The sequence below is a fragment of the Cetorhinus maximus genome, chromosome 21, assembly GCF_964194155.1.
Source record: "Cetorhinus maximus chromosome 21, sCetMax3.hap1.1, whole genome shotgun sequence".
NCBI lineage: Eukaryota > Metazoa > Chordata > Chondrichthyes > Lamniformes > Cetorhinidae > Cetorhinus > Cetorhinus maximus.
The window spans coordinates 18,609,767-18,753,945 of NC_135899.1; the positions used below are offsets into that span (position 1 = coordinate 18,609,767).

A 144,179-nucleotide genomic window follows, 5' to 3' on the forward strand; every position below is an offset into this window, starting at 1 on the left:
CACAGCTACCTCGACTACAGCTCCTCACACCCCGCTTCCTGTAAAGACTCCATCCCATTCTCTCAGTTCCTTCGCCTCCGTCGCATCTGTTCTGATGACGCTACCTTCAAAAACAGCTCCTCTGACATGTCCTCCTTCTTCCTTAACCGAGGTTTTCCATCCACGGTCGTTGACAGGGCCCTCAACCGTGTCCGGCCCATATCCCGCGCATCCTCCCTCACGCCTTCTCCTCCTTCCCAGAAACATGATAGGGTCCCCCTTGTCCTCACTTATCACCCCACCAGCCTCCGCATTCAAAGGATCATCCTCCGCCATTTCCGCCAACTCCAGCATGATGCCACCACCAAACACATCTTCCCTTCACCCCCCTTGACGGCATTCCGTAGGGATCGTTCCCTCCGGGACACCCTGGTCCACTCCTCCATCACCCCCTACTCCTCAACCCCCACTTATGGCACCTCCCCATGCCCACGCAGAAGATGCAACACCTGCCCCTTCACTTCCTCTCTCCTCACCGTCCAAGGGCCCAAACACTCCTTTCAAGTGAAGCAGCATTTCACTTGCATTTCCCCTAACTTAGTCTACTGCATTCGTTGCTCCCAATGCGGTCTCCTCTACATTGGAGAGACCAAACGCAAACTGGGCGACCGTTTTGCGGAACACCTACGGTCTGTCCGCAAGAAAGACCCAAACCTCCCTGTCGCTTGCCATTTTAACACTCCACCCTGTTCTCTTGCCCACATGTCTGTCCTTGGCTTGCTGCATTGTTCCAGTGAAGCCCAACGCAAACTGGAGGAACAGCACCTCATCTTCCGACTAGGCACTTTACAGCCTTCTGGGCTGAATATTGAATTCAACAACTTTAGATCTTAAACCCCCCTCCCCCCATCCCCACCCCGTTTCTTTTCCCCCCCCCCCACCCGCCTTTTTTTTCAATAATTTATATAGATTCTTCTTTCCCCACCTATTTCCATTATTTTTAAATCTAAAACTAAAACCTTTAGTCTTTCCACCCCACCCCCACTAGAGCTGTACTTTGAATATCCTGTCTTGCATTCTTAATTAGCACTTTTCTCAGACAAAGACCACCACCTTCAACACCTCTTTGACCCTTTTGTCTCTGACATCTTTTGATTATCTGCTCACACCACACCCTCAATGTGTCTCTTCCCCCCCACCCACCTTAAACCAATTTATATTTCTCCCTTGTTGAAACTATGCTTCAGTTCTGCTGAAGGGCCATGAGGGCTCGAAACGTTGACTGATTTCTTCTCCGCCGATGCTGCCAGACTTGCTGAGTTTTTCCAGGTAATTCTGTTTTTATTTTGTTTTGGATTTCCAGCATCCGCAGTAGCTTTTAGCTTTTTGTTTTTACTAGATTGATACCTGGAAAGACTGGGCTGTGTGATGTGGAAAGTTTGGACAGACTGGGCTTGTTTCCTCTGGGGTTTAGAAGAGTGAGGGGTGATTTGATTGAAGTACATGAGACCCTGAATGATCTTGACAAGGTCGACGTTGAAAGGATGTTTCCACTTGTAGGTGAGTCCAGAACGAGGGGGCACTGTTTTAACATTAGGGGTCACCCTTTTTAGGACAGAGATGAGGAGAAAGTTCTTCTCTGAAGCTTGTGCGACTTTGGAACTCTCTGTCTCAGAAGGTGGTTGTGTTGGGGTCATTGAATATTTTTAAGGCAGGGGTAGATAGATTCTTGTTAGGCAAAAGGGTCAAAGGTTATCAGGGTAGATGGGAATGTGGAATCAGAAATACCAACAGATCAGCCATGATCTTATCAAATGGCAGAGCAAGCTCGAGGGGCCAAATGCCCTACTTCTGTTCCTATTTCATATGTTCCTAACTGTACACAGTCCTCCAGCTGTGGCCTCATCAAATCCCTGTATAATTGCAAAAAGACTTATTACCTTATATTTCAATCCCATGGTAATGAAGGCTAACGTACCATTTCCCTTCCTAATTGTTCACTCTATCTGCATGTTAACTTTCTGTGCTTCATGGACACCCAAATCCCTCTGATTCCCAACATTTGCAAATCTCTCGTCGTTTAAAAAATATCCTGCGATCCTCATTCCAAACTGGCAATTTTACAAAAGGTGGACAGCATTGAGCCCCTCCAACCTGTTCCAGCATTCAGTTAGATCATAACTGATCTGTATCTTAACCACATTTACTCACTTTGGTTTTATAACGTTTAACCCTTTGTGTGAAGAAATACTTCCTGAAATCCCTCTTGAACCGTCTCATCCTGATGGGCAGTTTCCCCATGTTGGTGGGAAAGGAGTTTAACATGGAGCAGCACCGCCATCTGCTGGCACTGCTATGAATGACCACTTGCACCGTCAGCTGCCTTTAAACTGCAGGGCCTGATTTAGTGAGTCACGGACAAATCCAACAGGGAATTCAGGAGAAACATCTTTACCCCAAAAGCGGTTAGAATGAGGAACTCACTACTATTCAATGAGAACAGGAAGAGGGAAGGGGTTAAAACAGCGAGTGGGCAGAGGGTCTTTGCCACCAGTTCAGCGCCGGACTCACTCTGACCTGGTTTGGGGATGGGTACGAGGCCCTTGTTTCAGGTGAAACTGTTTTAAAGTTGGACTCGATGGCAGCATTGGTATTCACCTGTACAGAAGCAAGAATCTCTAATGCAGGATTGTTCCTTTTCACTCAAGTCGATTATAAGCCAGACCCAGATATAAACTGTTGTAGGGTCGCCAAGTCGCCTATTTGTAATAGATGTGATGTACAGACAACTTTCTGAGTGGAAACATGATGTTTATTTACAAAGCAGCCAGCAGCTACTACACGTGTGCTTTCAGCTCCATCTCTATCTCTACACTGACTGTGGGGGTTCCCCACGCTGCTAACACACTGGTTTACACAGATCATGTGATCTTACATCGCCGGTCTATTCTTAAAGGCACAGTGCAATATTTAACAAAACCATAATTACTACACAAACAATTACAACCTTTAACTGGGCATTGTGCCTCGATTGTGGAGGGAGATCAGTCCTCGTAGTGGGAGGAGAAACTTTCTTCACTGATCTTCACTGACGTCCCTGATTCAGGATCCTGGATCCCGGGTTGCCTTCCTTCTCCAGGCAACACTCAATCTTCCAGCTCTGCTCTTCTGATTGAAAAATCTTCAGACTGATGGCTCAAAGCCTCTGTCACCCCTTCCTCCGCAACTTGTGCCGCACAATCCTCTCAGACGGAGCTGACTGTTGACATGGCCTCACCACAGCTGCGATGCTGCCTGACTCATGTACTGTCTCCGCAGCTCCATTCCTCAGACTGAGCAAGTGTTTCCCTGAGCGTTGCAGGAGAGGCCAGCAGGAGCTGTTCAACTTCCCACCGAGAAGCTGATTGGAGAGCGTCAAATCCGATTGTGGGAAAGATGTGCACGGAATTGGGAGGCAGCGACACTTTCCCGGACTTCACACAACCTGGGGAGGCTGGAGATGGGGGGAGGGGGTGGGGGGCAGTTGGCGAGGGCAGAGGGGGTGAAAAGTTGGCTTTTCCAGAAAGGGGCGCAGATGGCGGGAGGGTCGAGGGAGGAAAAGGTGCGTCTCGGGGGGTGAGAGGAATTTGGAAAGGACATGAGGGGAGCGACAGAGAGAAACTAGAGACGGATGTGGGGGGCGAGGGGGTGATGGTTGATCGGTGGGCGAGGGGGCAGGAGGTTAGGGGCTGAGGCAGCTGAGAGGATGGTCTCAATATTACTGAAAAATAAATTTGTGAGCTCCTCACACTTGTTCAGGTTAAGGGGGGTGGGTGGGGAGCGGGGAGGGGGAGGAGTGGGTTGGCAGAGAGAGAAAAGGAAAGACTGTTATCAACCTGGCTTCATAACAGTGAAAAGACTCCGGACACAATAAAGGGGGTCAGTTTGATTCAGGGACAAAATGCCTGACACTGGGTTGGTCTCTGATCACGTGAAGTCAAATCCAGGAAGTGCAGCCCTGAACAAGAATTGAAAGTGAAAGTGCTGGAACAGGGAAGGAGAGAGACTCTGAGCACTGAGATGGCGTCTGCAGATCTCACCCATGAGCTGACCTGCCCCATCTGCCTGGAGACGTTCACCGACCCGGTGTTTCTAGAATGTGAGCATCACTTCTGCAGGTCCTGCATCTCTCAGAGTTGGGACAAGGTCCCGGGAGATGTTTCCTGCCCCCAGTGTCGGCAGGTCTTCACCCAGAGGAACATCAGGACCGCTCGGACCCTGGGCAACGTCATCGAGAAACTCAGGCTGCTCAAGGTGAAGGTGACACAGCCAGAGGAGGAGTTTTACTGTCAGGAACACGAGGAGAAGCTGAAACTGTTCTGTGAAGAGGAGCAGAAAGCGATCTGTGTGGTGTGTGGAATGTCTCGTGCTCATAAGTCGCACAGTGTGATCCCAATAAAGGAGGCAGCCCAGATATTCAAGGTATTGTACTACTGCTGCTGGCACAGGTAGATAGGGAATGGGGGAGGGGGAGTATAAAGGGAGAGGGGGTGGGGAAATGTGGAGTTTAGAATGAGGGAATGCGGGGAGGAGAGGGCGGGAGAGAGTGGGTAGGGGTGAGGAGAGGGAGGTGGGGAGGGTTTGGGGGAGGAGAGGGCTGATGGAGAAGGAGGTGGAGGAGGATAATTGCAACAGTTTAAATTAAAAGACAGTTTCTATTTATCAATTTATCCCAGACGTTGACTGTAATCAGTCCTGAGAATTTCTCCTTCCCTACTTCACAAGTGCCGGTGTATTTAAAAACAGCAAACACCTCCAGAAAGTCACACTGAGTGTTCCCCTTCACAAACCCCTTTGTGTCCTTTCTGTCTTTCAGAACAAGTTAGAAAAATCACTGGAGTTTCTGCAGAAGCAAATGGACCTCAGTCTTCAAAGTAAAAGAGAAGGAGAGGATGGGATTTTACAGATGAAGGTAGGATTGTTCCTTTAGGCTTTGTGTAAGGTTCCCTGTGTTTGTGATTGAGAGTGAATGAGCTTCTCACAGGGTGAGAGAGTTTTACTGAATGAAATGCAGTTTGTCGAAAGCACACTGCAGGCTGCTCCCTGAACTGCAATATTAGGGACCGTCCACAAATTGATAATCATTATAATAACGAATAAAGGACAAATTTCCTTTCTTCATCTAATCTGGAAGTTTGATTACAATCAATTATTTGAAGACATACTTTTCCACATTGCAGAGTGTCCGTGTATCACTGATCCCCTCTCTCCTGCCAGGTTTCCCTTACAGATCACACAACTCACAGATATCCATTATCCTATACATAAACAATCGGAGTCCCCGTCAATTAGATTCCAGTCTCTAACTCGCTCCCAGGCATCCATTATTCTATATATAAACCATCTGAATCCCTCCATTACACTCCAGTCTGTAATTCTCTCCCAGACATCCATTAATCTTTTTGTAAATAACCTGAAGCCTTCGATTAAATTCCAGTCTATAACTCATTCACTGGTATCCATTATTCTGTACATAAACCACCTGAATCCTTCGATCAAATTCCAGTCTTCAACTCACTCCTTATAATCTATTATTTCATAATAAACCATTTGAATCATTTCATTATGTTTGGTTGTAACACACTCCCACGTCGCTGATATTCCATCACGTCGGTCAGCCCGCAGTGTGATTATTGTTTGTCATCTTTTTTATCAACCTCTTTGTCCAGCCCAGTTTGTGTGTCAGTCAGTGACAAATCCGGTGTAACATACATTGTAATACACAATGTGACTCTCAATTTAAACCGATGACAAATCCATTTTGGATACAAGATGTTATCCTGTAGAGAGCGCACAGAGTCCAGAGACACTGGGATTATAGAGGTTGTTTATTCCATCCTGTATTCAATGTGTTCCAGGCTCAAGCTGATAGTCTGAGAAATGAAATCAACAGTGAATTTGAAAAGATGCACAAGTTCCTGTTTGAGAAGGAAGAGCTGATGAAAGCAGAGTTGGAGCGAAAAAGCAATAAAATATTGGAGGAAATGGAGAACAATTTAAAGAGAACCTTGGAACAAATGTCTGCTCTTGAAGGAACAATAACAGATCTTAAATCGAGGCTGGAGATACAAGCGGCCCCAGAGCTCCTGAAGGTACAAAGTGTCTCTCCCCTTGTACAGGGAATCTGAACCAACAATTAAATATCTGTCAGTGGGAGTGCAGGAAGGTAAATGGAGTAGTGGTATTGTCACTAGACTAGTGTTCCCAGGGTAATGTTCTGGTGACCTGGGTTTAAATCCCACCACAGGCAGATGGTGAAATCTGATTCCATAAACATGTGGAATTAAAAGTCTGCTGATTATCAAGAAACCATTACTGATTGTTGTGAAAACCCATCTGGTTCAGTAATGCACTTTAGGGGAAGGAAATCTGCTGTCCTGAACTAATCTACCCTACATGTTACTCCAGGATCACAGCAATGTGGTTGACTCTTACATGCTCTCTGAACTTGGGCAATAAATGCTGGCCAAGCCAGTGATGCCCAAGCCTGACGAATGAATGAAAATAACAAGCTCCCTCCCTGAGACCAGGAAAGTAGGAACCTGAAACATTCAGGGGGACTGAGGGCTGACACACTGACTTTCAACCTCTGGGGCATGGGATAGGCCCCAATCTGATTGCTAGGATGCTTTTCTCTTTCTGCAAACAGTCAGGGTCCAATGGAAATGAGGTGAGGCAACCTCAGTGCAATTCGTGTAACCACGGTACTGATTGATGATTGGACTCAGAGAGGGCAGGGCTGGGAACTGGAGAAGTTTACACTGGTGCAGATGGGGCTCTTCTGAAGATGGGGTTAGGGTGCACTGGTGAAGCAGAGTAGGTTGAGTTTAAGTTGGTTAGAATGTGAGAGACAAGCCAAGCGTGCATTGGAATAGTCCAGTCTAGAGGTGTAGATGAGGGTTTAATGAGCAGAGACAGGGGCAAAGTTAGGTATTATTACAGAGATAAACAGGTGATGTTAGTGATATTTCAGGAATTTGAGGTTGGAAGCTCATCGCACTTTCGAATGTGACTCTAAGATTGTGAACAGACTGACTTAATCTCAGACTATTGCCAGTCAGAAGCATGGAATCAGAGACTAGGGAATGGAGTTTTGAGCGAGGACCAAAACCAATGACTTCACTCTTCCCAGTATTTAACTGAAGGAAATTTCTGTTCATCCAGAACTGGATATCGGATAAGCAGTTTGACAAGTTAGCAACAGTGGGAGAGTTAGGAGAGGTGGTGGAGAGGTAGAACTGGGTGTCATCAGCATACATGTGAAAACTAACACTGTGCCTTCAGAAGATGGTGCCAAGGGGCAGCATGTAAATGAGATATAGGAGGGGGTCAAGAAAAGTTCATTGGGGGACATCAGAGGTAAGGGTGCTGGAGTGAGAAGAGAAGTGAATCCAGGTGATTTTCTGGATAAGATTAAATAGATAAGGATGGATCCAGATGAGAGAATTTCCATCCAGCTGGACGACAGTGGAGAGGAGTTGGAGGGAGATGTTGTGATCAACCGTGTGAAAGACTGCAGACAGGTGGAGAAAGATGAGGAGGGAAAGTTTACCTACGTCACATACAGCTATTCAGACACATTCATTTCCGATTTTCATAAGAGCTGTTTCAGTATTGAGGCAGAGTTAAGACCCGATTGGAGGGATTCAAACAGAATTCAAACATGGACTTTGGAAAAGATGGGCATGGATTTGGGAGGAGATCAAGGACTTTGGAGAGGAAAGCGACATTGGCGATGGGATGGACGATTGCAAGGATGGTGGGGTCAAGAGTTGTTTTTGGGGAGGGGGGTGCTGACACAAATTTAAAGGAGAGACACACAACACTCCATGAGTGAGAACGGTTTACAATATCGGCTAACATGGGGATCAGGAGAGGAAGTTGGGGGATCAGTAATTTAGTTGGAATAGGATGGAGGGAACAGGAGGTGGGTCTCATGGACAAGCTGAGGTCAAATGGGAATGAAGTGAAAAAGTAAAATTCTTGATTCTGTCCCTCTTCATAACTTTTCCAAGAGATTTACATCAACAGCTCTTTAAACTGCCTCGGTAATATCTATCCTGTTTCTTTCCCCTCAGGACATTCAAGTTCTTTTGAAGAGGTAAGCAGATTTAAAGAAACTGTTGTGATTTGTTCACTGTTCTCTCTATAAGATGGACTGATTTCCAGGCCTATTTTTACAGGAGTGAGATGGAGTTTCACAATCCTGGAGCTGCCTCCCCTCAGTTAGCAGTGGATATCGTTGATGAACCATTCAAATACATCAATGTGTGGAGGGAAATGAGAGCAGTGATTTCCCCAGGTATCATTCTCTGTATATCACCTTCTCCCTACTGTTATCCACATGACTAATGAGGTTTGATACACTGACCATAGGATGATAAGACATAAGAGCAGGAGTAGGCCATTCGGCCCATTGATCCTACTCCACCATCCGATAAGATCATGGCTGATCTGATTGTGGGCTACACGGCCCTTTCCGGCCTGTCCACCTCATAACCCTTAAGTCCCTTGTCAATCAAAAAAATCTGTCTAACTCAGCCTTTAATATATTCAATGACCCAGCCTCCACTGCTCTCTGTGGAAGAGAATTCCAAATACTAATGACCCTCTGAGAGAAGAAATTTCTCTTCATCTCCGTCTTAAATACGAAACCCCTTATTTTAAACCTATATCCCCCATCTTTAGATTCCCCCAAGGGAAGAAACATCCTCCCAGCAGCTACCCTGCCAAACCTCCTCAAACCTACACAACCAGCCCGTGCTTGTAAAACTCAAAACACAGCGTCCAACATTAGGTGTGATTCCGTGATTGGACAACATCTGTTAAATAATCCTTTTTGTGCTAAGAATTACGTTGACAAACAATTTAAGATTGTCAGTTGGGCTCACAGTCTGGAACATTTGCATGTCCTGGAAGCTACACATATTAATACACAGGGCCCTGTTCTTTACAGACAGAATGAACATGTACACATATTGTGCCTGTTTCAGCTAAACAAAAAAAGTGACAGCCATTCGCTAGTTCATTCTTCAGGGCAATGTCTTGACCAATCAAAGTCAAGTTGCCTGGTTTAAATTTCAAACAATGCTTGTCAGTTATCTATCAGTCATCCTTGACTGGTGCATTCTCCATGGCACTGCCTCTGCCAATCAGAGTCCACTTGCCAACCAATCAGCACACTCATAGAGTATAAATCTGTTATTTTTCCTTACATTGTTATTCTTGCGAATTATCCTGAGGAGTGCAAGTCATAAAGCTTCCACAATGTCTCTTCTTCCTGCAATACTTAAAGAATATTTTGAGTTTCTATTCTTTCTGCTAATATGGACAACTGAAAATTTTCCCACAATATACTCCATCTGCCAAATTTTCGCCTACTCACATCACCTACCTATATTGGTTTGCAGACTCTTTGTCTCTAATTTTCGTGGAGACGGAAGGGCCATGTGTCTTTGCCAAAATGTTGCTGGAGCCTCGAATCTAGAAATCACGACCATGTATCCGGCACCCACCATTTTTTCTGGAGCGTTGTGGGAAATATTTTGCACACATGCGATTCATGGAGGCAGTGGCCCATTTGATAACTGCTTGCACAAGTATCATTATCATAGTCGAGGGCCTGTAAGTTCATAATTTGGTTGACAGCCTCAAGAGGTTATAAACCGTTAGCTGTCTTTGATGTGAGGCTATGATCACAAATGTTTATTTTCATAACGAATTAAGTATTTGAAGGTTTTTAAGTGTATTAAATAGGATTTTATCAATGAGAATGTTTTTTTTGTATGGCGTGAAGTCTGGAATAGATATTTAGAACTTTATTTTTTCCCATCTCAGCATAGCTCCTGAGGTCCTCCCAAGGGAGATAATGAGTGAGTTAGCATGGAGAGTTAGTAGAGGGCCCCAGGTTGGCATGGTGGGTCTGAGGTACCATTGGGTTGGGTAGAGGGGTGAAGATTGGGAAGAGGAGACATGGATGGGACATGGGGAGTGTGTCGAGGTGAGAGGGTCTGGAGCAAGGGCTAGAGGGGCTTTTTTGTGCTTATTATAACTGGGACAAAGCCCCAGAGCACCGAGGTGGGCCTTTTAAACAGCCCGCCTGGCACCTGACTGCCCCTGTGGCTGCCTCCACACTGTCTCCAGGGTCAGTCGGCCCAACACGAGCATGCACCGGGCCTCCTGCAGTGAAAATGCAGCAGTTCAAGGCAGTTTCTCCCAAGTCAGAGATGTGAAATTTCCCAGCTCCGCCCACCTGACTCGGACGCAAAATTTTGAGCCTTTGTGTCCTGCTTACGACTTGCTTTTCTACTTATCTTTGTGTCATCAGCAAATTTAGCCACCATACACTCAGTCCCTTCATACACGACAAGAACATAAGTCGTACATAGATGAGGCCCCAGCACTGAATCTTGTGGCGCTCCACTGGTTACAGTTTGCCTTCCCGAAAATGAACCATTTATCCCAACTCAGTTTCCAGTTAGTTAGCCAATCCTCTATCACTCCCAAGACCATGAGTTCTTATCTTATGGAAGTAACTTGTTTCGCGGCAACTTATCAAATGCCTTTTGGAAATCCAAATACACAGAATCACAGAGCACAGAAGAGACCCTTCGGCCCATTGAGTCTGCAACGACAGGTGAGAAACACCTGGCCTACCTACCTATTCCCATTTACCAGCACTTGACCAATAGCCTTGAATGTTATGACGTGCTCATTCAGGTACTTTTTAAAGGATGTGAGGCAACCCGCCTCCACCACCCTCCCAGGCAGCACATTCCAGACCGTCACCACCCTCTGGGTAAAATGGTTTTTCTTCATATCCCCCCTAAACCTCCTGCCCCTCACCTTGAACTTATGTCCCCTCATGACTGACCCTTCAACTAAGGGGAACAGCTGTTCCCTATCCAACCTGTCCATGCCCCTCATAATCTTGTACACCTCGATCAGGTCGCCCCTCAGTCTTCTCTGCTCCAATGAAAACAACCCAAGTCGATCCAACCTCTCTTCATAACTTAAATGTTTCATCCCAGGCAACATCCTGGTGAATCTCCTCTGCACACCCACCAGTGCAATCACATCCTTCCTATAATGTGGCGACCAGAATTGTACACAGTAATCCAGCTGTGGCCTCACCAAGGTTCTATACAACTCCAACATGACCTCCATACTTTTGTAATCTATCCCTCGATTGATAAAGGCAAGTGTCCCATATGCCTTTTTCACCACCCCACTAACATGCCCCTCCGCCTTCAGAGATCTATGGACACACACACCAAGGTCCCTTTGTTCCTCAGAACTTCCTTGTGTCATGCCATTCATTGCATACTTCTTTGTCAAATTACTCATTTCCAAAGTGTACCACCTCACACTTTTCAGGATTAAATTCCATCTGCCACTTATCTGCCCATTTGACCATTCCATCTATATCTTTCTGTAGCCCAAGACACTCAACCTCACTGTTAACCACCCGGCCAATCTTTGTCTCATCCGCAAACTTACTAATCCTCCCCCCACATAGTCATCTATGTCATTTATATAAATAACGAAATAAGAGGGGACCCAGCACAGATCCTTGTGGTACGCCACTGGACACTGGCTTCCAGGCACTAAAGCATCCTTCTGTCATCACCCTCTGTCTCCTATAACTAAGCCAATTTTGAATCCACCTTATTAAATTACCCTGTATCCCATGTGCATTTGCCTTCTTTATATATCTCCCATGTGGGTCCTTGTCAAAGGCTTTGCTGAAATCTATGTAAACTACATCAACTACACTACCCTCATCTACACACCTGGTCACCTCCTCAAAAAATTCAATCAAATTTGTTACACAACATCTACTGGTTCCCTTTTATCCATCCTGCTGGCCACATCCTTGAAAAAGTCTAATTTGACAATCACAATTTTCCTTCCAGAAACCTATATTGACTCTGCTGATTGTATTATGATTTTCATAATGTCTTGCTTCTACCTCCTCAGTAATGGATTTTAGCATTTTGCAAGTGACAGATGTTCGACTAACCGGCCTATATATTCCTGTTTTCCTGCTTTCTGTCTGGCACCTTTTTTGATCAATGGTGCTACATTTGCAGTTTTCCAATTTTCTGGATCCTTCCCAAAAACTATGGAATTTCGGAAGATTACAACCAATACATCCACTGTCCCTTCAGCCTCTTCCTTTCAGACACTAGGATGCAGGCCATTGGTTCCAGGGAACTTGTCAGCCCTTAGTCCCATCAGTTTTCCTGATAGTTGTTCTCTGGTGATCATGGTTGTTTAAGTTCCTCCCTCCCTTTGGCCCCCTGCTTTTCTACCACACTGGATGACCCCAGGTGTTGTTGTTGGTACATTGTTGGGTATTTTCATGCCACCAGGTTAAGAAAAAGATCTGTATTTAATGATCTTCAGTCATTTCAAAGCGAGATCACCAGATATCAGCACAGACCCACCGATTGGGGCCCCACGTGTCCCAATGTCAAGGCCGATACATTTCCCCTCACTCTGTGTACCAGACCCCTCCTGTGACCAAGGACAGGAACTCCCAACTTTGTTAGACTTCACCTTTTATCTCTTCCTCAGGACATTGTCTTGTAGTAAATGGAATTCAGTTCAGGCTAGGCACTTGGATAAGGAATTGGCTGAGTGACAGAAATCAAATAGAAGTGATAAATGTTTGTTTTTCAGATTGGAGGAAGGTCTGCAGTGGATTTCCCCAGGGGTCAGTGTTGGGACCCTTTCTCCTCCTGATATATATTAATTGTCTAGACTGTGGTATTCAGGGCATGATTTCAAAATTTGCAGATGATACGAAAATTGGAAACATTGTGGTGGATTGGGCAGACAAGTGGCAGATGAAGTTTAATGCAGAGAAGTGTGAGGTGGTCCATTTTCTCAGGAAGAATATGGAGGGACAGTACAAAAATAAAGGGAGAGACTCTAAAGGAGGTGCAGAAACAGCGGGATCTTGGTATATGGGGACAATTATTATTGAAGATGGCAGGGCACATTGAGAGAGCAGTTAATTAAAGCATACAGTATATTGAGCTTTATTAATAGGGGAGTGCAAGTATTTGTATAAGACACTAGTTAGACCTCATCTGGAGTACTGCGTCCAGTTCTGGGCACCATACTTGAGGAAGGAAGTGAAGGTATTGGAGTAAGTACAGAGGATATTCACAAGAATGATTCCATGAATAAACAACTGTAGCTATGAGGATAGATTGGAGAGGGTGGAACTGTTTTCCTTTGAGAAAAGAAGGTTGAGAGGAGACTTGATGGAGGTATTCAAGGTCCTGAGGGGTATGGACAGGGTAAATAGTGAGGAACAGTTCCCGCTCAAGAATACATCAAGAACTAGAGGGAACAGATTCAAAATAATTGGCAAAGGGAGGAGAAGTGATGGCAGGAAAAATTGTTTCACCCAAAGGGTGGTTGGAGTCTGGAACGAACTTCCTGAGAGGGTGGTGGAGGCAGGTTCGATCGAAGTATTCAAATGCGAATTGGATTGATACCAGAAAGGAAAAAAATGCGTAAGGTTAGGGGGATATGGCAGGAGTGGGAATGGGTAGAATGGTCTTTCAGTGAGCCAGTGCAGACTCGATGGGCTGAATGGCCTCCTTCTGCATTGTAAAGATTTTGTAATTCTCAAAGAAATGTGAGGTTAATGTATTTGTAAAGGGCAGACATGGCAAGGGGATATACAATAAATGCTAACATACTGAGGGGTGAAGAGGAACAGAGAGCCTTGGAATTTATGTCCACAGATCCCTGATGGTAGCAGGACAGGTAGATAAGGTGGTTAAGACAACATACTAGATTCTCTCCTGTATTGACTAAGGGGTAGAAAATCACAGCTGGAAGGTAATGCAGGAACTGTATTAAACACTAGTTAGTCCACAGCTAGAGTACTTTGTATAGTTCTGGTCAATGCAATGGAGAAGTTATTGAGGAGATTAACAAGGGTGATGGGTGGATTAGAGAACTTGAGTTATGAGGAAAGATTGGATAGACTGGGGTTGTTTTCTTGGATCAGAGGAGGCTGAGGGGAGACCGAATTAAAGTGTGTAAAATTATGAGGGGTCTAGATAGAGTGGTTGGAAGCCCCTATTCCCATTGTCTGAGGGGTCTATAATCAGGGGGAATAGATATAGGGTAAGAGATGGGAGGGTTAAAGGGGATTATTTTCACCCAGAGTGTGCTCTGTTTCTGGAACTCACAGCCTGAAAGGATGCTTGTTGCAAAAACCCTTATACTATTCACAAAATAATCAGGTATGCACTGACAGTGCCATAACCGACAGGGTTACAGACAAGGAACTGGAAAGCAGGATTAGGCTAGATGGCTCTTTATCAACCGGCACTCACACGCTGGTCTGAAATGGCCTCTTTCTGTGAATCAGAGATCCACCAAATGTTTACAACACAGGAGGAGATCATTCGGCCCATTGTGCTTGTGCTGGCTCACTGCAAGAACAATTAGCCAGTCCCACCCTTCCACTTTCCTACATAGTCCTGCAAATGTTTCCTCTTCAGATAATGTTCATTCTCTATGAAAGCCAGGAGTGAAATGGATTCCATCGCAGTGCATTCCAGATCCTAAACACTCACTGCGTGAGAAAGGTTTTATTCCTGCTGCTGTTGTTTCTTTTGTCTGTTTGCCTCACCTTAGTAACCCAGAGACCCAGGGTAATGCTCTGGGGACCTGGGTTCAAATCCCATCACAGCAGATGGTGGAAATTGAATTCAATAAACATCTGGAATTTTTTGTGGGTGACCACAGAACCATTGCTGATTGTTGTAAAAACCCATCTTGTTCACTAATGTCCTTTAGGGAAGGAAATCTGCTGTCATTATCTGGTCTGGCCTACATGTGACTCCAGACCCACAGCAATGTGGTTGACTCTTAAAAATGCCCCCTGAACAAGTGCAGTTAGGGATGGACAATAAATGCTGGCCTAGCCAGCGACGCCCACATCCCATGAATGAATAATAAAAATATATTTGTGCCCACTGGTCCTCAATCCTTCCACCGATGGGAACAGTTTCTCCCTATCTACTTTGTCCAGATCCCTCATGATTTTGAGCATATCCAACAAATCTCCTCTCAACCTCCTCGAAGGAGAAGAGCCCCAGCTTCTCTCATCTTCTACACAACTGAAGCCCTGCATCCCTGGGACCCGGTGAATCTTTTCTGCACCCTCTCTAATGCCCTCGCATATTCCTAAAGTGTGGACCTCAGTACTGGACACAAGCCTCCAGCTGAGACTGAGCCAGTGTTTTATACAAATACAGCATAATATCCTTGCTCTCGTATTCTATGCCCCTATTATTAAAGTCTGGGACGCTGTGTGCTCTATTAACCGCTCTCTCAACCTGCCCTTCCACCATCAAAGATTTATGCACATATACCCCCAGGCCTCGCTGCTCCTGGACCCCTTTACAATTGTTCCCTTTATGTTTTTCATCTCTCCGTGTTCTTCCTAAAATGAATCACTTCACATTCCTCAGCATTCACCTTCATCTTCCACTTGTCCACCCATTCTAACAGCCTGTCCATGTCCTTTTGAGCTTCTACACTCTCCTCCTCACAGTTCACAATATTTCCAAGTCCTGACTGAGATCGCAGTCATAACTTCTCATAACTGAGTTGTACTGGAGTGAGCTCTTTATTTTATATAAATTAATGCAGATCGGTGCTGAGTAAATAGGGCTGAGGGAATGGGGAGACATTTCTTCAGGCTCTCTGTCTCTGAGCTTCCACAGTTCTGGGGCTGAGGGAAGTGGTGATGTCTCATCACCGTCTGTACACGTTTCGTGATTCACTCCAGTTTTTTTTTATAGTAACAGCTTCCCATTCGTGTTCCCTTCCAGTTCCAGCATCTCTCACCCTGGACCCAGAGACAGCAAACAATCTACTCAACATTTCCCAGGATCTGACTAGTGTGAGCCTCAGAAATAAGAAGCAAAATCTTCCTGATCAGCCACAGAGATTTGAACGCCTCTTGTGCGTTTTGAGCTCACAGAGTTTCACATCAGGGAGACATTACTGGGAGGTGGGTCTTGGAATGAAGTCTGAGTGGCTTGTGGGTGTTTGCAGAGAGTCTATCAACAGGAAAAGAAATATCACACGTTCACCTGATAATGGATTCTGGGTCATCGCCCAACTTCCTGAATGCAAATCATTGAAAATCCCAGATGTCATCTCCCAGCTGAAAGTGAAACCCCGGAAGTTGGGAGTTTACCTGGACTATGAGGGAGGACGAGTGTCATTTTACGATGCTGAGGACATGTCTCACCTGCACACGTTCACTGACACATTCACTGAGAAACTCTATCCCATCTTTAATCCTTGTAAGACTAACACTGCTAATGACACTGATCCACTCAGATTGCTCACTAGATAACCCAGTGGTGTTAATGCAGTGGGGATAACACAATGGGATTAATACAGTAGGGCTAACACAGTGGAATTAATACAGTAGGGTTAATACAGTGGGGTTAATACAGTGAGGCTAACACAGTGAGGCTAAAACAGTGAGGCTAACACAGTGGGGTTAACACAGTGGGGTTAACACAGGGGTTAATACAGTAGGGCTAACACAGTGGGGTTAATGCAGTGGGCTTAATACAGTGATGCTAACACAGTGGGGCTAACACAGCGGTGTTAACACAGGGGTTAACACAGTGAGGTTAACACAGCGGGTTTAACGCAGTGGGGTTAACACAGTGAGGTTAACACAGTGAGATTAACACAGTGGGGTTAACACAGCGGTGTTAACACAGGGGTTAACACAGTGAGGTTAACACAGCGGGGTTAACACAGTGAGGTTAACACAGTGAGGTTAACGCAGTGAGATTTACACCGCGATGTTAACACAGTGGGAAAAACGCAGTGGGGTTAACACAGTGGGGATAACACAGTGCGGTTAACACAGTGGGGTTAACACTGTGGCGTTAGCACAGTGAGGTTAACACAGCGGAGTTAACACAGTGGGGTTAACACTGAGGTTAACACAGTAGGGATAACACAGTGGGGTTAACACAGTGGGGTTAACACAGGGGGGAAAACACAGTGGGGTTAACACGGGGTTAACACTGTGGCATTAGCACAGTGAGCTTAACACTGCGGGGTTAACAGTGAGGTTAACACAGTGGGGTTAACACAGTGGGGTTAACACAGTGGGGTTAACACAGCGGGGTTAACACAGCGGGGTTAACACAGCGGGGTTAACACAGTGGGGTTAACACATTGGGGTTAACACAGCGGGGTTAACACAGTGGGGTTAACACATTGGGGTTAACACAGCGGGGTTAACACAGTGGGGTTAACACAGCGGGGTTAACACAGTGAGGTTAACACAGTGAGATTAACACAGTGGGGTTAACACAGTGAGGTTAACACAGTGAGGTTAACACAGTGAGATTAACACATTGGGGTTAACACAGTGGGGTTAACATAGTGAGGTTAACACAGTGGGGTTAACACAGTGAGATTAACACAGTGGGTTAACACAGCGGAGTTAACACAGTGAGGTTAACACAGTGGGGTTAACACAGTGGGGGATAACGGAGAGGAGTTAACACATTGGGGTTAACACAGTGGGGATAACACAGCAGGGTTACCACAGTGGGGTTAACACAGTGGGGTTAACACAGTGGGTTCACACAGTGGGCACGGTTTCTGAAGACGGAGCTGTGGTGAGCAGCCTGCCCCCGTTCCCGAGGAACTCACGGTTCCCCGATTCTCCGCCCTGTGCTGTGGGGGAATGAGCGTGTTTGTTGTAGTTGTTTACTCTGTAAATTTAATTCACATTCTCTACCCATCCCTTTCTGACCCTCTCTGAACTGACTGGGACCCAATCACGTTGGACTGAAATAAAATGAAATGAAATAACCCCCTGATTGTGCTAACTGTGTCCCACTCCCAAGCTGTGGGGAGGTGGTGGTTTAGTGATGTTGCCACTGGGCTAGTATTTCAGAGACAAAGGGGAATGATCTGGGAACCTGGGGATTAAATTCCCCTACGGCAGAGGGTGAAATTTGAATTCAATAAAAATCTGGAGTTAAAAGCCTCATGATGTCTATAAATCCATTGCTGATTGTCATAAAAGCCCATCTAGTTCACTAATGTCCTTTAGTGAAGGAAATTCTGCTGTCCTTACCTGCTCTGGCCTGTGTGTGACTCCAGACCACCAGCAATGTGGTTGAATTTTAAGTGCCCTCTAAACAAGGGCAATTAGAGATGGGCAATAAATGCTGGCCTAACCAGTCACCCTCACATCCCATGATTGAATAAAATCAATCTTATTGTGAATCTGAATTCATTTGCTCCAGTTAATAAATGTTTTATTTGTAGACTGGACTGACACCGGGTGTGCTGATTGTTGATTGAGAGAATGAGTAGAAAGAATGAGGAAGGAGAATATAAGAAATAGATACAGGAGTAGGACACATGGCCATTCAGTAAGAGCCTGGCTGAACATCAACATCAAATCCACTTTCTCACCCTATCTCCCTGTCACTTCATTCTCTTTGTAACCAAGAATATATCGATCTCGGTGTTGAATCTACTCATTGACAGAACACTGAGATAGAGAATTCCAAAGATTCACAACTCTCTGAGCGAAGAAATTTCTCCTCATCTCAATCTTAAATGTTCATCACCTTATCCAGACTCTGTGTCCCCTAGTTCCAGACCCGTCTCCGCAGCTGCCCTGTCAGGACCTCTAAGAATTGTCTATGTTTCAATAAGATCAGCTCTCACTCTTCTAAACATCAGAGAATGTAGATCCATTGTACTCAATCTCTCCTCATAGGACAACCCTTTCATCCCAAAATTCAATTCAATGGAGCTTCATTGCACACGTCTAAGGTAAGGAGTTTAATAGGACATGAGGAGGTTGCAGACAGATGTGGATAGGTTGAGTAAGGGGGTAAAAATCTAGCAGACGGAGCATAATGTGGGAAAATGAGAAGTTGTTCACTTTGGCCGGAAGAATAAAAAAAGCAGAGCATCACTTAAAGAGAACGACGGCAGAATTCCGAGGTTCAGAGGGATCTAGTTGTTCTAGTTCATGAGTCACAAAAAGTTGGTGTGCAGGTACAGCAAGTAATTAAGAAGGCTAATGGAATGCTTTCCTTTATTGTGAGAGGAATTAAACAAAAGTAAGGATGTTATACTTCAGTTATACAGGACATTGGTGAGACCACATCTCAAATGCTGTGAACAGTTCTGGTCCCCTTATTTAAGGAAGGATGTAAATGCGTTGGATGCGGGTTCAGAGGTGGTTTATTAGATTGATACCCGGAATGAGTGGGTTGTCTTATGTGGAAAGGTTGGACAGACTGGGCTTGTTTCCTCTGGAGTTTAGAAGAGTGAGGGGTGATTTGATTGAAGTATATAAGACCCTGAATGATCTTGACAAGGTGGACGTTGAAAGGATGTTTCCACTTGTGGGTGAGTCCAGAACTAGGGGGCATTGTTTTAAAATTAGGGGTCACCCTTTTAGGACAGAGATGAGGAGAATGTTCTTCTCTGAAGCTTGTGTGACTTGGAACTCTCTGTCTCAGAAGGTGGTTGTGTTGGGGTCAATGAATATTTTTAAGGCAGAGGTAGATAGATTCTTGTTAGGCAAAGGGGTCAAAGGTTATCGGGGGTAGATGGGAATGTGGAATCAGAAATACCAACAGATCAGCCATGATCTTATCAAATGGCAGAGAATGCTCGAGGGGCCAAATGCCCTACTCCTGTTCCTATTTCGTATGTTCCTAACTGTACACAGTCCTCCAGCTGTGGCCTCATCAAATCCCTGTATAATTTCAACAAGACTTATAATCTTATACTTCAACCCCATTGTAATAAAGTCTAACGTACCATTTCCCTTCCTAATTGTTCACTCTATCTGCATGTTAACTTTCTGTGCTTCATGGACACCCAAATCCCTCTGATTCCCAACATTTGCAAATCTCTCTCTTTTAAGAAATATCCTGCGATCCTCATTCCAAACTGGACAATTTTACAAAAGGTGGAGAGCATTGAGCCCCTCCAACCTGTTCCAGCATTCAGTTAGATCATAGCTGATCTGTATCTTAACCACATTTACTCACTTTGTTTTTATAACGTTTAACCCTTTGTGTGAAGAAATGCTTCCTGAAATCCCCCTTGAACCGTCTCATCCTGATGGGCAGTTTCCCCATGTTGGTGGGAAGGCGGTTTAACATGGAGCAGCACCGCCACCTGCTGGCACTGCTATGAATGACGACTTGCACAGTCAGCTGCCTTTAAACTGCAGGACCTGATTTAGTGAGTCACGGACAAATCCAACAGGGAATTCAAGAGAAACATCTTTACCCCGAGAGTGGTTAGAATGAGGAACTCACTACTATTCAATGAGAACAGGAAGAGGGAAGGGGTTAAAACAGCGAGTGGGCAGAGGGTCTTTGCCACCAGTTCAGCGCCGGACTCACTCTGACCTGGTTTGGGGATGGGTACGAGGCCCTTGTTTCAGGTGAAACTGTTTTAAAGTTGGACTCGATGGCAGCATTGGTATTCACCTGTACAGAAGCAAGAATCTCTAATGCAGGATTGTTCCTTTTCATTCAAGTCGATTATAAGCCAGACCCAGATATAAACTGTTGTAGCGTCGCCAAGTCGCCTATTTGTAATAGATGTGATGTACAGACAACTTTCTAAGTGGAAACATGATGTTTATTTACAAAGCAGCCAGCAGCTACTACACGTGTGCTTTCAGCTCCATCTCTATCTCTACACTGACTGTGGGGGTTCCCCACGCTGCTAACACACTGGTTTACACAGATCATGTGATCTTACATCGCCGGTCTATTCTTAAAGGCACAGTGCAATATTTAACAAAACCATAATTACTACATAAACAAAAACAACCTTTAACCGGGCTTTGTGCCTCGATAATAGAGGGAGATCAGTCCTCGTAGTGGGAGCAGAAACTTTCTTCACTGATCTTCACTGATGTCCCTGATTCAGGATCCCGGATCCCAGGTTGTCTTCCTTCTCCAGGCAACACTCAATCTTCCAGCTCTGCTCTTCTGATTGAAAAATCTTCAGACTGATGGCTCAGAGCCTCTGTCACCCCTTCCTCCGCAACTTGTGCCGCACAATCCTCTCAGACGGAGCTGACTGTTGACATGGCCTCACCACAGCTGCGATGCTGCCTGACTCATGTACTGTCTCCGCAGCTCCATTCCTCAGACTGAGCAAGTGTTTCCCTGAGCGTTGCAGGAGAGGCCAGCAGGAGCTGTTCATCTTCCCACCGAGAAGCTGATTGGAGAGCGTCAAATCCGATTGCGGGAAAGATGTGCACGGAATTGGGAGGCAGCGACACTTTCCCGGACTTCACACAACCTGGGGAGGCTGGAGATGGGGAGAGGGGGTGGGGGGCAGTTGGCGAGGGCAGAGGGGGTGAAAAGTTGGCTTCTCCAGAAAGGGGCGCAGATGGCGGGAGGGTCGAGGGAGGAAAAGGTGGGTCTCGCGGGGGGTGAGAGGAATTTGGAAAGGACATGAGGGGAGCGACAGAGAGAAACTAGAGACGGATGTGGGGGGCGAGGGGGTGATGGTTGATCGTTGGGCGAGGGGGCAGGAGGTTAGGGGCTGAGGCAGCTGAGAGGATGGTCTCAATATTACTGAAAAATAAATTTGTGAGCTCCTCACACTTGTTCAGGTTAAGGGGGGTGGGTGGGGAGCGGGGAAGGGGGAGGAGTGGGTTGGCAGAGAGAGAAAAGGAAAGACGGTTATCAACCTGGCTTCATAACAGTGAAAAGACTCCGGACACAATAAAGGGGGTCAGTTTGATTCAGGGACAAAATGCCTGACACTGGGTTGGTCTCTGATCACGTGAAGTCAAATCCAGGAAGTGCAGCCCTGAACGAGAATTGAAAGTGAAAGTGCTGGAACAGGGAAGGAGAGAGACTCTGAGCACTGAGATGGCGTCTGCAGATCTCACCCATGAGCTGACCTGCCCCATCTGCCTGGAGACGTTCACCGACCCGGTGTTTCTAGAATGTGAGCATCACTTCTGCAGGTCCTGCATCTCTCAGAGTTGGGACAAGGTCCCGGGAGATGTTTCCTGCCCCCAGTGTCGGCAGGTCTTCACCCAGAGGAACATCAGGACCGCTCGGACCCTGGGCAACGTCATGGAGAAACTCAGGCTGCTCAAGGTGAAGGGGACACAGCCAGAGGAGGAGTTTTACTGTCAGGAACACGAGGAGAAGCTGAAACTGTTCTGTGAAGAGGAGCAGAAAGCGATCTGTGTGGACTGCTGGAGTTCAGAACATCAAACTCACAAAGATCTACATATCAAAGAGGCTGTTCAGAAATACAAGGTACCAGATCACTGCTGCTGGAACAAGTAGACATGGAAGGGGGAAGGGGGAGGAGTATAAAGGGAGAGGGCGGGAGAGAGTGGGTAGGGGTGAGGAGAGGGAGGTGGGGAGGGTTTGGGGGAGGAGAGGGCTGATGGAGAAGGAGGTGGAGGAGGATAATTGCAACAGTTTAAATTAAAAGACAGTTTCTATTTATCAATTTATCCCAGACGTTGACTGTAATCAGTCTTGAGAATTTCTCCTTCCCTACTTCACAAGTGCCGGTGTATTTAAAAACAGCAAACACCTCCAGAAAGTCACACTGAGTGTTCCCCTTCACAAACCCCTTTGTGTCCTTTCTGTCTTTCAGAACAAGTTAGAAAAATCACTGGAATTTCTGCAGAAGCAAATGGACCTCAGTCTTCAAAGTAAAAGAGGAGAGGATGGGATTTTACAGATGAAGGTAGGATTGTTCCTTTAGGCTTTGTGTAAAGTTCCCTGTGTTTGTGATTGAGGGTGAATGAGCTTCTCACAGGGTGAGAGAGTTTTACTGAATGAAATGCAGTTTGTCGAAAGCACACTGCAGGCTGCTCCCTGAACTGCAATGTTAGGGACCGTCCACAAATTGATAATCATTATAACAACGAATAAAGGACAAATTTTCTTTCTCCATCCAATCTGGAAGGATGACTACAATCAATGATGAGTATATATCCTTATCTACATTGCAAAGTATCCATATATCACTGATCCCCTCTCTCCTTCCAGGTTTCAGTTACTGATCACGCAACTCACAGATATCCATTATTCTATATGTAAACCATACACCCCTCGATCAGAATCCAGCCTATAACTCACTCCCAGGAATCCATTACTCGAAAACATCAACTGTCTGAATGTCTGAATTACATTCCAGTCTGTAACACACTCCCAGATATCCATTATTCCATATAGAAACCATCTGAACCGCACAAGTAGATTCCAGTCTGTAACTCAACCCCGGATATTCACTATTCTATAGATAAATCCCCTCAACCCCTCAATTAGATTCCAGCCTTTAACTCAGTCCCGCGTTTCTGTTATTCTGTGTATAAATCAACTGAACCCAACGATCAGATTCCAGTCTGTAACTCACTCCCGGGTATCCATTATTCCGACATATAAACGAACTGAATCCCTAAATTAGATTCCCATCCGTGACTCACTCCACGGTATGCATTATTTTATGTATAAACCAACTGAACCCAACGATCAGATTCCAGTCCGTAACTCGCTCCTAGATATCCATTATTCTATATCTAAACCATCTGCACCCATCGATTAGATTCCAGTCTGTTACTCACTCCCAAGTATCCATTATTCTATATATAAGCCACCTGAACCCCTCCATTAGATCCCAGCATTTAAGTCACTCCCAGGCATTCATTATTCTGTATTTAAACCATCTGATCCCATCTATCGGATTGCAGTCTGTATCTCATTCCAAAGTATTCATTATTCTATATTTAAACCACCTGAACCCATCGATTGGATCCAGTCTGTAACTCACTCCTGGGTATCCATTATTTTATCTACGAACCATTTGAACCCCGAGATTAGATTCCAGTCTGTAACTCACACTTAGGTACCCATTTTTCTATATATAAACCACCTCAACCGTCCATTAGATGCCAGTCTGTATCTCATGCCCAGATATACATTGTTCTATGTAAAAACGCTCTGAACCCCTCGAGTAGATTCCAATCTGTAACTCACTCCCAGGCATCCATTATTCTAAATATAAACCATCTGAACCCCTCGAGTACTTTCCAGCCTATAACACAGGTATCCATTATTCTATATATAAACCATCTGAACCCGTCGATTAGATTCCAGCATACAGCTCACTCCCAGGTATCCATTATTCTATATGGAAATCATCTCAACCCCTCAATTAGATTCTAGACTGTAACTCACTCCTGGATATCCATCATTCTCGATATAAACCAACTGAACCTCTAAATTAGATTCCAGTCTGTATATCCCTCCCAGATTTCTGTTATTCAATATCGAAACCATCGGAACTCCTCGATCGGATTCCAGTCTGTTACTCACTCCCAAGTATCCATTATCCTATATATAAACCATCTGCACCCCACGATTAGATTCCAGCATATAGCTCACTCACTAATATTCATTACTCCTTATATAAGCCATCAGAACTCCTCAATTAGATTCCACCCTGTAACTTACTCCCGTGTTTCTATTATTCCACGTATAAACAATTCAAACTTCTCAATTAGGTACCAGTTTGTAACTCACTCCCAGGTATCCATTATTCTATATATAGACCACCTGAACCCCTCGATTATATTCAAGCCTGTAACTCATTCCCAGGTATCCATTATTCTATATATAGACCACCTGAACCCCTCGATTATATTCAAGCCTGTAACTCATTCCCAGGTATCCATTATTCTATAAATAAACAATCTGAACCCTTTGATTACGTTCCCGTCTGTGACTCACTCCCCTGTCTCCATTATTCTACATATATAAATCATCTGAACCCGTCAATCAGCTTCCAGATTGTGACTCACACCCGGATATCCGTTACTCTGTACATAAATGATCTGAACCCCTCCATTAGATTCCAGTCTGTAACTCACTCCTGGGTATTCATTATTCTATATATAAACCAACCGAACCCCTCAATTAGATTCCAGCCTGTAACTCAGTCCAGGGTATCCATTGTTCTATATATAGACATTCTGAATTCGTAGATTAGATTCCAGTATGTAACTCACTGCCAGGTTTCCATTATTCTTTTTATAAACCTACTACCCCGTCCATTAGATTCCAGTCTGTAACTCATTTCCCGTTATCCATTATTTTAATTATATACCCTCTGAATCCCTTGAGTAGTTTCCAGTCTGTAACTCACTCCCCAATATCCATTATTCTATATATAAATCAACCCCTCAATTAGATTCCACCCTGTACCTCACTCCCGTGTTTCTATTATTCCACGTATAAACAATTCAAACTTCTCAATTAGGTACCAGTCTGTAACTCACTCCCAGGTATCCATTATTCTATATATAAACCACCTGAACCCCTCGATTATATTCAAGCCTGTAACTCATTCCCAGGTATCCATTATTCTATAAATAAACAATCTGAACCCTTTGATTACGTTCCCGTCTGTAACTCACTCCCCTGTCTCCATTATTCTTTCTAATAAATCATCTGAACCCGTCAATCAGCTTCCAGATTGTGACTCACACCTGGATATCCATTACTCTGTACATAAATGACCTGAACCCCTCCATTAGATACCAGTCTGTAACTCACTCCTGGGTATTCGTTATTCTATATAAAAACCATCTGAACCCCTCAATTAGCTTCCATCTGCAACTCTATAAATAAACTGTCAGAACACCTCAATTAGATTCCAGGCTCTATCTCCCTCCCAGGTATCCATTATTCTATATTTAAGCCATCTGAACCCGTCGATCAGATTCCGGTCTGTAAATCACTCTTGTGTACCCATTATTTTATGCATAAACCATTTGAACCCCTCGATTAGATTCCAGGCTGTAACTCACTCCCAGGTATTCATTATTCTATATTTAAACTATCTGAACCCCTCGTTTAGATTCCAGCCTGTAACTCATTCCCACATCTCTATGACTCTATATATAAACTATCTGAGCCCGTCGATTAGAATTCAGCCTGTAACTTACTCTCTGATATCCATTATTCTATATAAAGCCTAATCGAAGGGTTCAGATGGTTTATATATAGAATAACGGAAACCCAGGAGTGAGTTACAGACTGAAGCCTAATCAAGGGGTTCAGATGGCTTATATAAAGAATAATGAATATCTGGAAGTGAGTTACAGACTGGAATCTAATCGAGAGTTTAAATGGTTTATACATAGAATAACTGATACCTGGGAGTGAGTTACATGCTGGAATCAAACAGAGGAGTTCAGGTGGCTTGTATATAGAACAATGGATACTGAGGAGTGTGTTACAGGCTGGAATCTAATCGAGGGGTTTAGATGGTGTATATATAGAATAATGGATACCTGGGAGTGAGTTACAGACTGGAATTTAATTGAGGGGTTCACGTGGTTTATGTGTAGAATAATGGATACCTGGGAATGAGCTAAATGCTGGAATCTAATTGTGGGTTTCAGATGGTTTAGATATAGAATAATGGTTATCTCGGAGTGAGTTACAGCCTGGAATCTAATCAAGGTGTTCAGATAGTTTATACAAAGTATAATGGGTACCTGGGAGTGAGTGACAGACTAGAATCTGATCGAGGAGTTCCGATGGTTTCGATATTGAATAATGGATACCCGGGAGTGAGTTACAGGCTGGAATCTAATCGAGCGGTTCAGATGATTTATATATAGAATGATGGTTTGTCAGAATAAGTTACAGACAGGAATCTAAACGTGGGTTTCAGGTGGTTTGTATATAGAATAATGAATACCCGGGAGTGAGATGCAGACTGGAATGTAATCGAGCGGTTCAGATGGTTAATATTTAGAATAATGAATACCCGGGAGTGAGTTGCAGACTGGAATCTAATCGAAGGGTTCAGATGGCTTATATAAGGAGTGATGAATATTTGGGAGTGAGCTATATGCTTGAATCTGATCGTGGGGCTCAGTTGATTTATATATAGAATAATGAATACCCGGGAGTGAGTTACAGACCGGAATCTAATCATGGGGTTCAGATGGCTTATATAAGGAGTGATGAATATTTGGGAGTGAGCTATATGCTGGAATCTGATCGTGGGGTTCAGTTGGTTTATATATAGAATAATGAATACCCGGGAGTGAGTTACAGACTGGAATCTAATCGTGGGGTTCAGATGGCTTAATTCAGGAGTGATGAATATTTGGGAGTGAGCTATGTGCTGGAATCTAATCATGGGGTTCAGATGGTTTATATATTGAATAATGGATACCTGGGAGTGAGATGCAGACTGGAATGTAATTGAGGGGTTCAGATGGTTAATACTTAGAATAATAAATACCCGGGAATGAGTTACAGACTAGAATCTAATCGTGGGGTTCAGATGGCTTATTTAAGGAGTGATGAATATTTGGGAGTGAGCTATATGCTGGAATCTAATCGTGGGGTTCAGATGGTTTATATATAGGATAATGGATACCTGGAATGAGTTACAGGCTGGAATCTAATCGTGGGGTTCAGATGATTTATATATAGAATAATGAATACCTGGGAGTGAGTTACAGCCTGGAATCTAATCGACGTATGTAACTCACTCCTGGGATTCCATTATTCTATATACAAATCATCTGAACACCTCCGATTAGACACCAGTCTGTTATTCACTCCCTAGTATCCATTTTTCTAAATATAAACCCTCTGAACCTCTCAAGTGGATTCCAGTATGTAAATCAGTCCCACGTATCCATTATTCCAACCACTCGAACCCCTAAATTAGATTCCAGCCTGTAACAAGCTCCCGGGTATTCGTGATTCTATATAGAAAGCATCTGAACCCCTTGATTAGCTTCCAGTCTGCAACTCATTCCTTGATATCTATAATAATAAACCATTTGAATCATTTAATTTGGTTTGGTTCTAACTTACTTCCATGTATCCAATATGCCATCAAATTGTTTAGTCTGAATGGAGCTGTTATTCTTTGTTTTCTTTTTAATGAACCTCTTCATGCAGCCCAGTTTGTGTGGCAGTCAGTGGGACATCAGGTTTGACACACATTCTAACACACAATGTGACTCTCAATTTAAACCGATGACAAATCCATACTGGATAAAATGTTTTTATCCTGTAAAGGGCGCACAGAGTCCAGAGACACTGGGATTATAGACGTTGTTTATTCCATCCTGTATTCAATCTGTTCCAGGCTCAAGTTGACAGTCTGAGAAAGGAAATCAACAGTCAATTTGAAAAGATGCGCAAGTTCCTGTTTGAGAAGGAAGAGCTGATGAAAGCAGAGTTGGAACGAAAAAGCAATAAAATATTAGAGGAAATGGAGAAGAATTTAAAGAGAACCCTGGAAGAAATGTCTGCTCTTGAAGGAGCAATAATGGACCTTGAATCGAGGCTGGAGGTCCAAGAGGCTCCAGAGCTCCTCAAGGTACAAAATTTCTCTCCCCTTGTACAGGGAATGTGAACGGACAATGAAATATCTGTCAGTGGGGCTGATCGAAAGGTAAATGGGATCAAACAAGCTCGCTCAGTGAGATGAGGTCAGCAGGAACCCTGAAACATTCAGGGGACTGAGGGCTGACACACTGACCTTTAACCTCTGGGCTTGGGTTTGGCACCAGTCTGATTGGTTGGATGATTATCCCTTTCTGCTAACAGTCAGGGTCCAATGGGAAATGAGGTGAGGCAACCTCAGTGCAATTCCTATACACGGTGTAACCACGGTACTGATGGATGATTGGACTCAGAGGGGGCTGGGCTGGGAACTGGAGAAGTTTACACTGGTGCAGATGGGGTTCTTCTGAAGATGGGGTTAGGGTGCACTGGTGAAGCAGAGTAGGTCGATCTTTATTCTCTTGCAGGTTCTGTTCTTCTTGACCCTGTAAGCAATTGATGTAGCTGAAGATACAGCCACCAATGGTGGAGGGATTAAAATGGGGGATGTCGAAGAATCCTGAGTTAGAGGATTGCAGGTGTCTCGGAGGGTCATGCTGCTGGAGGAGATTACAGAGGCAGAGATGGGCAAGGCCATGGAGGGAATTGTAAATAAAGATGAGAATCTTAAAATCAGTGTCTTGTTTAATTGGGAGCCAATGTAGGTCACCGAGCACCGAGGTGATGGGGAAATGGAACTTGGTGTGAGTTAAGACAAGAGCAGCAGAGTTTTGGATCAACTCGAGTTGAAGGAGGTTGAAATGTAGGAGAGCAGCCAGAAATAGTCGGGTCTAGAGGTAATAAACATATGAGGGTTTCACAAGCTGTGACTGGTGGCAAAGTGGTAGAAATAGGTGATCTTAGTGATATTTCACGATTTGAGGTCGGAAGCTCATCTCACAGTCGAATGTGACTCCAAGGTTGCAAACAGAGTGATTTAATCTCAAACTACTGCCAGGGAAAGGGAATGGAGCTTTGAGCGAGGACCAAAACCAATGACTTCATTCTTCTTAATATTTAATTGGAGGAAATTCCTGCCCATCCCGGACTGGATGTCAGATAAACAGCCTGATATTTTATCAACAGTGGAAGAGTTAGGAGAGGTGGTGGCGAGGTAGAGCTGGGTGTCAACAGCGAACATGTGAAAACTTACACTGTGCCTTCAGGTGGTGGTGCCAAGGGGCTGCATGTAAACGAGATATAGGAAGGGGTCAGGCATAGATCCTTGAGGGACACCAGAGGTAAATGGAGCGAGAACAGAAGCCATTGCAAGTGATTCTCTGGCTGCAATTAGATAGATAAGAATGGAATCAGGTGAGAGCAGGTCCCACCCAGCTGGACGACAGTGGAGAAACATTGGAGGAGGATGGTGCGGTCAGCAATGCCAAAAGGCTGCAGGCGGGTCGAGATCGATGAGGAGGGAAAGTTTACCTTTCTCACAGTCACCTAGGATGTCATTCGTGACTTTGATAAGGGCCCTTTCAATACGGTGAAAATGGCGGAAACCCAATTCGAGGGATTCAAATTTGGAGTTTTGGGAAAGTTGGGCTCGCATTTGGGAGGTGGCAACATGTTCAAGGACTTAGGAGTGGAAAGCGAGGTTTGAGATGTGATGGACGATTGCAAGGTTCATGGAGTCAAGGATTATTTTGGGGCGAGGGGTGAAGATGTAGATTTAAAGGAGAGACACACAACACTCGAAGAGTGAGAAGGGTTTACAATATTGGCTAACATGGGGATCAGGAGGGGAAGTTGGGGGATCAGTAATTTAGTGGGAATAGGATGGAGGGAACAGGAGGTGGGTCTCACGGACAAGATGAGGTCAGAGAGGGAATGAATTGAACAATAAGATTCCTTTTCTCACTGACTCCTTGTCTTGATTCTGTCCCTCTTCATAATTTTTCCAAGAGATTTACATCAACAGCTCTTTAGTCTGACTCAATAATATCTACCCTGTTTCTTTCCCCTCAGGACATTCAAGTTCTTTTGAAGAGGTAAGCAGATTTAAAGAAACTGTTGTGATTTGTTCACCGTTGTCTCTCTAACATGGACTGACTTCCAGGCCTGTTTTTACAGGAGTCAGATGGAGTTTCACAATCCTGGAGCTGCCTCCACTCAGTTACCTGTGGATATAGTTGATGAACCATTCAAATACATCAATGTGTGGAGGGAAATGAGAGCAGTGATTTCCCCAGGTATCATTCTCTGTATATCACCTTCTCCCTACTGTTATCCACGTGACTAATGAGGTTTGATACACTGACCATAGGATGATAAGACATAAGAGCAAAAGTAGGCCATTCAGCCCATTAAGCCTACTCCACCATCCGATAAGATCATGGCTGATCTGATTGTGGCCTTAACTCCGTTCTTCTGCCTGCTTCCCATAACCTTTAACTCCCTTGTCGATCAAAAAAATCTGTCTAACTTAGCCTTGAATATCTTCAATGACTCAGCCTCCACTGCTTTCCATGGAAAAGAATTCTAAAGACTAAGAACCCTCTCAGAGAAGACATTCCTCCACATCTCCATCTTAAATGGAGGCCCCTTATTTTTAACCTTTGCCACCTAGATCTACATTCCATCATGAGATGAATCCTCCTTCCATCTTCACCCGTGTCAACCCTCTCAGAATCTTATATGTTTCGGTAAGATCATTTCTCATTCCTCCTAAAGTCCAATAAGATTCGGCCCAACCTGCTCAATGTTTCTGCATAAGACAACCCCATCCTCCCAGAAATCAGCCTAGTGAACCTTTTCTGAATTGCATCCAACGCAAGTATATCCCTCCTGAAGTAAGGAGACCAAAACTGTACAATGTGCTCCAGCTGTGGTCTCACCAATGCTCTGTACCGTTATAGCAAGTCTTCCCCACTTTTATACTCCCATCATCTTGCAATAAAGGCCAAGATTCCATTTGCCTTCCTAATGACTTGCTGTACCTGCATGTTAACCTTTTGTGATTCATGTACAAGGACACCAAAATCCAAATATGCAACATCTACTGGCTCCCCTTCATCCACCCTGCTGATCCAATCCTCAGAAAACGCTAATAAATTTGCCAAATATGATTTTCCTTTCAGAAAACCATGTGGACTGCGCTGATTGTTTTATGATTTTCTAAATGTCTTGCTGCTCCCTCCTTCGTAATGGGTTCCAGCATTTCCCTGATGACAGATGTCAGACTGACTGGATTATACTTTCCTGCTTGTTTCCACTGGAGTTTAGAAGAGTGAGGGGTGACTTGATTGAAGTATATGCGATCCTGAACGGTATTGACAAAGTAGATGTGGAAAGCAGGTTCCCCCTTGTGGGCCTCTGTTTTAAAATTAGGAGTCGCCCTTTTAGGACAGTGATGAGGAGAATGTTTTTCTCTCAGAGGGCTGTGCGACTTTGGAACTGTCTGCCTTAGTGGAGGTGGCGTCATTGAATATTTTTAAGGCCGAGGTAGATAGATTCTTGTTCAACAAGGGGATCAAAGGTTATCGGGGTTAGATGGGAATGTGGTTATCAAAGCACAAACAGGTCATGCATGATCTTAATGAATGACACAGCAGGCTCGAGGGACTGAATGGCTTACTTCCGCTCCTATATCGTATGCTCGTATGCTTCCTGCCTCCCTCCCCTTTTGAATAGCAGTGTTACATTTGTGGTTTTCCGGCCGCTGGGACCTTTCCGTTCACATGCGAGTGGAATTCCTGGTGTGACCTTAGCTGTCGGGCGTGTTATCTCACTACTCAGTCAGAGATCTGTAGGTTTATGGCCCGTTCCACAATCTGGAGCAGAAAGTCCAGACTGATACTCCCCGTGCAGGACTGAGGAAGTGCTGCAATGTTGGAGGTGCCGCCCTTCAGCTGAGGCTTTACACCTTCTCAGCTGGAGGTCAATGATCCCATGGGACGAGTTTGAGGAATAGCAGGAGAGCCCTCCCCCTTGTCCTGGCTGAGATTGCAGAGGGGGTTGTAGGGCTGGAGGAGGTCACAGAGATAAAGAGGGGGGAGACCATGTAGACACGGGAGGGGGAATTTGAAGTTTGAGACGTTGCTGGTCCAGAAGGCGATGTGGGTCAGTGAGCACGCGGGTGGTGGGTGAATGGGTCTCAGTGGGAGTTCGGGTGTGGGCAGCAGAGTTTTGAAGTTATCAACATTGGCCAGAAAGTGTCAGATTCCAGCAGGCTGGGCTCAGGAACGGGGACCGAGTTCCTACAACTTGTCATAACTGAGTTGTACTGGAGTGAGCTCTTTATTTTATATAAATTGATGCAGATCGGTGCTGAGTAAATAGGGCTGAGGGAATGGGGAGACATTTCTTCAGGCTCTCTGTCTCTGAGCTTCCACAATTCTGGGGCTGAGGGAAGTGCTGATGTCCCATCACCGTCTGTACACGTCTCGTGATTCACTCCTGTTTTTCTTATAGTAACAGCTTCCCATTCGTGTTCCCTTCCAGTTCCAGCATCTCTCACCCTGGACCCAGAGACAGCAAACAATCTACTCAGCATTTCCCAGGATCTGACTAGTGTGAGTTTTGGAGATGAGGAGCAAGATCTTCTTGACAAGCCAGAGAGATTTGCTAAATACTGTTATGTTTTGAGCTCACAGAGTTTCACATCAGGGAGACACTACTGGGAGGTGGGTCTTGGAAAGAAGCCTTTCTGGATTGTGGGTATTTGCAGAGAGTCTATCAACAGGAAAGAAAACATCACACGTTCACCTGATAATGGATACTGGGTCATCGCCCGACTTCCTGAATGCAAATCATTGAATATCCCAGATGTCATCTCCCAGCTGAAAGTGAAACCCCAGAAGTTGGGAGTTTACCTGGACTATGAGGGAGGACGAGTGTCATTTTACGATGCTGAGGACATGTCTCACCTGCACACGTTCACTGACACATTCACTGAGAAACTCTATCCCATCTTTAATCCCTGTAAGAATAACACTGGTGATAACACTGACCCACTCAGACTGCTCACGAGTTAACACATCAGGGTTAAAACAGTGAGGTTAACACAGTGGGGTTAACACAGTGGGGTTAACACAGTGGCGTTAACACAGTGGGGTTAACACGGCGAGGTTAACACAATGGGGTTAGCACAGTGAGGTTAACACAGTGTGGTTAACACAATGGGGTGAACACAGTGAGGTTAACACAGTGGGGTTAACACAGTGAGGTTAATACAATGAGGTTAACACAGCGGGGTTGACGCAGTGGAGGATAACACAGTGAGCTTAATACAGTGGGGTTAAAACAGCGGGGTTAACACAGTGAGGTTAACACAGTGGGGTTAACACAGTGAGGTTAACACACTGAGGTTAACACATCGAGGTTAACACAGCGGGGTTAACACAGCGGGGTTAACACAGCGGGGTTAACACAGCGGGGTTAACACAGTGGGGTTAACACAGCGGGGTTAACACAGCGGGGTTAACACAGTGGGATTAACACAGCGGGGTTAACACAGCGGGGTTAACACAGCGGGGTTAACACGGGGTTAACACAGCGGGGTTAACACAGTGAGGTTAACACAGTGAGATTAACACAGCGGGGTTAACACAGTGGGGTTAACACAGTGGGGTTAACACTGCGGGGTTAACACTGTGGTTAACACAGCGGGGTTAACACAGTGGGGTTAACGCAGTGGGGTTAACACAGTGAGATTAACACAGTGAGGTTAACACAATGGGGTGAACACAGTGAGGTTAACACAGTGGGGTTAACACAGCGAGGTTAACACAGTGAGGTTAACACAGCGGTGTTAACACAGTGGGGGTTAACAGCGGGGTTAACAGAGTGGGGTTAACACAGCGGGGTTAACACAGTGGGAGTTAACACAGTGAGGTTAACACAGCGGGGTTAACACAGTGAGGTTAACACAGTGGGGTTAACACAGTGAGGTTAACACAGCGGGGTTAACACAGTGAGGTTAACACAGCGGGGTTAACACAGCGGGGTTAACACAGCGAGGTTAACACAGCGGGGTTAACACAGCGAGGTTAACACAGCGAGGTTAACGCAGCGGGGTTAACACAGTGGGGTTAACACAGTGGGGGTTAACACAGTGGGGGTTAACACAGTGGGTTAACACAGTGGGCACAGTTTCTGAAGTCTGAGCTGTGGTGAGCAGCCTGCCCCAGTTCCCGAGGAACTCACGGTTCCCCGATTCTCCGCCCTGTGCTGTGGGGGACTATGTGTGTTTGTTGTAGTTGTTTACTCTGTAAATTTAATTCACATTCTCTACCCGTCCCTCTCTGACCTTCTCTGAACCGACTGGGACCCAGACATATTGGACTGAAATAAAATGAAATGAAATAACCCCCTGATTGTGCTAACTGTGTCTCACTTCCGAGCTGTGGGGAGGTGGTGGTTTAGTGGTATTGCCACTGGGCTAGTATTCCAGAGACAAAGGGGAATGATCTGGGAGCCTGGGGATTAAATTCCTCTACAGCAGAGGGTGAAATTTGAATTCAATAAAAATCTGGAATTAAAGTCTGATGTCTATAAATCCATTGCTGATTGTCAAAAAAGGCCATCTAGTTCACTAATGTCCTTTAGTGAAGGAAATTCTGCTGTCCTTACCTGCTCTGGCCTGTGTGTGACTCCAGACCAACAGCAATGTGGTTGAATTTTAAATGCCCTCTAAACAAAGGGCAATTATAGATGGGCAATAAATGCTGGCCTAACCAGTCACCCTCACATCCCATGAATGAATAAAATCAATCTTATTGTGAATCTGAATTCACTTGCTCCAGTTAATAAATGTTTTATTTGTAGACTGGACTGACACCGGGTGTGATGATTGTTGATTGAGAGAATGAGTAGAAAGAATGAGGAAGGAGAATATAAGAAATAGATACAGGAGTAGGACACATGGCCATTCAGTAAGAGCCTGGCTGAACATCAACATCAAATCCACTTTCTCACCCTATCCCCCTGTCACTTCATTCTCTTTGTAACCAAGAATATATCGATCTCGGTGTTGAATCTACTCATTGACAGCTCACTGGGACAGAGAACTCCAAAGATTCACAACTCTCTGAGCGAAGAAATTTCTCCTCATCTCAATCTTAAATGTTCATCACCTTATCCAGACTCTGTGATACCTAGTTCCAGACCCGTCTCAGCAGCTGCCGTCAGGACCTCTAAGAATTGTCTATGTTTCAATAAGATCAGCTCTCACTCTTCTAAACATCAGAGAATGTAGATCCATTGTACTCAACCTCTCCTCATAGGACAACCCTTTCATCCCAAAATTCAATTCAATGAAGTTTCATTGTACACCTCTGAGGTAAGTACATGTTTCCTTTGGTAAGGGGACTAAAACTGTACACAGTCTCCAACTGTGACCTCACCAATTCCCTGTAAAATTGCAGCAACAATTCTTTACTCTTATACTTCAATCCCATTGTAATAATGGCTAACGCACCATTTCCCTTCCTAATTGTTCACTCTATCTGCATGTTAACTTTCTGTGCTTCATGGACACCCAAATCCCTCTGATTCCCAACATTTGCAAATCTCTCGTCTTTTAAGAAATATCCTGCGATCCTCATTCCAAACTGGACAATTTTACAAAAGGTGGAGAGCATTGAGCCCCTCCAACCTGTTCCAGCATTCAGTTAGATCATAGCTGATCTGTATCTTAACCACATTTACTCACTTTGTTTTTATAACGTTTAACCCTTTGTGTGAAGAAATACTTCCTGAAATCCCCCTTGAACTGTCTCGTCCCGATGGGCAGTTTCCCCATGTTGATGGGAAGGGAGTTTAACATGGAGCAGCACCGCCATCTGCTGGCACCGCTATGAATGACCGCTTGCACCGTCAGCTGCCTTTAAAACTGCAGGACCTGATTTAGTGAGTCACGGACAAATCCAATAGGGAATTCAGGAGAAACAGCTTTACCCCGAGAGTGTTTAGAATGAGGAACTCACTACTATTCAATGAGAACAGGAAGACGGAAGGGTTTAAAATAGAGGGGGAGGGTCCTTGCCCTCCAGCTCAGTTCTGCGCACACTCTGACCCAGTTTGGAGAGGGGTGCAAGGTCCTAGCAGAATTTGAATGTTGAGACTTGGTGACAACATTTGTACTCCTGCTCAGTAGGATTCGCTGTAAAGGGAAATTGCACCTTTTCCCCTGGCAGGATTCCCTCTCGTCGCAATGAAATTCGCACTCTTTCAATTTCGAAGTTACATTGGGACTGCTCCTTGCTTTATTCCATGACTAATCTAAACATTATGATGCAATGCTTACTCTTACCCTAGTGATCCCCCACAGACACTTGATCCACTCGACCCATCTCACCCCCCAGCACCAGATCCAGTAATGCCCCCTTCCTAGTTGAACCGAGAACATGCTGATGAAGGCACAGTTTACCTGGTACAAAGGGACATATTTTCACAGTCATGGAAGTCTCTCCCCTACACCACGTGGGCTGCAGCAGTTCAAGGAGGCAGCTCACCATCACCTTCTCAAGGGCAATTAGGGATGGGCAATAAATGCTGGCCCATCCCAAGAATGAATAAAAAAAATACATGGGGGAGAATTTTCTCCCTGTCAAAGAGGATGCGGGTTGGGTGGGAGCGGGCGCGCAGCTGATCGCCACCCGCGATTGGCTGTGTGCCGCCGTTTTACGTGGGTGGGCCAATTAAGGCCCGCCCAGCATGACGCGTGCCCAGAAGTGCTGTGCGCTCCCTGTGCTGGGGCGGGGGTTGGAGGCTGAGTCGGGGACTGTGCTCTTTCACACATGCGCGCGAAAGAGCACAGAAATCTCCCTGAGGCACAGAGCTGCCTCAGGGAGATCAGATTGATTTCTAAAAATTTTTTTAAAAGGAGAAAAAATTGTTTTAAGGCACGGCCCCTTGTGTGACAGTGCCACACGAGCTGGGACATGTCTGCGAGTCTTCTTAAAAAAATTTTATTAAACTTTATAAACCTTCAGGAAACCTCATCCCGCCCGTGGATGAGGTTCCATGATAAACGCGAAGGCCGCCTGGGCTCTTCGCCTGCCCGTCAACCTTAAGGTTGGACGAGCAGCTCCATTAACTATTTTAATCGGTATTTAAATAGCCTTAATAGGCCTTCGACAGTTCGGCGGGCGCGCAGCCAACTCCGGTGTGCGCTCGCCGGACTGAAAACCTGAAAGACGCCCGGTGACATCGGGACGCACGCCCGACATCACTGCGCATCATTTAACGCAGCGGCGAGCAGGGCACTCACCGCCCGCGCTGCGGCCAGAAGATTCTGGCTGTGGCCTGCGGCGGTCCAAGAAGGGGCTGGCCTAACCAGCGATACTCGTGTCGCATGAACGAATAAAAATAAACCTGAGCGGCTAGTTCATTCTCTCATTCAAAGCTGCGATGGTTAGGCTATTGTTAGGCAAGCCTATTAAGTGTTACAAAACCGATGAGTTAATGATCAGCTGTGATCTGAATGTCCTGCTCCAGTTCCTATGTTCCAAAGTGCGAACGACAGATTCAGGAAAGTGTGCTTCCCGGTTTTTATCCGATTAGTTTCAACACATGGGGAATCACGGTCAGTCTGTTCATGAATTTCTTGTGTCAGTGGAAGGGGAGAATCTACCCGCACATCAATATGTGGGTTGTTTCCATCTCAGCGGCCCTGGTGCATTGCTGAATGGCAGCTGACTGAAGAGGGGTCAGTCTCTTCTCAACACTTGTGTTTGACCGCAAGGTGAACCTCTGGCCTCACATTTGCACCATCTCAAAGACCACCTATTTCCCCCCCTCTATAACATCGTCTGGCTTTACCCCTGTCTGCTACCGGAACCCTCATCCGTGCCTTCATTACATCCAGTCTTGGCTATTCCAATGGGCATTTGGCTGTTCTCCCACGTTCTGCCCTCTGTAAGCTAGAGGTCATCCAAAGCTCTGCTGCCCGCTTGTTAACCCACACCCAAGCCCCTTCAGCTTTCACCCTGGTGCTCGTTGGTCTACATTGGCTCCTTGGTGAGGAATACCTTTGATCTCAAAATTTTTATCCTCGGTTTCAAGTTCCTCCTGGCCTCATGCCTCCCTCTTGCTGCCATCTCCTCGGGTACCATACCCCTCTGAGATATCTGTGCTGATCTCTAACGCTGGTCCGAGCACGTTTGATTTTCATCGCTCCACTATCGGTGGCCGTGCCCTCAGTTGCCCTGGCCCCAAGCTTCCAGACTCCCTCCCTAAATCTCCTCACCTCCTTATCTCAACTTTCCCCCTTTAAGACACTCCTCAAAATGTATCTCCTTGACCAACCTTTTGGTCATCTGACCTCATGTCTCCTTTTGTTCCTCAGTGTCCTCCTTTGCTTTCTAAAGCCCCTGTGAATTGCCTTGGGACATTTTATTAAAGGCTCTGCATAAATACGAATAAAAACAGAAAATGCTGGATCTGCTCTGGCAGCAGATGTGGACAGAGGAGTAGAGCTAACATTTCAGGCTGATGACCTGTCGTCGGAACAGAATATAAATACGAGTTATTATTGTTGTTTTACAGCAGAGAATCCAAATGTTTAAACATTTGCTGAATGGGGAAGTTAAAATATAAGATTGTTATGGGCAGGGGAGAGAGACAGAATGAAACCCTCTAATTCTTTCACTCTTCTGTCTGTGAGCAGAGTGGTTTAACTTTGGTAAGGCTGAGGTGTGCTCCGAAAACCCTGTTTGTGTGCAGTCAGTTTTTACAGAGTCACTAGTAGCAGACCTTCATGGATTTTTAAACCAGGAGCATTATTTATTCACGCACACACCCACACCCACACACGTTTCCCAGAAAGGCTTATCACTACATCACACACCCAAACCACCCACATTCGAGAAAGAAACATCAGAAGAGAGGAGTTTCATTCCGATGAGTATTAAAGCCAAAGAGAAAAGTCCCGGTTAAAGTGAAGATAAGACACCAGTGAAAGGGACTTTTTCACTACTAAATCCAAATAAGTCCAGTTAGCTGAAGACAGGATTTTGTGGAGTTTCTTCAGAATAAGAGATGTGCAGCAAGTAGAATAGACAGCCTTGATAATGCTTGTCAACAGAGGATCAATTTCCCTTTTCCAGTCAAACTCAGGATCTTTCAGAAATAGACTTTCAAGGAGGCTTTAAAACTTTAAGCCCTGTGGCTCAGTAGAAGGTGAGGTGTTATCGCCAGATCTCAGCATTGATGTTACTCCTGCATTCCGCGATCTGCTGTCCGCTGCAAAGAGCAAGCAGGGCTTATAATAAAAGGCTTTAAAAAAAAAATTGAAGAGTTTTGGTCATGTGACGACTGGCCGATGATACACGATATGGTAATACACTTCGGTGTGAAAAACAGAAAGACAGAGTATTATTTAAATGGTGATATATTGGGAAATGTGGGTGTACAAAATGATCTGGGTGTCCTTGTATTTAATTCAATGAAAGTAAATAGGCAGATGCAGCAAGCAATTAGGAAGGCAAGTGGTATGTTGGCCTTCATTGCAAGAGGATTTGAGCTCAGAAGTAGGGATGTCTTACTGCAGTTATACAGGGTCTTGGTGAGACCACACCTGGAGTATTGTGTGCAGATTTGGTCTCCCTACCTAAGAAAGGATAATTGCCTTAGAGGGAGTGCAGCGTAAGTTCATTAGGCTGATGAAGGGGATGGCAGGACTGTCGTATGAGGAGAGATTGGTTCGACTCAGCCTGTATTCACTAGAGTTTAGAAGAATGAGAGGGGATCTGATTGAAATGTATAAAATTCTAATAGGGCTAGACAGACTGGACACAGGGAGGATGTTTCCCTGGTTGGGGAGTCTAGAACCAGGGGGCCACCATCTCAGGATATGGGGCAGGGCATTTAGGACTGGGATGAGGAAAAGTTTCTTTACTCAGAGGGTGGTCAACCTGTGGAATTCTCTACCACCGAAGGATGTGTAGGCCGGGTCACTGAGTATATTCAAGAAAAAAATTGATAAATTTTTGGATATTAGGGGCATCGAGGGATATGGAGAGAAAGTGGGAATATGGCATTGAGATAGAGGATCAGCCATGATCATATTGAATGGCAGAGCAGGCTTGAAGGGCCGAATGGCCTACTCCTGATCCTAGTCTCTATGTTTCTATGATAGAAAGCAATCGATAATCTATTCATGTTATCAAAGGAATTTCCACCTCCCCGTGGTCAAACCATCAACAGATAATTGAAGCAGATAGGAGTCCTGAACATTTCCCTTGTACATAATCATTTTTGTTAGTTCTCCTTTGTTAATTAGTACTCCTGGAGACAGAAAACCTGAGGCCTTATTGCCCTTGCTGTTTTGGGCTAAGTTCTGACAATGGCAGGTGTGACATTCCACAAGGATGTGGTCTGGCCATGTTCTTTACAATCCACTTTTATACGTTTCCAGGTTATTGGCCAACTCGCAGTTCCCAAAAGTCAGGGTCAGCAGTGCCCTTTGTCAAAACAGGCATCTAAGCCTTTAAAAATGTGCAATGACTTCATGCTTACATGGCATGACAAGGGACTTATGCAAGTAAGAGGGTGGCAAGTATTGGGAATGGGGCCTTCTCCTTTAAAGATTTTTTGCAAGTGTATTTTATGAGAATGTTGTTTCCAGTTACTCTCAAATATTGAGAATTATCAAAGATTTTACATCCGCATATATGTTGATTCTTGTTGCTCCATTTGCCTCACTTTATTACCACCTACTCTTACCATCTTTGTACCATTATGATTCCAACATTCATATTTTGGATGGGATTTGGTCATGCCCTGAGTTGTAATTGCATAATGTGCACACTGGATGGTCCTGTGACACAAATCACTGAACTATTTCCGCCAGTTCCAATGTTATCTTTACTCATCTTATCAAACTGAATTATCCTTTCAATTTCAAATCAGTGTTAAACCTCATTTGAGGCAAAAGATGGAAGGTTTTTCAGTTTTAGATAATGATATAGGAGCGCTTTTGCCCCTGCCACCTGACCCCTGACCCCAGCATGTGGTTGACCCTGTTTATTGTACAAAGTGACAAGGGGCTCTCTTGGCCTTTTCTGCTCCCCCCACCTCTTACTGCGGCTGAGTCCTCCACTCAGCCCTTCAATTATTATTGCCTTGAACCGCATGGTCAAAATATACCGGAGCAGTTCCCCAAATCTAACTCTGTCGGAGCCTGCGGCCTGGTCCTGCTGCCTTGGAGCTCAGCCAACCACCCCATCGCCTTCCTTCCTGCGACAGCCTCCTCTCACCCAAATTTACCCCCTCGACTCTTGGATTACCATTGGCCGTCCACTAAGTGCCCCATTCCTCTCTCTCCACGGATCACCCATTTGTCTACATTGCAAGTGTGGCTATTTGCTTCAAAAATACTTCATTGGCTGTAAAGTACTTTGAGACATCCTGTGGTCATGAAAGACGTTGTATAAACACAAGTCTTTCTTTCTGCCATTCAGATCCCCCCTCCCGTCATTGGGACTCGTCCAGTTTTTTTCCACGCCCATTGTTAAATCGCCAAGGCCATATCCGGATGGGGCCACAGTGGCTGGAATCCTGTACAGGGATTGTCCATTTCCCACTTGCACTCCTTCTTCTTAAAAGGATCAGAGTTTTTCAGGCATGAGGTGAAAGCAGCCACCTTACTATCTAACCCTTCCGTGGCTGCGGAACATACAGATTAGCGTTGTGCAGTAGGGAAGGAAGAGGCATGCTCAACCCACTCTGCCTCCTGCTGGTGTCTTGAAAGAGCTATCCAATTAGCCCCCCCCCACCCCACCCCCCCCCTCACCCTGCTCTTTCCCCATCACCCTGCAAATTTTCCTCTTCAAGGCATTCATCCAATTCCCTTCCGAAAACTACCACCCTTTCAGGTAGCCTGTTCCGGATTATAACAACTCATCACTTAGAATTGTCTTATCTTCTTCCTGCATTGAGTAGAGGGGTGGAGGAATGGGGTTGGAGTGGGAACTTCATTGATTCAGGCCTCAGGCCTCAGTGACAGCAGAATAACACTCGCTGCCCCCAGGGCAGCTGGAGTAGTGAGGGAGATGATCAAATACCTCACTGACTGAGTGCAATGTTCCTAGTGCTCAGGGCTGCTACGCAGCATTAAGACGCATAATAAGTTGCAGATTTTTTTTCCGCAATTGTTAGAATAAAAGACACTGCTTGGAAAGTTAGTGGACATAGTCTGACACCAGGCCAAGAAGGAGAGATGAGGATAAGTGGCTGATCATCTGGTCAAAGAGGTAAGATAGGAAGGGGAGGAGGCCATTCAGCCCCTCGGGCCTGCTCTGCCATTCAATGAGATCATAGCTGCTCTGTTAATTAGCCCCATCAGCCTGCCTTGGCTCCAAACCCTTGGCTGGCAAAAGAATCTTATCAATCTCAGGTTTAAAATGATTAAATGAGAAAGTATTGACTGTTTTTTTGTGGGGGGAAGTTTGTGTGGACTTCGAGTGAAGAAGGGCATCCGAACTCTGTCCCTGAGTGACCTAGCTCTGGTTAGAAGGTTAGATTGGCCTCGGCTCTCCCACGGGCAGGGAAGGTCTCTCTGTGTGACCAAAGCACCTCCTACACTGTAATAACTATGACTCTATCCATCTTATCAACTATTTCCAAAGTCCCGTAACCTCAATAAAATCACCCCTTAACCTTCAGTGGAAGATGACGTAACCCCTCCTTGTAATCCAAGCCTTAGGGCCTTGTGATGATGTGATGATTGCATCCACTGACACAGAGCCGCATAACAACACTGATCTTTATTGATGGCGCTGTTTGAAGAATCGACCCCCATCAAACACTGTGGCTAAAGTCAGTCCAGAAGGGTTCATAAAAATCAAAAGTACACGGAAGAAATGATTATAATGAAAAATAAAACTTGACAGTTGGCAAAGCAAGTCAAATGATGCTGGTGGATACACCTTGGTGGTTCACTCCACTATGCCAGCAACCACTTGCTGCGAACTCAAAAGCATTGCTGGTGATTGGCTGCATCGCAATTTCACTGGAGGAACAGCAGAAACCCTCTTTGTCCCGAAAAATGGGGTTCGGTGCCACACTTCTGGAAAAAATTGTGCCGTGGACGAGACATTGAACCAAAACCCTGTTTGCTCTCTCAGGAGGAATTAAAAGATCCCATGGCACTATTTTGAAGTAGAGCAGGGAACTTATTGCCCAGTGTCCTGGCCAATAATTACCCCACAATCCTCACCGTGAAAGCAGATTATCTGATCATTTTCATACTGTCAGCCGTGCTGTGTGAAAATTGGCCCTCACATTACTGCCAATGCTGGAAATCCGAAATGAAGACAGAAAATGCCGGAACTCCTCAGCAGGTCAGGCAGCATCTGTGGAGAGAGAGAGAGAGAGAGAGAGAAACAGAGCTAACGTTTCAGGTTGATGACCTCTGCTCTGATGCAAGGTGCATGTGGTGAGTGACCGGGCACTAGGGATCTACAACCAGGCCAGAGGGAAAGGGTAGCATGTTCAGCAACTCCCTGAGGAGCGAGGTTGCACACAAGATCTGCTGCAGAGGGGCTTAGATGGGGACTTCAGTGTGGCGGAGTACAGAAAAAGGGTGATAAACACGCAGACCAAAATTCATCAAAATCTGGTGCATTGGCAGGGTTTCTAGGGAGCTTGTTGTCACTGTCAAGGAGCATGGAGGAGTCCAGCTCCAACTTGGCACAGGGATTCACGCTGGGCGTGGAGGCCACCCTTCCCAGTGTGGAAGCGGTGGCCAATCCATGGAAACACTTGCAGACCCAGCCATGGTGCAGCGACTGTTGGCCGACGTCTCAGCTTCCATTGCAGCGCGGGCAGGAGTCACCTCAGTGTCTGAGTTGCTGCAGTGGAAGGTCACGAGATCTGTGCTTGCTTCCATGCAGGCCCAGGCCGCGGATTGTGGCTGCAGACACCAGTGCGCACAGGGGTGTGCAGGGTCGCACACAGCGGTCCAGAAATCTGCGCTCCGGTGAGGTGAGGCGTTGCTGAGGTGTCACCCCAGGGAAGTGGCAGTAGCACAAACCTGCTGTTTTCACCCTCAGCATTCCTGTCCCCACCACTGCCACTCTGCTCATGCCTCTCCTGTTGTCCCAGAGTTGCACTTCCCCCAGTGAAAGTTAGTCGCCTTTCACCAACCATGCTGCAGCCACTGGGATCGCACTGTGTAGGAGCACTAGGCCAGACAAAAACTCATACAGAACAAACACTAAGAGAATTCAGAAGGGTGAGTCATTGAGTACCTTCTAGAACATTGAAAGAGTTGTTGGATAAAGCTGGTATGAAATGGTTGCTTTGTGCTGTGTTTTATTCCAGGATTGCGGCCAAGAGGACACTGTGGCGGTAAGGTGAGGAGGTGTTGAGTGTCACAAATGCCGAATTCATGTCTCAGGTTATAACTTTTAGTTTTAGGAATTAAAGTTGAAACTGCATAGGATAGAAGCATCTGGCTAAGGAACTGATAAGCAACCCTGAAGTAAATGGAATTCAAACAAGCTTAAAGTTAATTACACTGAAAAGCCAACCTGTGTTTATCTTACAAGGTCAGGGAGAGCAGTGCAACAAGTGAACAATGGATGACCCATCTTTAAGCCTTAGGTAGAGCAAAAGGTCTCCACTTACTTCAATAAGAGATTTAAATTACGTATGTAGTTTCCAGGTGAGAAAAAGCTGACATCAGATTTACAACCATGGGGGTTTCTTTGTGGGCTCAGAGAGCCTGAAGAAAGGGCAATCACATCCATTAGCAATATAAATTCTTCACATAGGTTACAGAATCAAAGGGTAACATTGAAGGTAAAATAATTTGTAGATATTTCTGTTTTGAGGACATCCCGAAGCATGTCACATTGTCATAGAGATAGACTGTGGGGAGCTCTTTTGTTTAGTTTATCTGGGTGTCTGCTCTGAAAGCAAACAGTTGCAGCTCTTGCCTTTTGCAGCTCACTGAGAAGAGAAAGCCAAAAGAAATGATTGCTAGTCAGGCCTGCAGTTAGACAGAGAAAATACTAACATCATTGTTCACTACATGGAAGGGGGGTGGAACTTAACCTCAGTTTGGGCTTCTTGTGGCAAAAAAAGCAGTCCGCAGAGTTAGCTTGGCAGCATTGAGAAGACAACCAGAACAGGTGACCACAGCTTCTACAGTCAAGGAGTATTACATGAAAACCTTATCTTGGAGAATAGCTGGGACACTGAGGAGCAATAAAGTGAATTCGAGAGGACTGTGGCATGCATTTGGGTGGCTCCCTACAAAGTAAATAATTTTAAGATATCGTAAAATATAATTGAATTCTCGGGGCAAGTACAAGTAAAACCAAGTGCGTAACATACATAGTTATAAACTATAGTGTTAAGTTAATGCCTCTTTTGTTTAATTCGTTTATATACATTAAAGGTTATTTTTGTTTAAAGGTGGAACTTTTTGGGGCTTATTTCTAATGGTTAATCTCTGGGTGTTCAGATTTCTCTTTAAAGGTTACTGGTTCCCCAAAAGGACAGGAGCGTGAGAATGGGGATCAAAAGATTCACTAAGGGGAACGTGAGAATGATGAGATGCTGTCCAGATGCAGATAGCCTGGTGGCCTCCCCTATTCTCCCTCTTTCTCCTTCTCCTCCTGAGCAGGTCACCCACGCCTTGGTGGTAAAGGACTGGGCCTTTATGACAACAGGTATATTCTGTTTCCTGAGAAGGGCAGCAAGTCAGGTGGTGAGGGGTTGGGGAATGCCGTTGAGTGAGGTGGTGAGGGGTCAGGAGAGGGACAGAGAGTGAGGAGATGAGGGGCCAGAAGAGGGATGGGGATTGAAGTGGTGAGGGGTCAGGAAAGGGACGGAGAGTGAGGTGGTGAGGGTCGGGGGAAGGGCAGAGAGTGATGTGGAGAGGGGTCAGGGGAGGGACAGGGATTGAGGTGGTGAGGGGTCAGGAGAAGGACAGAGTGTGAGGAGATGAGAGGTCAGGAGAGGGACAGAGAGTGAGGAGGTGAGAGGTCAGGAGAGGGACAGGGATTGAGGTGGTGAGGGGTTTGGAGAGGGGCAGAGAGTGAGGTGGTGAGGGGTCAGAGGAGGGCAGAGAATGAGGAGGTGAGGGGTTGGGAGAGGGACAGAGAGTGAGGTGGTGAGGGGTCAGGAGAGGGACAAAGAGTGAGGGGGTGAGGGGTTTGGAGAGGGACAGAGAGTGAGGTGGTGAGGGGTCAGGAGAGGCACAAAGAGTGAGTGAGTGAGGGGTTTGGAGAGGGACAGAGCGTGAGATGGTGAGGGGTCAGGAGACGGCAGAGATTGAGGTGGTGAGGAGTCAGGAGAGGGCAGACAGTGAGGAGGTGAGGATTTGGGAGAGGGACAGAGAGTGAGGCAGAGAGGGGTCAGGAGAGGGACAGGGATTGAGGTGGTGAGGGGTTTGGAGAGGGGCAGAGAGTGAGGTGGTGAGGGGTCAGGAGAGGGACAGAGAGCGAGGGGGTGAGGGGTTTGGAGAGGGGCAGAGAGTGAGATGGTGAGGGGTCAGGAGAGGGACAGAGAGTGAGGGAGTGAGGGGTTTGGAGAGGGGCAGAGAGTGAGATGGTGAGGGGTCAGGAGAGGGACAGAGAGCGAGGGGATGAGGGGTTTGGAGAGGGGCAGAGAGTGAGATGGTGAGGTGTCAGGAGAGGGACAGAGAGTGAGGGAGTGAGGGGTTTGGAGAGGGGCAGAGAGTGAGATGGTGAGGTGTCAGGAGAGGGACAGAGAGCGAGGGGGTGAGGGGTTTGGAGAGGGGCAGAAAGTGAGGTGGTGAGGGGTCAGGAGAGGGACGGGGATTGAGGTGGTGAGGGGTTTGGAGAGGGGCGGAGAGTGAGGTGGTGAGGGGTCAGGAGAGGGACAGAGAGTGAGGGGGTGAGGGGTTTGGAGAGGGGCAGAGAGTGAGATGGTGAGGGGTCAGGAGAGGGCAGGGAATGAGGAGGTGAGGGTTTGGGAGAGAGACAGAGAGCGAGGTGGTGAGAGGTCAGGAGAGGGACAGAGAGTGAGGAAGTGAGGGGTTTGGAGAGGGGCAGAGAGTGAGGTGGTGAGGGGTTGGGAGAGGTTTGGAGACTGATAGGTTGGGAGAGGGACAGAGACTGAGGAGGTGAGGGGTAAGGAAAGGGACGGAGACAGAGGAGGCGAGGGGTAAGGAGAGGGTTGGCGAGCGGGAGGGGAACGGGATAAACAGTACATGCACCGTTAGACAGTGTATGTCCTATGGGGTTGCGCAGTGGTCCTTTGGAGCTGCGGGAGTCTCAGTTTAAATAGTGGAACTATTCAGGTCAGGCAGCGTGTGTGCTGAGAAAAAGCAGTCAGCAGGTCAATGACCTTTCACCAGAACTGAGAAAGGGTTAAAATCGAACAGACCGAGAGCAAGTGGAGGGGAAGAATAAATTGAGCGGTGTGTGATAGGGTAGAAGACAGCAGAGAGAAATTACAAACATTTCCTGGTATGAAAACCAGCTAATGAATGACATAAAGAAGCAACGTCGTCCCAGTTGTCAGGAGCTGCATTGATCTAACCCCTGAGCTCGAAACGTTAACTGTGTTCCTCTCCGCAGATGTTGCCAGACCTGCTGAGTTTTTCCAGCTATTTTTATTAATATTTTTGTTTTGGATTTCCAGCATCCGCAGTTTTTTGCTTTTATACTGAGCAGCGTAATCGTCATGGGTGGGGATTTTCTCAATATTTCTAAAGAATTGATCGCAAGAGGCAGTGAGGTACAATCGGCAGCTTCCTCTCTCTGGCTTCACGCTTTGCATTGGAGGCGTGGTCAGAAGATCAAGGAGCCACTTGGATCATGTCCGCCTCCAACTTCTGCACGTTTATCCAAGTCGCTCTGCTTTTGGGACTTGATGCCGTCGCAGGTAAGGGGAGTGGGAGACTTTTATACAAAATAATTCTTGCCCTTGCGGGAAGTGACACGTGAGGTGAGCCCGACCTGCCCGGCAGTTAGTGGGAAGTTAGTGGCTGCGGTGCAGAGATGCCTATGATGGCAGAGATGGCAGTTGTAGCTCAGTTGACTAGTCCCAATGGCCAACAGGGAGATAAAAGCAAAAAAAACTGCGGATGCTGGAAATCCAAAACAAAAACAGAAATACCTGGAAAAACTCAGCAGTTCCGGCAGGATCGGAGGAGAAGAGCACAGTTGACGTTTCGAGTCCTCATGACCCTTCAACAGAACTAAGTAAAAATAGGAAAGGGGTGAAATATAAGCTGGTTTAAGGGGGTGGGGGGCGTTAGTAGGTGGAGATAACCAAAAGATGTCACAGACAAAAGGACAAAGAGGTGTTGAAGGTGGTGATATTATCTAAAGGAATGTGCTAATTAAGAGTAGGAAGCAGGACAAACAAGGTACAGATAGCTCTAGTGGGGGTGGGGTGAAAGAATACTAAAAAGGCTAAAAGGTAGAGATAAACAATGGGTGGAAATACATTTAAAAATAATGGAAATAGGTGGGAAAAGAAAAATCTATATAAATTATTGGGAAAAACAAAAAGGAGGGGGAAGAAACAGAAAGGGGGTGGGGATGGAGGAGAGAGTTCATGATCTAAAATTGTTGAACTCAATATTCAGTCTGGAAGGCTGTAAAGTGCCTAGTCGGAAGATGAGGTGCTGTTCCTCCAGTTTGTGTTAAGCTTCACTGGAGCAATGCAGCAAGCCAAGGACAGACATGTGGGCATGAGAACAGGGTGGAGTGTTGAAATGGCAAGCGACAGGGAGGTCTGGGTAATGCACTTTACAGCCTTCCGGGCTGAATATTGAGTTCTCACTGTTTCCCTCCTCCCTTATTCCCAAGAACTCCAGCACCACCAGTGGGGGAGTCTTAGATTTCCTTCAATTTACTTCAATGCTCTCTCGGTTTGTGCTGAAAGTTACACATTGTGTTTATGATAAAAATGGCGACAATTACCCTCAAGTCAAGGCTGCAGCCTCGACTTTATTCCTGTTAAGTTAAGCAGCTAATTTAATAAGCCATTACCCATGCGCATACACACACAAAATAAACCTTGGAAGTGTCTGCAGCACTTTTATTTGGAGGGGGAGGGGGGGAATAATGGGACGTTCGAGTAGAAAGCTTCGCTGTTTTTTTTAAAATGTGAATTAAGACCTTCTGGACTTTGCTGCACAACTTTGACGGCACCGGCAACATTGACCAGGTTGTGTTTGAGATTAACAAGGCGGTCACAGGTTGTCCCTTTCTGTTAACATGAGGTTTGACTCCGGCTTCCGGACACTCCGCGACTCGCCAAATGCTCATTGGCGACCAAGGCAAAATACTGTGGCTGCTGGAAATCTGAAATAAAAACTGGAAACGCTGGAAAAGCTCAGCAGGCCTGTGGAAAGGGAGAAACAGAGTTACCCTTTTGGGGTCCCCACGAGCCTTCTTCAGAGCTGGGGGTCTCAGAGCCCTGAGGAAGGGTCTCACGGACTCGAAACGTTAAACCCCGCTTCGCCCATTGGCGACACCCCGGTTCCTCGCCTGTTCCCACCCTCTTCCCAAGGATTCACGTCAGCCCAATAACATCGCAGCATTTCAGCACACGGGACCGGGACAAGAGCTTACCCTTGCCGCTCTGTCGACTACATTTCTCTCGTGTTCACCTGGCCGCAAGATATGGGGCCGTTGGTGGTTCAGGCTGTTTTGTCTTGCAGTAGGGGGTGCAGAACTACCGATTTAGGAAATAGGAGCAGGAGTAAGCCATTCAGCCTGTTGGAGCCTGCTTCCCCATTTGGTTAGATCATAGCCCATCATCCACCTCAACATCACTTTCCCTCACTATCCCCTATCCCCTGATGTCATTCGTCTCCAGAAACCTATCGATTTTTTGTTTTGAACATGCTCAATGACTCAGCTTCCACGGCTCCCTGCGGTAGAGAATTCCAAAGATTCACCGCCCTCCGAATGGAGAAATTCCTCATCACCTCAGCCTTAACTGGCCCACCCCATATATTGAGGCTGTGTTCCCCGGTTCTAGACTCATTCTATCTACGTCTTACCCTGTCATGCCCTGTAAGAATTTTCTAAGTTTCAATGAGATCACCACCTCTAATTCTTGGAAAGTCTAGAGAATGCAGGCCCAGTGTGCTCACTCTCTCCTCATAAGAGAATCCTGCCATCCCATGGATTAGTCTGGCAAACCTCCATTACACTCCCTCTTGGGGATTGTCTAGTCTCTCAAAAGTACGCAGCTTAAGTCCACACTCTCGTTAACCATAACTGTTTATTTACAGCACATTTACACCTCTACACGAGGTTGGTGCTCTTCCTCCTTCCAGATTTCTCTTACCGACCCCTCAGTCAGGTGATCTGACATCATTATTACATCAGCATCATGTATGCTTCTGATGTTAACCCTTTACTCTACATCTACCCCTCCCCCAAAGTCATTCTCCCCATCATATTTACATCCTCTGACAGGCTCTTTTCTGTTTGTGTATGCTTTGATCAGACTTGAGAACTGAGCCTGAGCCTAATATGACAGATTTTTAAAAGAAAATCATTCATGGGATGGGGCATCGCATTTATTGCCCATCCCTAATTGCCCTTGAGAGCTGAGTGGCTTGCTTGGCCATTTCAGAGGGCATTTAAGAGTCAACCACATTGCTGTGGGTCTGGAGTCACATGTAGGCCAGACCAGATAATGACAGCAGATTTCCTTCCCTAAAGGACATCAATGAACCAGATGTGTTTTTAATTTTAATTTTAATCAACAATGGCCATCATTAGACTTTTAATTCCAAATTTTTTTTTAACTGGATTTAAATTTCACCATCTGCCATGGTGGGATTTGAACCTGGATTCCCAGAGCATTACCCTTGGTCTCTAGATCATTATTCCAATGACAATACCACTGCACCACCGCCTTCAAACCAATTGTCAAAGAGAACCCTGCAGGTCAGTTTACTATAAACTAGGAAATGCAGATGTAATTAGGGTTTTATTGTTCCTTCCCACAATGTGTACAGGGGGCAGGAATATGGGGAAGGGGGGTGTTGGTGTCGGGGATACCAGTCTGAAGGGTTCACCTAGGGAAACAAATACCATTGCACTGGCACTGCCCGTGGGTTGGTCCAAATTTTTTTTTTACTCATTCATGGGATGTGGGTGTCGCTGGCTAGGCCAGCATTAGTATTGCCCATCCCTAATTGCCCTTGTTCAGATGGGAATTTTTAAGAGTCAACCACATTGCTGTGGGCCTGGAGTCACATGTAGGCCAGATCGGGTGAGGATGGCAGATTTCCTTCCCTAAAGGACGTTAGTGAACCAGATGGGTTTTTACAACAATCAGCAATGGTTTCATGGTCATCATTAGACTTTCAATTCCAGGTAATTATTGAATTAAAATTCCACCACCTGCCATGGTGGGATTCAAACCCAGGTCCCCAGAGGATTACCCTGGGTCACTAGTCCAGTGATAATACCACTACGCTACCACCTCCCCGTACGCAGGTTGCTGTTGCACAAAGCCATAGCCGATGCTGAACAAGAGAATGGGTCAGGGCCCTCATTCCCACTGCTTGCTTGATGTTGAGGTAATGGCAATGTCATTGGATGATAACCCAGAGATTTAGGCTATTGCTTTGGGGGCATGGGTTCAAATCCCACCAGGGCAGCTGGTGGAATTTAAATTCAATGAATAAATCTGGAATATAAGCTAGTCTCAAGTAATAGTGACCATGACAAATATTATTGATCGCTGCTAAACCCAACTGGTTCACTAATGTGAAGGGAAGGAAATCTGCCATCCTTACCTGGTTTGGCCTACATGTGACTCCAGACTTGCAGCAATGTGGTTGACTCTTAACTGCCCTCTGAAATCGCCTAGTTCAACTCAGTTCAAGGGGAATTAGAGATGGGCAACAAATCCTGGCCTTGCCAGCAATGCATGTACCCCAAAAGAATAAAGGGAAGAAAATACAACCAGATGACTCATATGTGTGTGTGTGTGGCAGGAATTGTCATAAGCAACATTTATGCAGCAGTTGCAACATACAAACTGTGAGATTGGACTTTCAAAACTTTGGGATTGTTAACAAAAATAGAGGAGGAACAGGCAGAAGGTGCAGCTCTCTGGGCTTGGAGCCAAATGCCACCTCATTATTCTCTCCTCAAAAGCAGATCCAACTTTCCCATTAGTTCTGATGAGATATTTTGTAGTGGCAAGTTGATGGGGTAAGACCAGTAGGTGGGCCGCATGGTCATTTACCCCAATAGAGTGTTCTCCCCTCCCCCCCCCACCCGAACTAAAGTGCTTGAGATAGTGATAATGTTACATGGACAGTAACAGCCCCTCCCGACTTTCTGTAATTTCGACTTCAGTCGAGGCAGGTCATATAACCAGCAGCTGATCAAAGTTTCACGAATTGGCCAAAATTCAAACTGCACCCTCTGAAGCAGATATGAACCTACAGCTTTCTGACTCCGAGGTGAGATTATTAGCACTGAGTCATTGCTGATACCTGTTATACTCCGACATCCACTATCCTACATGCGTTGATACTTTCATTCCTACCACTTTATTGTATTTTTTTTTTGCTACTGCTACTATTTCTAGGGAAGGAAACTTTAGGGAAGGGAATCTTCTGTCCTTACCTGGTCTGGTCTGGATGTGACTCCAGACCCACATCAATGTGGTTAACTCTTAAATGCCCTCTGAAATGGCCTAGCAAGCTACTCAGTTGCATCAAAATGCTAAGAAATCTAAAAAAAGGAATAAAACTGGATGGACCACCCAGCATCGACCTAGGCACCGGAAACGACAGCACCAAAGTTAGTCCTGTTGATCCCGCAAAGTCCTCCTTACTAACAACTTGTGTCAAAATTGGGGGAGCTGTCTCTCAGACTAGTCAGCCAACAGCCTGATCAGTCATAGTCACGGAATCATAGTTTACAGATAATGTTCCAGACACCACCATCACCATCCCTGGGTATGTCCTGTCCCCCTAACAGGACAGGCCCAGCAGAGGTGGTGGCACAGTGGTATACAATGGAGTGAGTCCTCAACATCGACTCCGGACCCCAAGAAGTCTCATGGCATCAGGTCAAACATGGGCCAGAAAACTTCCTGCTGATTACCACGTACCATCCAACTTCAGCTGATGAATCAATGCTCCTCCATCACTTGGAGGAAGCACTGAGGATGGCAAGGGTGCAGAATGTTCTCTGGGTGGGGGACATCAATGTCCATCACCAAGAGTGGCTCGGAAGCACCACTGCTGACCAAGCTGGCCGAGTCCTGAAGGACATAGCTGCTAGACTGGGTCTGCGACAAGTGGTGAAGGAACCAACAAGAGGGAAAAACATACTTGAGCTCATCCTCACCAACCTGCCTGCCGCAGATGCATCTGTCCATGGTAGGAGTGACCACCGCACAGTCCTGGTGGAGATGAAGTCCCACCTTCACATTGAGGATGCCCTCCATCGTGTTGTATGGCATTATCACCGTGCTAAATGGGATAGCTTTTGAACAGATCTAGCAACTCAAGACTGGGCAATCATGAGGTGCTGTGGGCCATCAGCAACAGCAGAATTGTACTAAACCACAATCTGTGACCTCATGGCCTGGCATATCCCACACTCTACCACCAAGCCAGAGGATCATCCCTGGTTCAATGAAGAATGCAGGAAGGCATGCCAGGAGCAACACCAGGCATCCCTAAAATTGAGGTGTCAATTTGGCGAAGCTACAACACAGGACTACTTGTGTGCCAAACAGCATAAGCAGCAAGCAATAGACAGAGCTAAGTGATTCCACAGCCAACAGGTCAGATCTAAGCTCTGCAGTCCTGCAACGTCCAGCCGTGAATGGTGGTGGACAATTAAACAACTCACTGGAGGAAGAGGCTCCACAAAAATCCCCATCCTCAATGATGGAGGAGCCCAGCACATCAGTGCAGAAGATAAGGCTGAAGCATTTGCTACAATGTTCAGCCAGAAGTGCCAAGTGGATGATCAATCTCGGCCTCCTCCGGAGGTCCCCACAGATGCCAGCCTTGAGCCAATTCAATTCACTCCACATGATATCAAGAAACGGCTGAAGGCAATAGATACTGCAAAGACTTTCAGCCCTGTCAAATTTCCAGAAATAGTACTGAAGACTTGTGCTCCAGAACTTGCTGCACCCCTAGCCAAGCTGTTTCAGTACAGCTACCACACTGGCATCTATCCGGCTATGTGGAAAATTGCCCAGGTATGTCCTGTACACAAAAAAAAGGACAAAACCAACCCAGAAAATTACCACCCCATCAGTCTACTCTCCATCATCAGTGAAGTGATGGAAGTGGTCATCAACAGTGCTATCAAGCAGCATTTGCTTTGCAATTACCTGCTCAGTGATGCTGTGTTTAGGTTCTACCAGGGCTACTCAGCTCCTGACCTCATTACAGCCTTGGTTCAAACATGGACAAGAACTTCAGAGGTAAGGTGAAAGTGACAGCCCTTGACATCAAGGCAACATTTGACTGGGTGGCATCAAGAGCCCTAACAAAACTGAAGTCAATGGGAATCAGGGGGAAAACTGTCTGCTAGTTGGAGTCATACCTAACAGAAAGGAAGATAGTTGTGGTTGTTGGAGTCAATCATCTCAGCTCCATGACATCACTGCAAGAGTTCCTCAGGGTTGGGTCCTCAGCCCAACCATCTTCAGCTTCTTCATCAATGACCTTCCTTCCATCATAAGGTCAGAAGTGGGGCTGTTCGCTGATGTGTTCACTCCTCAAACACAGAAGCAGTCCATGTCCAAATGCAGCAAGACCTGGACAATATCATGACTTGGTCTGACAAGTGGCAAGTAACATTCGTGCCACACAAGTGTCAGGCAATGACCATCTCCAACAAGGGTGAATATAACCACCGTTGCTTGACATTCAATGGCATTATCATTGCTGAATCTCCCACTATCAATGTCCTGGGGTTACCATTGACCAGAAACTGAACTGGACTAGCCATATAAATACTGTGGCAATAAGAGCAGATCAGCGGCTAGGTATCCTGTGGCAAGTAACTGACCTGCTGCCTCCCCAAAGCCTGTCCACCATCTACAAGGGACAAGTCAGGAGTGTGATGGAATACACCTCCACTTTCCTGGATGAGTGCAGCTCCCACAACACTAAAGAAGCTTGACACCATCCAGGACAAAGCAATTGCTTGATTGGCACTACATCCACAAACATTTGTTCCCTCCACCACTGACACACAGTGGTAGCAGTTTGTACCATCTACAAGGTGCACTGCAGGAACTCACCAAGGTTCTCTAGACAGCAACATCCAAACCCACAACCACTACCATCTAGAAGGACAACAGCAGCAGACAGATGGGAACACCACCATTGGGAAGTTTCCCTCCAAGTCACTCAGCATCCTGACTTGAAAATATATCACCATTCCTTCACTGTCGCTGAGTCCAAATCCTGGAACTCTCCACAGCACCCTGCCCCCCCTAACAGCACTCTGGGTGTACCTACACCACTTCGGCTGCAGTGGTTCAAGAAGGCAGCTCAGCACCATCTTCTCAAGAACAATTGGGAGGGGCAATAAATGCTGGCCTAGTAAGAGATGTCTACATCCCATAAATGAATAATAAAAAACAAGTAATTTTATTATGACTGTTAACTGTACCATGAGTACTGTTTCTTCCATTGCTACTATTACTATTTCTCGCATATTTCAAAAAGTACACTTTTTATTTTTAAGATGTCTAAAAGTACATTTACAGTTCAAGCTTATCATTACATAAAGTGTAATACATTTCAGTTTCTTTCAATGTAGCATGTGGCACTCTGAGGTACCTCAGGACTCCTACAAATGCTGGCCTAGGCATTGGGACACATATACCGTGAAAGGACAAATTTTAAAAAAAAGCTTTGTTTAGGCCCCTCATGGTTTTGAGTACCTCATCAAATCTCCTCGCAACCTCCCCTTCCCAAGGAGCCCAGTCCCAGCTTCTCCAGTCTATCCAAGCAACTTAAGTCCCTCCTTCCTGGAACCATTCTGATAAATCTTTTCTGCATCCTCACTAACATCTTCAAACCCTTCCTAAAGGGTGTGACCAGAAATGGACACAATTCTCCAGTTAAAGCCAAGCCAGAGTTCTTATACAGTTTCATTATAACTTCCACCCTTTTATACTCGATGCCTCTGTTTATAAAGCCCAGGATCCCATATGCCTGTTTAACCACTTTCTGTGCTGGCCTGCTACCTTCTATGATCTGTATACATATACCACCAGGTCCCACTGTTCCTGCACTCCCTTTATAAATGCATTTTTATAACTATTTGTTTTATTTTGCCTTTCATCATACTTGCTATCAATACATACCACTTCGTACCTCCTGGCATTAAATTTCATCTGCCATGTGTCCACCCATTTCAGTCCTGAAGACTATGTTGCCTGCCCAGTGCCAGGGTTAAGGTCACCTCCTCAGGGATGGTGTTGACCATTACCACCAAGAAGGACGAGGGCAGCAGATGCATGGGAACACCACCACCTGCAAATTCACCCCAAACTACATACCATCCTGACTTGGAAATATATCACCCTTACTTCACCGCCAATGGGTCAAACTCCTGGAACTCCTTCCCTAACAGCACTGTGGGTTTACCTACACCACAGGGACTGCAGTGGTTCAAGAAGGCAGCTCACCACCCCCTTCTCAAGGGCAATTAGGGATGGGCAATAAATGCTAGTCTAGCCAGCGCCACCCACATCCTGTGAAAGAAAAGCACATCCTGTCCTTTTCCTTGGCCAACCTAAATCTTATGATACTGTGATCATTGTTCCCTAAAAGTTCCCAGACTGACTCTTGATTCACTGGATCCACCTCGCTTCCCAGAACAAAATCTAGAAATGCCTCCTACCTCAATAAGTCAGAAACATACTGATCAAGAAAATTCTCCTGAACACACTTCAGAAACTCTCTGCATTTTACACTGTTACCATCACAGACTATACTTGGGTGATTAAAGTCCCCCTTTGCCACTCCCATAGCGTTCATGCTGTGCTGTCTCATTTTCCTGCAAAGTTTGTGACCTATAGAATATACCAAGTAGTGTAATGATGTCTTAACTCTAACCAAATAGCTTCTGTCCTTGACCCCTCTGATAAATCCTCTCTCTCCAGCACTGTAATTTTATCCGTCATCAATATCGTCACCCTCCTTTCTTTTTCCCACTCCCTATCTTTCCTGAAAACCTTGCGTGTAGGGATGGGGGAATGATAATGTAAAACAAAAACAAAATTACCTGGAAAAACTCAGCAGGTCTGACAGCATCGGCGGAGAAGAATAAAGTTGACGTTTCGAGTCCTCATGACCCTTCAGCAATGATAATGTAGCTGGACTAGTATTGCAGATGCCCAGGCAAATCCTCTGGGAACCTGGATTCAAATCCCACCGTGACAGCTTGTGGAATTTAAATTCAATTAATAAATCTAGAATGGAAAGCTAGTTTATACCCTTTGGGTAATTACATTGTTTTCTTTTGTCCATCAGCTCAATCAGAAACCCAGAATCCCAGCGAGTTGGTTGTTGGGGCCGTTGGGTCTTCCGTTTTGTTGCCTGGATTCAGTGATGAAGATTTTAAAAATGTTGATCATATCAGGTGGGCAATGTCAGGAGTGCAAATTCTCAATTACTACACTGTGACACAAATACCCACCTTCACTGACTTGTATAGGAATCGATGTACCTTCTACTCTGTCAATGGATCACTGCTGTTGAAAAATATAACACTGAAGGACAATGGACTATACATGGTGCAAGTTAATTTAAATGCCAGCAGGAGCAAATTGACCAAATTAAACATCTTCGGTAAGTGCTTTGTGTGTTTACTATTTTGTAATATCAATGTAAAACTCTTGTAACAGGAGACAGTGAATCTCCCATGCCATTTCTCAATTCAAAAGGGCATAAAGACTTAGATTTAAATCGCACCTTTCACTTTACAGCCAATGAAGTACTTTTGAAAGTGGGATATAGGGAGCACAATTGCAGGTCTGCACACACAAAGTTTCCACAGACTGTGAAGTGAATGACCATATCGTCTGTTTTTTTTACAATGTTACTTGAAGGATGAATATTGACCAGGGCACCAGAGAGAACTCCTCTGATCTTCTTTGGGACAGTACTGAGGGATCTTTTACATCCACCTGAAAGGACAGGCAAGGTTTCACTTTAACATCTCATCAAGCTACAAATCTGACAGTGCAGCACTCTCTCAGTACTGCGCAGGAGTGGCAGCCTAGATTGTGTCCTCAAATGTCTGAAGTGGCACTTGAACCCAGAACCTCCCACTCAGAGGCAAGAGTGCTACATCCCGAGTCACATTTGACACTAATGCTGAAAGGTCAGGTGCTGAGATGAGAAAGAGGGGAAGTACAAATGTTTGCTGAAAGAATTTGGAAGAAATACCCAACAACTTTTCTTAGCCACCAATCTAAATATGTGGATGGTCCACATTGTCCAGAGAAAATTAGTCAATAATTTGAGTATATAAATAGTGTTTTCCTTGCCCACTGCAGGTTAAAAAATTTTCTCTCGGAAGGTTGTGCAACCTTGGAACTCTTTGCCTCAGAAAGTGGTGGAGGCGGGGTCATTGAATATTTTTAAGGCAGAGATAGATAGATTCTTGTTAGGCAAGGGAATCAAAGGTTATCGGGGTTAGATGGGAATGTGGAAATCGAAACACAAGAAGATCAGCCATGATCTTATTAAATGGCAGAGCAGGCTCGAAGGGCCGAATGGTCTGCTCCTGTTCCTATTTCTTATGTTCTTAAATATGTAAACAAATTTGTTGATGTAATGCATTGTAGCTGTAGAAGCAAGCAACCCTACCTCAGTATAGTTAGATTGTTCTGTCATCATAGTCATTTCAGAAGTTAAGTTCACATGCTACTTTGCTTTTTGTTGTTATAATTGGACCAACTGCTAATCAAGCTCCTTCCTGCACAATGGTGCACTTTGAGTACGCATGATGTATTTGATGGTGAAGCATGCAGAAAACAAACTTTATTGATGTAGAGCATGGGTCATCAATCAATGACTGTACATTGAGAGAGTAGCTTCTTGGTTGAAAACCATGCTCCTTTATAAACCTTACCTCGCTCACATCCAAGGTATGTGTTACAAGTAAGACCTCACATTCCTGAACTTCCTGATTTATCTTCCACCCATTGGTGGAAGGATAAAAAAATCAGAGGGTACCAAGTGAAGATGATTGGAAAGGAAGCAACAGTGACATGAGGAAGCAGCGAATGGTTAAGATCTGGAATGCACTGCCTGAGAGCATAGTGAATTAGTGGCTTTCAAAATAGAATGGGATCATTATCTGAAGAGGAAGAATTTGCAGGTCTACAGGGAAAAGGCAGGGGAGTTGCGCCAGGTGAATTGCTTTTGCAAACAGCCAGTAAACAATGGGCTGAATGGTTTCCTTCTGTGCTGTAACCAGTCCATAATTCTACGATGTTTCTGAATCCTTTGAGTGGTTTAGTCTACAAATTGCCTTTCAAACCCTCTGACTATCTTTAGTACACTAGCCTTCCCAGTCACTTACTTCCTTGCAGAGTCATCTGTGGTTTTCCTGTTTATGCTAGAAAACCTATTTCTCCAATATAAAAGACAGGTTGATTATTAACCCTTAGTTTTCCAAGTTGTTCCACAGTTACATACAACAAAGTAATGGATTCTTGACTTTTAATACTGATGATCCTTAGGCCTTTCACCACATTGAGTGGAATAGGGTCTGAGCCCAACAAAACAGCAAGACCTGCCACATTGTAAGAACGGCCACTCTCACTGTCAATCATGTAAAAAAAGCCCTGGTGTGCTTTGCATAATTTGGTTCCAAAATGTTGTGATGCTTTATTAGAGTCAGAAGTGAAGGCAGTAAACTGCACTAAACTGCATTCTAGACGTTGTGCACAGATTGACACCAAAACACTCTGGGAGCTGTAGCCTGGTACATGTTTTGAATACCCTCAGAAGCTTACCACTTTTTAGGGTTGTTTTGCATCTGTAGCAAAGTGTCATCTCTGTACATGTAGATGCACTATTTTAATACAAGATGAGTATATCTCTTTAGGTATTTCTAATAGCAACTAAAAGAACATATAATTTTATAGCGGGAGGCTGTTTAACAGTGCAATAAATGATATATTATCAGTGACTGGATACATCAAATTCAGGTTTTATTACATGACTTGCTGACATTAATGGATAGAAAATTAGACAGAAAATATGTACTCCAAGCACACCCTGAGAAAAGTGGAATTTAATACCTTTTATACCTCTGTGCCTGGATCGGTTGGCTGGATGGCTAGAGTGTGGTACAGAATAATGCCGATACTGCAGGTTCAATCCTTATACTGGCTGAGGTAGCTCTCAGGGCCTCTCTTCACCTTGCCCCATAGTGATATTATGGCATTCCCCATGATTAAGCAACGAGGTGGGGACTGCATGAATAGAGAGAGAGAGAGAGACCTTTAGGCACCACATTTTAGAAAGGATGACAAGGCCTTGGAGAGCAGAGATTAAATTTATATCACTAAAATTATACCAAAGCTGAGGGAGTTCAGTTCTGTGAGAGAGCGGAGAAGCTGGGATTTTTCTCCTTAGAGCGGAGAGGGTTAAGAGGAGACATAATGGAAGTGTTCAAAATTATGAGGGAGTTTTTAAAAATTCTTTCCTTGGCTGACACCACCAGAAAACAGATTAACCTTTTCATCTAATTGCTTTTTGCGGGATCTTGTGCAAAACACTTGCTGAGTTTGTTCCAGGCCATAATATGCCTGTACTTCGTAATAGTTCATTGTACATGAAGCACTTTGGGACTATTTCTGTGAGATGCGAGAAGGTGCTACATAATACAATTTGCTCTTTCTCGTCACCATGGTGATTCCTTGTTGGTCTCGCAAGCCACAACACAACAAGCCCAGATATCGGTTGCAGTCTGTGATCTATTAATTTCTTACATCTGTTATGGCGAAGTGATAAGATACTATTGCTATCAGACAAGAAAACCTGTGCAAACTATGTATGATATGACTTCACATGTGCAATGGAAATGAATAGTTTTACTTTATATCTAAGAACCAGTTTCATTAACGGATGGAAATAGAATGAAGCTTTTGTGGCTAACCGCACTAACGTAATGTGAAGCAGCGATGTTTTCATGCTCAAATCTTTTTCTCTGTTCACTCCTTCACTCCCACAGAACCACTGTCAGAACCTTTGATCTTCAGTAATTCCACCTTTGTCGATACCAGCATTGCATTTGTCTGTCAAGTATCTGCGGGGAAAGCGAGTTCCATTCTGTGGTGGAAAGATGACAATGTGATAACCAATGGCCAACGTTATCAGTTGGCAGAAGACAACAGGACAATGGTTATTTATAAAGCCATAAAGTCAGATTGTGGGGTATACACTTGCACTGCGGAGAATGCTGTTAGCAAGAAGAATGTTTCACATTCGCTCGCTATTTATGGTGAATCACATTGTTTATCATCATTCTCACTGTTATATGACTGTTACTCCAATGGCAAATAAATTCCCATGGCAGAAAAAGGAGTAGGATGGGCAGTCACAGACTGGTAGTTCAGTTTGCTGATATACACTCCCACATTTGCCAGGAGTGTCAAAGTGGAAAATTATCTTTTCACTTAACATTGTAACTATGGCTATAGTTGCAACCTAGCATTCCTGTTGGGAATTGATGGGATTGAGTGCAATTGATTTGATGGAGGTGTTCCAAATCATGAGGGGGCTGGACAGAGTAGATAGGGAGAGGCTGTTCCCATTGGTGGAAGGTTTGAGAAGCAGAGGGCAGAGATTTAATGTAATTGGCAAAAGAAGCAATGACGACACGAGGAAAAACCCTTTTACGTAATGAGTGGTTTAAGATCTTGGATGCACTTCCTGAGAGTGTGGTGGGGCAGGTTCAATCCAGATATTCAAAAGATCAAAAATCTGCCTAACTCAGCCATGAATATATTCAATGACCCAGCCTCCACTGCTCTCTGGGGTAGACAATTCCAAAGATTGATGGCTGTCTGAGAAAATAAATTCCTCCTCATCTCCATCTTAAATGGGAGACCAGTTATCCTGAAACTGTGTCCCCTGCATCTAGTTTCCCCATGAGGGGTAGTATCCGCAGCATTGAGTCTGTCAAGGCCTCTCAGAATCTTATATGTTTTCATATATTTCAATAAAATCACCTCTCATTCTTCTAAATACCAATAGGTCCAACCTGCTCAAAATTCTTCATACGATAACTCCTTCATTCCAGGATTCAACCTAGTGAGCCTTCTCTAAACTGCCTCCAATGCAAGTATAACCCTCCTTTAATAAGGATAAAAATTATACACAGTACTCTGTAATCTCTCTCCACTTAAATAATATTTTGCTTTTCTATTTTTCTTGACAAAGTGAACAGTGATCCACTTTACCACCATTGTACCCCATCTGCCAATTTTTTACCAATGCATTAACCTATCCATATCTCTTTGCAGGCTGTTTGTATCCTCCTCACAACTAGCTTTCTAAGCTATCTTTGTGTTGTCAGTAAATTTGCCTAGAATTCGTTCTGTCTCATTAACGTAGATAGTTGAGGCCAACGCACTGAGGCATTCTACTCATTACATTTTGCCCAACTGAAAATGACTCTTTTATCCAGACCTTCTGTTTCTTGTTGGTTAGCCAATCCTTTATCCATTCTAATAGATCACCCCTAACACCATGATCTCTTGTGTGGTGGCCTTTTATGCCTTCTGGAAATCCACATGCATTACATCTACTGGTTTCCCTTTATCCACCTTGCTTGTTACATCCTCAAAGAACGCTAATAAATTTTCATAAAACCACATTGGCTCTGCTTGATTGTATTATGAGTCTCTAAATGTTCTGCTACTATTTTCTTAATAATGGATTCCATCATTTCCGAATAACAGATGTTGGGTTAACTGACATATAGTTTCCTGCTTTCTGTCTCTGAACGGGAGTATTACATTTGTAGTTTTCCAATCCATGGGAACGTTTCCACAATCTAGGGAATTTTGGAAGATTACAACCAATAGATTTACTATATGCAACCACTTCTTTTAAGACCCTAGGATACAGTTCCACCAGGTCCAGGAGATTTTTCAGCCTTTAGTCCCATTAGTTTCCTAGTACATTTTCTCTTGTGATAGTCAGTCATTGTTTTAAGTTCCTCCCTACTTTTTGCTCCCTAATTTTCTATTATTCTTGGGATACTTTTAGTGTCGTCTACTATGAATACCAATACAAAATACTCATTCATAGCCTCTGCTGTTTCCTGTCTGCCATTATTTATTTCTCCGTCTCATCCTCCACAGGGCCAACATTTATCTTAGCCCCTCACTTCGTTTTTATGCAATTGTAGAAGCTTTCACTATCTGTTTTTAATGTTTTTTGTTAGTTTACTCTCATTTTCTAATTTCTCCCTCGTTTTTTTAATCATCCTTTGCTGGTTTCTAAAATGTTCCCAATCTTCCAGCTTACCACTAAACTTTGCAGCGTTGTGTGCCTTTTCTCTGATACCATCCTAACTTCCTTTGTTGGCCACAGATGATGTATCCTTTTCATAGAATCCTTTTTGCTCAATGGAATATATTTTTATTAGAAGTTATGAAATACCTCCTTAAGTGTCTGCCACTGCTTATCTACTGTCTTACCTTTTACCTACTTTTGCAGTACACTCTAGCTAACTATGTCTTCATATCCCTTGTAATTGCCTTTATTTAAGTTTAAGACACTAGTTTCAAACACAAGTTTCTCACCTCCAAAGTAAATGTGAAATTCTATCATGTTATGATCACTTTTTCTTAGAGTATCTGTAATCACTAATTAACCCTGTCTCATTACACATTAATAGGTCTGAAAAAAGCCTGTTCCCTGCTTGGTTCCAGAATCTATTGTTCTAAGAAAATGTCCTGAATTCACTCTGTGATCTTGTTCTCAAGGCTACTTTTGCCAACTTGATTTGTCCAGTCTATATGAAGATTAAATCACCTATGATTATTTCTGTACCTTTCTTGCAAGCCACCATTATTTCTTAGTACATACACCGACAAGTATATATCATCAGGGGGCTTATAAACCACTCCCATCAGTGATTCTTTCTCTTGCTATTTCTTATCTCCATCCAAACTGATTCTCAGTTAAGATCATTTCTGACTTTTACAGTGAAATCATCCTTAATTAGTAGGGCAACCTAGTCATTATCACATTACTGCTTGCGGGAGCTTGTGCACAAATTGGCGGTCACTTCTCTCATAGTACCATGGTGAACACATTACAAAAAATACATAATTGGATTTGGGATGCCCTGTGGTCATGACAGATGTTATATAAATGCATTAATCAAAATCCCTCATGATTTTGAACAATTCTGTTAAATCTCCCCTCAACCCTTCTCTGCTCTAAGGGGAATAATCCCAGCTTCTCCAGTCTCTCTACATACCTGATTCATCCCTGGTACCATTCCAGTAAATCTCCCCTGTTCCCTCTTGAAGGTAATCTAGTGATAAACACATCTTTAAGGGTTGGGGGAGGGGTGGGAGTGGAATCATCCCTGTTGCAATTTAAAATCTAATATGAAAATAATATAAGTTTAATATACTGTTTTCTGTTGTAGGTCTTCCACCTCTGATTCATCACACAATGGTATTGTCCATTGTTGCACTGATTCTTGCGACTGCGATCATCTTTGGCATAATACTTTTATGTTTACACAAAGACAGGAAAAATATAAGTAAGAAAAACATGCTATTTTCAGTTTCTCTGTCAGAAGTTTAAAACTGATATAATTTAATTACTGGGACACTGTGAGGCATTTAAATGTGACACTGAGTCAACTTAAATTCCACTTCTGACGTATCAAGTGATTTATTCAAATGTGTGAATACTCTGCTTGAATGGGTGGTGGGAGCAGATTCAATAGTAACTTTCAAAGGGGAATTGGATAAATACTTAATGGGGAAAAGAAGTACCAGATAATGGGGAAAAAAACGGGGAGGTGGGACTAATTGGCTAACCCTTTCAAAGAGATGGCACAGGCACAATGGGCCAAATGGGCCTTCTCTATGTTGTAATGTTCCATAATTCTATGAGTAATGTTGATGTCCATTCATTTATTATTCCAGGTATTGATTTTCATGGAAACGCACTACTATCCTTACAGCTTGCTGCAATGTTTTCGCTTGTCATTCTTTTTGCTGCCGTTATGTGTTGGCTACAGTCTGAAGGTACTGTGAGTGCTCACATGTGTTTTCTCTCTCAGTTAGTAACTGTATTTTTTACCATCCCTTGGTGTGATAGATTAGTGGTTATGGTGCTTGACTGAGAACAACAACAACTGCTTATATTTATATAGCAACTTTAACATAATACATCATCCCAAACGCTTGACAGGAGCATTATAGAATAAAGTATGACACTGAGCCTGAAAAGAAGCTATTAGATTAGATGACCAAATACTTGGTCAAAGAGGTAGATTTTAAGGAGTATCTTAAAGAAGAAAAGAGAGAAAGGCAGAGAGGTGTAAGAAATTACAGAGCTTGGGGCCTAGGCAAAGGAAGGCACAGCCACCAGTGGAGGAATGGTTAAAGTTATGAATGTACAAGGGGTCAGAATTAGAGGAGCACAAATATCTTGGAAGGCTTGGTGCTGGAGGAGATTACAGAGGTGGGGAGGGGAAATGCCAAGAAGGGATTTGAAATCAAGGATCAGAATTTTTAAATCAAGACGGTGCTTGACGAGGAACCAATGGAGGCCAGTGAGCACGGGGGTGATAGGGCGAAGGAACATGGTGTGAGCTGAGACAAGGGCAGCAGAGTGTTGGATGACCTGAATTTTAAGAAGGGTGGAATGCAATAGTTGTCTGAAGGTAACAAAGGCATGAATGAGGCATCAGCAGCAGATGAGCTGAGATGGATCAAAGTAGAGCAATGTTACTGAGGTGGACATAGGCAGTCTAAGTCATAATGTGAATATGAGGTCAGGAGCTCATCTCAGGGTCAAATTTGAGACTAGGGTTGTAAACAGATTGGCTTAATATCAGACTGTTGTCAGGAAGAGGTATGGAATTAGTAGAAAGGGAATGAGGTTAGGAATGGGGATCAAAAATAATAGCTTGTTTTCCCAGTCTTTGACTGGAGTAAATTTCTGCTCATCCAGTATTGAATGTCGGATAAGTAGGCTGATAATTAGCAACACTGGGTGAGTCAAGAAGAGTGGCAGTGAAGCAGAGCTGGGTGTTGCCAGCCTACATGTGAAAGCTAATGCTGTGTTTTCAGAAGGTGTTGCCAATGGGCAGCATGTGGTTGAGAAATATGAGGGGACCAAGCATAGATCCTTCGAGGACATCAGAGGTAGCAGCACAAGAGCAGGAGGAGAACCTATTGCAAGTGAAAGAAAGACTTGCATTTACACTACCCTATCACAACCTCAGAATGTCCCAAAACACCTTCCAACCAATGAAATACTTTTGGAGTGTTGCCATTGCTGTAATGAAGGAAATGCCGCTGTATTAATTTAAATTTGTAATTGAGAGAGTAAGGAGAGAAGTTAGGATGAATCCTATTACCCCGAGTGGTGAGGCAAAGTTCATTGTATCTTTGAAGGGATGGTTGCAACGCCTAAGGGAGTGAACTGGGCAGTGTGATTAATTATGGATTGCTCCATCAGCATACTGCACAGATCTAATGAGCCTTTTGCTGTGCTGTAAACAACTATGGTCTATAAGTAAAGAATTCCCTCAAGTTGGATCCAGTTTTTGGTTGTATCTTTATCTAACCTATGAATATGTGTAATTTCCTTCTGTTCTTTCCAATAGGAATTTCTGTAATTACAGTGATTACATTGGTGATTTTGTGTTTACTGCTAATATTCAACATATTATCGATGTGGAGTATGAATGACTGGGTCATGAAAACATTCAAAGATATCTTGAATTCTACATGTAAGTTCAAAGCTGAATTTTATTATTACTTATATCAAGCTTTCAATGCTCTCCATTAGAATTCCTCTTCGCAGTCTCTACTCCATTCAAAGAGTCCCATGAACTGCCTCCCGTTAACCTACACCGTACTTTCTCTGTGCCAATGGTGCCCTTTCTTTAAGTCCTGCCATTACTATGTTCTTGGCCACTGACTCCCAAAACATGCATGGGTTTTAGTGAATGTGTTTATGGATTCATCATTGAACAAATTGTTTCCTTGATCCCATTACTTTAATAAATTGTCCTTATTTTGCTCTCGTACTTGATCCTCTTCCCCTACCTAGTCTTCCACCCACCTTTTCACACATTCATACTGCTGGTTGTGTAACATTGACAAGAGGCCACAATGACCATCCAGTCATCTGAGCCAACCAGCCCCCCGATCCATGCTAAGACGAGTGTCCTCACAAATCGCATAACTAGGGAATGAGAGAGGGCTTTGAACTAAACAAGAGGGGTGGGGGATCAAGTTTGGGTAGAGGTAGCAAAATCAAGATGTAGAATCAAGACAGGAGAGCAAAATAGTAATATGAGAAATGAGGATCATAGAATGGCAGGAAGGGACAGAGAGAAAAAAACCTAAGAATACATCAACAGTCAAGACTAGATATTACAAAGTAACAAAAAGTCAAAACTTTCTTTCTGAGTGCACATAGCATTCATAACAATGTAAATGAATTGATGGCCCACATTGAAGTAAATAAATATGATTTGACAGCAATAACAGAGATGTGGCTGCAAGATGACAAGGATTGGGCCCTTAATATTGAGGGGTACATGACATTCAAGAAGAATAGGAAGCTAGGTAAAGGTGGAGGAATAGCACTGTTAATCAAAGAGGGCATTGGTGCAATAGTTAGAGACAACCTTGGTTCAGGAGATCAGGGTGCAGAATCAGTTTGGGTGGAAATGAGGAATAGTAGGGGAAAAAGTTATTAGTGGGGATAGTCTACAGGCCCCCTAACAGTAGTCACAGTGCAGGACAAAGTATTCAAGAGAAAATATTGTGTGCTTGTGATAAAGGGACGGCATTGGGGGGTGATTTTAATATACACATAAACTGGAAAAATCAGACTGGCAGTAATAGCCTGGATCAGGAGTTCTTAGAATGCTTTCGAGATGGTTTCTTAGAGCAGCATGTTCTGGAAGCAACCAGAGAGCAAGTTATATTAAACTTGATATTGTGTAACGTGACAGGATGAATTAGTGACTTCAGAGTAAAGGCACCGCCAGGTAGCAGTAACCACAGTATGATTGAATTTTACGTCCAGTTTGAAAGGGAGAAGAATGGGTCTAAGACTAGTATCTTAAATTGAAATAAAGGCAACTATGTGGGGATGAAAGCTGAGCTAGCTGAAGTGAAATGGGAAACTAGACTAGAGGATAGATTAATAAAGAAGCAGTGGCAGACATTTAAGGGGAAATTTCAGAGTATTCCGAATAAGTACATTCCTACTATAAAGGAAAATTCTAAGGGGAGGACCCACCATCCGTGGTTAACTGAAAAGTTAAGGAAAGCATCAAACTTAAGGAAAAAACATACAACTCCGCAAAGATGAGTACAGGATGGATGATTGGACAGAATGTAAAGAACTACAGAGAATGGCAAAAGGTTAATGGTGTAGGGGGTAACATATTAGCATGGATATAAGATTGGCTGGCTGGCAGAAAGCAGAGAGTGTGTGTAGCGGGTCTTTTTCTGATTGGCAGGATGTGACGAGTGGAGTCTCACAAGGGTCTGTACTGGGGCCTCAACTTTTTACGATTTACATCAATGACTTAGGTGAGGGGAGTGAAGACATGGTAGCTAAATTTGCAGATGACACAAAGCTAGGTAGGAAGCTATGTTGTGAAGAGGACATGAGGAGGTTGCAGATGGATATAGATAGGTTGAGTGAGTGGGCAAAGGTCTGGCAAATGGAGTTTAATGTGCGAAAATGTGAAGTTGTTCACTTTGGCAGGAAGAACAACAAAGCAGAGTATTACTTAAATAGAGAATGGCTGCATAATTCTGAGGTGCAGAGAGATCGAGGTGTTCTAATACATGAGTTACAAAAAGTTAATATGCAGGTACAGCAAGTAATTAAGAAGGCTGAGGGAATGCTATCCTTTATTATGAGAGGGATTGAACATAAAAGTAAGGATGCCATGCTTCAGTTATACAGGGCATTGGTGAGACCGTACCTCGAATACTGTGTGCAGTTTTGGTCTCTTTATTTAAGGAAGGATGTAAATGCATTGGAGGCGGGTTCAGAGGCTTACTAGATTGACACCTGAAATGAGTGGGTTGTCTTATGAGGAAAGGTTGGACAGACTGGGTTATTTCCACTGGAGTTTAGAAGGGTGAGGGGTGATTTGATCGAAGTATATAAGATCCTGAATGGCCTTGACAAGGTGGACGTCGAAAGGATGTGGTTGAGTCCAGAACTAGGGGGCACTGTTTTAAAATTAGGGATCACCCTATTAGGACAGAGATTAGGAGAAATTTTCTCTCTCAGAGGGTTGTGCGATTTTGGAACTCTGCCTCAGAAGGCGGTGGGGGCGGGGTCATTGAGTATTTTTAAGGCAGAGGTAGATAGATTCTTGTTCAGCAAGGGAATCAAGGGTTATCAGGTGTAGATGGGAATGTGGAAATCGAAACACAAGATCATCAGCCATGATCTTATTGAATGGCAGAGCAGGCTCCAGTGGCCGAATGGCCTACTCCTGTTCCTATTTCTTATTTACTTATGTTCAAGGAGCTCAAGTTGCTGTGGCAACACACGCTTTTTCATGCATGTTGTAGCCTGGAGCTATGGAACATAGGAAATAGGAGCAGGAGTAAGCCAGCCCAGGAATCAGTCTGGTAAGCCTTTGTTGCATACCCTCTATGCCAAGTATATCCTTCCTTAGGCAAAGAATCCAAAACTGTACACAATACTCCATGTGCTGGCTCACCAGGGCTCTATACAATTGCAGAAAGACTTCTGTCCTCCTGTCCTCAAATCCTCTTGCAATAAAGACTAACACCCACTTGCCTTCATAACTGCTTGCTGCACCTCCATGTTAGCTTCAGTGATTCATGAACAAGGACACCCAGGCCCCTCTGGACATCAACACTTGCCAATCTCTTGCCATTTAAGAAATACTCTGCATTCATGCTTTCCTTACCAAAGTAGATAACTTCACCTTTTTCCATATTATATTCCATCTGCCACGTTCTTTCCCACTCACTTAGCCTGTTTAAATCCCCTTGAAACCTCCTTTACATCCTCTTGATATCTCACATTCCACCTGGATATGTGTCATCAGCAAATTTGGAAATGTTGCATTTAATCCCCAATTCCAGATCATTGATATAGATTTGTGAACAGCTGGGGGGCCAAGCATCCATCCTTGCGGTTCCCCACTAGTCACAGCCTGCCAACGCGAGAATGACCCATTTATTCCTACTCTCTGTCTCCTATCCATTAACCAATTCTCAATCCATGTCAGTGTATTGCCCCCAATCCCATGTGCACTATGATATAATGGAATATAAAATGGGAAAAGGTGAAGTTATCTACTTTGGTAGGAAAAACAGAAATGCAGAATATTTCCTAAATGGCAAGAGATTGGAAATTGTTGATGTCCAAAGGGACCTGGGTGTCCTTGTTCATGAGTCACTGAAAGCTAACATGGAGGTGCAGCAAGCAGTTAGGAAGGCAAATGGGTGTTGGTCTTTATTGCAAGAGGATTTGAGTACAGGAGGACAGAAGTCTTTCTGTCCTTTTCTGCACTCTAACTTTACTGACTTACTTTACCTCTTGTGTGGGACCTTATTGAAAGCCTTTTGAAAATCCAAATATATCACATCCACTGGTTCCCCTTTATCTATTCTGCTTGTTACATCCACAAAAAGCTCTAACAGGTTTGTCAAAGATGAATTCCCTTCATAAATCCATGTTGACTTTGCCCAATTCTACCATTATTTTCTAAGTGTCCAGTTATCACATCCTTTATAATAGATTCTAGCATTTTCCCACCTACTGACGTCAGGCAAACAGGTCTGTAGTTCCCCGTTTTCTCTCTCCCTTCTTTTTGAAAATGTCTGGTCACATTTGTTACATTCCAATCTGCAGGAACCAGTCCAGAATTAATAGAATTTTGGAAGATTACCACAACACATCCAACATCTCGACAGCCATCTCTTTCACCACTCTGGGATGTAGATCATCAGGTGCAGGGGGTTTATCAACTTTTAGTCCCATTAATTTCTCCAGTATTACATTTTCACTAATACTAATTTCTTTCAGTTCCTCATTCTCACTAGTCCCTTGGTTCTCCAGTATTTCTGGGAGGTGTTTTGCATCTTCTTCCATGAAGACAGAGACAAAGTATTTTAGTTTTTCTGCCTTTTTCTCACTCCCCGTTATAAATTATCCAGCCCCTGCCCGAATGAATGAATGACTGTTTGTTTTAAGTTTATTTTTACACATCCTATTGTCACTATAGGGTTCATTGGTTCTATACAGTGTATAGTGGGTCATTGGGCATGGAAGTACCATAGCTTGACGTAGGAGTCATGAGGGGTCATGGAAGGTGGGAGGGGAGGTATAGCTTGGCATAGGGGGCATGAAGAGGACTTTTTGAACTCACATTTTAAAAGGTCCCCTCATATAGACTTTGGTTCACAACTCCTCTGAGGAGCCATGAACCACAACTCTATAAAAACCCGGCCTGGCTCCATGAAAATTGCAGAGGATTAGGACATGCCTATTTCCGCAATGGAGCCAGCCAGGTCGGAAGTGCCAGGTGTGGGATTTTGACCTAGACCATCCCACACCCTTTAAAGGCACCCCCAAAAACCAGTCAGTTCAGGAATGTTGCCAGGAATCCCAGAATCGGGACCCACCCACCACTTTTGAAAGGCTCCCAAGTCACCCATACTCAGCAAAAACCCAGCCCAAAGTTTTTGTTTAGTCTCTCTGGCATTTCCCTGTTCCCCGTTATAAATTCTCCTGGCTCTGGTTGTAATGGACCCACATTTGTCTCACAACTGACAACTCTCTCCAGCAGTCCCTCAAAGCAAGGAGAATACTTGCCATGGAGTGCAGCCTGTGGCAAGGCCCTGTGTGTGGAGTCGTCTAACACGGAGAGGCTGCTGCACTGCAGCTACCACACAGTTCTGGCTGACCAGGAGACTCTCCTGCTCTTACTGCCTGCCACAGACACATTGGAAGGGGATTTGCAGGTTGATAATCAACCTCTTTGGCCATGTTATGAATGCACCTTCTATGGTTCACCAGTCCCGGAGTGGGGCTCAAGCCTAGAGTTCCTCGTTCAGAGGTTCAGGGGATACTGCCACTGCGCCAAGAGACTTCCACAATTGGCAACTATATTTGTCGCACTCAGGTGACCCAATAATTGGAACTGCAGGCCCACATAAATATACCTTGTATATTCTTTTCTCACCAGTCGCATTCTCCAGTGACACAATCTGGGGCAGACAGCTCAGGATTTGTATGTGTGCATGTGTATGTATATGTGTGCATGTATATGTATGTGTGTGTGTATGTGATCTGTGCTCTCTGTGATTCTTTCTGTTTTATTTTTTACCAGTTTGTCGTGTCATGCTAGATGTAGTAACACCAATGAGTGGAATCATTGTGATGTTAGCATCAATTGTTCTGCTCGTGGAAACCATGAGACATGCTGGTGAGTGTTCAATGATTAAAAATATGGTCAAGCAGATTCTGAAATCCCATGAGGTCGGGCTAATTGCTGAGTTGTTTTTGCAAAAATTTTCATGTCACCTGATTTTTTCGGTGTAGAAGGAGGCCATTTGACTCATTGTGTCTGTGCTAACTCTTTGTAGGACCAAACTAACTCTCATACCATTGCCCATTCTTTCCCCTTAGCCCTATATCTTGCTCTGCTTCAAATATTTATCCAGTTTTTCTTCAAGAGTTGCAATGGGTCCCCGTCTGAATCACTACCTGGGGCAAAGCATTTCTTGAGTAAAGAAATGTTTTCAAACTTATATTCTCACTCACTGGGGTGGGGGGGGTGTAACTTTAACTCCTGACTCCAACTAAAAGGAAAATTGAATAGCATGTGTACAGGGTGGCAAACCTTTATACCATCACTCAATGTTTAAATTACACTCTTGATGATCATATTAAATTGACTATCTTGTGTGATTAAATCGTCAGTCAGCAGGAATAGCTCTTCCCTGCTCAGTCTGTCAAACCCTACATAGTTTCAAAACTCTCTATTAAATGTCCTCTTACCCTTCTCTGTTCCAATGGAAGTAGTCACCATCTTGTTAGTCTGTCCTCATATCACAGTGGCAGATGACAGCACACTCACTCTGTGTCGGAAGGTTGTGGGTTCAAGTCCTGCTCCAGAGGCTTGAGCACAAAATCTAGGCTAACAACTCATTTTAGTACTGAGGGAGTGCTGCACTGTCATAGCAACCGTCTTGTGAAGGACATTAATTAAAAGACCTCTCAGCCTTCTCAGGTGGACATCAAAGATCGCATGGTACTATAACAAAGAAGGACAGAGGTGATGTCCTGGCCAACATTTAATCCCCTACCAATGTCATTAAAACTGATAACCTGGTCATTATCACACTGCTGTTAGTGAGAGCTGGTGGTACGCTAATTGGCTGCTATTCTCCCTACATTACAACAACAGTGGCTATATTTCAAAAGTAACTTCCTTGGCTGTAAAGCACTTTGGGGCATGGTGAGGTCATGAAAAGAGCAAAGGTTTTTTTCCATTCAGGTCTTTTTGTGCAAAAAGCTATCATTTTCCATCTCCAGCATCTTGCTGCTGTCAACAGCCATTATCCATACATGGAAATAGGTACAGAAGGCAGGGTCGCTGCCAGCAAGTAATAGGAATCCATTGTGCGGTTAAGGTATCTCAGAGTGAAAGAAGAACTGCACACAATGCACATTTTAATGTAGAACCTTGTTTTACGGTACTTCATGGGGAGTATGGAGAGTGGACTTTGAACTAAAGAAGGAGACATTAGAAAGGCAGACACAAACTTCGGTCTATGCCATGGAGGGTCTTAAAGATGTTGGGGAGATGCAATCAGTTCAAGGAATGAATTCCAGAACATGGGACCATGGAGCTGCAGGCAAGGCTGCCAGTGGTACAGCAAAGGGAGAGCGAGAGGAGCTGAGAGTTCAGGTGGGTCCTTGAGTTGGAGGAGAACCTAAGGGGAGAGGGGGCAGGGGGCAGAAGATGGAACTGAGGGGAATTTCTCCAGTGCAGCAAGTTATGATCTGCAATGCAGTATGGGGTTGGAAGCAGTTTCAATAGTAACTTCCAAATGGATTTTGGATACATACGTGAAAAGGAAAGCTTTGCAGAACTAGGGGGAGAAAGCAAGGGAGTGGGGCTAATTGGATAGCTCTTTCAAAGAGACAGCATAGGCACGATGGGCTGAATGACCTTCTTTTGTTTGTATGATTTGAACACTTCATATATTTATTATATTTACAAATTGTCTTTGGTGCAGCCTGCAGTCAGCTGTGTTTTTTGTGGATATATGATAGAATCATTACAGAATAGAGGAGGCCATTCAGCCCATCATGTTCATACCAATGGTGGTGTGAGGAGAGACATCTAAGAAATTTCACCCCACAGTGCCACGTACTGACTACAGCCTGCCACCATTTTGTTACAAATTAATTTTCTAAATGTTTACATGATCAATCTTAGTGTTAAATGTTGACAAAGTCATGTTCAAAATTGAGACAACAGGAAGTTGGACAAGAAACCAGACAGACTACCTTACATCAACCTAGGCACCAGAAACAACAGCGGAAATCTCAGCCCTGTCAACCCTGAAAAGTCATCCTTACTAACACCTGGGGGCTTGTGCCAAAATCGGGAGAGCTGTCTCACAGACTAGTTAAGCAACAGCCTGACATAGTCATATTCACAGAATCATACCTTACAGATAATGTCCCAGACACCAGTATCACCATCCCTGGGTATGTCCTGTCTCAACAGAAGGACAGATGCAGCAGAGGTGGAGGCACAGTGGTATACAGTTGGGAGGGAGTTGCCCTGGGAGTCCTCAACATTGACTCCGGACCCCATGGAGTCTCATGGCATCAGGTCAAACATGAGCAAGGAAACCTCCTGCTAATTACCACATACTGCCCACCCACAGCTGATGAATCAGTGAGGGTGGCAAAGGCACAGAATGTACTCTGGGTGGGGGTCTTCAATGTCCACCAAGATTGGCTCGGTAGCGGCACTACTGACTGAGCTGGCCGAGTCCTAAAGGACATAGCCGCTAGACTGAGTCTGCAGCAGGTGGTAAGGGAATCAACAAGAGGGAAAAACATACTTGACCTCATCCTCACCAGCCCTGCTGCAGATGCATCTGCCCATGACAGCATCGGTAGGAGTGACCACCGCGCAGTCCTTGTGGAGATGAAGTCCCGTTTCACATTGAGAATACTCTCCATCTTGTGTGGCACTACCACCGTGCTAAATGGGATGGGTTTCAAACAGATCTAGCAACTGAAGACTGGGCAACCATGAGGCACTGTGGACCGTCAGCAGCAGCAGAATTGTACTCAACCACAATATGTAACCTCACGGCCTGGCATATCTCCCACTCCCCCATTACCAAGCCAGGGGATCAATCCTCATTCAATGAAGAGTGTTGGAGGGCATGCCAGGAGCAGTACCAGGTGTACCTAAAAATGAGGTGTCAACCTGGTGAAGCTACAACACAGGACTAATTGTGTGCCAAACAGCATAAGAAGCAATTGATAGACAGAGCTAAGCGATGCCACAACCAACAGATCAGATCTAAGCTCTGCAGTCCTGCTACACCCAACCATGAATGGTGATGGACAATTAAACAACTCACTGGACGAGGAGGCTCCACAAATATTCTCATCCTCAATGATATGGGAGCTCAGAACATCAGTGCAAAAGATAAGGCTGAAGCATTTGCTACAATCTTCAGCCAGAAGTGCCAAGTGGATGATCCATCTCAGCCTCCTCCAGAGGTCCCCAGCATCACAGATGTCAATCTTCAGTCAATTCACTCAATGCTACAAAGGCTATGGGCCCTGACAATATTCCGGCAATAGTACTGAAGACTCGTGCTCCAGAATTTGCCGCGCCCCTAGCCAAGTTGTTCCACAACAGCTACAACACTGGCATCTACCCGGCTGTGTGGAAAATTGTCCAGGTATGTCCTGTACACAAAAAACAGGAGAAATCCAACCCGGCCAATTACCGCTTCATCGCAATAATAGTAAGATGGTGGAAGGGGTCATCAGTAGTACTATCATGCGGCACTTGCGTCACAATAACCTGCTCACTGACGCTCAGTTTAAGTTCCACTAGGGCCACTCAGCTCCTGACCTCATTGCAGCCTTGGTTCAAACATGGACAAAAGAGCCAAACCCCAGAGGTGAGGTGAGAGTGACTGCCCTTGACATCAAAGCAGCATTTGGCCGAATGTGGCACCAAGGAGTCAATGGGAATCAGGGGGTAAACTCTCTGCTGATTGGGGTCATATCTAGCAGAAAGGAAGATGGTGTTGGTTGTTGGAGTTCAGTCATCTCAGTTCCAGGACATATTTTCAGAAGTTCCTCAGGGTCGTGTTTTCGGCCCAACCATCTTCAGCTATTTCATCAATGATCTTCCTTCCATCATAAGGTTAGAAGTGGGGATGTTCACTAATGATTGCACAATATTCAGCACCATTCGCAACTCCTCAGATACTGAAGCGGTCCATGTCCATGACAACATCCAGCCTTGGGCTGACAAGTGGCAAGTAACATTCATGCCACACATGTGTCACGCAATGACAAGAGAGAACCTAACCATTGCCCTTGTCATTCAATGGCATTACCATCGCTGAATCGTCCACTATCAACATCCTGGGGGTTAGCGTTGACCAGAAACTGAACTGGACTAGCCATATAAATACAGTGGCTACAAGAGCAGGTCAGAGGCTAGGAATCCTGCAATGGGTAAATCACCTCCTGACTCCCCAAAGTCTGTCAACCAAATACAAGGCACAAGTCAGGAGTATGATGAAATGCTCTCCACTTGTCTGGATGAATGCAGCTCCCACAATACTGAAGAAGCTTAAACAGGACAAAGCAGCCCACTTAACTGGCACCCAATCCACAAACATTCACTCCCTCCACCACCTACGAACATTAGCAGCAATGTGTACCACCTACAAGGCGCACTGCAGAAACACACCAAGGCACCTTAGACAGCACCTTCCAAACCCATGACCACTGCCATCTAGAAGGACAAGGGTAACAGATAGGCGGGAACACCACCACCTGGAAGTTTCCCTCCAAGCCACTCACCATCCTGACTTGGAAATATATTGCCATTCCTTCACTGTCACTGGGTCAAAATCCTGGAACTCCCTTCCTAACAGCACTGTGGGTGTATCTGCACCACCTGGACTGCAGCGGTTCAAGAAGGCAGCTTGCCACCACCTTCTCAAGGACAATTAGGAATGGGCAATGATTGCTGGCCTAGCCAGAGAAACCCGCATCCTTTGAATGAATTTTTAAAAAGTATGCATGTACTCAGAATTTTTCATAAAATAATATAGAATTGTTTTGGATCTTTTTCAATTACTTTGAACTTGCAACTAATATGCTGATTAAGAGCTGCAATTTACATGCTGTTATCTATTGGCAGGTAAAGGATGTGAAGCATCACCTGGTCTACATTTAAGCATCTCTTTTGCTGTGGGAATACCAATCGTTGTTTCTTTATCAGTCTTTGTCATTTATGTCCAAAAATGTAAGTAATGATCCTACAGATTGTCTGAAAACTATAACAATATCTTGCATTTGTGTAACACTTTTGTGCGGCAAATATCCCAAGGCACTTCACAGGGAGTGCAGGCTGACAACAATGGACATTGATCCAGAGAACGAGGTGTTAGGGCAGGTGCCCAAAAGCTTGGCCAACGTCCTAGGCTTTAAGGAACATCTTGAAGGGGCAGATAGTGGTGGAATGGCACAGAGCTTCAAGGAAGGAATCCCAGAGCTTGTGGCCACGACAGCTGAAGGCAGTGCTGCAGTGACGAAGGAAGTGACTGATGCACAACGGGCCAGAGCTGGAAGAATCCCAATATTTCGGAGAGCTGTAGGGCTGCAGGAGGCTAGAGATGGAGAGGGGTGAGGCTGTGGAGGGATTTGAACAGAGAGGTGAGAATTTTAAATTGGAGGTAAGTGTATTGGACACAAAGCAGGTGCAATTTCTGCTGATTTCCATTTCGATATTTCCCTGCACTTCCACTCTGCCCTCTCTGTCCTTGGCCTCCTGCACAGTTCGAATGGAGCTCAAGGAACAGCACCTCATCTTTCAGCTAAGCATGTTACAGCCTCCTGGACTCAAAACTGATTTCAGCAGTTTTGGATCATAACCTCTGCCCCACTTTATTTTGTATTTTTTGTTTCTTTTGGATGGCAAATGTTGGTGATGATTCTGCTGTTCCCATTTACATAGAAACTAGGAGCAGGAGTAGACCATTTGGCCATTCAAGCCTGCTCCACCATTCATTATGATCATGGCTGATCATCCAACTCAATAGCCTGCTCCCGCTTTCTCCCCATATCCTTTGATCCCTTTCAGCCCAGGAACTATATCTAACTCCTTCTTGAAAACATACAATGTTTTGGTCTCAACTACTTTCTGTGGTAACGACTTCCACAGGCTCACCACCCTCTGGGTGAAGAAATTTCTCCTCATCTCAGTCCTAAATGGTCTACCCCATATCCTCAGACTGTGATCCCTGGTTCTGGACTCCCCCACCATCGGGAACATCCTGCATCTACCCTGTCTAGTCCTATTAGAATTTTATAGGTTTCTATGAGATCCCCCCTCATTCTTCTGAACGCCAGCGAATATAGTCCTGATCGACTCAATCTCTCCTCATGTCAGTCCCGCCATCCCAGGAATCAGTCGGGTAAACCTTCACTGCACTCCCTCTATAGCAAGTACATCCTTCCTCAGATAAGGAGACCAAAACTGCACACAATATTCCAGGTGTGGTCTCAGCAAGGCCCTGTATAATTGCAGCAAGACATCCCTGTTCCTATACTCGAATCCTCTGGCTATGAAGGCCAACATACCATTTGCCTTCTTTACCGCCTGCTGCACCTGCATGCTTACCTTCAGCGACTGGTGTACAAGGACACCCAGGTCTCGTTGGCACATTCCCCTCTCTCAATTTATAGCCATTCAGATAATAATCTGCCTTCCTGTTTTTGCTACTAAAATGGATAACCTCACATTTATCCACATTATACTGCATCTGCCATGCATTTGCCCACTCACTCAGCTTGTCCAAATTTACACCTCCTGTAGACCCATCTTTTCTTTTATTACTTGTTTGTTTTATCACACCCTTTTGCCATGCACATTTATCCATTTTGAAATTCTATCTTCCACCCCAACACGATTCTCCCCCACCCCCCACCCCCACCCCCCACCTTTTTCATGCCTGTATACTTGCTATAAACTGTCATCTCTAACTTTTTCCAGTTCCGATGAAGGGTCATCAACCTGAAACATTAACTCTGTTTCTCTCTCCACGGATGCTGCCTGACCTGCTGAGCGTTTACTGTTTTTTTAATTTCCAATTCCCATCCTCTGCTGTATTTTGCTTTTGACTTTGAGTCACAACTGGCATCCAGTGTCGCTGTGACAGAGATAAATTATCCCCCTGTCGTCCGGTCTGGAGCCTTTGACCACACCATCCTCTTCACACTATAGCTCTTGCGGCGAAAGGGATCAAAGGATATGGGGAGAAAGCGGGAGCAGGCTGTTGAGTTGGATGATCAGCCATGATCATAATGAATGGTGGGCCGAAGGGCCGAATGGCCTACTCCTGCTCCTGGTTTCTATGTTTCTATGTTTCCAACGCTTCTCCACCATCGTCCAGCTGGGTGGTACTGTTCCCACCTGGCTCCACTCCTCTAACTAACTATAGCCAGACAGTCACCTGTAATTCTTTCTCTTCCTGTTCCTGCACTGTTACTTCTTGTGTCCCCCCGATGATCTATCTTTGGCCCCCTCCTATTTCTCATCTATATGCTGCCCCTCGCCGACATCAGCCAAAAACACACGAACACTGATGACACCCAGCTCTAACTCACTACCATTTCTTTCACATCTCCTCCACCGTTAATAAATTGATGGACTCTTTATTTGACATCCAGCATTAGTTGGGCAGAAATTTCTTCAAACCGAATATCGAGAAGATAAAGCCACTGGGCAGAACAATCCCAGATTTGCACTAAGTGCGGTAGCGCCATGCGAGTGCAGTCGATGGCAACCTGCACCTGTGGGAGACCTGAGATCTAAGCAAGTTCCATCGCTCTTGCATCCTGGCTTACCTGGCCCCAGGCCCAATGCACAAAGCTGTGTGCCTTCATGAAGAGAGTGTCCGTGACCTCATGGATGCATTTGTGGGTGGAGGCTTGCAATATCCCACAGAGGTCTCCTGTGGAGCCGTGAAAGAAGCCATTGGCATAAAAATTGAGCGCCGTGGTCACTTTCACGGCCATGGGCAGTGCATGCCCTCTACGTCCCCGGAGGGGCCAAATCCTGCAGCAGCTAGCAGATGTGACTGACCAGTTTCCTGTGCGCAGTCTTTGGCGACACTGGTGTTTGGTGACCTGCAGAGGCCCGATTCCAATCATGTCAATGTGGCTGCGTCTGAACTGTCTCAGCTGCAGAGGAATGGTCACTTTATACAGGTCTCCCCTAGACCGTGGCCACTTCCCTCCCCACCCCAGCCCACATGTGCTTGCGCACTACCGTCGACCACAGTGCAGCCCTTCCCCACCGCCACCAAGTCACCTCAACCACAGGGCAGTCCTTGCCCCGGCACCGTACTGTCAGCTGGCCGGGGAAAAAGCGACCGGCCTGTGCCCTCGCCTGAAAGTGCAGGTGGCCCTCGTGAGCACTGCACAACATCACTGTGCACTCAGCTCTGAATTCCCCTCGAAGTGCCGCTCGCCTTATATACGCTGTTGTGAGACACGTCGGTGAGTTTGGATGATCCAGCGGGAGGTGGGAGGGGTGGGCGGGGGGGCGCATGGAGGGAGTTTGATTCCGGCAGGCTGGGCTTATAATAATATGCATATGTGTTACAATGAGGTTCCCGACCTCTGCTGGCAGGAAATGTGGCCCGCCATTGACGGGCACAGCGGACGATCGCAAACTGGTTTTGCAACGTCGTGAAACCGATTTTTGGCCTTCTCGTTATATTGCCCGCTCACGCTGCCAAACACACCCACCACCTGCGGGCACAGAAAATTCCGGCCTTTGTCTTCGGTCCCCACTACAAACTCCGTCCCTTCGCTATCGAGTCAGCCCCTCCCCCTGAGAATTTACTGAGGCTGAACCAGACGCGGTCACAATCTCGATGTCAGGCCTGGCCCCGAGATGAGCTTCCGACCTCATATCCACTCCATCAAGAAGACCAACTTCACCCTTGCCTCAGCTGTTCTGCTGCTGAAACCCTCATACATGCCTTTTTTGAACCCCTAGGCTTGATACTCCAGACTGGCTTCCCTTATCCAACACCCTCCAAAAACTTAAGCTCATCCAAAGCTTTGCTCCATGTCCCATTCCCCAATCAATCCTGTGCTGGCTGAACTACATTGGCTCTCAGTCTGACAGTGCTTTGATTTTAAAATTCTCGTTCTTGTTTCCAAATCCCTCCATGGCCTCTCCCCTCCCTATCTCTGTAATCTCCTTCAACCCCACAACCCTCCAAAGTACCTTGGCTCCTCCAGTCCTGGCCTCTTGTGCATCCTTGACTTAATTGTTCTTCCATTGGTGGTTTGTGCCTTGAGCTGCTTAGGCCCCAAGCTCTGGAATTCCCTCTACACCTCTCCACTTCTCTAACTCACTTTCCTCTTAGCCTCTTCTTAAAGCCTACCTCTTTGACCGAGCTTTTGGTCACCTGACCTAATATCGTCTTACACGACACGAGTGTCAAATTTTGTTTGATAATGCTCCTGTGCAGCACCTGAGGATGCTTTGTTACACGAAATTAAAGTTGTTGTTCGCATTTCCATTATTGATAAGTTTGCTGTTAGTTGTGTGACAATGATCGGTGGGGTGGAGTAGGGGCAGGGGGGTGTAATGAGGTCTGTCGCAATATAGGAAGAGATGCAGTTGTCCCCCAACATGGGGAAGTTGCGGGTGGAGTGGGGAGGAGGGCGGTGAGGGTTATTTGACAGTAACCCACCTGATGGGAACCTGATCGGTGCCAACCATGAGAGTCAGCGTGAAGTAAAATAAGGCAGGGGTGTAATTGGTGACCCGCCAACACCTAGTCATTTTCACAGTGGGTGGGCTATGTTTATATCACTCCCTATGGTTCAATGCTTAATCCTAAGAGTGAGAATTCTCCTCACTGCTTTTTGCCATTTCTCTAGGAAATCTTTTAGACCAGGACTAAGCCCTGCAGTCGCTGACAGGCTGGCATTTGATTTACACATCTGCGCTGGCCTCTGCAAAGTAGCTCTCGTGCTATAATGTTCTCTTATTTGTGGTTCTACCACAGCCTGTGGCAGCCAGTATGAGACTCAGAGCTTCTTTTACTGATGTGCTGAGGCGCATTTCTCTGAACCTCTTTTCATTGAGCACCCGCAATTAAGCCATGGCTTAGTGGAACCATTAACGGACTGGCTGGTGGGTTTTCAGGTCATTCTGGATGGATCAAGCGAGATGGGCCGAATGGCCTCGCTCATCTGTAATTTTCCCTTGTTTACTTGCATAGTGCAGCGCGTTTAAAGGGAAACTAACACACAATAACCTGACTTAAGTCATGAAGTGGGGGTGGGGGGGGGGGGACGGGGTGAAGCAATATGTGGTAATATTTCACCAACACATATCAGTTGGGATTTTCTGACGCAGCATCTAGCACAGGAGGGGGTATCTGGGAAAATTCCTGTGTCAGACCACCACTTTCTGACCACAAAACTGATGCAGAGAGACCGTGGTTGGCCGATGTTTCGAATTGTCACAGGGAGCCGTGTTTTATGCTGACTTTCACCTAAAACTTTCAACGATTCAGCACAACATTGACCCCGTGCATTGTTGCAATATTCTGCCGTGGCTGAATTTCTACTGAAGCCAGTTCCCTGTAAAACTTCCAGCTGGCAAGTTTTTTGAATCTTCTTTCATCACCCAAATCCTCTTTAGTTACTTTCTGTTCTGTCTGCAGTTTCCTTATCTGAATTCTCTGGCACCCCTTGAAGACAGCGAGTTCCAAATGTCATTTCCAGTCACTGCACTTTAGTTTTAAAAAAGTTGTTCTTCCTCACAAGACCCTTGCACCCCTTGCTCAAACCTTAAATCTGTGTCTTTTGTCACCGCTACGAACACCATTCCCTAGCTATCGACTTCAGCGCTCTCCCTGGCAACGATCTAAGGCTGAACCAAACTCTTCGTAATCCCTTCACATTAAAAATGGAATCTGAAGTCTTCCATAGGCGAAAACAAAAGACACAGGAGCAGGATGATAAAAGGAGGAATGAAGCTGATTAGGGACCCAAAAGCTCGGATTTACACAAGGGGCAGGATTTTGCCCTGGGCAGGGGTGCTCAGCGGGGGCGATCGGGAAGCCCACAGCTGCCCATGATTGGCCCCGCACCGCGATTTCACGCGGGCAGGTCAATCAAGGCCCGCCTTGCGTGGATCGCGAGCGGCGGCGCTGAGCGGTGCCTATGCGGGCGGGGTGGGGGAGGGGAGGAGGGAGAGCTGGGCCTAGCGTGCAGTTCACGCATGTGCGAGAAAGAGCGCTTCAATCTCCCTGAGGCAGCTCCGTGCCTCAGGGAGATTGAAGTGCTGTGTTAAAAAAAAAATTATAATCTCTAATACTCTGTCACGTGAGCTGGGACATGTTTTTAATTCAAAAATAACGTTTTATTTAATGTTTATTTGTTTTAGATCCCGCTCGTGGATGAAGTTTCCTAAAAAATGTTAAAGGCCGCTTGGCCTTTTCTCCCGCCCGCCAACCATTAGGCCGGTCGGGCAGTGTACATTTGAATTTAATTAGATTGTTAATGGCCTTAATAGGCCTTTTAATTATCGGTGGACGCGCAGCCAACTGTGGCACGCTCCCGCCAAACGAAATATTGTGAGACTGCGATGGCGGCGGGACGCACATCCGACGTCACCTTGCATCATTTTTATGCTCGGACGTGCTGGGCATGCCCCTGCACACCGAGCGTAATATTCTGCCCATGGAGACAGGGTAACTAAATGAATATTTTGCACCTTTCTTTACCAAGGAAGAAGACGCTGTCAAAGTCATAGTGAAAAAGGAGGTAGTCGAGACATTTGATGGGGTTAAAAACTGATAAAAGGAGGTATCACAGGAGGTGATGGCTTAGTGGCATTGTCACTGGACTGGTGTTCCAGGGACCCAGAGCAACGCTCTGGGGACCTGGGTTCGAATCCCACCACGGCAGAGGGTGAAATTTAAATTCAATAAAAAAATCTGGAATTAAAAGCCTGACGATGACCATGAAGCCATTGTTGTAAAAATCCATCTGGTTCACTAATGTCCTTTAGGGAAGGAAATCTGCCATCTTTACCTGGTCTGGCCTAGATGTGACTCCAGACCCACAGAAATGCGGTTGACTCTTAAAATGCTCCTTGAACAAGGGCAATTAGGGATGGGCAATAAACACTGGCCTACGAAGCTCACACCCCATGGTGGGGGGGAAGAAAAGATAGGGCAGCTGTACTGAGAGTTTTCAAGTCACCAGGACCAGGGAATGTCTCTGAGGAAATCGCAGGGGCACTGGCCATAATTTCTCAATCCTCCACAGGTGTGGTCCTGGAGGATGGCAGATGTTTTGTTTAAAACAGGGTGTAAGGATGAGCCCAGCAACTACCGGCAAGTCAGTCTAACCCCGGTGGTGAAACCCTGGGAAGCTTTCAGAAACTACAGCCTGAATTTTCCTTACCCAGTCGTGGCGAGCTATTCAAACATTCATCGGCTGCGGCAGGCCTGCAAGGTCTTGCCAGCAGGAGGGGTTGGAAAATTCCGGACTGTAACTCGTGACAAAATTAAATGTGGCTTAATTAAGGAAAGCCAGCGCAGATTTGTTCAGGGCAAGTTGTGTTTCACCAACTTGCTCGAGTTTTTTTGATGAGGTAACGGAGAGGGTTGATGAGGGTAATGTTGTTGACGCGGTGTACACAGGCATTCAAAAGGATTTGATAAGTGCTGCATAATGGATTTCCGAGCAAAGTTAGAGCTCATGGAATAAAGGGGACGGTAGCAACGTGGATATGGAATTGACTTGAGTGGCAGGAAATGGAGGGTAGGATTTTCCAGCCCTTCCCACCAGCAGGATCTTCTAGTCCCGGTGGAGTCGACGGAGATTCGAATGGCACACTGCAGCCATAGCAGGGTAACCCGCCACAACGGGGCCGGGAAGCCCCGGCTGGAAAGTAGCGGCAAATGGATGTTTTTCGGAATAGAGGATGGTTAATTGTGGGGTTCCCCAGGGGCCAGTGTCAGAACCATCTGAAGATATGCTAATGACCTAAGCCAGGATTTTTTTGGCCCCGCACACGGCTGGGATTTTCCGGTGCCACCATGGACTTTTGGTTGGCTCTCCAAATTTTCCATTCCAGCATGACGAGTCCCGCCAGGGGTGGGACTGGAAAATCCTGACCCTGGACTTAGGTGTAGAGGGCCCAATTTCAAAATTTGCAGACGACATAAATGTTGGGAGTATTGTGACCTGTGAGGAGGACAGTGTCAACCTTCAAAAGGACATAGGCAGGTTGATGGAATGGGGTTACAAGTGACAGATGTAATTTAATGCAAAGACATGTGAAGTGATTCATTTTATAGCATCGTAGAATGGTTTCAACACAAGAAGGCAATTCTTGGTAGGGATAATGGGGAGAGACAATATAGAATAAAGGGTACAATTCTAGAAGGGGTGCAGGAGGAGGGGGACTTAGGGGTATGTGTGCATAAACCATTGAAGGTTGCAGGGCAGGTTGAGAGAGCAAGTAATCAAGCATACAGCATCCTAGGCTTTATAAATAGGAGCATAGAGTACAAAAGCAAAGAAGTTATGATAAGCCTGTATAAAACACTGGTTCAGTCTCAACTGGAGGATTGCATCCAGTTCTGGGCATCGCACTTTAGGTGTGATGTGAAGGCGTTGGAGAGAGTGCAGAAACGATTCACAAAACTGGTTTCAGTGATGACGTGTGTCAGTTATGGGGTGGATAGGTTGGAGAAGTTGGGGCTGTTCTCCCTGGAGGGGAAAGGTTGAGAGGAGATTTGATAGAGGTGTTCAAAATCACGAAGGGTCTGGGCAGAGTGGATATGGCAATACTGTTCCCATTGGTGGGATGATTAAGAACCAGAGGACACCGATTTTAAGGTGATTTGCGAAAGAAGCAATGGTGACATGAGGAAAAAAACTTTTTTTCTAATGCAGCGAATGATTAGGACCTGGAGTGCACTGCCTGAGAATGTGGTGAAAGCAGGTTCCATTGTGGCTTTCAGTAGAGAATTAGACCATTATCTGAAGAGCAAATATTTGCAAGGCTAAGGGAAAAGGCAGGAGAGTGACACTGGGTAAATGACTCTTGGAGAAAGCCACTGAGCAGCCAGGGAGAAGGTAAGTTTATAAGGTAAATGGGCAGGATTGGAGGGGTGGCGTAGGATGGGTCAGGAAGATCGGGTGGTCAGCGGTGGGGGCGGGGTTGAGTGGTCAGGGTTGGGGGGTAGATAGTTGGGGTGGGGGTGTCGTTGCACAGTCAGTGGTGGTGGTCGAGGTTTGAGGAAGACAGTCGGGAGGGGGCAGTGGGGGTGTAGTCAGGGCGGTCGGGAGTTTACATGGGTGGTTGGAGAAGTAGTCGGAGGGGTGGGGGGTGTAGTCGGGGTGTCCTGTGGGGGTCGCGGCGTCCTGTGGGTGCTCAGGGTGTAAGGGCATACCTGGGGGGAAGAAGGAGAGAGAGTTGGGGAGTCGTAGTGTTGAGGGGGGGGTCAGGGGGTGTGGGAACATTGGGGATTGTGGGTGGAGTTCTGTGGCCTATGGGGGAGGGGCGGGGTTTATGGGGGGAGTCCTGTGGCCTATGGGAAATGGGAGGGGTGTTGGTGGGGGAGTTCTGTGGGGATTGGGTGTGGGTCAGTGCTATATTTAACCAAAAGCTAGAAGTGGTTTTAATTCTTCTAACCTTTTCTGGGTAACTATTGATTTAACACAGTCGGAACCATCCGAAGTTTGTGATTTAAATCACATTATCGGATGGTTCCCTGTGCAGGGCAATCATGCATCGGGGTGGGGGGAATTCTTGGGTAATTGCCGTCAATCCCTACCTGGGACCCTCGGTGGTGGGGGGGGGGAGGGGGGTGCACTAGCACATCTTTGTGGTACCTCCCCAGTTACACTGCCCCGGAGATCGGAAGTTATGATTCTATGGTTGGTGTCACAGCTCACTTAAAGATGAACTTTCAGTCTCATATCTGTCACTAAGACCACCTTTTTCCCTCTCTGTGGCATTATCTGCTTCTTGACCTGTCTATTCCAATGCCCTCCTGGCTGGTCTCCCACACTCTACCCTCTATAAGCTTGAGGTCATTCAAAAATCTGTTGCGCATCTCCTTATTTATACCAAGTCCCATTCACCCATTACCCCTGTGCTTGCTGACCTACACTGGTGCCCAGTTAAGTAGCACCATGATTTTAAAATTCTTAACCTTTATTTTGAAATACCTTCCATGGCCTCGTCCCTCTCTATCTCTCTAATCCCCTCAAGCCCCACAACCCTCCAAGATACCTGCGCTCCTCTAATTCCGGCCCCTTGAGCATCCGTGATTTTAATCGCTTCACCATTGTTAGGCCTCAGGACTTGTGGTGCGATGGGTAGTACCCCTGCCTCTAAGCCAGAAGCTCCTGGTTCAATTCCCACCTTGCTGGCCAAGGAAGGTGCCAAGCAGGTTGGGTATCAACCTGCAAACCCTTCCAATATATGCCACTGGCAGGCGGTAAGAGCAGGAGAGGTTCCTGGTCAGCCATGAGATGGAAAGAAATTACTGGCTGTGCCTTTCGATACTCGGCCCTGATCCCTGAAATACCCTCCCTGAAGCTCTCCACCTCTCTGCCTTTTGTTCCTCCCTTAAGATATTCTTTAAAACTTACCTCCTTGACTGAGCTTTGGGCCAATCGCCCTAATTTGGCTTGGCCATAATTTTGCCTGGTAACACTGGTCTGAAGAGCCTTGGAATACTGGACTACATTAACGTGGGTTACATTAATCTCAAGGTGTTATCTTTTATTTATCTTGTAATAATCTCTCAAAAGTTGTGAAATTATACTGAGTGTAACTAGGAAATCCTGCCGCTGCTAAATAGGCCGGTTAAAATAATGGACCAGGCTAGTAACTCTTAGGTACGTAAACCTTGCACGGTGCGATTTTAAGGTCAAAGTGCCTTAGAAAACAGCAGTTGGAGCAGATTTTCCAGTTCCTGTCCCTAGGGCTATTGGATCTTCAGGGCGCAGCAAACACAAGGGAAATCGAAAGCAAAATACAGCAGATGCTGGAAACCTGAGATAAAAACGGAAACTGCTGGAAATACTCAGCAGGTCTGGCAGCATCTGTGGAGAGAGAAACAGAGTCAATGGGCTGAATTTTCTGGATGCTTTGGGGATGGGCTGGGAGGCGGGAGGGCTGGCAAAATGGCAGGGGGAGGTTTCAGTGGAGGGGGTGGTGGGGGGAGTCCCCAAGTCTTCCCCTCACCATGCCACCTAAGCTGCCGACTTGGACGCCTGCCAGGCCGGCACGCTGAGCCACTGCCAGCGGTGGCACTGCTGAGGCAGCTGAGCTGCCAGCCTTCTGATTGGTCTAGCAGCTCTTGGGGCGGGCTGATACCCTTAAGTGGATGGCGGCCCAGGCAGCCACTTAATGGACCGCTGCTGGCACCATGCCGACTTGGATCTGGCTGCCAGCTGAAGAGGCCGTCTCCCACTTTCAGCCCCAGTGGCAGGACTTCACCATTACTGGCAAAATACAGCCAATGTTTCAGCTCGATGATCTTTTGGACAGAAGGAAAATTGGGTGGGGTGGGCTCCCATTCCTCCTGGTCGAAATTCCTGTAATCCCAAGCAACTCAACAGGAGCAGGAACTGAAAAATCTATCCACCTACTTATGAAGAGGTCACTCGAATCATTCAATGGTCAAAATGTTGTTCAGCTCGTGTGTAGATTGAAGAAACTTATTTTGTGCTCACATCAACAGACAGAAAACAGAGGCAAAATCAAGAAGCCACACCTGCGAATCCATGTGAAGAAGCTCAAGGCCACTCTGAGACATCTGTAAGTATTGGGATAAAAAAGACTTGAGGGCATCCCAAAGTCTGCTCCCTGTATCCTGACTCTCACCAAGTCCCGTTCACCCACCTCCCCTTTGCTCACTAACACAGATTGGCTCCCAGTCAAGCAACATGCCAATTTTAAAGTTCTCATGCTTGTGGTCGAATCCCTCCATGGTCTTGCCCTGCCCTACCTCTGTAATCTCCTCCACCCCCACAACCCTCTAAGATACCTGTGCACCCCTAATTCTGGCTCCTTGTGCATCCCTGATTTTAATTGGACCGCAATTGGTGGTCGTACCTTCAGCTACCTAGGTCCAAGACTCTGGAATTCCCTCCCTTTACCTCTCTGTCACACTACTTCTCTCTCCTCCCTCAAGCCGCTTCTTAAAACCTATCTTTTTGACCAGGCTTTCGGCCTTCTGCCCTAATATCACCACATGTGCCTCCGTATCTAATTTTGATTTATAATGCTCCTCTGAAGTGCCTTGGGATGTTTCATTATAGTAAAGGTGCAGCATAAATATAAGTTCTTGCTGTTGAGTGTTCATTGTAGAGTGTTAACTAACAGTACCATTAAGTGTAGCTGCAGCGGAACATTAACGACCATACCTTTCCACTATGGTTACAACCCCACCCTTCACACCTCTGCCCTGCTCTTTTAGCCACAGTTTTTATATGACTGGTCCAGTTCAGTTTCTGGTTAATGGTAACCCCCAGGGATGTTGATAGTGGGGGATTCAGCAATGGTAATGCCATTGAATATCAAGGGGTGATGGTTAGATTCTCTCTTGTTAGACATGGTCATTGCCTGGCACTTGTGTTGCAAATTAAATCCAATTAATTAATAAAGAAAAAAGCCTGTACCTGAAATTAGTGTCAGCAATGATGACCATGAAACTATCGTCGATTGTCATAAACCCATCTGGTTCACTAATGTCCTTGAGGGAAGGAAATCTGTCGTCCTTACCTAGTCAAGGCCTACATGTGACCCCAGACCCACAGCTTGACTCTTGACAGATCTCTGAAATGGCCTACCAAGTTCAAAGGCGTTTGGGATTGGACAACAAATGCTGGCCTTGCCAGTGATGCCCACATCCCATGAAAGAATAAAAAAAAATCAAAGAAGATATGACACCAAGCCACAAAATGGGGTATTAGGTCAGGTGGCCAAAACCTTGGTCAGAGAGGCAGGTTTGAAGAAGTATTTTAAAGAATGAAAGCTAGAAAGAGAGGCAGAGAGGTGTAGGGAGGGAATTACAGAGCTTGGGGCCTAGGCAACTGAAGGCACGGTTGCCAATGACGGAGATTAGAGATTGGGAGGGCCAAGGGCATGGAGGGATTTTAAAACAAAATTGAGAAGTTTGAAATGAAGATGTTGCTTAACCAGGAAGCAATGTAGGGTGGGGATGGGAATTGGGATTCTGGGTGGGGCTCAGTACCCCTGGGTCTCTCCCACACCCTCTCTTTCTCACCCCACTTCCTTTTATCTCTTTTGGAAAGTTCTGATAGGAAGGAGGCGCTTTGTGAACCCCAGCCCTTCCCATCATTGAATTAGTCCGAGAGATGAAGATAGTTGTTTGAAGATTTGACTGATTAAGTTTTTTATTGATATTTGAAGGAGGCAATGCCACTGCAAGCAGCATCTGAAGGAGACGGGGCAAACCCGAGGTACTCATTTTTACTGATCAGTTACTCTATATCGTTGTGTATTTAAGAATTTAAGCTGAGCCTCCCAATTCAATTGGATGGTTGTGAGGGGGGGTCAAGTGGGCAGCATCGAATTTCCCTAGGGGATTCCACTGGTCTCTCACTGAATTCACGGGGCTGGGGAGGTGGGGGCAGGCAACTTGTGTGGCATTTCCAGGCATGGATTTCTAACTGTGCATTATCTTTCTTCTGTAGAAATCCTGTTAGTGGGGAGGAATCATGTCAAACCTAGCAACACTATCAGCAGCAAGGAAGCATCCCAAATCCAGGAATGCCATCCCCGGGCAGAAACAGTCAGAAAGGAAGCATTCCAAGATCTAGGACCACTAATGCCAGGATGCAAGCATCCCAAATCAAGGAGCACTCTTGCCAGGGAGGAACCATCCCAAATCTAGGAACACCAATCTTGGGAAGGAGCCATACTGTTGCCCCCTCTGTGCTGTTTCCACCTCATTTTATATCAAGCTCAGCCTCCATTCACTGACAACTTTATTTACTCCTGCTGTGCACTTTCAACTTCTGCTGTTTCCAAAATATTTCAACCGTTGAGTGTGCAGAGGTTGAGCAGGATACTTCCTCCACTGGTCTTGGTGCTGTAATATTGGGCCACACTTCTCGCCAATGGATCGTCTCCAGCTGAACTCCTCGTAGGCTGCCATTTTAAACGAAAGCAGGCTCCCCCTTTCACCTGCGAGCCCATGCCAGTCGCAGAGTGAGAATTTTGATGCCAGGCCAGCGAGTGTGGATCCAGGACCAAAAAGCCGAATGCCTCTTTCTCACTGGCACGCAGCACCCGTGTACATATTTGGTCCGGCCGCTGTTTGGTGCTATCCGAAGAAACTGATGAGCTCCCGTCAGGCTCACACCCACCAGGCCGCAGGGTTTTGACTACGACTAGGCGTGGACCACAGACCCTCAAGATTCACCAGACCCCACTCCCAGACCTCTGACTCCGTGGTGCAGTCACCAGGACACACTTGGGAAGAAAAGTGAAGGCTCCCCCGAGACTCTGTCTATGTGGGCGTTTGGGTGGGGGTAGGGGGTTAGTGATGTAAATAGTTCAAAAACAAACATCATGTAAATAGTCAAATATATAGTTTTATATTGATGTTAGGAAGCATACTTGGGGGGGGGTGGGGGGCATAGTATAAAGGGTTAACAGAATGGATATGCCAATCTACGAGGTACATGCTGATGTAGCACTGACATTAGGCAGTCATGTACTGGGTGCTGTAGGCAGTGGACAGGTAACTCTGAGGGGACATATGCCTTCCCTGTAACACAGGCACATACTGTCAGTACTGTAAAGAAACTAGTTTTTAAGTAAAAGGGCCCACAGCTCTTCCTTGTAAGGTTCCTGGTTTAGCACATTCCACAACATTAGGTGCAACAGCTCTCTCAAAGGCAAATCTGCCAGGCACGCATCAAGCAGAGGTCACTTGGCTGGCCTGGGCACTTTTTCCAGATGGAAAAAAAAATGAAGGGACACTTTGGCATGGGGTATGGTACAAGCAGGCAGGGAGCGCTGACGAACTTGTGGGGGTGGAGGGCGGCTGCTGGTGAACCTCAGATCGGGCAGCCGAGAGCGCAACCATGTAGATGCACACTGCGCATGTGCAAAATTTAAAGACCTGAATTACTGGAAAGACAGCATCCCAGCAACATAAACCTGGGACACGGGACAATCGCTTCAATTACCGGATGATCCTGTAAAATCTGGGGAGGTTGGTGACCGTGCACCAAAAGCTCCACTTCAAGGATGCTTGCAAGTGTGGAATGAAAGCCTGAAATATCGATCCTTGCTCCTGGGAGACACTAGCTGACCACAGAGGAAGTCACCAAGCTGTGAGACGATGTCTGTCCTTGGCTTGCTGCATTGTTCCAGTGAAGCCCAACGCAAACTGGAGGAACAGCACCTCATCTTCCGACTAGGCACTTTACAGCCTTCTGGGCTGAATATTGAATTCAACAACTTTAGATCTTAAACTCCCCCTCCCCACCATCCCCACCCCATTTCTTCCCCCTCCCTTTTGTTTTTTTTCAATAATTTATATAGATTCTTCTTTTCCCACCTATTTCCATTATTTTTAAATCTACAACTAATACCTTGTTAGTCTTTCCACCCCACCCCCACTAGAGCTGTACCTTGAGTATCCTGCCATCCATTCTTAATTAGCACTTTTCTTAGATAATATCACCACCTTCAACACCTCTTTGATCCTTTTGTCTGTGACATCTTTTGATTATCTGCTCCTATCACTGCTTGCTTGTCCCTACAACCACCCCACCCTCAACTTCTCTCCCCCCGCCCCCCCACCTTAAACCAGCTTATATTTCACCTCTCTCCTAACTATACTTGAGTTCTGTTGAAGGGTCATGTTGGACTCGAAACATCAACTCTTTTCTTCTCCACCAATGCTGCCAGACCTGCAGAGTTTTTCCAGGTAATTCTGTTTTTGCAGTGGTTATAGTGGCTTGGCAACATTGAAAAAAAACAAGAACCCGCAGTGACACCTGATAACCACTTCACAGCCACTTGTGGTAGGACCTATCTCTCATGGATTTGTCCCTTCAGCCAACAAAAAAAGTGAATCAAAGGAAGGCTTCCCACCCCCAACGGATTTACGTCAACAACCTACGGAGATGGAAGAAGGCTGCGGAGGACCTTTAAGTGTGCACATCCTGCCCCATTTGAACGGCTGACCAGATGTATTCCACATCCACCACCCCCCCCCCCACCCCGCCCCCCATTTGGCTGACTCTTGGCACAGGACTGCTTTGAGCAGACAACTTATCTAATAAGCATTCAGTACAACAGGCAGTCAGACCAATGTTGAACAAATATCTAACAAAGTTCAATTTAGTCTGTTAATCAAATGGAGCACCCAATGCTTCAGACTGGATTTTATGAGGGATATTAGTGTTAATACGGCAACCTGAAAATCCAGAATCAGGTTTGCAGTGTCTATAGGCATAAACCTACTTAAAAAAAATTGAAGAGCAATGTGGTAGAAGTTCCCCTGTGTCCCCTCCAGCTGTAAAGTGTTGAGAAACCCTAGCCTGCATTGTTTTGGCTCAGGTTCAGCAAGATTTTAACTTCAATATCAAATACATTAAAATAAAGTCCAGTGGAGCACTGTTTAACAAGACTTGCGCATTCATTAAATACATTTGTGCAGTCCAGTGTATTCATGCGTATGATTTAATCATTTTATGCATTTTACATGATTACTGCAAACAGTTGGCCCAATGGCAATGTTGTTATAATCCCCAACCAGACCCACAAGTTTGGTTACAATCCAGTCAGGGGCAGTAACATTTTTATTTCAAAGTAGACAAAGGTTGAGAATCCCAGTTGTTTGCTAAGAGAATAAAACAACAAGATTCCACAGCTTCAAACAACCAATGGGGTTGGTAGGTATAACTTCAGTAGTTTTCGGGTGTGCAGGCAGAGGCAATGTAAGATCAAAAGGCAGCTGCAAGCCTCCAACTGGCTTCACAGTGAAAGGAAAGTCATTTTTGAATTCGTAAGGTGAAAAGGCTTCGCCTGGTTTTTTGGTTAACTCCATGGGGTGCTGTTGCCTTAATGGAGATTAGTTTGGGAATTTGTTATAATGATGATCGTAGTAATTTGTAGCCATGTGTACATATATTTTAACCTGTGTAAATTAATAAAATGTTTCATTTAGTTTAATGTAAAATCTCGAGAACTAGTGGTCTGATTCCTGAGTTTAGAGTCATATCTCAAACATAACACTTAAACTTATAGGTTATGACAGTTGTTTCGAGTTTCCCTCTGGGATTTTTAAATAACTCCGCTTTACCAACTGCATCGGTCATAACATATACAAAGTCAAAAAAGTTAAATAATCTACAATATCTACCTTATAGTCTAAATAAGACATGCAGTAACAACTAAACTGTGGTCAAACATAATACCCTGCCCATTACATGGCAAATGCGACCAAGACAGATCCCACGGAATGTCAGCAACCCACCTTGACATCATCAATCACTGTGAGTTATAAAAGCCTTATTAACACTGTCTTCCTCCAGAGGCATTTCAATTCTTCCCTATAAAAGATCCAGCTTCTGAATTCCCTAAAAAGCTGCTCCAGCTCGGACAGCTCACTTCCCGGGATCAATCCCTCCTCCCGACACTGCATCCATTGGCTTCCTGAGGTGGCACTCCAGCACCTAGTCGCAGGCACAGTTCCAGCTCTTCAGCCAGGCCGAGCAGAACGCCACTGCCCCACAGGGTTACCCTTGTCCCAAAGGCCAGCAGCATGCGGTCAATGACCGACTATCACCTTTCTCAGCTCCCCAGGGGCTTGTCTGAGCCCTAACTACATGGAGCCAACACACAGCATCACTTTTGCTGCCTGGAGCCTCTACAGCATCACTTTTGCTGCCTGGAGCCTCTTCCTCTGCTCCTCTCCCAGTGGTGTCCTTCCCCTGTGGTTCCTCCCAAGGGGTTTTTCTCTTCTCTATGGGTACTTCCCCACTGGTTCCTCCCCGGTAGATCTTTTCTCCAGTGGTTCTCTTCCCTGTCTCGGGACCCGCCCCTTTCATGGCACCATACTGGCTCCTGTGATCAAACTCTCGCGGCGCTTTACCCACACAGGCGCGTTGCTGTCACAGCGCCTGAGCTCCTTAACTGCAGGAGGAGAAACCCAGAACAGAGCATGCACAGTCAGGATCACTGGCGTGCACAGTGCATACACTGAAACTCGCGACCTGCCAGGGAATGTAGTCCTTAGCCTCCACCTGGCAAGCCCCACCTCCCCCTCCCCCGCCCACCCCACAACGCACCCCCCACCCCCCCCACCTCACCCCACCTCCTCAAAGAAAGGCAAGTCCACTTCATAAGTGCAACAGCCAATGACTTGTTCAATACCAGCAGTTTTATGGGAAGATGATTGTGTAGCGGTAATATCAGTGGACCAGCGGTCCAAGCTAATGCTCTGGGGACATGGGTTCAAATCCCACCAAGGCAGCTGGTGGAACTTAAATTCAATTAATAAATCAGGAATTGAAATCTATTCTCAGTGAGGGTTACTATGAAATGATCATTGATTCTCATAAAAACCCATCTGGTTATGTCCTTTAGGGAAGGAAATCTGCCACCCTTACCCAGTCTGGCCTATGTGTGACTACAGACCCACAGGAATGTGGTTGACTCTTAACTGCCCTATCCAACGTCCTAGAAAGCCACTCAGCTGAAGCACAATTCAGGATGGGCAACAAATGTTGGCCTTGCCAGCGACACCCGCGTCCCAGAAAGAATGAAGAAATAAAAAGGCTGGCCCCAATGGCTGGGATATCCCTCTCTTTAAAGCTAATGGTTAAAAACAGTCAAAGAACGAGGTATGTGAGAGTCCTCATGATGCACTCACAAGAGGTGGAAGCGATGAGGCCCATAAGGAGGCCAATCAGCTCCATATGAGAGGATCTTTGATTTGCTCACTTATTGCTGCGCACATATAGTGGGAGTTCATATCAGGAAAACCGTGGTTCTCCCAAGCCCCTATCCCAGACTGGGATTTTCTGCTCACTGTTTTGGGGACAAAAAGGCCTGAATGTTACCACGGGTCAGCGTGAAGAGCAGGTCCCGAGCCCACACTTGCCGGCAGTGGGACCAGCTTGGCAGGCAGGCTGCTGGGACCGCCGGACTAGTCGGCATCTGAAGCTTCGTCAGCCTGGCCGGGAGAGGTAGGCGCTGCTGAGGCAGGCGAGAGAGTTTTAAAAAACTGTTTTTAAAAAATCGGGGCGGCAGTCGGGGGGTGGAATGAGCGTTCGAGTGGAAACCCCTCCAGGGAGATTACTAGACCCCATTGACAGCCCCGCTGCAACCCCCCACCTCTTTGGGCCATTGAGCCTCAGGTCCCAATATACTGCCTACAACCACCACCCCCCAACCTCCCCCCCGCCATCCCCTCCCACGTGGGGGGAGGGGGGGTCATCGCACTCTCGGCAAATGCCGACAATCCCTGTAAAATGGCCCATAATTGGGCCTTTAATTATGTTAATTGGCTGCCAACCTCCTTGGACTATCTGAGCCCAGTCCCACTGTTGGGAAAATGCCCTGGCGAAGGGACCGTGTCAGGGAGCCAGCCCAATGTTGTTCCCTGCAATTTTACAGCTCCCCACCACTCCCATCCCCCCCGACCTCCCCGCCTGGCCAAAATCACAGGCGGTGTGCAGCAGCTTTGTAATTCTACACTCCCATAGAATATTTCACCTCTGTTACCATGCCTAACCTCACAATGGGTTTCTACAACATGAGTACAAAAGAATAGGTTCCTTATCCTTCGCTGTTGGGAGCGGAACCACTGCCAGTACACAAAACACACCCACACACACATCCACACATATTTAAACAAATAAGCAGATTAATGTTAAATAGAATTTGCAGCACACTGGAACATGCCGATAGTTATGCTCCACACGGTCCTCCTTCCAGCCTATTCATCCCATTCTATCAACATATTCTTCCATTCCTTATTTCTCCCCCATATCAATGCAATTGGATTCAACTACTCCAAGTTTCCACCACCTCCCTGAGAAATTGAGTTTATCCTGAATGCTTTACTGGCTTTATTGGTGACTGCCTTATATGTATGACCCCTGTTTGTGACTCTGTCCATAAGTGGAACCATCTTCTCGACATCATTAGGAGGTTGGACACAAGGGTAGGATTCATGGTTGAAAGACTGTGTGTGTTTTGTACACACGGGGCGGAACTTCCCCACCCTGCCCGCCACGGGTCTCGCGGCAGGTGGGAGCAGAGAATCCAGCGGCAGGTAAAAAAGTAGGCGTAAAAGTAGTTTGCGTTTCTGCCGATGGTGGGTTAACGGCAGGACGGTTATCCTGCTGCCGAGTGGCATGAATGCCATTTGCATCCATCAACATCTCGGGAATGCTCATTGAAACAGCTGCTCACCAGAAACTCGTGGCGCCTTCCAACCTTGCAGGAAATTGCATCGGCCTGAAACCTGTTTGTAAAGGAATGGCGTGCACACGTCAGACCTCAGTTTGCCCATGACTTTGAGGCGAGCGCGACAGAGCCTACCCGCCACTGTGCTGTGCCTGCCTTGTTGCGATGAACGCCACACTGCAGGGGCTTTAGGGTTGGTCTGCTCCTGCTCTGGCTCAGCTCATAGCACCCTCGCCTTTCAATCAGAAGGTTGTGGGTTCATGTCCCACTCCCGGAAACCAAGAACTGTGAATGTACTCGAAAGAGTTACATGCGATCTGTTGATAACTCGAAAGAGTTACAATCCACATCGGAACAGGACCGGTATTAAAAAAGGTCTGCTCCTGCTCTTTGTCTCCGTTGTTCAGAAGGACACCACTGCGCAGCGTGCTCGTGCACTGTACCCTTGCAGGGCTCCAATTTCAGACGGTGACCAGTACTGTGGGCAGGGTTGGAGAGCAGGGGTCTTCTGCTCCCCCCTCCCGTGGCTGCCATCGTTGTCCACCAGACAACACTGTGCAGTGGTTCTCAGCCAGAACTCCACTTTCAGAAGCACACATTTCTGTGTAGGGGGAGGGTGGGGTGATGCTCACAAGGGGGCAACGCTGAAGGAAGGCTGTGCAAGGGGTGTGAGGGGGGAAGGGGGCAGAATGGAAGGCAGAGGGGCAAGGAGGTGGAGGAGCCTGGGAACAATGGAAGGCAGAGGGTAGACTGAGGAGTGGAGCCCGACTAGGTTACATGAAACACTGACAAACAAGGGATAAAGGGATAACACATGTTTGAATGGGCGGGGATGCACGCAGTCTGTGGAGTAGGAAAGGGTGGGGAGTGTTGTTAGTGCAGCACAAGAGGGATAGGCTGCACAGAGACTTATAACGGGGGGTGTGGTTTGGGAGGGGGCACTGTAAACCTCAGTTATCAGGGCAATGGGGAACTCTGTGAAAGTCAAAATCCTTGGTCTGGAGCTTGCAGTCAGCAGTCAGAGAGTAGAGACTCTCCTGTGATGATGTGCAATGGAATCAGAGAATACGGACACTCCTGTGGTGATGTAGAAAGGAGTCAGAGAGTAGAGACACCCCTGGGGCTCTGTGGAAAGGAGTCAGAGAGTAGAGACTCTCCTGTGGTGATGTGGAAAGGAGTCAGAGAGTAGAGACACTCCTGTGGTGATGTGGAAAGGAGTCAGAGAGTAGAGACACTCCTGGGGCTCTGTGAAAAGGAGTCAGAGAGTACAGGCTGTCCAGGGTCTATGTGGACCTCACAGTCAGACGTCAGAGAGTGGACACAGCCTTGGGGCACACCGGGCAGGCTGCAGGAGTAATCATTGGGAGCACAGTGTACTCCAGCTCCAGGGAGGGACAAGGCCTGTGTGCTCAATAGGAATAATGCCCAGCTTGGTGTGGGGCTGTCTCACAGTCACTGTCCTTGGGCTTGTCCATCTCTGTACTGGGCTGCAGAATGAATGGTGATGGTAATGCTGCCTGTAGATTGGAAACACATAATAAAGTGGGTATGTGAAGCTCTCCTGGGGCGGGTTCTCCTCGGTAAGTAACTGTGGACACAGCCTCTAGGCGCGGAGGGCAGAGGTCCACATGGGGCATGGGGACATCAAAGGTGATGGGCTCGGGGAGGGGGAGGGGGAGCGGGAGGGTAGGAATGTCGACCACAGCAACTACAGGGGAGGCTGAAGAGCAACAGGAGGGAGCTCGGCCATCACATCGTGAGGTTCCAGGTATATCTCTGGCACATGGACAGTGCGAGAGGGAGCATTTCGAAGTAACAGTGGAGAACCACCAACTTGCTGTACCGCAGTTATGATGCAGTTATAAATCGAACGTACCAACGAATCTGGTTGGGTGGGGTCTGAGGCAGTGTGGGAGGAGCGCACTACTGGGCTAAGGGGTCCATTCAGGGGGGTGCCCTCTAAGAGTGAACAGGAGTCTGCTTAGAGAGATAGGAGGAAGACCTGCCTGCAAGGAAAGCCACTTAAAGCCAATGTCTTCATTAGCACTATTAAAGAAATCAGTGGCTTAACATCACAGTCACTATATCTCAAGAGTAACATATAAGAATTAAAAACTTGGGAATGCAGGCAATAGCGAAGGAGGCTCAGCTGCATCATATATGGCATTCCATCAATGAAGGCCTGTCACCTGTTTTCAGATGGTGACCAGTACTGTGGGCAGGGTTGGAGAGCAGGGGTCTTCTGCTCCCCCCCCCACCGTGGCTGCCATCGTTGTCCACCAGACAACACTGTGCAGTGGTTCTCAGCCAGAACTCCACTTTCAGAAACACACATTTCTGTGTAGGGGGAGGGTGGGGTGATGCTCACAAGGGGGCAACGCTGAAGGAAGGCCGTGCAAGGGGTGTGAGGGGGGAAGGGGGCAGAATGGAAGGCAGAGGGGCAAGGAGGTGGAGGAGCCTGGGAACAATGGAAGGCAGAGGGTAGACTGAGGAGTGGAGCCCGACTAGGTTACATGAAACACTGACAAACAAGGGATAAAGGGATAACACATGTTTGAATGGGAGGGGATGCACGCAGATTGTGGAGTAGGAAAGGGTGGGGAGTGTTGTCAGTGCAGCACAAGAGGGATGGGCTGCACAGAGACTTATAACAGGGGGTGTGGTTTGGGAGGGGGCACTGTAATTCATGTCATTCATAAGTGGGCAACGGGCATCCATTCATTGACCATGTAAACTGATTGGGCATTACTATGCCGCATCAGAGATTGGAGCACTGAGCTAGTTTGGGTCTCGCATCTCATTTACACCTTATCATTTCCAGGCAGGGCTCCAGATGTTACACATCTGCGATGCCATCTTGGTCACCTTGATCTGTGCGCTAGCGTCTCAGGGACAAGGCGGCATCAGCCACCACACAAGTGGGGCAGAGAAAACTATAAACCCTTACAGTTGGCATACATTTCATATTCTGAGCTTCACTCTCTTGACCCTTTAATCATTAATGTCTTCAATGATTCATTTCAGAGGGAAGGCAAAAGCAGAATCGGATCCAGGGCTCAATGCTACATTTGTCAGGGTCCTGATGCAATAGTGGAGGTGAAGGAGGGGGAGGCGATGTCAAGCGCAGCTCCAGCAGAAGGCCCCGCCTGAGGGATATGGTCAAGTGGAGCCAGAGCATGAACAAGAGGGTCAGGAGGAGAGGCCCAGACAACAGAGGCAACTCACCAGACCTAGGGTATAGCATAGAAGAGTCTCCTATTTACCAATGGGTGAGAGACAATGCCGGGCACATCTGTGCTTGTCCCAAGCTCTGGTAGATCACATCTGCCAGATTCTTTGCAAGTTGGAGGCTATCACCTGCCAGTGGCTTTGAAGGTGACTACTGTGCTCAATATCTTTGCCTGTGGGTCTTTCCAGGGATCAACAGGGGACCTGTGTTGTTTCTCTGAGTCTGCAACACATCAATGCATAAAGGAGGTCACAGATGCTCTTTACAGGAAGGCCCATCATTATGCCAGGTCTGCTCTGGATGAAGATAGCCAGGCTGCAAGGTTCACCAGCTTCGCTGCCATCTCAGGCTTCCCTAGAGTGCAGGGTGCAATAGACTGCACCCATGTGGCTATACGAGTTCCATGGCAGCAGCCCCTAATGGTTATTGTTGCCGGAGGTCACCGGTAACGGTTATTGGCTTAGTACACAGAGGAGAAGAGTCAATTCTCTTTTAACTCTAAACGTGCTTTATTCACGTTGTTAGATCATCTACATACAGCTTATATGTCTGGTTAAATATAGACATGCAGTTTACAGCAGGTTATACAGTTTTATACCCAAAACTAGGATCTAAACGCACACCCACTAGGTTTCTCTAACACTCCCTGAGTGGTCACAGAATATAAAAGCTAATACCCGAAAAGGAGAGCTGACGTTGGCCAGGCGTTCTGTTCTCTCTCTCTCTTGCATCTCTATGTTGCTGACATAGGTTCTTCTGCTTCTGTGATGTTTGGTCTCCAGAATCTCGCTGCCCCATGCCCAAAATCCTCTCAGTACTATACTGAATCATATCTCTTCAAGCTATGCTTTCTCTCTTCACATTGGTTTAGGCCTGCTTGCCTGATCTGTGGCATCTTCTCCATTGGCTCTGTTCCAAGACTTGCAGGATCACCTCGTTTCCCCCTTTTCTAAATAAGGACTCATCACATTTCCTTTGTCTTCAAGACAGTCAGCTACTTCAGAACTGGTTCCAGCCAGTTCGGACCCAGTGACTGGAGTCAGGTTTCAAAAGTCAGGCCAGCTTTTGCCTGTGTCTGGCAGTTCAGCTGCAGCCCCTGGCCAACATTATAAACCACAAGGGCTTTCATTCCATCAATGTACAATTGGTGTGTGATCACCGGAAGCACATACTGCACATTTATGCACAGTACCCTGGGAGTTGCCATGACTCTGACATCCTGGTGCCAGTATGTCTGCAGCTCTGGCTGATGACACCAAAGCGTCGCACTCAGAGTCATTCTGAGGACAGTAAAACGCTGCTTACAGCTCCACCCACTCCCTTATAGAGCAGACCACAGAGCTTCTGAAGATGCGTTTCAGATGCTTGGACCGCTCAGGTGGCTCACTCCAATACACTCCTGACAGGGTTCCCCGTATCGTCGCAGTGTGTGGTGCCCCTCACAATCTGGCAATGCAAAGAGGTGACCCCCACCCACAGCCCCTGCCAGAGGGTGAAATGAAGGAGGGTGAGAGCTCATTGGAGGATGAAGATCCGGAGGCCCAGGAACCTCAAGAAGCTGCTGAGGATCAGTATGAACACAAAGATGCCATGGAGAAAGGAAGACGTGGGAGACGTGCCCTTGACATTTTAATTGCTGACAGCTTCCAGGAAGATTGAAATTAATAGAGGCTATAGGGCCACATCTCTCCCAGTCCTCAAAGCCATTCTGTTGTGGTAGCTTTGACAAATGGACCACAGGAGGTTCAGGAACAGGTTACGATCGTTTATTTGAGCAATTGCAAGGACAAAGCCATCTCAAGCAGCTTGAGATAGCACTCAGCTAAATTACAAGTATTCAGCATATTTATACATGACTGGTCACATAAAAGAACATTGCTCAGATTCCAATCTTGTCAAGTAATAGATGCACACATCCCCCTACACCCAGGCAGAGCCTTCCCTCCCAATCTAAGCTGGAACCATCTGGCCTTTCCTCATCTGTTGAAGAGCACATTTAATCTATATTTCTTTCAAACTTTGTCTTTAGCCTGGCTCCCAAGGCCTTTCTGTTATTTGCAGGCCCTAAGGCTGAGCAAGGTTCATCTGTTTCACTGTTAATGTGTTTGGTAGCACTGGCTGCCTGGAGATTTTAAGTAACTTATTCCCTTTCAATAAATTCTCACTGTATTTCCCCTTTCATCTCAGGGGATGTCCAACTACTTACAGTGAGAACAAATCCTGCATTCGCACCTGCACATTCTGGCCTCATGAATCGCCAGGCCGTGATCTCCAATGGTCCGCGGTGCCCTGTGAGTGAGCTCACCCTGGGAACTGAGAGTCCACTGAGGAACAGGAGCGAAGCAAGAGATGGCTTGAAGCATTCACTGCCACCTAATGATGCCAACACTGAGATGTGGACACGCCTAGGGATCTCCTCCTCTTCTGCACGTCTCTTCTTCTGCCGCTACCACTAAGGGGACACAAATGCCGCTAGAATATCAATGCTGATGAGCTGCCCTCACTCATTGGCATTCCTTGAGGAAGAAGGGCCAGAAGCGCACACATCATGCACGTCAAATAAAAATTTAAACACATCTCCCTGACTTCACACAAGGGTGCAGAGGGTAGTTCAACTGGGGTTGACATCACAGGAATGTTAAGCTCACGGTGGGACACAATCACTGAGGGGGAGCATGGCTAAACCTTGAGATAAGTGGATTCCAATGCACAAAATCACAATGCCTTCAGTTTATCAAGACATTCACAGAACCATCAAATGTATTCACAAAAGTGCAGCTTCTTTACAGTGGTGGCATACCTGTGACCCAAAAGCGACATCAAAATTTCTTAATTTTCCTAACCTTACTGCTAGGCCTGGGTGCAGCCCCGATATCTGCGGCAGAGGTGGAGGCAGCCTCCTGACTGCTACGTACTGATGTCTGCAGTGACCCGGTGCATGACCTCTGTTGGCCCGAGGCCTGGAGGGCCCAGGCCTGATGGGTCTCCTGCTCAGGGGCAGATGCACCCGGAGGCGTTAGTGGCGACCTTTCAGGAATCACTGGAGTCAGGGAGGGTCCCAGAGGACTGGAAAATCGCTAATGTAACCCCCCTGTTTAAGAAAAGACGGGAAATTACAGGCCAATTAGCCTGACCTCGGTCATTGGTAAGATTTTAGAGTCCATTATTAAGGATGAGATTTCAGAATACTTGGAAGTGCATGGCAAAATCGGGCAAAGTCAGCATGGTTTCATCAAGGGGATGTCATGTCTGACAAATCTGTTGGAATTCTTTGAGGAGGTAACGAGTAGGTTAGACAAAGGAGAGCCAATGGATGTTATCTACTTGGACTTCCAGAAGGCCTTTGACAAGATGCCACATGGGAGGCTGCTCAGTAAGATAAGAGCCCATGGTGTTAGAGGCAAGGTACTAGCATGGATAGAAGATTGGCTGTCTGGCAGGAGGCAGAGAGTGGGGATAAGGGGGTCAGGATGGCGGCTGGTGACTAGTGGAATTCCGCAGGGGTCAGTGTTGGGACCACAACTTTTCACTTTATACATTAATGATCTAGATGACGGAACTGAGGGCATCCTGGCTAAGTTTGCAGATGATACAAAGATAGGTGGAGGGACAGGTAGTATTGAGGAGGCGGGGAGGCTGCAGAAGGATTTGGACAGGTTAGGAGAATGGGCAAAGAAGTGGCAGATGGAATACAACGTGGGCAAATGTGAGGTCATGCACTTTGGTAGGAAGAATAGAGGCATAGACTATTTTCTAAATGGGGAGAGAATTCAGAAATCTGGAGTGCAAAGGGACTTGGGAATCCTAGTCCAGGATTCTCTTAAGGTTAACTTGCAGGTTGAGTCGGTAGTTAGGAAGGCAAATGCAATGTTGGCATTTATTTTGAGAGGACTAGAATATAAAAACAGGGATGTGATGCTGAGGCTTTATAAGGCTCTGGTCAGACCACATTTAGAATATTGTGAGAAATTTTGGGCCCCATATCTCAGGAAGGATGTGCTGGCCCTGGAGAGGGTCCAGAGGAGGTTCACGAGAACGATCCCAGGAATGAAAGGCTTAACATATGAGGAATGTTTGAGGACTCTGGGTCTATACTCGATGGAGTTTAGAAGGATGAGGGGGGATCTGATTGAAACTTACAGAATACTGAAAGACCTGGATAGAGTGGACGTGGGGAAGATGTTTCCATTAGTAGGAGAGACTAGGACCCGAGGGCACAGCCTCAGAGTAAATGGAAGACCTTTTAGAACAAAGATGAGGAGAAACTTCTTTAGCCAGAGAGTGGTGAATCTATGGAATTCATTGCCACAGAAGGCTGTGGAGGCCAGGTCATTGAGTGTATTTAAGACCAAGATACATAGGTTCTTGATTGGTAAGGGGATCAAAGGTTACGGGGAGAAGGCGGGAGAATGGGGTTGAGAAACTTATCAGCCATGACTGAATGGCGGAGCAGACTCAATGGGCCGAATGGCCTAATTTCTGCTTCTAAGTCTTATGGTCTTATGGTCTTATGGCACACTCAGTGGTCTGAGCAGCTGGATTGGATGGGGTCACAGGCAGAGGGGGGTGTGAGAGGAGGCCCTCAGGATGTGCGGCTGACGCTCATCCTTCCTGTGGCTGCCCGAGGGCCCTGCCCTGAATCCTTGAGGAGATGGAGCACGTGGAGGGAGTTCAAGGTGCCTCATCGCCATGTCGCTTACACCTTGATGGCGCCCACCAGGGTGTGTGGCCATGGAGTCCAGGGTCAAACGCAAATCCGGCAACATCTATTGGACCAAGGTCTCCATGGTGATCACCAGCTTTCCCATGGTGACCTCGAGGCACTGGCATGTCAGAGCCACAACATCAGGCAGAACGCGGACTGACTCCTCCATCTTCGCTCTAGTCTGTTGAGTGACTGCCGAATCTCTGCCTGTTGTTGTATCTCCAGCACTGAGCCGGCAGCCGCTCGCAGGGGCTCATCATCAGACTCGGACTGAGCGGGTGGCTGGTCTCCAGCAGTCCTCTGAATGACGGAGACCTGGGCTGTCCCTGCCTCCGATTGCTGCAGGGAAGCCGAGCTTAATGTAGAGCAATGCCCCACCGAGGTGTGTGTCTCTGCGCTGGTGGAGGGTGTGGGTGAGAGCTATGATGCTTCTTCCAGCTCTCCCTCTTCAGATGTGCTCTGGGGGCTGCGACTTATGGTGGGCAGCCTTGTGCTGCTGCCCAGAAGATAGAGAATAGAGTTTCAGTTAATGAGCACAAGCAGGAGAAAACTGCATGTGACTCACTGCGATTGGCTGGATGTGATGGAGTGATGGAGCTGTGATCCGTACAAGGTTGATGGGACAATCAGATCTACCCTCCCTACAGGAGCGATCCCTACCCTCCCCAGCCTGATCAGTTGCAGCCTCCTCGAATTCAGTGAGGGCAATTATGTCTGCTGTGCCTTCCCCAATCTGCGCTCTTTCCCCTCTGTTGTGTGCCAGCTTGCCCTGGATGAAGACGAAAGAAAGGCATATGATGAGAAGGGATGGAGCAGAGCTTGGGTGAGGTGCATGCCCCCCATGAGTGTGGTGAGCCCTCCTCAGAAGGGCCAGAATATGGAGTGTGAGCAGCGCGATAGATGGGACGGTGGTGGTGATGTGAAAGTCCCTGTGAGAGAATGGGTTGTTGATATGTGTTCCCCGATCGTGGTTGTGTGAAATCCCTGAAGAGAGGAGCAGTTCGAGTGCGTGATTACACAATGAGAGTTTGATACTGGATGGAGTTGAAGGATGACTTACCCTGGCGGAGTGGATGAGATCAGTCATCCTCTTCCTGCACTGGATGGCATTTCAGCTGCACTGACCTGCTCTGCGACAACCTCTCAGGCTGGAGAGGTGAGACTGGTGTGCTTCCTGGACCCATCCCGAGGGTACAGGACATGCCAGTGTACCCGCACCCCTCTGATCAAGGCCTGGTGGGTGAAGCGGGGTGCGGCTTTCTTCTTGAAGCTTACAGCCTTCTGCTTGTGCGTGGAAGACACCTGTAATGGTCTCCTGGAGACAGGTGGGCTGGAGAGAGAGAGATTATGTGTTTGACGGGCGTTTAAATATGGCACCCGGACCTTCGACCCCGTCAGCTGACGGGGGCAGACGAATGAGCTCCTGCGCCTCCAGGTGACCTGACTCGATACTTGCCTGTGCATAACTAATGAGCTTCCAGCCCCGGAATCAGGTGAGAGTTTTCACCATTCTGAGTAGTGGGGTGGATGTAGCCAAGCCCACCTGCCACCTCGCTTAGTCTCATAAATGGAAAATTCACCCGTCGTTTCTCAGTGCGTGATCCAGCCAGGCAATGCTTCACACCGGCGGGGCACGAGCTGGAAAATTTATTGATGAAGTTTATCACTTAATGTATATTCTGACGCACTTAAATCAACAGGTAGGGACCAACAATGTTGTTGACAGGAGAATCATGGTCTTTTTGACTTGGAAGCAGCCATAGCTCTGCCATACCATTCATATTCATGTCGAGCGAATTATCTCTGTCATAAAAACAGGAAATGGTGGAAATACTCAGCATCTGTGAGAAAGAAACAAAGTTAACCTTTCAGGTCCATGGTCGTACATCCTTGTTACGGGCAGGAGAGAGATAGGCAAAATGCACTGATTTCCTCTCACCGTCCGTCTGTAAGCAGAAGGTGTTTGGATTTATTTTTACAGTAGGCAGTGGCATATTTCCCCAAACTCTTGTTTTGTGTGATCTGATTTACTAATAAACTGCAGCAAACTCATGTTATGATTAACTTAGCAGGTTGGTTTATTTCACGTTCAAAGCCTGGGCTACTCCACTACACTACAAACACACACACACACACACACACACATTAAAGTGGGGGAGGGATAGAAAAAGGAGTTTTACAGTAGAAGAACCACAGGAACTAATATTAGCTCACATGATTTCCACAGTCAGAGTCCAACGAGGAGTTCTCTTATTTAGGAGTTTCGAGTTCAGCTGACTGAAGACAGGAATTGTAGAGTTCACTTTACAGGCAGTGCTGAAACTGCAAGATGCAATAGGTACATGGAGACTGGATCAGTTCTGCAGGAAAGAGTAGGAAATCTTCCAGCAGAGACAGGCTTCCCGGAGCAGATGGTTGTTCTGCCCAGAGTTCTGCTTCTTGCAGGGGGTTCACAAGTTCGATGCTAAAACTGTGGAATGAGGATTTCTCAGTTCTCAAAGGTATATAGAGATTTTAAAATGGTAATTTGAGTCATGTGACCCTATTTCTCCACAATGACCTCAAAGGGGAAGTTCATTCAGTGTCTAGAATTGGCTTTCAGGACTGATAATGTCCTAGCCATTAACTGTTGACAGTGTCATTCTCCATATTAAAGGTCTGGTGTTGGGAAGCCATTGTCTAGACACACCCTCTGACTCTGCTAGAAGGGTGAGCTTATAAGATGCAAACAATGTCCTTTGGTCCCCTTCTGAAATGAACCTGGACAGTCCCAGATGTGAGATGATTCTGTTAGCAGCTTTGCAGGCAGAACAAAGGGCCGACTCTGTAGTCACGTGACTTGTAACAGCCATCTTTTTTGGCTCAGCTGAAAGTCAATTTTTTTAAAATAGCAATAAGAATAAAGTTTCAAACATACATTGTTGGATTCCTTTTCATGTCATAAGAGCCCAACATCCTAGTCTCTATGTTGCATAGCTCCAGAACATAAATGTCTTATATTGTATGGAGTGTTGTCTGGGGTTAAACCAACAAAACAAAGATTGATTCAACAACATATGAAAAGGAAGCATGTTTCCAATGTGGAGAGCCTTGGTCAGACACCATCTGGAGTATTGTACACTGTTCTGGGAATGGCACCTCAGGAAGGATATGTTGTTGAGCAGCTACAGCCCAGCCCAGATTCATCAGAGTGATAGCCAAGCTTAGATATTTGAAGTATGAGGATAGGTTGCATAAACTCTTGATTCTCTTGAAACTGCATGACACTAGTGTCACACGTGTGCTGGCGTACTGAAGATAAACAGCTTTTCCCGGACTTGTCTCAGCACTTAGTTTCGATTCTGTGATTCTTCAGTTTTGAAAAGTGAATGTAAAAAGAAATTTGAAACCAGACCAGTTTTTTTTTAATGATTAACAAAAGGAGTTGCTTTGGAGCTAAACCTGCTATTCCAGCATGTACAATGCTGCTCTTTTGTCTCTGTTCCATATCAAAGAACAACACCAGTTATTTGCAGCATATGTTGGAGATTAACTGAGTTTATGCCATGAAAACTGACAATTCATTCTAAACCTGTAATTGAGTTCCAAGAAGAACTTCTGCAAAAATTACTTGCAAGAAGGAAACAGATATGAGCAACTTGAACAAGTTTCAACATGCTTTCTTCAGAAGTTGCAATTGCACCATTGTTATTATTGCCTCTGCAGTCAGTCATGTGCAACTTAACTCATAGTAACTTAGAAACATAGAAAATGGAAGCAGGAGTAGGTCATTCGGCCCTTCAAGCCTGCTCCGCCATTCAATTTGATCATGGCTGATCCTCTATATCAATGCCATATTCCCGCATTCTCCTCATACCCCTTGATGCCTTCAGAGTCCAGAAATCTATCTATTTCCTGCTTAAATATATCTAGTGACCTGACCTCCACAGCCCTCTGTAGTAGAGAATTCCACAGGTTCACCACCCTCTGAGTGAAGAAGTTTCTCCTCACCTCAGTCCTAAATGGCCTACCTCGTAACTTGAGACTGTGACCCCTTGTTCTAGAGCCCCCTATCAGAGGAAATAGGCATCCTGTCTGTCTCGCCCTGTCAGAATTTTATAGATTTCAATGAGATCCCATCTCATTCTTCTAAACTCCAGTGAATACAGGCCTAGTCAGCCCAAACTCTCCTCATACCACAATCCTGCCACCTCAGGAATCAGTCTGGTGAGCCTTCACTGCACTCCCCCTAAGGCAAGTATATCCTTTCTTAGGTACGGAGACCAAAACTGCATACAATACTCCATTCCTCCTTCTCACTAGACCCTTGGTTCCCTAGTATTTCTGAGAAGTTATTTGTGTCTTCTTCCATGAAGACGGAACTAAAGTAATTGTTTAATTGCTCTTCCACTTCCTTGTTCTCCATTATAAATTCTCCCATTTTGACTGTAAGTGACCTCCATTTGTCTTCACTAATCATTTCCTTCTTACATACTTATAGAAGCTTTTACAGTCCGCTTTTATGCTCCTTGCAAGTTTACTCTCATAGTCTATTTTTCCCCTCTTAATCAATCGCTTGGTCCTCCTTTGCTGAATTCTAAACTGCTCCCAATCCTCAGGCTTGATATATGTTCCAGCAACTTTATACGACTCCTCTTTGGAGCTAATAATTTCCTTAATTTATTTTGTCAGCCATGGTTGGGCGGCTTTTCCTGTTTTGTTTTTGCGCCAGAAAGGCATGTATAACTGTTGCAATGCATACATTAATTCCTTAAATATTAGCCATCACCTTTTAATGAAGCTCCCCAATCTCTCGTAACCAACTCACCCCCCATACCTTCGCAGTTTCCTTTGTTTAGATTTAGGACTCTAGTTTTGGATTGGACTATTCCACTTTCCATCCTAATGAAGAATTCTATCATGTTATGCTCAACCTTCCCTAAAGAACAACAAGATTATTAATTAACCCCTTCTCATTGCACAATACCAAAGTGACAGTTGCTTGTCCTGCTTTCTACCCTTCATGTCACCATTAGCACATTCCTGAGATAATATCATCACCATCAACACCCCTTTGTCCTTTTGTCTATGACATCTTTGGCAATCTCTTCTTTGTCTCCACCTATCACTGGCCCTATGTCCAGCTTCACCTGTCCCACCCTCCTCAACCAGCTTATATTTCACCTCATTTCTATTTTTCCTTAATTCTGATGAAGAGTCATACGGACTCGAAACATTAACTGTATTCCTCTCCGCAGATGCTGTCAGACCTGCTGAGTTTTTCCAGCTATTTTTGTTTTTGTTTCTCTTCTGGGGTTTTGTGTCTAGACTGCCAATAAGTTTCCATGCTTATTTTACTATATGGAAAACAATGACCTGTTTGCATTAGTATCTGATTACTCATTTACTCTTGATATTTCCTTTTATGTTTCACTTTTTATGTTACGTGGTGTCGTCACAATGTTGGATGGTCATGCCAATCATCATTTTTGGATTTGGCGGGAGGTTTTGCAGCAGGATGACCTTCTTGCCGGTAACTTTCCCCATCTATCCAGGCTGGGGACCGGCACCGATTCACGCTGGCTTGCCTGCACCACTGGCTGGATTATTTATTTATTCTTTATCATACGTGTTTATTTGTGTATCATGATTACTCATATCAATGTTAGTTCGGAAATTCCCACATACTTTGCTTGACTTTGGTGAAAAGCCCACAGAAAGAAGACAGGATTTGACTAGAACAGACCAAAATGATCTGCCCTGAATCGTCCTCTCCTTCAAATATTTATCCAATTTTCCCATAAAAGATGGAATAGCTTCTGACTCAGCCGTTCCTGCGGCAAAACATTCCAAGCTCCCACAAACATCTGCGGAAAGCGATTCCTGCTCACTTCCCTCTAAGTAACAATGTTAACTTGATGGCTCTTCATCGTTGACTTCCCAAGGAAAGGAAATAGGTTTCTCCCTGTTAACTCTATCAGACCTTTCATCATATTAAAGAGCTCAATTGAACCTTAAGTTAGTCCCAGTACCTCAAGCTTTGATGTCACATGGTTTTCCAATCTTGGCAGCATGCTGGTGAATCTACACATGTACTATGGTGTTAACGCTCTTCCTGTAATAGAATGCCCAAAACATCACTGCCCTTGGCCTAATGAAACTTTTGTGCATATTTATCATCACTTCTTTACTTTCATATGCTAAGCCCCTATACGTAAAATGCTCTCGGCCTCTTTTATTACTTTATTTACTCGCACTTCGAGCAAATTATATATTTGGTCCTATTCTCTTTGCTTGTCCAAATCCCGTCAGATGGAATCGAGTGCAATGATGGCTTTAAATCCAGGGACACCTGAGCTTACAGAAATGCAGAGCACCATTGCCATACGGGCTTCAGCAGTTCAAGAAGTCTCACTGCCACCTTGTCAAGGCATCAAGGGACAGGGAATAAATGCCAACCTTGCCAGCAATGTCCACATCCTGAGATTGGAGCTTGAAATGTTTTGCCACAGCGAGCAGCTCAGCCAGAGACTGTCACATCAAGGGAAGGCTGGATAACTACAGGAAGCAGGGGAATATGAAATATTACAGGAAGGGAGCAGCACAAAGGAATTAGCTTTGGATTGTTCTTGTAAACGTCTACATCCTAGACGAGAACCCTACATCAACTCGGTGTGCCCTTCCTGTAAATTACATCATTCTTTCGCCAGTCTAAATAGTCTTGTTTTGCACATGCCTCACAAAATCAACTTGCTCTATTGCACATTAAGCCCTGGAGGACATAGAGTCATAAGGCAGTATAACACAGAAGGCAGCTGTGCTGCCCATCAACACTATGCTGGCTTTCTGTAGTGCATCCCAGTCAATTCCAATCTCCTGCTCTATTCTCACAGCCCTGCAGGTTCATTTCCCTAAAAAAATAAGCAGTAAAATGGGCGAGATGAGCTGAATACATGCTGCAACAATGTATTACATTTATGTAGCACCTATAAAAAGAAAATCACAAGAAGCTGAAGAGCAGTTTTATCAAGCATGATTTGTCACTGAGGACAGCTCACCAAAAACTTGATCAAATAGGTTTTAAGGAACTTCTTAAAGAAAAGGGAGTTGAGAAGCGGAGAGGTTTAGGGAGGGAATTCCAGACTTGAGTGCCTAGGCTGCTGAAGGCATGTCCACCAATGGTGGAGCAATGGAAAACTGAGATGCGCAGAGACCAGAATTGGAGCAGTGCCAAGACCTTGGTAGTTTCTCGGGCTAGAGGTCGGGTACAGAGATAGGCAGGTGTGAGGACATGGAGGGGCTTGAAAAGAAAGGTGAGAATTTAAGAAGTGAGGCACTGCCAGGCCACGAGCCAATATAGGTTAGTGAGCACAGACAGTGATAGAGGAATGGATTTGGCAACAGCGTTTTGGATAAACTCAAGTTAAGGAGGCAATGTGGCAGGCCTGCCAGGAGAGCACTGGAATATTGGAATAGTCAACTCTAGAGCTAACAAAGTCATGGATGAGTGTTTCAGGAGCAGATGAGCTGAGGCAGAGCTGAGGCAGGGCTGGAGGTAGCCCGGGTTTCACAACCTATAATGAAATCTGCACAGGGAACACTGTCGCAAGGAGCAGAATTGCTTAACGCTGTCTCTAGAGAAGATGACAAGTGGATGGTTGTTGCTGGGAGTTCCTATATTAATGCTGAACTTGATGTGCAGATATGGCACTCTCGTGAGGCAATCTATGCAAAAACATGTTCACAAATACTAAATGCAAATCTTGCCCACACCCCTATGTTAAATTTGTTCCTTTAACTATTCAGTTTTATTTTCTGCAGCCATGGAAGAGCAAGGAAGCTGGAGCTTCGGTTAACATAATCATGACAACACTCCAGACAATTAAGTTTAACACTCATGAATTTTGCAATATTTCCTGGAGTTGCATGAAACCACAGTGACAGTTCGAAGACATTTTCTACTAAACATGACCAATCTTGCTTACCCACATTGCTTCTTACACAGTTTCTCATTTCCTGACTGAATTAACCAATCCCTTTTACCAGCAATGCTCACAACTGTTCCCTCCATTGGAAGCTAAAAATCCATATTCCTGACCATTGTCAACGAGTCTGGATTACCTAAACTGCTTCAATGGTTAATAATTGCCCATTGAATGCCCCTTCTTTACTTGACATTATCTTTCTGAGTCACAATTTTGCTTCCCTCTCAGCTTTGGCCCAATTAGTAGCATTTTCGCTTCTGAATCAGAAGGTTTTGATCTCGGGACTACCTGTTGAGCAGGTTTTGCTGTTTGTGGGAGCTGGCCGCTGCAAATTGGGGGGAGGGCGGGGGGAGCTGTATTTCCCTATCTTGCACAGTGACTGCACTTCAAAAGGGCTTCATTGGCTACACGAAGCACTTTGTAGACCTCCTGAGGTTGCCTTCCCCCATTGTATTCCATGCAGGCGCCTGAAACCTGGTGTAACATTGTCGAGGGGTTCGCAGGCCAGGCAAAGCCTGACAGGGGCCACTAACGTGTGCCCTGTGCCCCCTGCTCCCCCAACCAAGGTTAAAAAAAGGTGCCATATCAATGCAAGTACTTTTTTTTTAAAGGAGTTAAGGAGTGGGGCGAGTGGAGAAAGGGAGGGAAACGGGCAGAGGCATACCGGGGATGTGTTTTTTTCAAATGCACTGGAAGATTCCGGGATCGCTTAAGAGCTGGGTCAGAAGCACAAATAAGATCAAAGCAATGAGACCAGCTCCTGGTTTCGCTGAATTTTATGTTATCGTCAGAAGCAGGCGTGGCTACTACTTGTTTACACATGAAGAGACTTCGAACTGCCACTTCAACTTTCAGCTGGGTGCGGGCTGCCAAATAGAATAGAGTTGCCAAAAAATTAAAAAAAATTTTAAAAAATGGCAACAGTTTCCCTGAAGTGGTATCAGCACCCCATGGACAGGTGAGCTGGAAGGTTACAAACGGCTGGTCGGATGGGTGAGTCTGCCAGTCCCTGGGTCCTTTGTTAACGCTCCGCTGTTTTTGCAGATTCATGGACAAGGTGGCTCTTGTCAGTGTGTCCACCTACCGAGATCGTTACCTGGAGGAGCTGGAGAAAAACACTGGCCACTCGGGGGGAAAATGCACCCAGCGAAACGGAAGTCTGAAGGTATTGTTTCTCAGTCCAGAATTTCCATGCTTTTGTACTTAGTTTTTTACTTCCATCTGCTAAACATTGTTATCAAAGAGGGGAGGCGGGGTGGGGGGGGAACGACGTTTGAATCGCCCCTCCCTGTCCCCATCTATTTCTGTCAGATGTTAATTTCTGACTGGTTTTGACAATTTTCACTGGCGACCTGTGCCCACGGTCGAAATGGGTAAATTTAAAATAGAGACTGTTTCGCTCCATTATTCCTCCTTCTCCGCCCCTTGAGCAAACTCGGGTTGTATCCCTTGGAATTTTGAAAGTTAAGGATCAGAAGTTTCAAGATTTTAAGGGGAACAGAAAGGAATTAGCTTCTCTCTATCTATCCTTTCATTTGGTTTAGGAATAGGGGATCTATTTCCAAAAAGATGGAGACAGACCTTTCAGGAGTTAAATTAGAAAGCCCACTCCAACACACAAAGGGTGGTAGAAGTTTAGAATTCTGTTCTGCAAATAGCAATGACATGAGATCAGTTATTGATTTTAAATTTGAGATTGGCAGATGTTTGTTAATCAAAGCCATTAAGGGATATGGGTCAAAGGAGGGCATATGAAGTCAGGTTGTAGATCAGCCAAGATCTCACTGGATGACTGAACAGGCTCAAGAAAGAACTTGAATTTATATAGTGCCCTTAAAATGACAAGACATCCCAAAGTGAACGAAATGACAGCCAGTGAAATACTTTTGAACTGTATTCACTGCTGTAATGTAGGAAACCTGGCAGTAAATTTGTGCACAACAAGCTCCCACAAACAGATAAATGACCAGGATAAAAGCAAAATACTGCGGATGCTGGAAATCTGAAACAAAAACAAAAATAGCTGGAAAAACTCAGCAGGTCTGACAGCATCTGTGGAGAGGAAGACAGAGTTAACGTTTTGAGTCCCTATGACTCTTCATCAGAACGTTAACTCTGTCTTCCTCTCCACAGATGCTGTCAGACCTGCTGAGTTTTTCCAGACAATGACCAGGTATCGGTTTTAGTGATGTTGATTGAGAGATAACAATATTACTCAGGACACCAGGGATAACTCACCTACTCTTCTTCAGTGTAGTGCCATGGCATCATCCCTGTTCTCCTGAGGGAGTTTTAAAATCTCATCTGAGAGACAGCAGAGCACTTCCTCACTACTGCAATGGAGTGTCATTTTTGATTTTTATGCTTAGGTTCTGGAGTGGGACTTGATCCTACAATTGTCTGACTTGAAGGTACCCACTGAGCCACAGCTAGCTGGCTCACTGCTATGCCCATTTGTGTATGTTTCCTTTAACTCCATCTCTTCTTCACCTAGAAGAATACCCCTGGAGTTGACACTCCACTTGATGCAATAACTAATTTGTGCTGAAATTGGCAAATGCACTGAAAATGGACTAAATTTGGCATTGACAGGTTCAATGAGGATGTAGGAATGTTTTGTTCCCCTTTAATCTCTTTCACTAAGAGTAGGAGACCAGCAGATTTCAGCAACAAGTTCTGATGCAGCTGAACCATTTTACCATTAAAAAGGCAAAGACCTTTCCTGAAATCTGGTTTTAGAGGGTGAGAACAATTAGACCCTGGAATAAACATAGGAATATAGGAATTGCTGGGTCCAGCCAATTCATCTTCCGCCATCCTGCTGGTTACATATTACAATGATGCGGTTGGTGCTGACTAATCACAGCAAAAAAAACTATCAACTAGTCAGCAACAAACCCTGATAAAATAGGAACATAAGCATAGGAACAGGAGTAGCCCATTTGGCCCCTCGTGTCCACTTTGCCATTCAATAAGATCATGGCTGATCTGTTTGTGTTTTGAATCCCATCTACCCCCAATAACCTTTGATTCCCTTGCCTAACAAGAATCTATCTACCTCTGCCTTAAAAATATTCAATGACCCCCACCCCAACACCTTTTGAGGCAGAGAGCTCTGAAGTCACACCACCCTCTGACAGAAAAAAATTCTCCTCATCTCTGTCCTAAAAGGGTGACCCCTAGTTCTGGACTCACACACAAGAGGAAACATCCTTTCCATGTCCACCTTGTCAAGACCATTCTGGATCTTATCTTCAATCAAGTCAGCCCTCATTCTTCTAAACTCCAGTGTAAACAAGCCCAGTCTGTCCACCCTTTCCTCATAAGATAACCCACTCATTCTAGGTATCAATCTAGTAAACCTCCTCTGAACTGCATCCAATGCATTTACATCCTTCCTTAAATAAGGAGACAGAACTGCACACAGTATTCGAGATGGGGTCTCACCAATGTCCTGTATAACTGAAGCATAACTTCCTTACTTTTATATTCAATTCCACTCGTAATAAAGGAGAGGACATGTTGCCCTTATTTTTATGTCAATCTATGATTATATACTTTATGACTTTATGTTGTTAAATAGCAAAACATATGACAATTTGTGAAGTAGAAAAGCTGAGTCCATTGGAACAAAAGAGTTTTCCTGCAATCCAAGTTGACAATCTGGGAACTATAAAATTGAGGATTATACAGTACTACCAGTGGTGAGGGGGTGTAATTACAGTATGACATGAACACAGAAAGTTTTTGTTTACTTGTGGGCATTGAAAATTATAAGGAAAAAAGCTGGTACAAAACTGTGACAATAGCAAAGTTGCACAAGCAGATGTAAGTATTTTAAAAATTGTAGATAACATAATTTACAATTTATCATTGTTATTGTGCATTTTATTCTGTTTTGCTAGTCTTAGCAGCATTTTAAAAGTAAATGGGAGTGGAAGGAAAAAGGCTACTGATTGACATGCTAACACCATTATTTATAAATTTCAGGGAAGTCGATTGGACACCAGCCCTAAAAAACATTGCAAAGAAGCTTCAATCTAAACCAAAAATATGATGGAGTTTTCCAAGATTCTTCAAACAAACAGATTCTCAAGAAAATGTCAATGACACTCTTTGTTGTGTACTTTTTTTATGTGAAAATAAATAAATTCACAATTTCTTGCTAAAATTCATAGCACTGTTTACTTGGAGTCAGCTATTTCAATGCTCTTCTGGCCAACCCCCTACTCATATATGTCACCAAAAAAATTAGTGTTGGTGCTGGATGAAGGTTTTTACCCCAAGGCTCACCTTTGAGAGTAATTAAAGTAAGGGAGCTTTAATGTATCACTAAGTGCAGTGAAGTTGTTCGTTGTGTAATGATTTAAGAGGAAACTGTGTGAGTGATCTAAAATAGGAAAATTGAAAATTTAGAACAAGGAAGGTGGCATTCGTAAGCTGCCTCGGCAGGCTCTGAGTCAGACAACCTTCTTCTTGCCACCTATACTTCTTCCTTGTGCATGAGTTTTGCCTGAGGTTCTCTGCTGTAGCTCCGAACTCTGCAGCCCAAGTTGGCAGAACCAGTGGGTAGTGCGGGTGGAGCAAATGGCACTGTGCGATGTCAGTCTCAAACACTAGAAGGGCTGAGCAGCAGCAATAAAGCAAAACTTGGCTCCTGGTCTAGTGACACCTTGAATTGAAAAATCCCATTCTTGTGCTCAAATCCTTCCATAGCCTCACCCCTCCCAACATTTAACTTATTTCAGACCTACAACCCTCTGTGAACTTTTATGTTCCTCCAATTTTGACCACTTGTACATATTTGCGACATCATTGGCAGCCATACCATCAACTGCTTAGACCCCAAGCTCTGGAACCCCTAAACCTTTCCCCATCTTCACCTTTGAAGTTGCTCCTTAAAACCTACCTCTCTTATTTAATTCTTGGTCACATAGTCCAGAGACCCAGGCTAATGCTCTGGGGGCACAGGTTCAAACCACACCATGGTAGCTGGTGGAATTTAAATTCAATTAAACCTTGAATTTAAGGCTAGTCCCAGTAATAATGGACCATGAAATAATTGTGAAAATGTCCATCACCATGAGGTACTCAGTACTACAAATACTGATTGAGCTAGCCAAGTCCTGAAGGTGCTGCACTGGGCCTGTGGTTGGCGATAAGGGAACAACCAAGAGGAAAAGACTTACTTGACGCCCTCCTCACCAATCTACCTGTTGCAGACGCATCTGTTAATGATGGTATTGGTAGGAGTGACCACCACACAGCCCTTTGGAGACTAAGTCCCATCTTTACATTGGCACTACCACTGTGCTAAATGGGAGAGATTTTGAATAGATCTAGCCACTCAAAACAGGGCATCCATGAGGTGCTGTGGGCCATCAGCAGCAGCAGAATTGTATACAACCACGATGTGTAACCTCATGGCTTGGCATATCCCCCACACTACCATTACCACCAAGCAAGGGGATCAACCCTGGTTCAATGAAGAGTGTAGGAGAGCATGCCAGGATCAGCACCAGGCATACCTAAAAATGAGGTGTCAACCTGGTGAAGCTACCATACAGGACTACTTGCTTGCCAAACAGTGGAAGCAGCATGCAATAGACAGAGTTAAGCGATGGCTCAACCAAAGGATCATGTCTAAGCTCTGCAGTCATGCTGCATCCAGCTGTGAATAGTGGTGAAGAATTAAACAACTAATGGAGGAGGAGTCTCCACAAATATCCCCACCCTCAATGATGGGAGAGCCCTGCTCAAAGACATGGCTGAGGCATTTTCAACCGCCAGAAGTGCCGGAGGTCCCTGGCATCAAAGATGCCTGTCTTCAGCCAATTTGATTAACCCCATGTGCTATCAAGAAATGGCTGAAGGCACTGGATACTGAAAGTCTATGGGCCCTGACAACATTCCGGCAATAGTACTGAAGAATTGTGGTCCAGAAGTAGCTGCGCCCCTAGCCAAGCTGCTCCAGTACAGCTATAACACTGGCATTGACCCGGCAATGTGGAAAATTGCTCAGGTATGTCCTATCCACAAAGAACAGGAGAAATTCAACCCAGCCAATTACACCGCACCACCCTCCCCCCCCCACACCCCCACCCCCCACCAGCCACCCCCATCAGTCTATTCTCAATCATCAGCAAAGTGATGGATGGGGTTGCTGACAGTGCTATGAAGCGGTACTTACCAATTATGTGCTCATTGACGCTCAGTTTGGGTTCCGCCAAGGCCACTCAGCTCCTGATCTCATTACAGCCTTGATTCAAACATGGGAAAAAAAACTGAAATCCTGAGGTGAGGTGAGAGTGACTGCCCTTGACATCACAGCATTTGACCAAGTGTAGCACAAAGAGTGTCACAAAATTGAAGTCAGCTGGAATTAGGGGAAAATTTTCCACTGGTTGAAGTCATGCCTAGCAGAAAGGAAGTCATGCCCAGCACAAAGGAAGATGGTTGTGGTTGTTGGAAGTCAATCATCTCAGCTCCAGGACATCACTGCAGAAGTTTCTCAGGATAGTATCCTAGGACTAGTCATCTTCAGCTGCTTCATCAATGACATACCCACTTCTAACTTTAAGATAGAGGCTATGTTCACTGATGATTATACAATGTTCAGTAACATTTGTGACTCCTCAGATACTGAAGCAGTGTGTGTTCATATGCAGCAAGACCTAGAATACATTCAGGTTTGGGCTTATAAGTGGCAAGAAACATTTGCACCACATGAGGGTCAGGCAATGGCCATCTCCAAGAAGAGGGAATCTAACCATCTACCCTTGATGTTCAATGGCATTACCATCTCTGAATCCCCCACCATCAACATCCTGGGGGTTACTATTGACCAGAAACTGAACTGGACCAGCCATATATATCCTGTGGCTACAAGAGCAGGTCAGAGGCTAGGAATCCTGTGGCGGGTAACTCACCTCCTGACTCCCAAAGCCTGTCCACCATCTACAAGTCAGGACTGTGATGGGTTACTCTCCACTTTCCTGGCTAAGTGCAGCTCAAACAACACTTAAGAAGCTCAACACCATCCAGGACAAGGCAGCCCGCTTGACACCCCATCCACCACCTTAAACATTCACTCCCTTTATAAAAATTTATTCACAGGATGCGGGCTTCACTGGCTGTGCAAACTACTAACAGTGGAACCACCTACAAGATGCACGGCAGCGATTCACCAAGGCTTCTTCGATAGTACCTTCCAAATTAGTGACCTCTACCATCTAGAAGGAGAAGGGCAGCAGGTGCATGGAGCACCACCACCTGCAAGCTCCCCCTCCAAGCCAAACACTATTCTATTGCAATGCATCTGTCCAGTCTCCGACATTCTAGCTACTTAAACTTAAGGTCATCTAAGACTCTATTGCCCATGCTCCAACGCGCATTGACTCCCATTCACCCAAACCCCTGTGGTCACTGACTGACTACCAGTCAAGCAATGCCTTGATATTAAAATTCTTACCCTTGATTTCATATCCCTTGCTCCCCCATGTCTCTGTAATCTCCTCCAACCCCACAACTCTCCAAGATACATGCACTGTTCCAGTCTGACCTGTTGACCATTCTCAATTGTAATCACTGCAACATTGGCAGCTGTGCCATCAACTGCCAAGGCTCTAAGTTCATGAGTTCAGTTCTTTAGACCTCTCCGCCTCTCTAACTTATTCCTCCTTTAAGACGCCCCTTTAAAACCTGTCTTTTGACCAAGCTCTTGTTCACCTGTATAAATACCCTTCACATGCTCAGTGTCAATTTTTTTTACATAATGCTCCTGTGAAGCAGCTGGTGTTGATGCTATTTAAATACACTTGGTGCTGTGTGATCACTGTTATTACACAGGTTTTGTAATTTATGGTACAAACAACATCCCTTCATGAGAAGGAAGAAACTAAAATAGTCGCAAACATGAAGGAGAAATCCAAAGGTAGAAGGTTGTTCAAAGGGCATTCAAGTGGGTCTGGAGTCACACATAGGCAGATTTCCTTCCCTAATGGACATTAGTGAACCAACAATAGTTTCACAGTCTATCATTAGAATTTCAATTCCAGGTTTTTCTTGAATTCAAATTCCACCAGCTGTCATGGTGGGATTTAAACCCAGGTCCCCAGAGCATTACCCTTAGGTTTCCAGATTACCAGTCCAGTGACAATACCACTACACCATCACCTTCCCACTGATCAAATTTCTCAGCAAGATGTGAAACAATATGGAATTAGATTTTGTACTCCGGTGGACACACCAGTCTTTAATAGAGAATGATGGCTGGATAGGGCAGAGCCTCACTCTGAGACTGATAACACTTGGCAATGGCTCATTTGGGATATATTAATATTTGGTGATATTACCCAGTACAATGAATATATCTTTGACCAAGGTAACATCATGTGACAAGTTGCATCAAGACATTTAGTTGCATGTGTTTTAAGGCTGCGCGTCAATTTGTTTGTGTCAGTCGCTGGTGGCATTCCTGCCTCTGAATCACAACATTCTGGCTTTAAATTCTGCTCCAGGGCTTGGGCACAAAATTCAAGGCTGGCACTCTAATGCAGTACCGAGGGAGTGCTGCACTGTCAGAAATGCCATCTTTTGGATGAGATATGTAACCGAGGCCCCATCTGCCTACTTAGGTGGGTGTATAAGATTCCATGGCACAATTTTCAAAGAAGAGCAGAGGACTTATCCCCGGCCAATATTTTATCCCACTACCAACATTAGAAACAACAGATTATTATCTAACTGCTTCTTGTGGGAGTTTGTCGTGCGCAAATTGATTGCTGCGTGTCCTGTATAACAACAGTGACTGCATTTCAAAAAGTGCTTCATTGACCATAAACATTTTGACGTAAACACTTCTGCTTCCCGCTCCATCCCACTCTCTCCTCCGCTCCCTCCAATGCAGGAGGCGTACAACAGAGGAGCGGTGAAGGAAACAGGAGAGCATGGAAAGCAGGGGGGAATGGCAAAGAGAGCAGGAGGAATTGCGAGAGGGTAGCAAGGAGAGTGGGAGGGAGCAGCAAAGAGACCTGCAGGAGGAAGTGGGAGAGTGCGGCGGGAGAAGCAGGTGGAAGCAGTAAGTGGGAGGGAGAAGGAGCGGGAATCAGGAAGGAGCAGCGGCAGGAGGCGGACAGCAGGAGTTGGAGAGAGCGGGGAGGGAGTGAAAGCAGTGTCGTGTATTCTTCTCTCTGGTCTGTGCTGCACCATCTTTGATGCAGGCAGCTGCTGAGGACTTCACTGTCAGAGGCTGCAGGCACTGCAACTGTGACATCAGCAAAGAGAGCCTTCTTCAGACTGGACTGTTTGATGCCACAGACTGCACCCCCTCCCCCTTCTGTTTGCAGCAGGCACCCAGACTGAGTGCAGTCAGTGAGTTTGCGCTTCAGTGTGTGTGAAAGTGTGTGTGCCTGAAGTCTGCAGTGTAACACGTGCTGGTCCCTGGTGCTTGATATCTATTCCTGGTATTTGAGGCCTGGCCCCTGGTGCCTGGTGCCTGAGTTTGAAAGTTGTCCTCCAGTCTAAAATCAAAAAGCACCTACTGGAATAGTCACCCTGTCAACAGGGGCTGAAGCAGCCAGTGAGGGCTCCTGTCCATTTCAGAGGCAAGGTGGCAGTTATATTGCAGCTTCAGTAGCATTGAAGCATCAGCTTTAGTTCAGTGGGAGGCACGTCCCCTTCTGTGTCAGGAAGTTATAGGTTCAAATCCAACTACATAGACTTGAATATAAAACTTAGGTTGACACACCCTTTGGAGTACTGAAGGAGGGAGTGCTGTACTCTCTGAGATGCTGTCTTGTAGTCAAGATGTTAAACCAATGCCTGCTATCTCAGGTGGATGTAAAAGATCCCATAGCACTATTCAAGAAGAGCAGTGGAGTTATCCTGGGTCTTGAAATGAGCTCCTGATCATACTTTCACATTATTACTAAAACCACCAATTTTCAAATCCATAACATCACCCAACTTCACCCCTACTTCAGCTCATTAAGACCTTCATTCACATATTTGTTACCTCTTTGACTTGTTTCTGTCAATGGGCTCCTGGGTGTAAGGAGGCTACATTCTACCCACCGTAAATTTGAGGTCATCCGAAACTCTGCTGCTCATGTCCCTACTCGCACCAAATCCTGTTCACCTAGCGCTCCTTTGTTCACTGTCCTACATAAGCTCCCAGTGAAGTAATACCTCAATTTTAAAATTCTCATCCTTTTTAAATCCCTCCATGGCCTCGATACCCCCCAACCCATCTTTGCAACCTCCAGGCCCACAACCATCTATGAAATTTTCACTCATCTCATACCAGCCTCTTGATTTTAATCACTCCACTATCGATGGTGCTGTCCATAACTACCTTGGCCTTAAACTCTTGAATTCGCTCTCTAAACCTCTCTGCTTCTCGCCTCTCTTTCTTCTTTTAAGATACTCTTTAAAACCTACCTTTTTGACCAAGCTATTAGGCATCTTCCCCAATATGACTCAGTGCCTAATACTGCTTTACAATTGATTCTGTGATGCACCTAGTGATGTTAAAGTTGCTATATAAATATAATTTGCTGGTGTTGATGTTATTGGTACCCAGGCCAATATTTATCCTTTGACAAACGTTAAAGCAATTGTTTTTAAATGGCTGTGAAATCATGCTGTGTGCAAATTGGCTGCAGCATTTATTACATTACAATAATGATGACAGGCATAAAGTTGGTTGTAAATGGCTTCATGATGCCCTGAGGTTATGAAAGGTTCTATACAATATCAAGTCAATCTTTACTGAATGTCCTGCTCTACTCCAGCCCAATCCCTGCACCCTGCAACATCCCAGGTCCCAATAAAATAATTAACAAAGGGATGTTCACAAAAAGTTGGACCAGTTGGGCCTGTATCCATTGGAGTTTAGAAGAATGAGAGGTGTCCTTATTGTAACATATAAGATCCTTAGGGAACTTGACAGAGTGGATGCTGAAAGGATGTTTCCCCTTGTGGGAGAGACGAAAACTAGGGGTCACAGTTTAAAAATAAGGGATCTCTCATTTAAGATGGAGTTGATGAGAATTTTTTTCTCTCAGTGGGTTGTGAGTCTCTGGAACTCTTCCCCGGAGAGCAGTGAAAGGTGGGTCATTGATATTTTTAAGGCTGAATTAGATAGATTCTTGATTGACAACAGCGTCAAAGGCTATAGTGGGTAGACAGGGAAGTGCAATTGAGGCTATGGCCAGATCATATTGGATGGCAGAGCAGGCTGGAGTGCCAAATGGCCTACTCCTGCCCCTAATTCATGCGCTCGTATGTTTGTATCCTCTTGTGGAGGCAGGGTATATAGCTGCAGTAGTAAATGAATAGCTTTCATCTGTCTTTGCTGGATAAGAGGATGCTGTCAATGTAGCAGAGGAGGTAGTAGCAATACTGGACAGGATAAAAATAGATAAAGAGGGAGTACACTGTAAACTCTTCAGACTGGAAATCTGAATTCCAGAAACACCAGTTGTCTGTAAGTGTTTTTAGCAGGTCCTGTGCCTCACAAAGTTGCCATTCACGGCATTGATACCAACTGCAAAACAGAAAAGAGAGAGAGCCAAGATGGGTGATGGAGGAGGAAAGGTCAGCAAACAGGTAGAAATTAAATTTAAAAATCAAAGCTTTTCAGACTATTAGTACGCTTCTGGGAAAGGAAACTGCTCTCAGTTTTTTATATTGAATGTTTATCATTACTCTGTTTTCCCCAGCCCTGGGCCTGCTGGTAGTTTTAATTCTGGCTATCAGTCCTTTTGCTGTCCCAAGGTATACATTAGTTTGAGCAGTAGTTCTTGAGCAGACACATGGTAAATGGTACAGTATCAATAAGAGAAACTATAAGCACTTGACACCTCTTCATCTTGTGCAAACAAACATTGAGCCATTGACAAAAGAGATCACAGGAAAATAGCTTATTATAACATTATAAATCAGTCAATCAAGCAAGATTTTCCCTTGAGTCAGCATGGAGGGTATGAGGGGCTACTGGGGGTGGCTGGGGAACATGACTTGGTATTGAGTTAGCATGGAGGAATGGGGGTGGCATGGGGAGTGGATGGCACGGGGTGAGGGGTGAGGGCTAGAGGGTTTAAAATGTAAGTAAACAACTGGGACAAAATCCCAGAGAACTGAGGCAGGCACTTATCCAACTCATCTTGACACTCAGCCACCAGTGTAGCCAGCTCTGATCTGCATCCACAGGTGTCAGGCCTGACTCTATACTGCACCAGCACTCCCCACACCACCCCTCCCTGGAGGGAGTTCGTACCACTCAGGACGCTTTCTACTGAGGCAGGTGTGGCAAGCCGGGTCATTTCTCTACTCAACCTATCCCACTCCGTAGTGAAAAATCCAGCCATAGACCCAAGTCAGGATGGTGTGTGACATTGAGGGGGCTTGCGGATGTTGACATCCTCTTGTATTGGCTGCACTTGTCCTTCTATGTGGGAGAGGTCACTGGTTTGGAAGGTGCTGTTGAAGGAAGCTTGCTTGACAAGTCATTGCACTGGGGATGTTTGCTGATGATTGCACAGTGCTCAATATTATTTGCAACTCCTCAGATACTGAAACAGCTTGTGGCTGTTTGCAACAAGAACTGGAGAACATTCAGGATTGGGCTGATAAATGGTAAGTAACATTCATGTGACATAGGTGCTAGGCAGTGACCATCTTCAACAAGAGAGAATCTAAGCTTTTCTCCTGTTATTATCCCCATGGAGACCAACAAACCAAAAGAACTGAATTTACTGAATGACCTCACTGAGAAAACTAAATTGACAAGATTTCACTTTTATAACTTTTACTTTAGCAATAAAACAAAAATCATCATAAATTAAACATGAATTAACAGACAAATTAACAGTTAATTCATTTTATGAATTGCACATTAAATAGTAAACACAACAAAGATAGATCTCACAGATTTACTGGGCAGTCTACTCAGTAACATGGTATTAATTTCAGCCACAATGTCCTTCAAAGCTTTGAACTTCCTCAAGTAAAATTCCAGCTCTTTTCCTTCAAGGATTCAGCCACTAATCCTCATCCGACAGCAGCTCTCAAACAACTCGAGTTCCATGGACTCGAGTCTTGACCAAAATGGCACAATCCTGCAGAACCTCCTCAGCTCTGTGCATGACAGACTGATGGTGTGGATCCAGCAGAATCACCTTTATCTGAATCCACAGTAAATGAGACTGGGCCAACGCAACAAAATGAAAACAGCCAAAAACAACCCCCACAGCACAGGGATCAGCAGCCCCGGGAGAAAACCACAGCCACCAGTACTTCCCTCCACCGATAATACCTCTGGAGGTCCACAGCACAGGCACAAAGAGCAGGCATGCAGCCCTGCACCCCCCACCCAGGCAACCAGCTTGCACTGGCTGCACACACAATGGAGCCGAACACCATCACATGCACGACTTTCAGTGGCATTACTATTGCTGGAATCCCCCACTATTAACACATTGGGGGTTATTTGGGTTGAGTGGATGGTGTCTCTGTGTAAGAAAGTAACTTAATGCTGAGTGTATAAATGTCCTCAGCTGCTGAAGGCTGAATTACCACTGTTTCTAATTAAAAGGAAGAAGATTGTTGCATGAAAGACAGTGAGTCATTCCAATGATGAGCATTATCTGGTTCTTCTAGGATTCCTAGAAGTATGCAAATATCACCATTCAATAGGGATGTACATTGATTCTGAAGTTCATAGAGAAAATCAATGATCTGTCACCCTTGCAGCTAAGAGGAACATTGGAAGATTTATGCCACCTGGACCTTGTAACTTGATGTCTGATGAATAAAGGCTGAAGTCAGTCGAGGGCATCTGTCAATATGTTAACAGTTGCTCCAGTATCAATTTTAAAAGAAGTATTGAACCTTGAACTTGGACTGTAACTGACCAGTAGTCTGAATTAAGACTATCTACTTCCTCTAGGAACTTTGTAGTTTTGTCTTTTTCCAGGCTTTTCATTTCTGGTGAGGAACGTGTTTCATAAATGTTAGTTGGTCTGCAACTTTGATTAAAATTGCTGGATTTGCAGAACTGCTTGGAATGTCCAGTCTTGCCACACTGGAAGCAGTCCGCGCCCCCTGCTGGGCAGTCTTGACATCCATGCTGGCTTTCTGTGCCACAAGATGGGCACCTCAAAACGGCCACCAGCGTGGAGCTTTCCACCCTTCCGGTTGGTTCGTTGGGCTTTCGTAGGGGTGGGGACGCTGCCCATGGGTCTACCCAACCTACGGAGCCACGTGAAGCCTCGCAGTGACCTGCTTAAATGCTCTAAGCTCAGCTCGCCCCGCACACTGGACCGCTTGATCCAATGTAAGATGACCTTTGGCCTGCAGAACGTTGGAGAGTTTCTCATCCCAAACACCCACGACTATGCAGTCACAGATTAGCTCGCCCTTCAACGCCCCAGTATCCACAAGAGCTAGCTAGTCGATATAGGTGGGTTGGGAATAATTCAATCGACTCCCCAGGTCGTTGTGCGCGCAGGTTAAAACGCGCTCTCTCAATTACTCCATTTTGCTTCTGGTTAAAATAGATGTCAAAGGCTTTAATAATGGAAAAGCCTGCAGTGGACTTCTGCACACTCTACCTAAGAAAAACCTGGCCTGCTACTGGACCTACTGCATAAAGAAAGGAACCGACTTGGAGCTTTTGGGGGACACAGGCTTGAGGGGCCGAATGGTCTGCTCCTGTTGCTCTGTTCGATGTGAAGAGGAAATAACTAATTACAGCTGAACTGAAAGCAGGATTTAACGCCTGGTTCGTTAGTTTTCGATTTGAATTTGTGCTGGGCGGAGACAAGTGGGACGTGTACGAGCATAAATGCTGTCTCAGGGTTCACTCCTCTTCTCCGCTGTAGGCGCGCTGCTGTGACGGATCAACAGGATCGACTCCGGCTGCTGGGGTGAGTGACTCTACTTTCACCAACACTGGACGTTAAAGCCAGATCTGCGAACTAGCAGAGATCCTGCTAAAGATTGGTCCAGCATTTAGCTCCGTGCAGCCGGTTGGAGCCGCGGGTCTTAATGATATGTAAAGTTGGGTAACCCAGTGAAGGATCACTACTTGGACAAAGTCAGGGGGCTGGTCCGGTCGCGCTGAACTTATGGCGCTCGCTTCGTTTAAAATCACATGATTGAATGTAATTTATTTACTTATGTTCAGGGTAAGAAGAGGCCAGAGACCAATCCCTGGATGAGCGATCTTTAAAAACAAAAAGGTAAAAAAAATAAATAAATAAAAGCAAAATACTGCCGATGCTAGAAACCTGAACCAAGAACAGAAAATGCTGGACAAACTCAGCAGATCTGGCAGCATCTTTGGAGAGGGAAACAGAGTTTCGAGTCCGTATGACTCTTACTCGGAGGAGGGTACCCCTAATTGAAGAAGGACAACTCTGTTTCCCTCCACAGATGATCCTAGAACTGCTAAATTTTTCCAGCATTTTCTGTTTTTGTGTAAAAATAAATAATTCAAGTATAAAATGTTCTGACTATTTTGTACCGGGCGGGGGAGGGGGGGGGTGTAAATAATAATAAAGATGCTGGAAAAACTCAGCAGTCAGATGAGGAGTGTAGGAAGGACAAAAGGGAAGGTCAGTGATCAGGGTGCAGGTCTGGCGAGATTAAATAACTAAAGGTTTCATGATACAAAAGCCAAGGAGAGTGGCAATGGGTATAGTGAAGAAACAAAAGATGTGTCTGGATGAGGCACTATGTAAAAAAAAAAGTTCTTCCTCATATCCCCGCCTGTATCTCTTGCCCAAAATCTTAAATCTGTGTCGCTTAGTCCTATAATCTGCGGCCTTAATCTGTCTACCTCAGCCTTGAATATATTCAATAACAGAGGACAGAGGAGATTTACAAGAATGCAGCCAGGGCTTGAAATTACGGCTATGAGGGAAGATGGCATAGGCTGGGGTTGTTTTCCCTAGGGCAGAGGAGGCTGAGGGGTGACCTGATTGAGGTGTACAAGATTGAGGGGCTTAGATAGGGTAGACAGGAAAGACTTGAATCCCCTAGCTGAGGGGTCAATTACCAGGGGGCATAGATTTAAGGTGATTGGTAGAAGGATTAGACGGGACATGAGGAAGCTTTTTCACACAGGGTGGTGGGCATCTGGAATCACTGCCTAAATTGGTGATTGAGGTTGAAACGCTCAACTATTTAAAAGGTACCTGGATCTGCATCTGAAGCGCTGTAGCCTGCAAGGATTAGGTGCTGGAAAATGAGATTCAAATGAGCAGCTAGTTTCTTTCCCGTCTTTTTCTGGCTGGCACAGACATGATGGGCTGAATGGCCTCTTTCTGCACCGTAACTTTTCTGTGGTTCTAATGGGAACAACTTCTCTTTGTCTACCTTATTGAAACCTGTCAAAATCTTGCACACAGCTATCAAATCTCACCTCAACCTCCTTTACTCCAAGGAGATCAAGCCCAGCTTCTCCAAACTAATCTATATCACAGGATTATTAAAAAGAGAGCAGGATTAGGCCATTCAGCCCATTGAAACTGCTCTGCTATTCAGTAAGATCATGGCTGATCTGACTGTGGCCTTAACACCAATTTCCTGCTTGTCCCCCATAATGCCTGACTCCCTTTTGATCAAAAACCTGTCTACCTCAGCCTTGAATATACTCAATAACCCAGTCTCCATTCTTCTCTGGGGAAGATAATTCCAAAAACTAACAACCCTCTGAGAGAAGAAATTCCTCCTCATCTCTATCTTAAATGGGAGACCTCGTAATTTTAAGCTGTGCCTCCCGGTTCTAGATTCTCCTGTGAGGGGAAACACCTCTCAGCACCTACCCTGTGAAGCCTCTTCAGAATCTGATATGTTTCAGTAAGATCCTCTCTCATTCTTCTAAACTCCAATGGGTACAGGCCCAACCTGCTCAAGTTTTCCTCATAAGACAATCCCTTCATCCCAGGAATCAACTAGTGAACCTTCTCTGAACTGCTTCCAATGTAAGTTTCTCCTTCAGTGGGGAGATCAAATTGTACACAGTACTGTGGTTATAGCAAGACTTCCCTTCTTCTATACTCCACCCTCCTTGGCTGGAGCTCATTAAAAGCCAACATTCCATTTGCCTTCCTAATTACTTCCTGTAGCTGCAGGCTAACTTTTTGTGATTCACGTCCAAGGACACACAGATCCCTCTGGACTGCAGCATTCTGCAGTCTCTCTGCATTTAAACAATATGCTGTTTTTCTGTTCTTCCTGCCAAAGTGAACAACCTCACATTTTTCCACATCATACTCCATCTGCTAACTTTTTGCTCACTCGCTTAACCTATCTATATCCCTTGTAGCTAAAATACCCCTTCCCTGGAACCATTCTGGTAAATCTCCTCTGCACCCTCTGAATGACCTCCCTAAAGTGTAGTGAGCAGAATTGGACACAATACTCTAGTTATGGCTTAAACAGAACTTTATGAAGGTATAGCATAACATTCCTACTTTTGTAAGCAGTACCACTATTTATGAAGCCCAAGATCTCATGCTTCGATAACTACTTTCGCAATACGTCCTATCACCTTCAAAGATCTGTGCACATGAACCTGTAGGTCCTCCTGTTGCTGCACACTCTTTATAACTTTCATTAAGCCTATATTGCTCCTCCCTATCCCTTCATACTTCTCTGTATTGAATTCCAATTGCCATTTGACTATACATTCTGCAGACTTGTTGACATCCTCTTGCAGATGATTGATATCATGTTAAAAGCAAAATACTGTGGATGCTGGAAATCTGAAACAAAAACAAAAATAGCTGGAAAAACTCAGCAGGTCTGACAGCATCTGCGGAGAGGAATACAGTTAATGTTTCAAGTCCGTATGACTCTTCATCAGAACATGATGTCATGTTAATTGTTTGCCATACTTTCCAGTTTGCTTTTGTCAATGAATTTTGCGCTGACCCTTGGGGAAACTCATTGTTTTTCAGTGTGGAGGACGGTTGGTAATCATGTACCATGACTCACTATTTTCTGCCCTTAGGCTAATTTTTTCATCTCGGCTGAGAAAAAACATACATAAATCAAGGCATAAACAAATAACAAGAGAGAAGAAGGTAAAGAGAGAATGTGTGTGTCAGGGAGAGACATTAACTTTTAGTACATTTATTGCAGATTTTAAAATGGGACAAGGAAGAAATACCAAAAATCATAGAACCCAGATTTGGAGAAGGTAAGATATTTCCAGGAATGTATTAACAGCTAAACCAAATGCTCCAACCTTCAGCTTCCTGGGGTTTGAAGGTTAAGGGATTGGAGTTCAGTGAATTTAATATATTTTAATTATCCACTGAATTATGCTGAGCATTCATGTGAAGCAGGACGTGTATCAAATCTTCAATTTCCAACCTAATATCTCATCTTCTTTCAGGTTTCACGAGTTGTTCCTGGCAGTCAGTGTCTCTGCTTTTTTGGATCGCTGCATTGAAGTGAAATATGGAAAGCCAAAGCTGTCTTCATGATAGACTCAGTTGAAACCCGAGACACACAATATGTGAGACTGTATCCCACACACTAAACTCAAGAAAGCAGAGGGAAAGATTGGGAGTGGGAAGCGCATGCTAATAAGGGCAAGATTGTTCAGAGCGGCAGAGTAGTGAGGGTGGAAGATTAGAAGGACAAATGCTGCTGAGGAGAGACTGAAGAACACAAAGGAAGCAGCCCCTAGCTGAAATAAGCCACTCAGGATCACAGCTGAGACAATGCAGCACATTAACCGGGCCCATCAATAATGGCACTGAGCATCTGAACAACCCTCATCCGAAAGTTTGCATAGGGCTTAAATTGTCCTTGAACTAAGTGGCTTGCTAGGACATTGGAGAGAGCAGTTAAGTGTCACCCACATTGCTGTGGGTCTGGAGTCACATGTAGACCAGCCCAGGTAATGACGGCAGATTTCCTTCCCTAAAGGACATTAGTGAACCAGATGGGTTTTTACGAAAATCAAGTGATGGTTCCAATTCCATCTGGAGTTTATTAATTAATTGAATTTAAATCCCACCAGCTGAATGTGTGTGTGTGTGTGTGTGTGTGTGTGTGTGTGTGTGTGGGATATATTCCAGCATACAATAGTGGACTCGGTTTCTGTATTCATTCTCCTTCCATTTGCATTTTAAACTCTCCCTGTTTCCACATTCTGTTCACAACCATTTCTGTTGTCTTGTTCTTTGTCATTATGATGCACTGTGTATTAATAATCCCAAATGGCTGGATTTTAAACAATGAAATTTCAGCTGGAGACTCACCAATTGATGTGACTCCGGGATTATTCACACTCTTTCAAGAATCACTGCAGTTCTGGTGTACTTGCAGCCTGATCCCAGAGTCTGGGGATGTGACCTGAAGCAAAGAGGAATGAGCTTCACTACTGGGGTTGAAAGTTGCCCTGTCGTTGGATGTAAAACAAGGGGCAATGTATACCAATACCTGGGCATGAGGTTCTGCACAAAATTACCATCACCATATATCAGTGCTCACTGTTTGTACACTGGCTGAAATCAGTGTGGCATCACATGTCCCTGGTTCAATACCCTCCTGCAGAATCTGTAATGAATGATGTGTAGTACGTGTGGTGCAAAGTTTAAAAGGCACAGGGCCCAGGAGATTTGTTCTCTATTTCAGGACAAAATGACAAGTTGAAGCGCAACATACACTGGCTGTACATCGGTCAATGTCTCTCAGACACTGTGCAAGCAAATTTCTTTTTTTAATGACTTCTCATCGATGTGTCAATGCAAAAGAAAACCAAATAAAGCTCACATTTTTCTGAAGCTGCTCTTTAGGAGAGTGGGTATGAAATTTATGATAGCTTGAGAGAGAATTAATGCAGGGAGGGTTACTGCTGAGGTGAGCGTGTGTCATACTGCTGGGGGTTGAAGAGGGTCGCTGCTGGGAGGAGAGGGTCACACTGCTAGGAGGAGGGAGGGTCACACTGCTGGGAGGGAGGGTCGCTGCTGAGGGGAGGGAGGGTCGCTGCTGAGGGGAGGGAGGGTCGCTGCTGAGGGGAGGGAGGGTAGCTGCTGAGGGGAGGGAGGGTAGCTGCTGAGGGGAGGGAGGGTAGCTGCTGAGGGGAGGGAGGGTCGCTGCTGAGGGGAGGGAGGGTCGCTGCTGAGGGGAGGGAGGGTAGCTGCTGAGGGGAGGGAGGGTAGCTGCTGAGGGGAGGGAGGGTAGCTGCTGAGGGGAGGGAGGGGCCCTGCTGATGGGAGGGTCACTGCCGAGGGGAGGGAGGGGCGCAGCTGGGAGGAGGGAGGGTCACTGCTGAGGAGGAGGGAAGGGCCCTGCTGGGAGGGGGAGGCGTCGCTGCTGATGGGAGAGAGGGTCGCTGCTGAGGGGAGGGAGGGTCACACTGCTGGGAGGGAGGGTCGCTGCTGAGGGGAGGGACGGTCACTGCTGGGAGGAGGGAGGGGCGGGCTGGGAGGAGGGGGGCTCACTGCTGGGAGGAGGGAGGGGCCCTGCTGATGGGAGGGTCACTGCCGAGGGGAGGGAGGGTCACTGCTGTGGGGCGGGAGGAGGGTCATTGCTGTAGCTGGAGGAGGGTCATTGCTGGAGGGTTGTAGGGTCACTGCTGGGGGAAGGAGGGTCGCTGTTGAGGGGGAGGCGGGTTGGTGTTGAGAGGGGAAGGAGGGTCACTCCAGTGGCTGGAGGAGGGTCACTGATGGCGGGGCAGGAGGGTCACTGCTGGGGTTAGGGAAGGGTCGCTGCTGAGGGACAAAGAGGTGTCGCTGTTGAGGGAGAGGAGGGTTTGTGTTGAGGGGGGAAGGAGGGTCACCCCTGTGGCTGGAGGAGGGTCACTGTTGGGAGGGGAGTAGGGGTGTCACTGTTGGGGGGGAAGGATGTTTTCTGCTAAGGTGATGGGTCACTGCTAGGGGGAGGAGGGTTTGCTGCTGGGGGAAGCAGAGAGAGAGAGGGGGTCAGTGCTGAGAGTGAGAGAGAAAGAGACTGAGGGTCACTGCTGGCATAGGGTGGAAGAGAGAGAGAGGGTCGCTGCTGGGGGTGGGAAAGAGAGGATCATTGCGAGAGGGAAGAGTGAGGGAGGAGTTGTTTAGGGAGAAAGAGTCACTGCTGGGCGAGCGGATCATCTCTCAGGTGAACATTTAAAGGAATTTTCCATTTTCCAGAGGGTAATGAGAAAGGGAATTTAATTGCCATCTTTCTCTTTCGGGTATTCTGCTTCGTTAGAAGTCGAGCCAGAAAACTAAATCCTGCCAACAAATTGGAAACAACTGGAGCGGAGAGAGCTCTGGCGCTCTCACTGGGAGACTTGTCATATTTATATCCTGGAGAATACATTCAACTGGAAAAACCATGGGAAACAGGAGTGAGGGAATTCATTCTTTTTTCTTGATGTTGAATCAAATCAAATCAAATATAGAATAATGTCTTCAAAAATAATCTGATAAATAGATCTACCAAACTATGTAATAAGTATGTTTCAGCATATCAATGGAGTTTAGGCATCACTAAAAAGCTGCTGATTCCAGTCAGATTATCTGCCTCGTCATCTTCAACCCTTCACCAATTTCACCACTTTTAGATGCTTTATAGTACTACGCAGTTCCAGTGTGAGTTCAGATATATCATGTTTCACAGTTCCAGTGTGAGTTCAGATACATCATACTACACAGTTCCAGTATGAGCACTGCATCCAGAGTCTCACTCACTGTTCTTATACCAGTTAACCTTTGATCTGTATACTTCATGTATACCATAAATAAATCATAGAAACTAGGAGCAGGAGTAGGCCATTCGGCCCTTCGAGCCTGCTCCAGGATTCATTATGATCATGGCTGATCATCCAACTCAATAGCCTGCTCCTGCTTTGACCCCATCCCCTTTGATCCCTTTCGCCCCAAGAACCAAAACTAACTCCTTCTTGAAAACATACAATGTTTTGGCCTCAACTACTTTCTGTGGTAGTGAATTCCACAGGCTCACCACTCTCTGGGTGAAAAAATTTCTCCTCATCTCAGTCCTAAATGGTCTACCCCATATCCTCAGACTGTGACCCCTGGTTCTGGACTCCCCCGCCATCGGGAACATCCTTCCTGCATCTACCCTGTCTAGTCCTGTTAGAATTTTATAGGTTTCTATGAGATCCCCCCTCATTCTTCTGAACTCCAGTGAACATAATCCTAATCGACTCAATCTCTCCTCATATGTCAGGCCCGCCATCCCAGGAAACAGTCGGGTAAACCTTTGCTTCACTCCCTTTATAGCCAGAAAATCCTTCCTCAGGTAAGGAGACCAAAACTCACACGACATTCCAGGTGTGGTCTCACCAAGCCCCTGTATAATTGCAGCAAGACATCCCTGCTCCTGTACTCGAATCCTCTGGCTATTAAGGCCAACATACCATTTGCCTTCTTTACCGCCTGCTGCACCTGCATGCTTAGCTTCAGCGACTGGTGTACAAGGACACCCAGGTCTCGTTGACACATTCCCCTCTCGTAATTTATAGCCATTCAGATAATAATCTGCCTTCCTGTTTTTGATACCAAAGTGGATAACCTCACATTTATCCACATTATACTGCATCTGCCATGCATTTGCCCACTCACTCAGCTTGTCCAAATCACACTGAAGCATCTCTGCATCCTCCTCACAGCTCACCCTCCCACCCAGCTTTCTGTCATCTTCAAATTTGGAGATATTACATGTAATTCCCTCATCTAAATCATTAATGTATATTGTGAATAACTGGGGTCCCAGCACTGATCCCTGCGGTACCCCACTAGTTACTGTCTGCCATTCAGAAAAAGGCCCATTTATTCTTACTCTTTGTTTCCTGTCTGCCAACCAGTTTTCTATCCATTTCAATACACTACCCCCAATCCCATGCGCTTTAATTTTACACGCCAATCCCTTATGTGGGACTTTGTCGAAAGCCTTCTGAAAGTCCAAACAAACTACATCCACTGGCTCCCTCTCATCAACTCTACTGGTTACAACCTCGAAAAATTCCAGTAGATTTGTCAAGCATGATTTCTAGTACAAAGATACATGCAAATAGCAACATAAAAATAACATGGATACAGAAAAATGCATTTTGCACAACTCAATCTTATGTAATTATTTTATTAGCTTGGTTATATTATCTAAAGTGTTTTATTTTACCATAAAAACACAAGTGACCAAGCTAACTTATAGCAGACACCACTGATAATGGTCATGGGTTTGGAAGGTGCTGTCTAAGGAGACTTGGTGAGTTCCTGCAGTGCATCTTGTAGACGGTACACACTGCTGCCACTGTGCGTCAGTGGTGGAGGGAGTGAATGTTTGGGGATGTGATGCCAATCAAGTGGGCTACTTTGTCCTGGATGGTGGCGAGCTTCTTGAGTGTTGTGGGAGCTGTAACTCATCCAGGCAAGTGGGGAGTATTCCGTCACATTCCTGACTTGTGCCTTGTAAATGGTGGACAGGCTTTGGGGAGTCAGGAGATGAGTTACTCGTCGCAGGATGCCTAGCCTCTGACCTGCTCTTGTAGCCATGGTCACCAGCTACATAAAAGTGGCCTCCCAGCAGCAGGATGGGGAGGGGGGAATCCGTGGGTCACAGAAGGTGCTGTGAACATGGTAGGCAGCACCCTGGCCCCAAGGACCACCCCAACAGGGTTTTCCCTCTGCACCTTTGCAGATTGACTTTGAATTTTCTTTTCCTCCTACTGGCCCAGCTCCCAGGTTCTCCTGCAGTCTTCAGCAGCGACCACCTCTCCCAATGGCGCTGTTGAGGCTTCGGAGTCGCTCTGATTGGGCTGGCAGCATTAGGAGCCTGCACAGCAGGCCCATAGGCCATTCGGTCCTCCCCACTTTTTACCCCGACATGGGAGTGGGCCCCATTCACCTGGTAAAAGTCAGCTGATCCCTGTAATCGGTTGTGAGCTCAAATTGTCAAATCTGTTGTACCCAATAATTGATCCCAAAAAATATTCACAGCTTAAATCAGCTCAAAACAAAAAACATGACCCAAGTTTCCCTAAAATAATACTCGTGTGTACATATATTATATACATACATTAAACGTATATATAAATAGTGCAAACAATCAACACATCAAAAACAGCATACACTCGTCGATAAGAAAAGAAATAAAATGCTTGATGCTTTCAACAGAGGCAAGCTTATGTTTTGTTCTGTGAACAGATTAGGTATGCTGCATGCACCAAAAACAAATATAACACAGGCACTGCTGACAGAGGCCAGGAAACTTTCTCACTTTCACACACAATCTCAGAAACTGAAAACAAAACAGTATACACTCACCACCACGCATTTCAAGAAGTTTCTATATTTGTCTATTAATTACCTATTAAACTCAGTAGAAACTCTGGGCTGCTACTTAACAGCATAACTACCTTTTAACGATGAGATTTATATCACAGCATTGCTCCTCAACCTCTATGACCCAGAAAAGGAAGAACTGAAACTGAGTCTCATTCGGAGGCAGTAAATTGTTACAGGCCATTTCAAAATTAGCACCTTTTTCCTGCTTTTCCTTTCTGCCTTCTTCTCTCGGCCTTTTAATCTAATCTTTCCTTTCCTTTTTTTTATGTATCTAAATTCATTTTAATTTTTATGTACCTGAGTTCATTCTAATTCACCCCAATTTTCTCCTCCACCATTCCACTTATTGTTCAATCCTTAAAAATCTTATTGATTAAGGACATGGACTGTTGTTCCAATCATTCGTCAAGGTCCCAAATGCCCCGTTGCCCTCATCAGCAACCTGCAACACAAAACTTTTTCAGTTTTATCCTGAAGGTAACAAACAGGGCATGATATGAGTTACCTGTCTCCAGCAAATTCTGGGTCTTTGCTTATCCAGGTTCGGCAGTAAATCTATTTTAACCTAATAAAACAAAGGCGGGGGCCGGGGCCGGGGCTGTAAAATGAGTTGTGTCGTTCTAAACTCCGTTGGATTTGGCTGGACTGTAAAATCCTGCTGCCATAAAATCCCAGCCATAGAGATAAATCAAAGAGAATTGGAATTCCAGTTAATTTCATTGACTATTTCATCAGCTACTATCAATTGGCTATTAGATGAGACATTCACCAACGCCAGATGCCACGGTTTCTTTTAAAACTCTTTCTTTTAAGATTGCTGACTAAGTCAAATTGCCTTCGAAAAGGAAGTGCTGAGCCACCTCCAAAGAGCAGGGCGTTCTCTCTGTATCGTGGCCAACTCCCTCCCTCAACCAACACTTTGAACAACACACCAATAGTGGGGCATCTCATTCTGGAAATTGTGCAGTTTAGCAAAGCTGTAAACATATTGGGCCAGATTTTGCTATAAACATAACGGTGAGGCTCACGGCAAACAGTGACTGAAGTTGCATGGTCAAATGCAGAAATGTAGGGGTTTCTGTCCGTGGCTGCCTCCTTCCCAAATTGTGCAAAAATGGCATCTCACATCTGGTTCCCTATTCAAATGCATTGCACAGTCTGAAGTTCCTGTACTGATGTTGTAGGTCTGGATGAAATGCACCATCAAATGTTAAGACATGTCATTCCAGTTCAAGTATTCCTTTAACAGTATGGGAAGTCTTCATTATGACCAGACACCCTCTCCAGCACTGAAAATCAACTTTAGCAAGTGTGGAGTCTTTCCTTCAGATTGTAATTATTTTTGGAGTTTTTAAAATCTGTGAATATTTTTCTTCTCACTTGTGTTTTGGCTTGTTTATTGCTCCCTGCCTTAATCCAATATTTTTTGCCCTCCTTATTTGGCTTTTTGTATGTGGTTTGACATTAAACTCACTATTCCAACTTATTTCTCCAGTTTCAGATACACGAATATTCAATCTCATTGGTTAAGGAGACATATAAATGCTTGCAAAGCAGAGATTGGAGTATCATTTGGATGTCCCCTGACAGCAACACATCATGCAAAACCCCATAGAATGTCAATGAGCAAGTGAAACTTCAATAAACAACTGGCTCCATTCGTTCGCTAATCTCAGCAAAATCTAGCTTAATGTTAAGGGGATGCTACTGGCCCCACTTCATGGAGGGGTTTACCTGCCAAGATGCTCAAAGTCTGATGTGGCTGTTCCTTGTACCAGAGGTTTCTGTTTAATACAAAGGTTGAGAACAGTGTCCTGAAAGAAACATAGTCTGAAAACAGGCAGCAAGGCTGTAATACTGAAGTCTTCAAAATGAGAGGATCCAGTCAGTCCATAGCTGAGGAATAATGACACAATTCCAATTTACCCTTTTAGAAGGCAAAAGCTTTTCGCTGGCAGTGACAGGTCAGAAAATGGCTGCCGTTGTGTCCTTTCTAAGAGCGCTGAAAGTATTCAGGTTCAGGTTCCTGATCTGCATTGATGCCATTCAGGTTCTGCAATTCTCTACCACCCTAAAGTAAAATAAGTGTATTTGTTATATGCAATGACCAAATATTCACAGACACTGGAGAGCCAGACAGACAAACAGAGGCATACAGAGATACAGACAGCAAGAGTGAGAGAGAGAGATAAGTGAAACAAATAGTGGAAATGGAAAAGATCAAAACAGACAACAATCTTCCAAACCAGATATAAACTGGGAAAAAAATGTCCTAATGATAATAAATGTGCATAAATTAAATGGCTAACAAGTATAGACACAGGAACGATGTAACAATAACAGATATCATACACTTAATGAAGTCCAACAAACATATCATACACATACACGAAAATTAGAGGCCAAAGTTACTCCTGGTGTATCTTTGTTAGTGACATAAATGCAGATGGAAGATTCATGGTGGTCTCTGTATGTGTAAGTGACATTATAAACACAAGGGGAATATTCCCTCTGGTCTGTGTGTGTTTCAGTGATATTATGTGCCCATTTTGAACCAGCCATAGTAAAGAGTTCACAAAAAGTGTAGAAATCTGAATTCACATTAATAATAAAATACCTGCTGTTCTCCTTGACTTCTGGCACCACCTCCACCTATAATGAATAAATTGATCTTTTATAAAGTCCAACCCTTGATAGAATATTGTCACATGATGCATCTGTCTCATGGCCTCTGATTTTTTTTGAATACTTTTGGTCCATGTGTGTGTGTGGTTTTACACATCTGTACTTGAACAGTAAGTGCTGATGGTATCTCTAATTAGTTACCTTGGGGAAGGTACTGGTCCAGCCAGTGAGAAAGGGCTAAACCATTAAACGGAAAGGCACCTTACTGTGTGATCTTACAAAGTACATGAAGGGACACTTTTCATTTGGTGCATGTCAGGAAATTGTGCACATCCAGTCTGTGATTTTTGCTGGATAGAAATTCCTGGGCTTGGAGAACCAATGTGTACTGGAAGTCAGAACAGAAAATCTACTCGCTCATCACGTCACTGCTCACAGGGTGCGAGACTCCCCTGGGAGAAAGTCTGCCCTCTCATTCTGATTCACAAGAGTTAAGTTCTGAATCAGCACTCTCAATCGAGGCTCAATTCCTGTCCCAGCCCACAGCCTACAACATTCCAAGCATTTAAAATGAAGGGGCGGACGACCGTGTGGGAGCTCATTTCCCAATTTCTGATATCTGCTCCCAGCCCAGGAGGTTCCCCACTTCCTCCCCTCCAGAGATAGGCAGCTAAAAATTTCATTTTGTGCATTTGTATTTTTAAAAGAGGGGTACAAATGGAAAATGTCCTTCAGTCCATTTGATCTCATTCTCCTGGAAACCTACTACATTCCCAATGTTCCTCCAGCATTTTATTTATATGAGTCCAGTGTCCTGGTCTGGCTCACCCATTCCTTCCTGATAATGATTCCTTTTGTTGATCACAACTGCTGTGCATGAAATCCTTCCTGACATCTCTTCTAAATCTTCCCTTCACAATCCAAAACCACCATCTTAGAGGATTGTCCCTAAGGACATAAGAAATAGGAGCAGGAGTTGGCCTTTTGGCCCACTGAGCTTGCTCTGCCCTTCAATAAATGGCTTGGATGAATGGACCGAATGTATGGTTGCTAAATTTGCTGATGACAATTAGTAGGAAAGTAAGTTGTGAGGAGGACATAAGGATTCTGCAAAGGGATATGGATAGGTTAAGTAAGTGGACAAAAATTTGGCAGGCGGAGCATAACGAATAATGGCAGCAGTGTGCATCATCTACAAGATGCACTATAGGAGCTCATAAAGGTGCCTTAGACAGCACTTTCCAAACCCATGAACACTACCATATAGAAGGGCAAGGGCAGCAGATAGATGGGAACACCACCACCTGGAAGTTCCCCTCCAAGCCATTCACCACCCTGACTTGGAAATATATTGCCGTTCCTTCCCTGTCGCTGGGTCAAAATCCTGGAACTCCTTCCCTAACAGCACTGTGAGTGTGTGCCTACACCACATGGACTGCAGCGGTTCAAGAAGGCAGCTCACCACCACCTTCTCAAGAGCAATTAGGGATGAGCAATAAATGCTGGCCCAGCCAACGAAGCCAACATCCTGTAAATGAATATATTTTAAAAATGTGAACTTGTCTACTTTGGCAGGCAAAATAGAAAAGCAGTATATTATTTAAATGGAGAGAGAGTGCAGACCACTATGGTACAGAAGGAAAAACAAAAAATGCTGGAAAAACTCAGCAGGTGTGACAGTATCTGTGGAGAGAAAGACAGAGTTAACGTTTCGAGTCCGTATGACTCTTCTTCAGAGCAGACTCTTCTTCAGAGTCATAAGGACTCGAAACATTAACTCTGTCTTTCTCTCCACAGATGCTGTCAGACCTGCTGAGATTTTCCAGCATTTTTTGTTTTTGTTTCAGATTTCTAGCATTCGCAGTATTTTGCCTTCATGATATAGAAGAATCTGGGTGTCCTGGCACAGCAAGTGATTAGGAAGGCAAATGGAATGTTGGCATTTATTGCAAGGGGAATTGAATATAAAAGTAAGAAAGTTTAGCTACATTTGTGCAGGGCATTGGGGAGGTCGATTCTGGAGTACTGTGTACCCTTTTGGTCCCTATATTTAAGAAAAGATGTAATTGCATTAGAAGCAGTTCAGAGAACGTTCACTCGACTGATTCCTGGGACGATGGGGTTATCTTATGAGGAAAGATCGGACAGGTTGGGCCTGTTTCCATTAGAGTTTAGAAGAATGAGAGGTGATCTTATGAAATACATAAGATCTTGAGGGGACTTGCAGGGTGGATGCTGAGAGGATGGTTCCCTGAGGGGGAGACTAGAATGAGGGGACACAGCTTAGAAATTAGGGGTTTCCCATTTAAGACAGAGATGAGGAGAATTTCTTTCTTTCAGAGAGTCATTAGTCTGTGGAATTTGCTTCCCCAGAGAGTGATGGAGGCAGGGTTACTGAATATTTTCAAGGCTGAGTTAGATTCTTGGTTGACAAGAGAGTCAAGGATATGGGGGTGGACAGGAAAGTGGAGTTAAGGCCACAACAGATCAGCCATTATCTTATCAAATGGCAGAGCAGGCTCGAGGGGCCTCATGCTCCTAATTCCTATATAATAAGATCATGGCTAATGTGATTGTGGCCTTAACTCCACTTTCCTGCTTGTCCCCCACAACCCTTGACTTCCTTATCAATCCAAAATTTGTTAAACTCAATGACCGAGCCTCCATTGTTCTCTGTGGAAGAGGATCCCAAAGACGAACAACATTCCAAGAGAAGTAAATCCTCCTCGTCTCCTTCATAATCCAGAGACCACTTATCTTAAAATTTTCCTCTTTAGTTCTGAGTTCCGCCATGTGGAGAAACATCTTCCTAGCATCTATTTGTCAAGAATCATAAAATTTTCAATAAGATCACCTCCCATTCTTCTAAACTCCAATGGGTATAGGCCCG

General features: G+C 45.5%; 3 protein-coding genes and 3 long non-coding RNA genes across 9 annotated transcripts; all 6 read left to right on the forward strand.

The window, feature by feature from the left end:
• Positions 1 to 3,989: 3,989 nt before the first annotated feature.
• Positions 3,990 to 18,083, forward strand: LOC144695722 (nuclear factor 7, brain-like). Its single transcript, XM_078566680.1, has 6 exons — positions 3,990 to 4,440; positions 4,835 to 4,930; positions 5,877 to 6,110; positions 8,097 to 8,119; positions 8,202 to 8,320; positions 15,888 to 18,083. Exons 1-6 carry the CDS (start codon positions 4,039 to 4,041, stop codon positions 16,418 to 16,420), a joined length of 1,407 nt encoding a protein of 468 aa, XP_078422806.1. The 5' UTR covers positions 3,990 to 4,038; the 3' UTR covers positions 16,421 to 18,083.
• Positions 18,084 to 21,911: 3,828 nt separating this feature from the next.
• On the forward strand, positions 21,912 to 35,496 carry LOC144695723 (zinc-binding protein A33-like). Its single transcript, XM_078566681.1, has 6 exons — positions 21,912 to 22,373; positions 22,723 to 22,815; positions 28,252 to 28,485; positions 30,462 to 30,484; positions 30,567 to 30,685; positions 32,937 to 35,496. The coding sequence occupies exons 1-6, from the start codon at positions 21,975 to 21,977 to the stop codon at positions 33,467 to 33,469; spliced, it is 1,401 nt and encodes a 466-aa protein (XP_078422807.1). The 5' UTR covers positions 21,912 to 21,974; the 3' UTR covers positions 33,470 to 35,496.
• A 12,636-nt stretch (positions 35,497 to 48,132) lies between these two features.
• Positions 48,133 to 92,641, forward strand: LOC144695726 (SLAM family member 9-like). Of its 2 annotated transcripts, none has more exons than XM_078566683.1 (11): positions 48,133 to 48,299; positions 57,925 to 58,242; positions 61,643 to 61,912; positions 65,081 to 65,197; positions 65,589 to 65,690; positions 67,280 to 67,405; positions 73,025 to 73,120; positions 78,122 to 78,226; positions 89,730 to 89,806; positions 91,424 to 91,473; positions 91,708 to 92,641. In XM_078566683.1, the coding sequence occupies exons 1-11, from the start codon at positions 48,233 to 48,235 to the stop codon at positions 91,742 to 91,744; spliced, it is 1,365 nt and encodes a 454-aa protein (XP_078422809.1). In that variant the 5' UTR covers positions 48,133 to 48,232; the 3' UTR covers positions 91,745 to 92,641. The 2 variants fall into 2 exon arrangements, with proteins under 2 accessions (XP_078422809.1, XP_078422810.1); XM_078566684.1 differs by lacking the exon at positions 48,133 to 48,299 and adding an exon at positions 52,745 to 52,863.
• An 8-nt stretch (positions 92,642 to 92,649) lies between these two features.
• On the forward strand, positions 92,650 to 94,693 carry LOC144695731 (uncharacterized). The gene is made up of 2 exons (XR_013580004.1): positions 92,650 to 93,367; positions 93,975 to 94,693. It is a non-coding gene; the product is annotated as an uncharacterized LOC144695731 (long non-coding RNA).
• Positions 94,694 to 114,728: 20,035 nt separating this feature from the next.
• LOC144695724 (uncharacterized) lies at positions 114,729 to 118,459 on the forward strand. Its single transcript, XR_013580000.1, has 3 exons — positions 114,729 to 115,305; positions 115,392 to 115,512; positions 118,338 to 118,459. It is a non-coding gene; the product is annotated as an uncharacterized LOC144695724 (long non-coding RNA).
• Positions 118,460 to 128,665: 10,206 nt separating this feature from the next.
• LOC144695730 (uncharacterized) lies at positions 128,666 to 134,158 on the forward strand. 3 transcript variants are annotated; one of them, XR_013580002.1, is made up of 4 exons: positions 128,666 to 128,811; positions 129,538 to 129,592; positions 132,501 to 132,558; positions 132,757 to 134,158. It is a non-coding gene; the product is annotated as an uncharacterized LOC144695730 (long non-coding RNA). The 3 variants fall into 3 exon arrangements; XR_013580001.1 differs by lacking the exon at positions 128,666 to 128,811 and adding an exon at positions 129,108 to 129,277; XR_013580003.1 differs by lacking the exons at positions 128,666 to 128,811; positions 129,538 to 129,592 and adding an exon at positions 129,115 to 129,277.
• Positions 134,159 to 144,179: the final 10,021 nt, after the last annotated feature.

What these genes read in the sequence shown, in the direction of transcription:
- LOC144695722 (XM_078566680.1), top strand. Translation starts at nt 4,039, where the DNA reads ATGGCGTCTGCAGATCTCACCCATGAGCTGACCTGCCCCATCTGCCTG. An exon ending in ATGGGATTTTACAGATGAAG is followed by an intron (nt 4,931 to 5,876) that starts GTAGGATTGTTC and finishes AATGTGTTCCAG; the next exon opens with GCTCAAGCTGATAGTCTGAG. An exon ending in GAGAGCAGTGATTTCCCCAG is followed by an intron (nt 8,321 to 15,887) that starts GTATCATTCTCT and finishes GTTCCCTTCCAG; the next exon opens with TTCCAGCATCTCTCACCCTG.
- LOC144695723 (XM_078566681.1), top strand. Translation starts at nt 21,975, where the DNA reads ATGGCGTCTGCAGATCTCACCCATGAGCTGACCTGCCCCATCTGCCTG. An exon ending in ATGGGATTTTACAGATGAAG is followed by an intron (nt 22,816 to 28,251) that starts GTAGGATTGTTC and finishes AATCTGTTCCAG; the next exon opens with GCTCAAGTTGACAGTCTGAG. An exon ending in AGGCTCCAGAGCTCCTCAAG is followed by an intron (nt 28,486 to 30,461) that starts GTACAAAATTTC and finishes CTTTCCCCTCAG; the next exon opens with GACATTCAAGTTCTTTTGAA.
- LOC144695726 (XM_078566683.1), top strand. Translation starts at nt 48,233, where the DNA reads ATGTCCGCCTCCAACTTCTGCACGTTTATCCAAGTCGCTCTGCTTTTG. An exon ending in GTGTTGGCTACAGTCTGAAG is followed by an intron (nt 65,691 to 67,279) that starts GTACTGTGAGTG and finishes TCTTTCCAATAG; the next exon opens with GAATTTCTGTAATTACAGTG. An exon ending in AGATATCTTGAATTCTACAT is followed by an intron (nt 67,406 to 73,024) that starts GTAAGTTCAAAG and finishes ATTTTTTACCAG; the next exon opens with TTTGTCGTGTCATGCTAGAT.